Consider the following 144,179-nt stretch of genomic DNA (forward strand, 5'->3'; position numbering starts at 1 on the left):
TTGTTACTTTCATCTCTTATATATATATATATGTTTGTTTTTTTTAAATATCTTGTATTTCAAATGACATTTCTAACAAAGCCATCCCATCGTAGCTGCAGCAGAAGAGAAAACTAATCAGAATCATGTAAAGAAGTCGAACATTTCATCTTTGATTGGTTTAATCTGAAGTATTCGTCTCACGACTTAATGCACAGGAATTTCTATTTTTGGTAGGAGACGGCATGACCTCACAATCGCCTCCTTTTACTCTTGGAAAATTAGATTTTTTTACAGTTACCGTCTCATTTAGACAACTTTTGTGTGCAGTAGAGATAGTGTGGTCCGCCGTGTGTCATGCAGTTCGGCATGGTTCAGTCATTAATTCGTAATTGTTGCATAATAGAGTGCGTGAGGTAGTGGTCTCGTCGCTCAGGAGTGTGTCTGTGGCCGGTGTCTGGTCTGAGTGTGTGAAAAACCAAGTGTGTGTATGTGAGAGAGAGTGAGACAGAGAGAGAGAGAAAGAGAGAGAGAGAGAGAGAGAGAGAGAGAGAGAGACGGACTTGGGGAAGGGGGCAGCACTGCTGTGCATTTACACCGAGGGAGTGATGAGCCCTCTGGTCAAATAGCCCCTCCCCTCTCTGCGCACACACAAACACACACACACAACGCCGAGCGAAAGAGAGGGAGGCTCTGCTGCTGGCCCTTTAAGAGCTGAGCCTAGATCTCACAGCTTACAGCGAGGGAGGGAGAAGAGGAGGGACGGAGGCAGAGAGAGAGAGAGAGAGAGAGAGAGAGAGAGAGAGAGAGAGAGAGAGAGGGAGGGTGTGAGGCTGGAAGTGTGTGAGTAGAGAGAGAGAGAGAGAGAGAGAGAGAGAGAGAGAGAATCAGCAGTGTGTGTGAGAGGTTGAAGGATCACTTCTATCCCGTCTTGTTTTGGGAGACTAACCTTGTTCATCTGAGCATTGTGGGACTGTTTTATGTTGTTGTTGTCGAGAGAGACGGACCCTTACTCCAGCATGCTCACTGAGCCTGAGCTACCTCAGGAGTGTAACAGGTACGTGACGCTTTCTCACACACACGCACGCACTCTCACACACACATTACAGATGACAGAGGACAGGACAGGGCAGCGCAGCGCGGGACACAGATTAAGAGAGGAAGGCTGCACGGAGGACAGGGGGGTATAAAGTGGAAAGGTGTTACGAATCGGGGACTCGGTCTGCGCGTGTGTTCAGCAACTGTCTGAGCGAGTCGGCTGAGTTTGAGTCTGGGGAGAGAGTGTGTGTGTGTGTGTGAGACAGAGATGGTGAGAGAGAGTTGATGATTGACTCCGAGCTTTAGGTAAGAGATATGATATGCAAAGCCGGAGCAAATCGGGCAACATATGTGCGTTTGTGTAAGCGTTTGTCGGAGCGCGTTTGTCCCGGCAGCGACAGAAGCGACACCCCCCCCCTCCCCTTCACCACCCCCACAAGTCCTTCCTGAAGTTGCGCTCATTTCAGTTCGATACCTCCACAGACAAGCTGACATAAACATGGTTGGTGTGTGTGTGTTTGTGACAGAAAGAGAGAGAGAGAAAAAAAAAAAAAGAAGAGAGACACGCAGCAGGGAGAAGTGTGTATCAGAACGTGTGATCCTCTCCTCATCATCTCATCTCCTCTGCTCACCACAACTTTATTTACTTCTGCTTTCTCTGGCGGCTTTTTATGAGTCCCCTGCTCTAACGGCGTATTAAAATGATATCAACAAGTCTGAAATACAAAGGAAATGTGTTCATTTTTAAACATTTGAAAGTGTAAAAACTAACCAATCTGAATTTGAAGTGTTTCCACCCTCCTCTCCTCTCTCCCGCGCCGCTCTCTGTTAAACGATATTTATTTGCGTTTTATTTTCTAATCCAAATCCAATACATGCAAACCCTTTGTAATCCTGTTGTCAAGCGGCATGGTGTTGTTGTTATTTCTCTCCTTTCCTTTCCTTGCCTTATGCTAATGTTAATCTCACTGTACTCCTCTGTTGTTTGTGCGGGCCCCGCTTCATTTAGAGGTGCGAACCCTCTAACCTTGCCCTTTTGCGACGCTGTCAACACAAGTGGCTTTCGCATGTGGAATAATGGCTGTTTGATGCTAATGCGGCGAGAGACAGATTATGCTATAATACCCCGACGTTTTAATACTAACACACACACACTAGACGCGCGCTCCCTTCCCTCTTCCCCTCTCCCCTTCGCCCGCTTGACTTTTATTGCATTAAAGTAGCGCTCTGTTTTGCCCCGATGAAACTAATCTTTTGTTCCGAGATAAACTGGGGTCGGCGGGGTGGGTTGAGGAGGAGGAGGAGGAGGAGTGGTGGTGGGGAGGAGGATTTCGGGGGCCCCCTTGAATTAAGAACACATTTAGATGTGGCTAAAAAAAAAAATGTGTTTTTAATAAACCGTTCAATCCGGCAAAGTGGTTGAGTAGAGGAGGAAAAAAAAAAAAGATAACAACAGCTAGGAGGAATTAAAAATTTAAAGGATTACACCGAAAAGCAGAATGTATGGAGATAAATGCAGGGATTACAATGACTTAGGAGGAGAGCGCTTAAAACTCTTGCTTTCCAGTAATGCACTCCATCACTGTGGCCGGGGTGTGTGCGAGAGCATGTGTGCGGGCGAGAAAGGGGTATCTTCCAGTCAGTGGCGTGTCTGTGTGTGTGTGTTTGTGTGTGTGTGTGTTTTTCGTGTGTGTGTTTGTTGAGCGCCGGTGTTTCGGCGGAGCGGAGTGTGCGCGAGCTGCCAGTGTGTTTGTGTGCGCTCCAGCCTCGGTGGTTACGATGCTCTCAGTTCCTGCGTCTATGTAAGTGTCCGCTCGCCTCCTTCGCCCATGCTTCTTCTTCTTCTTCTTCATCTTCTCACCACTTCCTCTTCTTACACTTTCCTGCACTTCTTCCTCTTCTTCTAAAATTGTACAGTTGTTAAAATTAACTTCTGGTCACTTGTTAGTAGGCGATGAAAAAGAGTTGGACAGGAAGGGGAGAAATCTTTACTAGTCTTTGCATTAGTTAACACGAGTATTTAAATCTAATTTTATCAAAGCCAAGAATCTCTTCTTTTTGCCGGCCTGCCTTGACAAAGCCTTAATATTTTCAGATTTCCAACATTTTCTATTCTAAATCTGTTGTTTTCTTTATTGATTTAATTCCTTTTCGGGCTTTCGGAGCGTTCTGCTCTGCAACAGAATTTCCAGTCGAGGCTGAATATAGTGGAAACAGACTGCCTCCACTAGCACGGCCTCATGTGTTTGCGCAAACAGAAACAGAAATATACACATAGAACGAAACAGGAGAAAGCCAAAGCAACCAAAACACAGAAGGAAAAAAAAAAAAGAGAGAGAGCAAGAGAGAGAGGGAGAAAAATAGACATTTGAAGAAGATGGTTCTGCTTCTGCTGCTGGTCGTGGATGGAAAGATGAGGGGAAAGAAACGATGTGGTCAAACTGACACATTCCTCGCCGCCAGACAGGAGAAAGTAGGAGAAGAAGGTTTGCGGAAAAGTGCCAGAGATGAAGGTGAAGGGGTGGTTTGGAGGGTGGTGGGGGGTGAAGGAGGTGGAGGAGAGGACAGAGGAAGAGGTCTCTGTCGATGTGGTGTTAAGGCAGTGGTGGATTTTCACACCCCTCCATTTGTCCCCTTTGTAGGGGTGTTTGCGTGCGTGTCAGCGCGGTTGGAGGGGGGGGGGGGAGACAGCCGACAGTGTCAACACTTTGAGCGGGGCACGCTCGGATGCGGTCCGACAGTAGTTGCGTGGCACGGCAAGCGGGGACGGCGTCAGAAGCCTGGAGGACTTGACAGAATTTCACTGGCACAGACTGTTTGATTCATTTGTAATTAAAATATACCTTCAGAGGTAGACGCTTACTTACTTTTTTTTAAGTTGCTTTGACAGCTGTAGTGAACGGTTATCACTTCATAAAATGTGATGCATTATTAATCAAGTGCAACAGTAAAATGCTGCTTTCACATTAATGCATCCATACTAATAATCTGGATTAAAAATTACCCTTTTGTTTTACGACTACTTTTATTTTTCAAACTTCTTCTCACACTTGTGATACTTTTTTTTTTATTCCATAAATCCGTTTTTTTTTCCTCCACTGTGGCTGCTGCTCCTTCTGCTAAATCACAATAAGTCCCGTGCCACTGTTCATTCCTGTTTGTTGGAGTATTTACCGGCTTTTATTCCGTGATTATAGACGAATGTGTAGCTTTTAAGGACGTTACTCTTGCGGCGGGCGATAACAACTTGTCTCCAATTGAAGTGAGCAGTGCTGCTTCCAGTGTAAGTGTCGCTGTACTTCATTTAAAAGGGCGAGATTAAAGTGGTGTGTGTGTGTGTGTGTGTTTGACGGAAGAGAGAGAATGTGTGCGTCTGAAGGAGAGAGAGTCGAGTAATTGAGTAGAATGTCCGTGCTCTGCAAACTAATGCGCCATTCTGCCCCTCTCTTCCCCTGTGGCCCTGTCCCGGCCTCTCTCTCTCTCACTCTCTCTCACTCACTCTCTCTCTCGCTCGCTCTCCGCCCCCTCCCTCCACCGCTGCCACCGCCACCACCTTGGACTGGAGGCCATTGTCTGGGCCATATTGTCTGTCCCCAGAGAGCCTTGATAACCGTGTCTCCATCCACGGAGCGAGAAGGAGGGGGCAAAAAAAAAAAAGAAAGAAAGAAAGAAAAGGAAAGAAAGAACGACAGACAGAAAAATACCAGAGGAGAATGCTAAAGCCGCCCCCCCGTCCCCCGCCTCCCCTTCCTCCCCACTTCCTCCCCTTTTCTCAGCACACTCCCACCCACCCCTTCACCCCTCCGGCTCTCTCCCACCGCGACCTCCCACCCCGGTGTGATCAGCTGACCCTCTCCGGTAGCCAATGGAACAGAGAGAGGGGGAATATTAGGCCGCATTTGTTCTTGTTGTTGTGGTTGTTTGTGGATGGGGGGAGGAGGAGGAGGGAGGAGGAGGGGTCAGGGATAAAGGAAAGATGGAGTGATGAGGAGTTCTTTGGAGTGTTGGAACTGACTGGGGAAGAGGGAGAAAGTGTGTGCGAAACACAGGGAGACAGAAGGAGGTGGCTAACTAGAGTCTGGTCAGATGACATAAGGTCACGGGGTTGGGGTCAAGGGTCAGGTGGAGGTATTCCATTGTCAACAGAGTAGGGGAACTTCAGCGGCGTGCACGTACGATGAGGACGGCGCTCTTCACACATCCCCGTTTCTCTTCTTCTCTACCCCTTCTTCTTCCATCTCTTCAGCCATCCATCACTCCAGGCAGCTTGTCTTACACCAATCCCACTATGCTGCTCTCTCTCTCGCACACACACACACACACACACACACAGAAACACACACGCACCCGCTTACCATCCTACCAATCTACAATAGGAGACAGTGTCAGGAGCTGGGAGCTCACTCCCAGAGCGCTACAATGCAACCTCTGTCTTTCCAGGTAGCGCGGGAGGGAGAGAGGGATGATAGAGAGTGGGGGAGAGATAGAGTGAGAGAGAGAGAGAGGGGGGAGGTCAGAGGAAAAAGGAGGAGACCATTTGGACCCGAGGTGGGAGAGTTTCAAAGTGCGGGACGAAAGAAAGAGGCCAGCTGGGACTCACAGTGTGCGAGTGTATTTGTGTGTGTGTGTGTGTGTGTGTGTTGTCATTTATGTGAGAGAATGAGCTCGCGTTTGTGTGTGTGTGTGTCTGGTTTACAGGGGCAGGCCAAGTCGCTGACAGTGAGACAAATGTTGGGACTCCTTTATGGATTGCTTAACAAATGCAGCACAAATAGTGGCCCCGGCACAACAATGGAAAAACACTGTCCCTCGCTCAATAAACATTATGCAGCGTCTCCCCCTCGCAAAACACCAGGGGAGCGGGGCCGCCGTCCACCGGATGCACTTTTCCTCTCTCCGTCTGTCTCCGTTCACCCCCCACTTCTCCCCCGAATGTGTCTTCCTGACTCTCGCCGTCCTTTTCTCTACAGCAACACTCGCAAGATTTTTCCCACGAGCTCAGACAGACAGATAGAGTTCCTTTTTCCCTTTCCTCCACCGTGCTAAAAAGCCAGTAACGATCACGTCGTCCAGTGACTCAGTGTTAAGAATTAAATGAGGTCTTAAAGAGGAAACATGACAGGGGAAATTTGTGGAGTGATGCCTCCCTGGTGACTAAATCTTTGGGCGGATGAGTGGATGAGGGAGGTAGACTGGCAGAAAAGGAGAGAGAGGTAGTCCCAGAGGCCGCATGAGTTAGCCCACGTCTTCAGCTTCCACCCCCTTTGCTCTCTCTCCCTCTCTCTTTCTCTCTCTCTCTCCCTCCCTCCCTCCCTCCCTCCCCACACACACACACACACACACAAAACACATGACTTTTCCTCCAAGCGTGTGTGTGTGATTAACAGCGGTGACATTAGGTTGTGTGTTATTGCCTTTTGTGGTTAAGCTGGACAGGAAACACGGCTCGGGCTGCCGGCCGCCGATTTAGGGCACCTCACAGAGGATGCTTTGTGTTTGCGAGGCTGAGTGTGCGCGCGTAAGGGTGTGTCTTGTGCGTGTCTGCGTGTGAGCACATACAGGCAGGACCTGTGTTCACATTTTCTCCCCGTTACGCACTGTTTACTCCAACTGAGAAAGTGATCAGGGAAAATCCAGCAGGCCATTTTTTACAGCGTTTTGCTTTAATTCAGGGAGAAAATTCGTAACTTTACGACGTTACGGTGCAGTTACTCTCCGCTGAAGCAACTCTGCAAACTCTTTAATTTGGTTTTCCTCTGGATTCTGGAAATTTTTTTTTTTCTGGGAAGCTTCGAGATACAGTTATTATTTATATAAAGATGCAAAAAAGTCTACCTGAAGCTTGGCAGTAATATTTAAAAGTAACAAAGCCGCACAGAGGAAAAGGGGAATATCGCTGACCTCCTCCAGGTCCTCCCTCCCTTAATCTTTATCCCTCCATCTCGGCTTTTCCTCTCTGTTGCTGCCCCACTCTTCCCACTGTTCAAAAGGACAGTCTATAAATAGATATTAGGCAATATCCTTAAGAGTCTGCTCGGAGAAGAAGGGAGAGAAGGAGAGAGAGAGAGAGAGAGTGGAGGGATGTAGCGACATTCTTACAAACAGCTGATTGTGTAAAGAGGGAACAGCGAGTAAGACAACACCGGGGGTTGAGGGAAAGAGAGAGAGAGAGAGGCAGCGGCAGGACAGGAGATGTTAAAAAAAAAAAAAAAGTTCAATAGTCTGTGACAGAGAGACAGAAGTAGAAAGAGATGGAGAAGTAGTTTCGAAAGCCGAGACGTAGAAAGGCAGGGGAAAACGATAGGCAATAAAGCGAGTGATAGCGCGACACGGGGGAAACATTTGTTTAAATTCCTGCCTGAGGTGTCATACGGATGTAAATGTTGCGGTCGGCTCCTCGGGAGGCGAAAACGCCCTGGGCGCCTTATCTAAAAGGCGCATTCCGCTCAACTATTTTGATATGCCCTTCCATTCCCTCAGAGAGCAATTTCAAAGATAGCTCGCATTTCCACGCAAATAGACCCGCACCTGAGTGACAGGCGGGCACTTCTTAGCACTCTTAAGGTGGATGGAGGGAAAAAAAACTGAAGGGAGAAAAAAAAAAAGAAAAGCCCACAAATGTCACTTTGACTCTTGACAGCACTGTGGAATTAGCCTCTGCGCTTATTTTTACTGTAGACGACGGATTCGACCGGCTGTGTGGTTGAAATAATGGGCTGCGATTTAAAGCGAGGCAGTGCGCGCGGGCACACACACGCGTGCGGACGCGGGAGCGCACACACTTTACTGTGGAATTCTCCAGAGGAGGCTCCCACGCTCCCTGAAAGCTTGTTCTGAGTAGAGGAGTTAACAAGAGCAGTTAGCACCATGATTATGTTAGCAGCCAGACACACAGAGCGAAGGAGCCAGGCGTGTGTGTGTGTGTGTGTGTGTGTGTGTGTGATAGTCTGTGACATTTCTGTGATGGCTGCTTTGTCTTTCCCCTCACTCTTCACCGAAGCTTAAACAAATCTTTGTCCCCGTTTTGCTTAATTTATTTGAAAAGTGTGCGCGTGTGTTTTGCTCGCGTGTTCATAAGCCCGCTGTATTTAAAGATGTTGTGTGTGTGTGGGTAAGCTTGCTGCTGCTGACGTGCCAACATGAAATGGACTCGTTGATTACACTAAGCGATGGCCAGGAGACAGTTAACCACCGCTGATGGCGATTATTCGGCCGGTTAATGGACGTCCGTCGCTGTCCGATTAGTGACTTAGCAGCAGTGGACATATGTGATATGAGAGGGACTTAGTTGAGGAGCCACTAATCGTCAAAAAGCCAAGGGGAAGTGGCGCTCTAATCTCAGTTTAGCACTCTCACCGTGTGTTGTGTGTGTTTGTGTGTTGGGGGGGTTCTGCAGAAGAGTTTCGGAGAACGATTACCTTACTGATTTGTAGATCAAAAATACGCAATATGTGTAATGCTCGATTCTGAGATGTCATCTGTGCTGCTTTGTAGGAAGCGCTCGCAGGAAAGGAAAGGGCATGATTATGCTAATGTTCGCTAATTAAGACCTGCACGACCCCGCCAATTTAGCAACTTAATAAAACCTCGCCTTCTTTAAGTCCTCGCGTGGTTCCGCGCTCCCAGACAGCTTCCTCGGGGTCTCCACCGGCGCGGCGGCGCTGCCAAAACTTTAAATGAAGTAGCCGGCGTAACCTGCACACCCGCTGTGCACCAATTGTGTAGTAATTCGACTTCAAAGGCGAACGGGGAGGGGAGCAGAGAGGGGTTTTATAGCCGGAGAGGAGCTGCGAACGGCCTCCCCTATTCATGGACACCCACCTCTGAGGAAGTGGAGGCAGAGTTGGGGATGCGGGGGGGAGTGGGCAAATGGGAAGTGGAGAAAAAGAAGAGGGGCCAAAAGCTGAAAGAATGATGACACGAAATGTTTGCCACAGAGAGTGAAGTCCTCTCTGTAGAGTTTTTGGATACCTCTGTTGTTTTCCGTGTTAATGTGTAACTGTTCTTGTCTGTGGTTTGCCAAGTCTATCAAGATACTGCATGTCAATGTGGCTACTGTGGTTAAATGACGCATAATAAAAATTTAAAAACCAAATTAAATTCCTCCCTCGCTTTCGGAGATGTTTCCGCAGCAGAGCCGATGTATAACATTAGTGACTCGGGAGGAGTCAGAACTGACCCCAGGTCTGTGTTTGGGGTTACGGCTAGACAGAGGTGTGCACAGGATACAAGGGGAGGTGTGTGTGTGTGTGTGTGTCTCAGACAAAAGGCCTTAGTGTGAGAGAGTGAAAGGAGGTAAAGTAAACAGGCAGCGACGAGGACAGACCTGCAGTGTTCAGGCCTCTGTTCTATGTATGCTCACATGTGTGTGTATATGTGTGTGTGTGTGCGCGCCGCGTGGCTCAAAAGCCCTGCAGTTTGTACAGCTGGGCCTGCCGCTTGCATTGGATGGTGTGTGAAACAACACAGGCGCAAGCGCACACACACACACACACACACACACACACACACTCATGCAGCGTTCTGCTCAGTCATTAAAACGTAAGAATCATAAACCTTATCCCAAGCCAGTTCCAATTATTATATCAGCTGGAGTGCAGCGAGAGCAGTGCCTTATCTCTCTTTTGTCATCGAAACAAATACAAAATCTTTAGCCGTCATTTACGGCCTCATTTTTTTGCTGAACAAGACAGGGCGCCCAGGAGGAAGAGATAAAGAAGTCAGCTGCAGGTACACATTCCTGTTGATTCCTAGAACTTGCGCGTGCACGTGTGTGTGTTCGTCTCTGTACACACTGTGCCCCATAAAAAGCGCATGCACTAAAGCAACATTATTATAACAGCTAGTGAGTGGAACCGTGATTAAAGCCGTCGAAGAAGCCTTTAAAACAGAGAGACTGGAGAACTTTTTGATTTATTGCAGTGATGACTTTTTTTGCTTCAACTTAAAGCGAAGTATTACATGTGCAACTCATAAGTGGATGAAATGGTTCTGGTACAACCTTTGGTAGCGCCACAGAACTCGCCGAAACTCAAAACCGCATGCAAGGAGAACCGTTTGCTTTTTTGGGTTCCTTAAAACATTTTAGACGCGACTGATTCTCAGCTGCACGGCAATTATAATACTAATTTGTAAAGTGGCTTAAATCATTAGATTATCTATGAGATCTGCAAATGTTACAGGCAAAATCTTCCTAAAACAATTAAAGGTGATTAAATTATATCACTAAGACGGAGAGTTGTTTTTTTTTTTATATATATATATATTTAGTTTTTGTTTTTGGAGTGTTACTGCGGGAGGGCTTTATTTAATTTCCACCGCAACCTTCCGCGCTGCGTGTCGTAGCGTGCTGCTTTCCTCATCGCCTCCAGCGAGCGGCACTCAATATTGTTTGCCTTTCCACTGTCATAAGGTAAATAAGCAATGAATTAGCGGCAGGGCTGCTCCAAGGAACAATGCCAGATGTACAGTCCAGAGGAAATCCAATAGAGTCAAGAGTGTAATCAGTTTACCGGAGACAAGCCGGGGGAAAGAGAGAGAGAGAAAGAGAGAGGGGAGGAATTTTTTGAAGGGAGGAGAAGGGCCGAGGAGGAGGAGGACGGAGCGCATCAGAGACGGGCGCGGGTGAAGATACGATGATACGCGTAGGGGAGAATGTGCAGAAGTGTATAAAACGGCTTGTTAAATCAAAGGCGGGGGAACTAATTAGAGGAAGTACATGCCTGTTGCTTGCTTCTTGCTTTTCTCCCCCTCCCCCCCAGAGTCTTCACAGTCCCTCCATCCCTCCATCCACACCTCCATCCCTCCATCCCTGTCATGTGTTGCCTCTGTGCGACTGAGCGTTAGCAGCCTATTACCCAGGGTCATAGTTGCAGTGGCTTCAAGGCTGACAAGTGCATCTGAAAGCACTCAGGCGACGCTGAGAACCACATTAAATTCTATTATTGCCGCGTAGTCGCTGCATCCCTATTCAGCTGAAGTACAGGGAGGCAAATTTACCTTGTGAGAGACAGAGTTCACCTAATAGATGTGGCTTTATATCCCTTCCTTCTTTTCAAGGGAACAAAGCCACAGTAACAAATTCAAACAGCAGGGCCGTCTTGCTGCTGGCTTTTTTCCCTCCAGTTTCTCTATTGTCCAGAGGTTTTCATAAACACATGTTATTGTCACCGCGCATACTGCTCTCACTCTCTGCTCCTTTCTCTTTTTTTTTTGTTGCCTTTCTCCCCTCGCCAATCTGCGTTTTTTTTTTCCCCCCCCTGAAAAGCCCATTGTCAAGACATGGTCATTTCCTCCACAATGCCAGTGCAAGCGGGCTCCATTTGCGGTAATGGCCCCGTCTTTTGGAGACGCGGACGCTGAATGGCCCCCATGGTAAACATACTGTAAGACCTTAGAGTGTGTTTGAAGGTCTGCCAAGAAGCTGGGTGCTCAAAAAAAAAAAAAAAAAACGACTGAAGGGGATATTGTGAGGAGATGCACTCCGAGAGCTCTGTCGTCTGCGCGAGCAGAGTGTGCGACAAAAACAGAAACTTGTCCAAAGAAAACAGAAGAGGGAGAATTGGTGCAGGTTGATGAGATGAATGGGATTTGGTGAACGCCTGTTGGGGGGGCTTAAATATATCTTTATGCCATCATGTTGCAGTAAACAGACAGCAAAGTGGGTAAAAATTTAAAGTTGGATCCGGACATCTGTGTGTGTTCGGGGGCCTAATTTTATCCCCAGGAACCTCCACACTTTCCTCTCGCCACCATCATATAACTCCAGTTGTCATCCTATTATATCATCTTTTGAATATTGCTCACTCTTCCTCCTGTTTTTTCCCTCCTCTCTCTCTCTCTCTCTCTTGTCTTTCTATCTCCTATTTCTTTTTCCAGGATGTCTTCCAAGCGACCAGCCTCTCCATATGGGGGGACAGATGGAGAGGTAACCATGGCAACCAGCAGACAGCGAATGGAGGATGAGGAGAGCGAGGGACTGGGCGGTGTCATCCACCTCCCCCTGGCCTCCTATTGCGGCAAGGTGTCCCCTCGCTCGCCCCCCAACCGCAACTTGGACAGCCCCCCCAACACGGTAAGAGCTGCTGTCGGGATCGCGTTCGGTCCGGCTCTGGGCGAAAGCACCCACCCATGGGCGATGGCGGCCTTGGGAGCCGTCTCGGGGTTACGCTTTCACCCAGGTGTACCAATAAAGATTTTTTTTGATATTAGAATAGTCACATTTGAGAAACTCTTTATAAAAGGTTGTTTTCGTCCAAAAAGAAAATAGCTAAAAAATTTATAAAATTGTGAATCGAAACCCGAAGACTCATCTGAACACATACACTTGCCAAGTCATTAGGTACACTAGTGAATATAAATGTCTTGCACTAAATCTTAGCTTCATGAAGGTTGTAGTGTTCAGGATTTGTTTAAAAAAAAGCTGAGACAGCTGTTGATTCCACCATGTTTTCATTTGCTTGTGGTTTGCAGCGCTGTTGAATTGCATTGTGTTGCACTGACATGTGTTCCTAGGCCAGGCAAAATAACAGAAACACTTTAGTGTTTAATTCAATCCACTTTAACAGCACCACAAACTACATCCTCCAAAACGAGACGGTTGAATTACAGCCTTTCTGAGGCACTTTCAGCATCCAACTGCACGTTATAAAAGTCATGAGAATAAATAAATAAATAAATACAGTCATGAAGACGTATTGAGCGCGAGGCTGTTACATTAGACTGCATTTATTTTACTGGCGTATCTAATGAACTGCCAAAGTGTATTTTTACATTACACATGACTTTTTATCTGATGTCACTCACAATCAATTAGCAGTTAATCTGTTTAGAAATGATGAATGCTTCTTATAACTCATTTGAAATTATCATTTCGCTGAGGGTATCCAAGTAATGTAGCTTATGCTTGATGGTGATTTAGTTTCCTAAAAACATAAAAACATATATAGGCAAATTAAACAAACTGTGGGAAGCAGATGATACGTAGTTCCAAAGCTACAATACCAGAGGCCGAATCTAAAAATCTAAACCTGTGGACACACGTAGAAATTGACTTGGTGTTCCATTTCATCCAGAAGTGAACAGTATAGGGAATACCTGGCTAAGTTACCTGCCCTCATCACTGGCCCGTCCCTCAGTTCTTGATCTCCATTGGCTTCCTGCCCCTGGCATTACTTCCTACAAGTATGTCTGAGAGACCCGGGGTAGAAAGTGACCCCAAAGGGCACAGACCACTGATTAGAGTATAATCACAGTAATCCCAACCTCCAGCCGTATAAAGGGTAAGTTCTGTCCTGAATACAGGCTCCTTAAAGTGAGCTGGACAGTGTGACAGCACATTACAGCCCTTGCTTGGATACATTTTTGTAGCAGACATTAACTCCCTCGAACTTGTGTGTGTATTTGCCATCTCCTGAATCAAACGCATCTTTGTGGAATGAAACAAAATAATTAGCGCTGCGTCGCTTTCGCAGAATTCCTTGTCATTTCTCTTCAAGCAAACAGATTTTCATTCGTCCGCACATTGAATGAACGCGCACACGGCCTGCATCTTGAACTTCGGTATGCTGTTTACTTTTGGTGACGGAGACATTAAAAAAAAAATAAAAAATACCGCGCATATCTCCACAACAAGGAACCAAAATATGTGGATAGTCGCTCGGTGATTGACGGGAGACATGAAAAGAGACGGAATCCTTAAAAAGGCAGAAATTGACTTTCTCTGCCGGTGAAAAACAGTTTGGCGCTCGGAGCTTCTTCTTTTTTTTTTCTTTTTTTTTTTCCCCATGAAGAAAAAAAAAAAGAAAAAAAGAAGGTTCAAGGCTACCGTTTGGGTGCACACGTGTTTTCGCTTTTAATGCGTGCGCCACCAGCCGTCGCCTTGAGCCCATTTGATGCACAGTTGCGTGACTGCAAAATGTGAGCCGTTGGAGTGAGTCACTTTCTTGGGGATGGAGTGTGACATTGTGTGTGGCGGCGCTGGATGTATGGCCCTGTATTTGTATTTGTGCGGTCTGGCTGCATCTCCCGTGGGATTCGCGTTAAATATTTGGATAGGTCGGCGCTGCGTTGGTTGACATGAGAGCGCACGCGGCTAAATTTTTTTTTAAGGTGACTCTGTTTTCCTGTGACTCATTACACATTCTACACATGTGGTGTGACTTACAGGGCATGTTCTGTGCCGTGACTGCGCAGGGTGTGATTACGTGACTGCGCAGGGTGTGACGTGTCGCTGGCGTGCATTATTTATTATCTAGTCCACGCAACAAAATCACGATGGGCGCCGCTTTACCTTCTCCCGGGCTCTCACCTTGATACACGCCTTGACGCAGCAGTTTTCAGATAGCCACCGCTGACCTTTCCCCCGTGCTGACAATAAACCGCTGTAAAACAATGAAATGACGCTTAGCTGCCGTAATGGAAAGCTAATTCCGTAATTAGCCCGCTGATTAGCCCGCGGGCCGCTCCCACGGTGGACTCTGCGTGTGTGGCAGGTGCCGACTGTAAACCAAAGTCCTGGGACCACGGGGGAACACTACACACACACACACAAACAAACGCTCGTTTGCCCTGTACGGGTTATCTGTTCGCTGATGAGGACACTGATTTTGAATACGCAAATAAAAAACACTGCTATTATCTTCCTTAAGATTTTATATGGAGCAGGTTGTTGGCGTTGTGAGGGGACATAGCGTAATAGATGATGTGGATTATTAAATCCGCATTTCTCTGTGTCTGACAGAGGAGAATTGGGGTTTATGTGACTATGTGCTTGTTGTAAGATGTACGTGGAGGTTTATTTGGGAAGGGGGGTTAACAGTGCCAATCCCTTCACCGCTGGCTGTCAGGAAAGAGTGGATGAAGAGTGAAGAGAAGGGAGATTTAGAACGAGGTGGGGGAGTTTTCAGGGAGCGGGATGGGGGCGAGGGGGCCGGTCTCCGTCTCGGGGCCGTTGTCGTAAAGTGATGGGGCAAGTAAATGGCTCGTCTGCAACTGGTTGACTTGGAAGTGAGGCAGCAGGGGACGGCGAGAGGAGAGGGGAGGGAGGGAGGGAGGGAGATTACAGCTTTATCCTGTCATAGTAAATTAACACGGTGGCGGAGAAGCGCTCGGCTACACACTGACCTCTTCATTCCGCCTGCCTGTTCGGCTTTGGCTCGGCCGCTTTACCTGCCCACTCCAGCTGCACAGAATGAAAACAGTACTTTACAAAAGCCTGTAAGGTGTTTTCATTATTTTTATTTATTTTTTTATTATTATTGCACAAACCCAGGCACAGGAACATCGCCGCTCATAATGGTTTGCAAATGAATGTAGTTTAGCTAAAAGGCCGTTCCGCTGAAGTTCTCGCCGAGCGGCCGGGCCCTGATTGGCTGGGACGGGCTCGGGCCACGAAGTTGTAAAGAGGCCGCTGTTTATTTGGCGGGTATCAAAATTTCGCGGGGGAAAACGGCGAATTGTCACTTTCAAGTCCGCATCTTTTTGATATCTCGCTTTCGTCTTGATCTTTTAATATTTATATTTGCAGAGCCGCAACAAAAAAATAAAAATAAAATGTTTACACATCAAGCAGAGGCAAGCATCTTCTCTCGTCAATGTGTTAATGGGCAAACACTAATTATTTCATTAACAGGCGGGATGCGCGCTCACGCGATCTAAAACTAAGACGTCTCGTCCACTCCGCGTTCAACCCCCTCCACGGGCCGCCCCCCTTCCCTCCCTCCCTCCTTTTTTTTTTATTTTTTATTTTTTTTGTGCAATTTGTATGTGTGATTATTCGCGTGTGTGTTCATGTGAATTTGACAGATTTAACACAGCCACTGAGCAGTCTTGAGACGCAGTGGTCACACTTAATTTCCCATGCCAGTGATGCACTAATGAATCAACACACGGTTGCCTGTCAACAGTGAGGGGTCGTGGTAAAATTTACTGGCGTGTGCATCTTAAACAAACTGCTATTTAGAATACGGAAAATACAGCTGCGTGTTTTCAGATAAGGAAAGGGCAAGTGTGTAATTCCTTGGACAATAAGCGAAATAGACAATTTGGGGACACTTAAATTTGGGATTCGCCGGCGGAGCGGTTATCTCGGCGCAAATGTTTTTTGTTCTAATTTCGGGGTCAATTGTACAGTTCGAGAATGTTGTCGGAACACAAGGAGGGAAAGTGTGTTTGCGTCGCTTGTCCCAGCCTGAGGGACCCCCAAAGTAAAAACTGACAGCGCCTGTGTTTAGCCATGGCATGTAAAGGGATTTGCTTCGTGTGTGTGTGTGTGTGTATGTGTTTAGCAGTGCGTCGGAGGCGTATATATTTTGGAGATTGGCAGCTCTGGCGTAAAAGTCGAAACCCCCCGCCCCACCGCCACCCCTCCCGTAGCCACGTTCTCTCGGTGTGTGTGCGTGTTTTCGTTGAGCAGCTGTTTCCAGTTCTTGCCGCTGCCACATCGTCCACGCCTTGATCCGCAGCGACGCGCCAGGCACCGAATATTGTTTTCCGCGCATGCACCTTGCTCACCTCGAGACACGTCAAGTCCTGGAAGGAGGAGGGAGAGAGAGTTTCTTCTGTCGGGCAACGGAGAAGGAGTAAAGAAAAAAAAAGAATATGAACAGCAGCATCTGTGCTGGCTGTAGGAAAAAAATAGCAGTTGGATTTCCCCCCCCCCTTCTTTTTTTTTTTTTTTTTATATTTGGCAAGAGTTAAGTGTTTTTAAACCAACCTCCCCTCACAGATGAGCTTAAGAAGACAAAAGTTGTTTAATTCGGTTCCATTGCAGAGGCAGTAAAAGGATAAAGAGAGTGAGGCGCAATTTTTACTTTGTTCCAGTCATTTGGAAGAGAATTGACATCTGCAAACTAAAGGCAGAACCGCCCACACTGCCAGCCTGCCACATCCAGCGCGTATAAATACATATATGCAGACACTCACACATTAGCACACACACCTACAGGCTATGTGCACTCGCGGTGTCACACATATATGCACAGAAATGGCAAAAGAAAAACCTGCTCGCACACATGCACCGAGACCGAGAGGAGGGCATGAACGTTTACAGTAGCCAGAATTTCTGTTTGTACTCATGAATAAATGCATGTTGATGAGAAAAAGTTTTGCAACCTGAGCCGCTCACGGGGAGGAAAGGAGCGTGTCGCCGGCGCGCACGTCCGCCGAGCGACACGCGTGTACGTTTTTTTTTTGATCCCCCTGTTTTGGACTTTGCGGCTCAAATCGCCAGCGAGGCCTGTAGAAGGAGGGTAGAGCCGTTTAAGTTGGGACGGGGCTGTCTGCGCGAGTTCACACGTAAATAATGTCGCGGGCCCTAACGTACGGGGGGGCCTTTGAAGAAGCCACGGCTCCCTGCTAATTCCCTTTGATTGGGAAATGACCTTCATTGTTGGACGCAGCAAGATGACATCTCCCTGGCAGCTTTTCCACCAAGCGAGGAGATCCGACAACCCCTCACCCCACCGGCTCCATCCCTCCTCTCACCCCCCCCCCGCACCCTCGCTTCCATCTCCCTCCCATATTCTTGTTCTGTTTGTTTTGTTTGCGCGACATCTTTCTCGAAAGAAAGAGTGCGGCTGTTTTAAGTAGGCGCTGGATTAGATAAATGGGATGTGACAGGTGTGACCGCTGCCTTCAAGATGCCTGCCTTCCTCTTGCTCTCTCTTTCCCCTCATATCTCTCTGTCAACTCTCTCTCTCTCTCTCCCTCATTTCCTCTAATAACGCCGCCTCTCTCTCTTTCTTGTTTTCGGATTCCGCTCTTTCTCTCTTTCTTTGACTTTTACACGCTCGCGCTCCTTCTCTCCCCCCCCCCCCCCCCCCTTGTCTCGTTGCATTTGCATGTCGTTTGTCGGCGCTGACGCAACCCGCAGCCGCAAATCCGCTCATTTGAAGTCTGAATTTCCCTAATCTGGAGAACAGGAGAGAAAGCGAGGGGAGAAGGGACGGAAGGCAACAAAGAAGCAGCAACTTGGTCAGGTGGTGAGAGGAGAAGAGTGAAGCCTTTTAGGGCTTTGAGATCACAAGACGCTCTGTGAGCACTGCGCAGCCCTCAGAGCCGCAGAGTTAGCAGCCTCAACGGCCGCAGCCGACCTGAGCCTCATCACCTCGTCTTATGTATACGACTGCTCCGGCCTTATCATTGCTGTCACAATCTGTCCCTGTGTTACAATGCATGTGCAAGAATGCCGAGGAGAGAATTAGTGAATTATTGAGCGTGCTGACTTATTCAGAGCTGCAGAGAGAAGGGAGAGAAAGTCAGTGAGGGGTTGAAAATGCCAAGTGATAATGGTCTGCTGTACCTCTCATATAGTGTTTGGCCACTGACGAGGAAAGCAACGTCAATAGTGAAAGCCTATACCTGGACTTACCTATACTTTTTATAGACTTAGACCTTTATTTATTTCTTTTTTAATCTGTAGATTAGAGAGGAATCTGGACTCATCTAGACCTGGATGACTTCATCATGGACTGTGATCTCAGGATGAAGTTCCACTTCCACCACCAGCCTGCGAGTTAATGATTAGGAAAAAAAACAATCCCCTCCTTAATACGGCATCATTAATGCAGCTGCAGCGTGCACTCCCACCCACACACGGGCCAACCCTTCACCGTGCATATATATATGTGTGCCGCTGTCCCAGGTGGCGTGCCCCATACTGTAGTGAGATTAGCCAAAGATTAACCCCGTGGACCATTGACCCTCGTGTTTACAAAGAGCTGAGCTGACAGACCTGTTGGCTGATTGACTCACTGACTCATTTCTTTCTGTAATTAAACAGCGAGCCTCGTGCCTCGGCGCACCTGAGCGCAAGTTCAGGTGGGAGCGCGGCGCGTGTGCCTGCGTTCCTGTCGGCGCGTTGTACGGCGTCCGTACGCTCGGCAGTGTGCGAGGAAGAGGAGGCGTTTGCGCGCTCTCGCTCTCGGTGTCACTGTTAATTGGGCTGAGCCAGCTTAAAGCCGGCCGCACAAGCAAACACAGGTTTTACTGGGTCACAGATTAAGATGCTGAAAGTTACTTACCGCTCAGCCGACCCCGTGAGGTCTGTTGTTGCTGCTCATTCATCCAAAGTTGCAGAAGTTACCATTTTACAAGAGACGATTTTGGATGCATTCTAATAAAACAGTCCTGCTCTAATTACCCCTTGACTGCTATATTGTTCAGGTATAATAGTTTAAGAAAGGTGGTAATTCAGCTGATCTTTGTGGAGGATGTAGTTTGTGGTTTGTGCTGTTGAACCTGATTGAATTAAATACAAAGGCGTTTCTGTTATTTAGCGTCGCCCTCAGACTAAAATAGGGTTTTCGGAATAATAGAAACTCGTGTCGATACAACACAATACAATTCGATAGTACTAAAAAATGGAAACACGGCTGAATTGTCGATTCAAGTGTGTTCCTCAGTACTCTCTTAGTTATTGTCGACAAAGGCTGAATACTCCAACCTTCGTGAAGCTAAGATTTTGAGCACAACTGTTATGTCAGAATGTATTTGTTTTCACTGGTGTACCTAATGAACTGGCAAGTGAGTTTGACAACATTCCTAATATTCAGAAGTCATTAAACTAAACTCATAAAAACCTTAGAGGCAAGACTGCAGGATAATTATTCATTAAGACCGGCTGCCATAATGAGCTTTACTTTAAACCGTACACGTTATATTTTGTTGCCATCTTTCTGATTGTTGTGCGTTTTTTTTTTTTTTTTTTTTTATCCGCCCAGCCCTTCCATAAGTTTATGGAAATGATTTGACACAGCTCCAGAGCTTTGTTATTTCAAAAGGAATGCATTTTTTCAGATTTGGCCGTTTGATGGAGTTGCATCCTCAGCATTAATTGTCACGAATCTTCGGGACAAAAGTGAAAGCGGCGCCGAAACTTGGGCCTCGGATTCGGGGCTCTGGCGTTGGACGTCCCTCAAAGGGAGCTACGGGACGCTTTGTAATGAAGAGTTAGCGTGACACTTAAGAGTGTGTGCGGAGTCCTTTTATTGTTGTTTCATGTGTTCACTCTGTCAAGTACCTCCAAGTCAGTCAAATGCAGATGCCAGAGGATGTGAGAGAGGGAAAGAAGATGTATGCCCTAAGTTGAGATAACTGGCTGGGGATGAAAGTTGTTGCGTTGGGGTATAAGAAGGGGAGATGGAGAGAATAAAGGAGGAAATAAGGATGGAGATAATGAGTGGGTTTATGCCAGCTCTCCTCAGTCTCCTCCTTTATGTCTTAAAGTTTAGGTAATTTCTGAAACTAATAGTTCATTTTCTTTCTCTACCTTCTGTTTTTCTCCACTCCATCCAGGAGCACGATGGCACTAAGGGGAGCTCATTGAGTCCTTACCCCCAGCACAATGCTACCTCACCGGGCAAAGAGGAGGGCGGAGGCGGGGGTCGCCCCTGCAGCGACGGGGGCTCGGCCGCGGGCACCCTGGGAACCCCCGAGAGGCGCAAGGGCAGCCTGGCAGACGTGGTGGACACACTGAAGCAACGCAAGATGGAGGAGCTGATCAAAAACGAGCCAGAAGGTCAGTGATGAAAGGAGACGCTGGTGCGGCCAGATGTGTGATCTCCAAGTCCTCTCCGTCTCCCTGGCCCCACGCCGCACTTTTATCACACTCTGTTGTCCTTTCCCTCTCCTTCTTTCTTTCTTTCTTTCTTTCTTTCCGTCTGTCTCGTAGTCTCCGCGTCTCTCTCTCACTCTTTCCCCTCTGTTATGAACCCACTCACATTCAGATGAGAGGCGAGCCTTTGTTTTTCCAGCATACAGACAGACAGCATCAGCTGCTTGGGTCTATTGTCCACCATGCTTTGCATATTTATCACAACCTGACAAATAAGATGTGTGCGTGTGTGCGTGCTTGAGCGTGTGAAAGGCCTGCAATCACTCTTGGATCTCGTAACAGCTCTCCAAATGTATTCCCAGCTTTAATTTCGAGGAACGCTAACGTTGAAAAAGCTAAGAAAAATAATCAGTGAGGGTTAAACGCCTCTCTCCCTTTCCTGCTAATTTTGTAACCTCTAGGCTAAGCCCTCAGATAAAGATTTCACACACTGTTGAGGAAGCTAAACTAGAGTCTTGCCCAGGGCCTGCATAACACGGCTCGATTAGCCCCCACATGTCATTCTCAAATTTAGCCTGGGGCTAACAGTTGGAGTCGAGAAAAGAGATAAAATTAGCCCGTGGCCAACGCTAATTTCCACTGGGCAGATAAATGGCAGCTTAAGTCGCTATGAAATGCATGTAATAGTGATAATGTGATACGGATGTCACTAACAGGTGTCCATCTCCTTTAGGAGGATGGGGTGGTATAAATAACACGGGTCATTGCTGTGCTGCAGAGGGATGTTGATGTCCCTGGAGCTAGTTGGGGTATCCTGACCTGCTCTAGAGCACTTAAGCAAAGCAGATAAAAGGTCTTCGAATGGAAAATGTTGGGCCCGGTCCAAAACGGACCCACGGTAAACACTCCCAGACATGCAGGGCATGCATTTACCCAAAGGATGAACTATATAAATTGTGTTAGAGAGGGGAGTTTTGGCAGCAGGATGCAAACTTTGCTCACATCTGCGTGCTCTTAGCCCAGTAAAATAAGACCCTAGCAAACTACACAAGATCAGACTTACCTCAACCACATCTTCTTATACACCTCCAAACTTTTTCTTTTGCCTTCCGGCTTCAGTGCAGCGCATAAACATTTATATTCAATCATCTCCGAACATGCAGACTCGATCCCATGCGACACCAGGCCCGAAAGGTGAAAGAACAGCGCGGCAGGGCGGTGTGTATTTGCCTTTAAGTGAAGGTGCGCGGTGCGTGTTTGTGTTCCCTCAGCACATCAACAGGCTTTCATTTCAAGCAGCGATGTGCTAAACTTATTTTCCAGGCTTTTCTGTAAGGTTTTCAAAGCGGTGGAGACTGCTGGTCAGCTCTCACCGTCTGGTTGTTTTTATTCCAGTCGATAGAGAGGCCTGTTGTGGCACATTTTACACACACAAAAAAAAAAAAAAGAAAAAAAAAAGAAAAAGCTGGACTGTTTGTCGAGCCGAGCTGTAATTGAGGTGTGTTTTGGGTTGTTCGCTGCTTCACTGGACCTCATGAACCGGCTGCACAGGAAAAAAACAACAATAATGGATCTTTATGAGTCAGCCAGCGCCGAGTGAGAGGGAGGGGAGGGAGGGAGGGAGGAAAGAGTGAGGAGGAAAAGACAGGAGGTGAAGGAAAGGAAAGTGGAGGAGAGAAAGAGCAGTGTCTTCACAGACCCCATTAGCACAGTGCCACGGTGGTGCGGCATCCAAACCAACCCGAAGCATTATCTGGCCCTACGTTTAAATGAAACGCGCTAACAAAAGGCCCCAGCGCCTCCAGACCCGGCACATACACACACACACACACACACAAAAAAAAAAAGAAAAAAACCCAGGCCAAGCAAAAGAGAAAGGAAGAAAGAAAAGAGAGTAAAAGAAGAAAAGAGAAGCTGAGAAAAGATGAAGAGAGGCAGAGGGAAATGGAGAGAGAGGGGAGGGGGGGGGGAGAGAGGAGAAACGATGAGGGGCGGTATTGAACGCGAGATAGAAATCCCTTTTCTGTGCCCGGCTAGCTATTGTTTGGCTGTGTGGCTCACAAAGGCCATTAGCAGCAAACAGCAGGTTGGGATGAAAATTTAATGAAGGCTTTAATCATTATGAAAGGCCCGGAATATTACTGCTCTCTCTGTCTCCCTCTCTCTCTCTCCCTCTCTCTTAGACACTCATGCGCTGCTTCCAGCTGGATCAATGATACGCACACACATTCAGAGTGTAAGAACATTAACACCGGGAGGGATGTGAACAAGGGGCCAAAGACACAAAATGGGTCAGAAAACGATAAACATCTCGAAACAGAAAGAGAAGCTTGACGTATCGAAGGCAGGCCCTGAGCTAGGCGTCACACACACACACACACACGCGCGGTCACACACACTGAGCACGCCTTAACTTTGAAAGATTTAGTTTTGTGTCTGTGGCTAGTGTTGCTCTACTTAGGCTAGATGAATGGAGAGTGGTAGATACTGGGTCAGTGTGCGTGCTGTTAAAGCCTTTTGGGAGCATGTATACTTGTGTATTTGCATATGTATTTGAGACGGAACGTGCGTTGCGTGTGTGTGTGTGTGTGTTAGGGGAAGGGTTGTGTTTTGAGCGCATGTGTGTAAGGTGCGGTGTTTGTGTGCTGGCCTCTAATAAATGACTAGCCAGGTTGTCCCCCATGGCCCGGCCCAACCGTGCTCCACCGCTCTCCTGCTCTCTCCATTCATCTCCCGTCTCTCTCCACCGGCCACCTGCTACCCGGGAGATCCTCTCCGATACATGTATGTACGGGAAACACACACACACACGTGGAGCGTCAGTTGCTGTCTTTAATAAATTCTTCAGGAGCAGCAGATAAGAATGCCGTGACACCGCCTGCGTACGTTCGCGTGCGTGCCGGCGTGTGTGTGTGTCGTTCGTCGGGATTCGGCGCGGGAGGCCGCCGGGCGAGGGGCACGTGCTGGAGTGTGCGCGCGTGTCATTACGTGGAATAATGAGAGCAGAGAGCGGGGCGTCACGGGAGGCGCGGGGTCGAGAGGAGAGTCGAGGCTAAAACCCAGGAGAGATGGCTGCACAAGTGCACACACAAACGCACCTGGATGGCTGAAGAGACACACACACACCTGGACAGTTGGCTTGGACTCGCCATTTAACCCCTCGTGACCCCTGTGGCACAGAGCAAGGCCCGGTGATAATCTATTAGCTCAGCTGTGGGAAAACTTCTGAGAGATAGATAGATAGATAGATAGATAGATAGATGCTGTGAAATAAGGAGGGAAAATGAAGGAAATTAAAAGGAAAGGAAACATCACTAAATGGGGCACAGATGTTCCTCTCGGCCCCTGGAGTGGCGCCTCCACTGCCCTGGACTTTCACCAGACACTCTGCCTCATTCCTCCTCTCTCCTCTCTTCTCCTCTCCCCTCTCCTCTCTCTCTCCTCGTCTCACTGCATGGCAGCTTTGACTGTAAGTGGCTCACACATTAAGTGCCAGCTGAGCTCCGTCTCTGGACCCGTCTGTTGACCCTCTGCTACCCAGCCACAGCTACCCGTCACCAGGGCTCCGCCGCCTCTGGGACGTTTTATGGTTTCTTCTATTTAGCGTAGCCTCAGCTGTAACCCTGGAATAAACAAAGGTTCTCTGGAAGAAATCTGAGTGAAGCTGCTGTACATATTTTTAACTGAGCAAACCTTTATATTACATTAGGCTTTAAAGAAATATGTAAGTTTTAAAGAATCCATCACTCAATGTATAAGCCTGGCAGTGGCTGTAGAAATGTTAGGACTTCAGAAAAACAAGAAAATCTGATTTTATAAATTAAATCCTTAGCTAACAGCAGTTTTTTCAATTTTCTTCTAGTTCTATGTATTCTGAAAAAACTAAATTTGTCCTTTGGGTCAAATGTGACCCTTCTTTAAAAGTTTTTACATCACATAATTTTATGTAAATGTGGTTTACTGCCCATGAATTCTGCAAAAATAGTGTCCAATATATATTAATTAGTTAAAAGAAGTTGGTTAACAATGTGTAACACCAAATTAGGAGATTTTATTTTAGCCTTTATAAATAGTCAAACGGTCCGGAGTGAGTGAGTTTTGGTCCGGGAGGACAAAAGTTGCATGATCGACGGGAAGACAATACGAGGGTAAAAACATCCCGTGGTTCCTGAATTAATAAGGTCAGATGCAGACCTCCCTGGTGTGTTAATTGATTGATTTTGACCTCCGGCTGGTAACTAAACAGAAATCAGAAACCGAAGAGAAAACGTCCAACGAACAAAGTGATTGCCGTGAATCACAGTTCAAGCAATAACTCTGCTCCTGATTGCGTGCCTTCGGTGGTCACCTCCCTTTACTGGCAGTCACATCATTGGGGTCAACAAACGGCAATATTGTTGTTGTTTCGCTGAGCTCTGGGGTCAGACCCTTTGCCGCTGCACTTTATAGCTTTTATCCGGACGCACGTGCAGGGAAACAAGAGACGGACTCGTTGCATATAGGGGCTGACGCCCACACGCGCTGGCGGACAGCGCGCAGGTTTACAGCCGTGCGTGCAACCTCGGGGTCAACCAAAATGCTGTTTTACGGCTGAAAGTACTCGCCGCTCCGGGGCACTGGTTTTCATACTGAAAATGCCAACTCAGTGACAGATGTCACACAACATACACACACACACGCACACGGACACATTCTCGCACATGCACACACACGGCACTTCATCTATCTTCAAGGCATGGAGGGAACCCAGGGGTTGCTTTTAGAGAGCATTGAGGCATTTTATAGGACAGCACTTAGGCGAGGCCATTGTGCCACACAAGCACACGGTGGCCGGAGCTCCCTCACGCCTCTGTACACTCCAATGGGTGACAATGGGAAGGGCGGATACATTCTGCCAAGAAGAAGGAGAGAGAGTATGAAAGGGATAAAAAAAAAAAGCGCTGGAGAAGTGGAGGGATCGAGGCAGTCTCTCGTTCATCCGTCCATCAGCCCTCCTCCAACCCCCCTCCTCCTCTTCACTTTGCTTAATCCTTCTTCTTCTTCTCTGCTATCTGGGGGGCTACGTCAAACACACACACACACATATATATGCACACACACTATAAACATCAACAATGACATATACAGCCCTCGCAAGTCATCACATGGACCTCCGATTTTTAAGCACAGATCCCTGAGGGGAATTTGCGGACTGCACACACACACACAAACGCTCACACATGCACACAGCAGCAGGTTCACAGCCCTAGCGTGGGAGCGGGCGAATGTCTTTATGTGATTTCCACCCTTTGTTGGTAATTAGTTAGTTGTATAAATTAACATGAAGTGCAGCAGGACTCTCACAGCCATTGTTTGCCGCGATTATTCTTCTCACACTGGGAAAAGGAAGGCGAGTGAAATGAAACAGAAGGGGAGGTTGAAAGAGAGAATTGTTTTTTTTTTTTTTTTCTTCTCCGCTATTTTATTCACTAAAAGCAAATAGATAAAGCTTGGGCAAGCGAGAAAAAGGAAGATTTTGTCCTCCTGTTCGCCAATTAAAGAGCTCGAAGTACGCGGTCAGTATTCACTGAAGAAAACTTTCCATCGCCCTCATGAGGATAACTCTGCCTTGAACCCTTTGCTAAGAACTACGATTTGAACTTGAGGTGTTGTTTTTTTATGATTCACCGCCGATTCCGTGACCCGGTAGAGAAAGAGAAAGCCTTCAGTGGTCAGATTCAGAACATTCTTTGCTTGGAAAGATCACATTATTGAAAAAGAAGTGGTATCCTTACGCTCGAGTGAAACTCGCTTTGAATCAGGCGAGGAGCTCGTGCTTCGCGTTGCTTATCTAAGAAAACCAATTCCTCTTTATTTATCGTTCTTCCCAGTTATCCGGGTGTCATTGTGTCAGTTAAATTCACAGCGTTTGTTGTGGAGGTGAGGGGAGAAAAAAATAAATAAAAATCATCATGGACGTGACTCACAATTCAAATCGAGTCAATTCGGACTTTTTTTTTTTTTTTTTCTTTTGTGGCATGAGAATCGGGCAACGTCATGGGGCGAACCTGAGGCCTATTGTGGCCCGGGCCATTGTTGGCTTGATGAAAGGCGCATTCAAGTCACTTTTCTTATTGAATTGTTTTGCGTCCGCTTTTCAACGTGGCATTCTCTCCCCAGCCTTGCACGAGACAATCGGTGGGGATGAAACTCCTTTCGGCCATTCTTCCCGGTCCAGATGAGCGATATTAAGGAGATGAATGGTGTGTGTGTGTGTGCGCGCGCTCGCCTGTGTGTGTCTGTGCGTTTGTGTTTTTTTGGGGGGAAAAGCAGTGCCCCAGCTTTTGTCCAATACATGAGCATAAAGGGGCTTAGGCAGAAGAGAGAGGGGTCCTGTGGTTTTTCTGAAGGTGTGTGTGCGTGTGTGTCCGTGTGTGTTATTGGCCCCCCGGCGTCGCATTAAGTTAAGGACAAAGACTTGAGGTTCATGAATCAGCCAGAGCTTCCATAGCTTAGCTGGCTACTCACAGTTTGACTGTCTTACAGTACAGAGTGTGTTTGTTGTGTACGTGTGTTGCTACCTGGTGATCAGGTGTGTAAAGCAGAATGTTTATGTGTGTTTCATTGCGTCAGGAATACATTTGTGTGTTTCATACGAATATGTTTGTGTTTCTGTGTGTGTGTTGGTGTGAGTCAGACTGTCCCGCATAAAGGCCTCCTGTCACCGACTCCCAAATATTAGACAGGCCCCAGTGTCTTGGCATCCGCCCATTCACTTCCATTCAGCATCATGTCCCATGACCAAATCAGTGGAATCCATGATTTATCTATTCAGCTTTCTCATAAACTCTCTTCATTTGCACAGCCCGGTTGTTGTTTTCTTCCCTTTTCTGTTATGTTCCTTTCTTGGTCTTTTCTCCCATTCCCATGGAGCGTCGGAGGAATGTTTTTATGCTGCAAAATGGTTGCAAGATTAATGAGTTTTGTGCAGAGTGCGCTGACTTCCATTTGTCCCTCGATTGCTTTATCAAAGGGATATGAAATGCAGAGAAAAATCTCAAAACTTTTCATTGAGGTACTTAAGCAACAAAAACACTCTGAGAAACATTGTGGAGAAATAAAAAGCAATTGCTGTTTGGACTTCGACCAGTTTTCAAAAGGCCAGATGACGGCACCCTCCAACATTTATTTAATTTTTTTTATTTACTTCGCAAGAAGAATTGTCAAGTTAGCCAATAACTCCAGCAGCAATCTTCCATTAAGTAGTTTACTGACATACCAGCAGTTACTTTGTGAGTAGGTGGATGTTGCGTTTTGGAATGAAATGCTTGATTTCTCATCTTGACACCGTGCCACGGCGAAATATGAAAAGGTGTCGCTTTGCTGCGAGGTTTCCAGACGTTTCCGCCAACATGCAGATTTCATAGCCGCGTGCGCGCGAAGGCGTTTCGGAGTTAACTTTAAATCATTGGCGGAATGGGTGGAAGTTGTTCAAGGGGGGTGCATTCATGGCCTTTAATGACACTTATGCTTTGTGTGTTTATGACTTGAAATGTGCAGTATATGAGTTTTATTTTCTGTGTTTTGTATTCCTGATATTCCTGATAATATATAATATTATGGACCTGTAAATCTGAACACAGTTTTATTCACACAGAGGAAACCAATACAAAAATAAAAATAAAAATCTGGGTGTAACAAGATGCTTTCCAAATCATACAAATCAGCCAGGCTAAACACCAGGCATGGCAAGACGAGCTAATTTCCTGGCACCTCCGCTTTAAACTGAGATTGATTCCACCCGTTTTATGAAGCATGCATCTGCGGTAATCTTCGCTCATGCACATGCTTGAACTCGCTTATGTTGTTTGCGTGTGACCCACATAGAGGTCCTTTACTGCAGGTGCACGTCTACGCCCTCATGGCACCTTTCATGGCAGCACGTAAGCTGACTGCCGGCTATATAATGTACTTTAAATAGCCTGCAAGTAAGCTGTGTGATAGGGCTTATTAGCTGCGACTGTTTTTGCAAGAGAGTACTTACAGCGTATACTATTTTTATATACTATACACACATACACACATATATTTATATATTGGCCTGCCTGGAATTCCACATGCCTCGTGTTAATATATATATATGTGTACGAGGAAGAGACTGCACTCCTCTGTATAATCCATGTAAGCTTGTGTACAAAGTAGCTCAATCTTCTTAGTGCAATTTCACATCTCGGCTTCAACACATGTGAAAACATCAGAGCTGTAGTCCCACATCACCCATGTCAGCAGCGTCCAGTGCAGGATTTAAGGCCTGACATGGATGTTAGAGGGCTTTAACAGAGCTGAGCTCTTGCTAGATTGTGAATAAAAACATATAGGGTGCAGCAGCGGGGTGACACCATACGTGTGGTGACAAACGCACCCACTCTGTCTGACCTGATCGAGGAGTCACGGCTTCCCGTGATGCATCTGGGGTAGCGAATGGACACGTGCCAGCGATCCACGTAATCGCCACCCGCCCCCGCCGTTTCTGCTCCTTCCTATATGACAGATATTAAGGTGGTGTGCGCGCTGGGTAGCTTTAGCGCTTGAGTCATCCAGAGAGCAACAAGTCAGTCAGTCAGTCATTCAGTGGTCGACAAAGCTCGTCGTGCAGTAATCAGCGAGCCACGCAGTGAAGCACTCTGCTGGTACGACTTCCATTCAGCCGGCCAGGGAGCCAGTCAGTCATCTGGTCCGTCAGCCAGTCAGTGTGTCAGTCTTTGAAGCCACAGGGTCTTTATTAATTAACCCCTGGCTGCCTGGGCAGAGGGCGGGCCTTACAGATGAAGTGGTGGTGTCTGTGTTGTCAGCCTCAGGGTTCACGACCCGAGCCCACAGCGCGACCCAGCCTTATTTGAGCCAGATGTTGGGAGACAGGCGTCTCCAGCGCTCCCCTCCCGTCTCCCCCGCCCTTCCTCAGCTGCATTCTTTTCCTCCGCTGCTGCTCGGCCGGCCGAGCGGTCATCACCGGCCGCTCACATCGGAGCCCCAATGCTCGCCGCCGCTCTCCTCTGTCTGCTTCTCCTCTTTTGTCACCCCCTTTTTTTTCTCCATCCTTCTCTCTCTCTCTCTCTATTACCCAGTGGGATCCATCCATTCACCTCTCCCCTCCCCTCCCTCTGTTTTCACCCCTCCCTCCTTGTTTGGCCCACTGCCCCTTTCCGCTTCGCTCAAGGGAAAGAGTGCCGTGTGTGTGTTGCCTGGCAGCGTGCCCGCTCTCATCGTCTTCTCCCCATCCACTCAGTTTTTTTTTCTTTTCTCCCTCTCATCCCTTGCTTTCCATCCTTGCCCCATCCTCTATTTTCCTCTCTGCCACCTCCGTCTTACCTCTCTCTTTCTACCTCCACCATTGTCCCCATCACTCTCTCCACCTGCTTCTAATCACTCCCTATCCACCCTGCCTCCATTCATACTTCTCACTCTCTCTCTCTCTCTCTCTCTCTCTCATCTCCCCTCCCTCTCCATCCTCCCTCCCTCGTCTCTTCCTCGGCTGGGCTCAGGAGCAGTGAACAGGTGTTGTCTCCTTTTGATTTGGGTGCGTTCGGATTAATGCTGTCAGCTCAGCTGTTAAAACAACTGCCACCGCCAGATGCCAGTCAGTTTGGGGCTGGAGTTGTCACCTACACACAAACTCACACACATGCACACACACATTCGAACATCCAGACGTAGGCACGCTCGGATGCGAGCGTGCGCACACACACGGGGTAACGCACAAACACTTGGCCCTCCTGGCTCATTGTAATACTGACAAAGCAAATCAGCTGTTGTATGCCTCTCTTGTCTATAACCCAGGTGTGTGTTTCTGTGGGCTTTCCAGAACATCAGAGAGTGTATGACATGTTACTACAATGATCATTAATACAGTCAGAGTTGCTGAAGACTTATTTAAAGCTTTGATTTGATTTTTATAACAAATTGTTATTGGTTTTTATCGATTTCCATATAAAGATCTACTACTCACCCTTTAAAACAAGTATGAAAGTAATCCTGATGATGTTACCAGGATTAAAGAACTATGAAATATTCCACTGAAACTCTGCATCTTAAACTGGGAGCTTGGAATTTGTGTGATGAGGACATTTAGTGGACAGAAAATACTGATTCTTTGCAGCCCCCTAACTTTACTATCACTAAATGATTGCTAGAATTCTTCCAATTTGCATTACTTTGAAGTGAAAGGTGTCCACCAGGTTAAATAGTTTTGTTTGTCACTCAGGGTTAAGCATTCAGATTCTTTTGAGGACTGACTAATTCACTAAATACTTAAGTAGCTATTTGTAAAAATAAAATAAAAAAACATTACGAAAAGCACTATTCATAGATGTCAAACTGAAGTTCCCAATCTGTGACTTTTGATAAACACATTCACTTTGAGATGTTTTGAAGCTCGTTGCCAATCAAATATTTAACAGATATTCCACAAATTTCAAATACGACGCTTGTAAAATCCAATTTACGGCACATTTTTAATAGACGACAATGGGTTTAGTTTAGTATTTATTGAGTAAACCTCCAGTGAGGCTGGCTTTATTAGCCTGGGCTGCAACTGTGTTTGCAAAACTCTCCATTCCTAAGGCGACGCATTATTCCTACATCTCCGCCCTCCCTCACCCTGACGCACTCACTTGTTCCTTTCTTTTCTCCAAATCATCCATCCTGCGATGACTCCACAGGCGAATGCTTTTCATACTCATCCCTACCTGCTTTATTTTGAAACGGTTACCGTAAAACTTGCAAGAGCTGTGTGTGTTTGGTGTCTGCGTGCGTCACCATTTTTCTGGCACTGGACCCCCCCTCCCTCTTCCTACGCTCACAGCCCTTTCCCGCCTGACAGTCGCTTAAATTTAGAAAGTGGTTCCTTGTTGAAATTTGCGAGTAAAATGATGATTAACTATGAATATCAATGATCAGCAGTGTACAAGTGGTGTGTAACAGTGCTATTTAAGGCTACTTCAGATGTGGGTAGAGTTTGCCGGCTTACTGTCTGTGTGTGTGTCAGATGGCGGGTAGTGGGCTTGGGAGTGACGATGCTGGCGTCTCAAGTCATTTCAAACACACATTCACAAATGCAAAGCTTCAGAGGAAGCGTTCCACTCTCCATCTTTTCATTCTGGCAAATCCTTTCGTCTATCTTTATCTCCCTCATTCTCTCTGTCGGTCCTCTTTCTCTCTCTCTTCCTAACACACGTTTTCTTCCTCCCTCTTTCAAATTGAACTCATGTTTGTTCGCGAGCCTCACACTACAGAGTCTTGTGATTGTAGTTCAAGGAGTCGTCCCTAAGACACTGGACACTTGTTTGTTAGGTCGTGCCGGTTCGCCTGACACACTCTTGCGCCCGAAAGAGAGCACACGCCCAGCGCGCTTTTTTAACATTGAGCCCTCTGTGTGCGCCCCCGCCAGCCTCCCAACCCCACCGACGTATCGGTTTACTCTGTGAAAACACAGGCCAACGCAGGATTTGCAGCCTCTCTGTAACCCGCCGACCGAACCATATTTCACTGCGGATCCCGCCCTCCATTTTGTTGGTTTGTTGAATTACCCTAATAAGGTTATTTCCAAGGTTATCATACCCCACTGTAGTCTCCAGTCTCCGCCGAGCCAAACGTAGTTAAGACAATTAGCCCTCTCAAAGAGTCATGGGTGTCCTGTCGGAGGGATGGTGGGAGGAGGAGGAGGAAGAAGAAGAAGGGGTCAAACGCAGAAAGGAATGTTTTATAGACGCCGGGAACTCTACAAAGGGTTGCAATAAAAAGGATATTTACCAGTAAAGTTAATCCAAATTCACATGTTCTGATAAAGGCTCGAATGATCAGATTAACACAGGCTTGATTTAATGAAAGACCGACCAGAATATGTTAACAGAGGAGCAAGCCCGATTTGATAAACATCCTAAATCATTCATTAGTTACTCTAATTATTAATTATTTGCAGCGGATAGCTTAATCTGTGTTTTGCCAGATATGCCAGTCAGTTTTAAGCTGAGAACAGTTTCAATTTGAAAGCACTGAGTGCAGGTTTCAGCCGTTCCGAGATCCATTTGGCACTTTGCAAGTGACTTAAAGCTAACATTATTTCTGAAAGGGATAATTTAGTGTATCAAAAGTATCAAAATGAAAGATCAAAACAAGGACCTGATTGAAACTTTGGCCCTTAGTCAAAGTTTCAATCAGTAAGTCCCAAATGTTTTCATTAGTGAAATTATTTTAAGAAATCACAGATTAGAATTTAGCCATCAAAATCAATCAGCTTTCTCCTACGATTCCCAAAATGCAACTCTTCATCGTCTTTCTGTCTGCCTTCCAAACCCCACACTTGCAATTTGTAACACTGTAAAGCCCCGTCATTATATATATATATATATATATATATAGCGTTTCTCTCCTCGCCAGTCGCTTCTCAGTTGGTTGTTAGTGGATGTTCCAAACTCTGGTTGCCTAGGTAACCCTCTTGTATATTTCCCACCCCCAGTATTTCCCAGTAAAAAAAAAATCTGATCATAAAATTATTACTGGTGAACAGACAGTTGGTATCGCACTCTGTTCAGAAAGAAAATACCGTTGGCGACAAGAGCGGTCTGAACTCGATGGTAGGATCTCGTTGCGATAAAGCATTCGCAACTATTGAACTACAACTCACCACTTCGCTGCTATTCTCTTCCTTTGTGTGTGTCACTTTAGTCTCAAGATAACCTTGATTAAATTATGACATTTATTGTTTTATATGTTGGAAAGCCCCGTTGCGTAACACTCCTCATGCTGAAGTGCCGCTAGCATTTCCAACAAATAGTGATTTAGCTTTTACACAGCGCTCTAATACAGGAGCTCCACTTTGACTTTTGGACAATTGGACCTTTATTGCATCTCATTAGCTTTCTCTTATTCCATTTAATCTGTGTCTCAACACTGTGAACCATCAGTTAAAGGCAAAAATGACAAACTCTGATATTGTCATTTAATCTGAGTGAGTTCCCCTGTTCCTGCTTGTCAGCCACAGATGGCTGAGTGATCTAAACGTGACCTAACCAGCAGCATCAGGCGCTATTGACGGGGCATTCCTCATCAACCAGTCGAACGTTTTTTCCTCGCCTAAAAAAACGACGTGACCTTGCCAGGAAAACTCGGGAGTAGGAAAAGATTTACAAGGAGAGACACTGAGTGAATAATTGGAGCACAGTGACTCGTAAGGCTTCAACAGGTCAGCCGCGCAAACACTCGCCGGCGCGCGCACTCAAATCCAAACGCACACATGCTAGTCAGCAGAACATTCCAGTGTTGTTTGGACTGTTGTTGCCATTGGTCTAATGGTTCTCACATGTCTGTCGCCCTATCTTTGAGCAGCACACAGGACAATGTGGGCTATTCTTAAGACTTTACAACGCGCTCTGTCTCAAGCTGATCGACGCACAGATGGAACAAACATTCACACATCGAGAGGAAAGACAAAAAGAGACGGATATCAAGACTCCGGCAGACACATAAACAGAGGGAGAAGTGTGCGTGCGCGCGCGTCTGTTTGCGCTTGTCAACACAGTTAGCGTTAACTGGATTGGGCGGGCCCTTCCTCCGCCGTCCGGCAAAGCGAGGCCGCTCTAAAGCCGAGCCAACTGTCAATCAAGCAGGCAACACCGGGCCAAAACTATGATAGCATCAGAAATAACAGTCTTCACCCATCAGCCTTTCATGCACAAACACACACACGCGCGCACACAAACACAGAGGAGGTTAAAGTCGCGGCTCAGCGCTGTTTGAATAGGCTTCCAACATGCAAAACAGCATTAGTGTGTCAGGAGTGTCTTGCTGTTCTGTCTGTCTCTCTGTCATTGCTTTGACAGGCAGACGAAAAATGTCATGACTGGCAAGAGAAAACGCCGCTGTGTGTGTGTGTGCGTGCTCGCCGTCTGTCTCTCGCGTAGTTAGTGCGTGGGTCCATTCCCCCCTTCTACACACGGCAGGCCCCGACGCACAATGTCTTCTTTTGTTGTCACGTTAAAGTGATGCAATAAAGCTGTGCAGTGACAAGGACGGCCCGGGGGCTGCTGCAGTGACAGAGACGTTGAGTGTGCGCGCGTGCACGAGTGCGATGCGTGGAGTGGAGACAAGAGCACTGAAGAGGGGTTATTGCCACGAGACAGATTGCAAGTGTCATTTTCCATTACAGCAGCCTGAGCCACTGTGTACGACACACACACATACACACACACACACACACACACACCGGTACACATGCCTTGGCCCACTTTAACAGGATGCTTTTGACAGGGAGAGATGTGCATTAAAAGAGCGCTGGCCCCGACTGTTTAACCATCTCCTCCTCCCAGGTTGCAACAAAACGCACACAGCAGACTCAGCTTTATTTATTTATATATATATATATATATTCTATTGATTTATTCGCCTTATCTGATTGGGCGAGCCACGGGTCGTTGAAACGAATCCGTTCACACCGCTCGCAAGTCCCGTAAATTGCATTTGGGTTTGCAAGAAAGCAAATTGTTGCTGAAAACCTAATTTTAGGTGATTTACACGGTTTAGTTGAAAGATTCTGATCTTTCGTTGACCTCTTGGGCGTATGAAGCGGTCTCAAGGCATATTGGATTATTTAAGAATTCACTCGAGCTGAAAACAAAAGAAAAAAAAATAAATCTACGAGTTTAAAGGGAGGGCTTCTTTGACACCATGAGAAAAAACGTGCCTCGGTATATTTGTCGGAGCAGCTGTTCCAAGCATCCTCGGTGAATACGTTTTAGATACAGCGTGACCTATTGTTGCATGTGGACCTCTATTATCTATTCAAAAGTCTCTCATGAGGCTGTGTTTGTTAACCAGGCAATTAGCAGGCAGTATTTGGTGGTTATCAGCACCGCAGTTGACACTGGGTCTCTTCAGCCTGTAAAGTATGAGGCAGTAAAATGAAAATGGGATCCGTGTTCGGTCCCATAGCTTGTCCCTAATAAGGTGCGGTGGCAGCGGCTATCAGGGGCCCGGGCTGAATTGGTCCGCAGCGGATTCAAATGTCTAGATGCTATCAAACGGCATTTAATGATAATGGAGGTCACCGAGGCAATTGGGAAAATGCTGTGTGCGTATGTGTCCGTGCGTGTGTGTGTGTTTCTCCGTCTCCCGCAAAAACAAAAAAACAAAAAAAAAAACCACACCGCGTTAAGATAGCATCGCTAATTTCACCAGCTCGGCTCAAAAACAACATGCAGAGGAGGGGCGAGAAGGAAAAAGAATTAAAAAAAAAAACCCAAAACAAAACGCACGCACACAACGACAACACACGAGCGAGACAACAAGGAAAGTTTCTCTGCGACTTTCTCGAATGTCGCTCCAGATTTTGCCCTTCATCGTTCTTTCACAATGTCGCGCCCTCTCCGCTGCTATTTCTGACTGCCAGTGTGTGGATCTGGCTCGCTGAGATTTCATGCCAGTGTAAAAATTGGCTGAGGGTTTGGTTCAAATCAAATTGGACATAAGCACCCACAACACCATCTGTTATGGAAAGGCAGTGGAGTGAAGGGCAGAACTCTGTATTCAGATAAATGGATTTTCAATTTATTAAATTGTTGACTGACACCCTTGTAAATGTTCGCTTTATGTGCAGCGGCCTATTCTTAGAGCGGCAGATTTAATGGAAACATGTTGCCATACGTCCATACTATCCCTAATATTAGAAGGAGGGAAGGAGGAAAAAAAAGATCCCGGTGCATCTGTTGTTTGGTGTGAGTTGTATCTCTGCTTTTTATGTTTTTGACAGCACGGCCGCCTCACATTAAGACGGGTGGGGGGGCTAATTTCTCCTCTTCTTTTTCTTTCCTTTTTACTAAAACTTTAAGTAGACTAAAATAAAACCTCCTCCTCCTCCTCCCCAGTCTGACTTCAGGTGTTTTTGGCAAGTCATATTGCGTGCGAGTGTTTTCTGTTAACAGGTGTGTCGCCCTAAAATGCGTTTGGAGCCTCGGCTGTGATTGTCACAGCTCTTTAGGGGAGGACCATATGTCCCCCGTTGCTACCCCCAAAAACTTACTTTTACAAGGTGAATAGCGGTCTCTTTTAGAAGTTGATGTTGCTCAGTGTGTGTGCGAGTGTCTGCCAGACACTTTGAGTTGTGTGTGTGATGGTGTCCCCCTAGCCTGCCTAGTGGTCTGGGTGTTTATTAATAACTAAAGTTGGAGCAGCTTCTGAATGAAAAGTCACCACGGACGCTGCGGCCGACCGGGGACGGCCTGCGCGCATTCTTCCTCCCCGTTCTGTGTCTTGCTCGCCGCGGTCCTCTGCTTCGGTGGGAGGCAGGGAGCACTGGGAGGGGGTTAGAAAGTAAGGAGGAGGAGTACGAGGAGGAGGAGAGGGATTTTAGTGTTTACACAGAGGCCCGGCCACCGCGGCAACTGTTGCCAAGCGCCGTTCTCCCCAACAACAAGCCAGTAATTGGTACTTTTAGCAGCTAACCTTGCGGAGGTGGCGGTGTGAGGTGGGCTTGGACAAAAAGCTTTTTGATACATCTCCCTCTCCATCTCTTTCTCCGCTCTCGAGCCGCCGTATAGCCGTGTAGTGCCCCTTCTTTTTTCCTCTTTTATTTATTTTTCTTATTTTCTCCCCATAATCTTGGCACGGCCCTCGACGCTTTGGAACGATTGGACTGTCTTTAGAAGGAATCGATGAAAATGTGTCCAGACACATGGCCCAGCTCAACCAGACATGAATTGATCATCAAAATATCAACATCATCATTTCGTAATGGAGCATGTTGGCGCCGCCGGCGTGGGGGGAGTAGCCAGACTGAAAAGCGAAAGCTGCGGTATCAAGAGGGTGTAAATAAGTGAGGAGTTGTATTCCAAATTCTGCTTCTCTGAAGTTTCTTTGAACGTCTCCATAATGCAGAAGATCCAGTGCGTTAAAGTTGTATCATTTTACATCTGAAAGACTCAGTTTGCTCGTTTTATTAAATAGTAACTCTACCTTTTCCCTTCTTTTATTAAATAAAACACTTCAGCGTGCATCTGCAAGAAGTATTCATCACAACAACATTTCTTGATGTTTTAGGTGAATTATTAAGACGGGTAATTTGTATGAAATAGTCCACAGCACAGCTTGAACATTTCCTTTTTTAAGCCTGAGTCTTGTGCAGGTGTGCTTCTCCAACTGGCGCCCATTTGTCTTTCTTTTGCAGTGCACAACCCAGATTACGAGGTCAACGTTCTGGCGTTTTCTTTTACGTGACTCCGACTAACCGCGGTCGACACGATGCGTTTGACGGTCGCGTTAATGTGCGGAAACTTTCAGAGGTTTTGTGTGAGAATCGATTCTAATATTAAGGCAATAAATCCACAGCGATTCAGATCTTTTCCCGTTAATCCACTTAAGATAACCTTGTTAAGGTGTTTGTATGACTGCTGCAGTGATTTATATTAATGTGGTTATAGTCTAATCTGTAGATCACATGTAAACATGCGATCTCTGTCTCTGTCGTAGCCACCAGCTCATGGGTTTTTAACCACAGAGGTCGCCGCACATTTCACCTCCCCTCTCTCTCTCTTTCTCTCTCCCTCCCTCTTTCTCTCTGTTTCTCCTTCCTGCCATCTCAATACTTCAGTGTTCAGGGTGGCAGTCTTAGACAAACTCCACCAGTGCTTGTATAATTGCTTATTCAATGCTGACCCCTGCTCAGTTTGGGAGGGAGGGAGGAGAATGAAGACGGGAAAGAGAGGAGGGGGGCGAGTAGCTGGAGCCTCCCTATGGCTGCCAAGGCCTGAGTCAATGTGGAGCCTGTTTTTCGGGATATAAGCGCCGGCCACGGGTCCCAAGCCAGGGCCCTTTCCTGTGGGCCCTCCTCCTCCTCCTCCTCCTTGTCTTCGTTCTCCTCCTTCATCCTCCACCCTCCTCTGAGCCCGGCTGGGCCTGGCGCTGGCACAGAGGCCCCTTTGTTGTGTACCCAAGGGCCCGGGCTCTCTGTCTCTCATACTCTCTCTTTCTCTCTCTCTCTCTCTCTCTTTCCACACCCCCACTCCTCCTCCACCACCTCCACCTCACCACCCCGCACTCCCTTTTCCTCTAAAAAGTCTCCAGTCTTCACAAATATGAGATAATAGGAAAAATAGCGCTGGCTGCTTGTGGTGACTCAGGGCGAAACGTCTGAGTGAAAAATAGAAAGTGAGAGAGAGAGTTGGTATTGTTTGTGAGGCTGGTCAGAGTCTCCTCCCATCTCTCTCTCGTTCCCTCTCTCTTTCTCTCTCTTTCTCTCTCCCCTTCTCTCTCCAGCAGCTTCTAAACCAAAAGCTTACTGTGGATCCAAAAGCCGGATGGGGGCTTGCTGTAACGCACACACAAGCACACACACACACACACACACACACACACACACACAGTTTCCCCTCTCGGCAGGTGGACGGGGTTGTTTTGGCTCGGCTGCAGGGCAGCAGCTTGACTCCGTTTGAGCCAATGAGCCAAAATAATAGCCGACGATTCCAGGGTTATTGTCAGCGTTTTCCCCCCTCTGCTTTTCCCAGAATCCCTCTCAGCCACGCGGGATCCGAATCAGAACATCACCCTCAGATGAATTTGTGCGCTTACGCATGAAAATACGCAGCGGCGGGGTTTACAGTCGCGCGTACCGTACGGTCAAAGCCAGACGGTCAAAACAAGGCGGTGTGGATTTTATAGTTGCTTCATCTTCCCTGATCAGTTGCAGGGCCAAAATGTCTCGAAGATGACTAATAGGAATATAAAAATGACTGAGTAAACATCATTCAGCTTTAATAAGGAGGTGAAACAAGTTCACAACGTATACGTGACACCTTTAGGCAGCGTGAAATCTTTACATCCTCAAAGAAAAAGGTGTCTTGAGAGTTTAAACGTGGACATATTTGCCTAGTCTCAGATCCCCGTGCAGCTGAGCACTCCCTCTCTCCCTTCTTTTTGTTGAGGGGTAGACGGGTATCCTCCCTCGCCCTCAGCTCACGGCACCCCACCCTGCAAATATGCAGCCCACGCCCCTGCGTAGGCAGCGGCCTCCACCCGCTTACCTCACACAACGCTAACGCACACTTGCACGCACGCATTCGGCGTCCCGTACGTCAGAAGAACAAGGAGCAGCGTCTCAGTGTTTCATGGAAAGTGTTGTGCCGTCCTCCTTTTATTATGTGGTTTCTGGCCCTAATTAGTTAATAGTAGCAGTAGTAGATGTTTCCAGCTGCTCAGAAGTCAGTTTTATAAATAAATAAAGAACGCTTGAAATATCGCAGAGCACCAAGTGTGAATCAGGTGCATTTCCATCTGCTGAGCTGAAGGAATTGGATCCTTGGATCGGAGGCGTCAGGAATCGGTGGCAATGTTTAATATTTTTGAATAAGGATGGAAACGCTCGGGGGTTGGCGGCGTTTGAATGCGCCAAACACCCATGCTGAGAAGCTAATGCACGGGAGAATGATGTTTTTGATAAGATGTCCAAACACACCTTTTAACTGATTCACAGGGTTGTGAATCAGTGTGTGTGCGGGTTGGTGACCTGTATTTCTGTGGAAAATATGTGTGTTTGTATTTTATCATGGGTGACAGCGGAGGGGTTCATTTCTCGCGGTGTTCACCACATCAGTCAACGTCTCTCTTCTCTTCTCTTCTCTTCTCTTTTCTTCCTCCTCTCCTCTTCTAAGCCCCTCCTGCCCATTTCCTCGCGTTTTGCCATCCACCGCACAATGAAAGAGCCTCTTGGCTTTTATTAATAGTTAAAGTGGCCCCGGCCTGTCACTGGGGACAATGGCTGCAGCCCTGTTAATAAATAAAAATAATAACTAGGAGATGGAGACAGAGAGGGAGTGCAATGGAAAGAGAACAGGCGACACTGCCATTTGTTGTTCCCTCTCACTTGTCAAAGCTCTTTGGCTTAAAAGCCTCTGTCATTGTTGAGGGAGAGGGGGCTGAGGGGGGCGAGAGACAGAGAGAAAGAGGCAGAGAGAGGGAGTGCCAGGGGCTAATAGCACCTGTTGGGGTGATGGTGAGACAGCTGTCACGAGGGGGGAAAAAAACACAGGAGTACACTCTTTCTTCTGCTCCTTCTACGCATGTTTTCTTTCACTCCTCCCTGTTTTTGCAAAAGAATCTCCATCTATCCCAGTTCTCTTCTACTCCTCCTCCTCCTCCTCCTTCTTCTCCCTATCCTCATACCTTCATCCCACCGCTAACCAATTCCCTGAAGACTACGGTGGCTCCTGACAGAAAGCACTAGGGCGCATCAGGGACGCTGACTTGCCGGCTAAGTGGCAGGGGTGCAAGGACAGACCAGGCCAAGGACAGCGAGAAGAGAAACAGGAAAAAAAATAAAAAAATAAGTGAGACTTGGACTGGCTTGAAGTTCAGCATTGATCTTTTCGCTAAGAGTGTGAATGTGTCCCTATTGTGATCAGCGGGGCGTGAATGCTCTCGTCTTGAAGCCAGAGGAAAGGACCTGATTCAGGCCTCAGGGGAGGCTGGAGGCGCGCGCGCGCACACACGCACACACACAAACCGAGGTACAGTATGTAGGACACGCCGCAGTGCTTTGTGTGTGTGTGTGTGTGTGTGTGTGTGTGCGTGTGCGTGTGTGTGTGAAGCAAGCTTGTGCGTCTCGACTCTCCTGCGCGCCTCTTTGTGTGTTATCATGTGTCGTTTTAAATCCTGAAAATCTCCAGCTGGTTTCTCGTCCTGCACATCCACTCCACCGCAGACGGAGAAAAAATAGAGGGATGAAGAGGGAAGAAAGAAGTTTAGGCTTTTTTGTGTGTGCGCGTGTGTTCGGATGACAAGCAAAAGTACTTAAGATTTGTTGTTGAGTGCGGCAGATACGGTATGTGTGCACGTTCATGTCTCTTTTAGAAGCAAAGTAGAAGCATTAAGCGGTTCAACTTAACACACCGGACATCTCTCTCTCTCTTTCATTCTCTCTCTCTCTCTCTCTGTGGAAAGCATTAAAACATGTGTGTGTGCATGTAGACTACGTGTGTGTTTGTTTGTGCGAGCAAGCTGTCTCCAACCAGAAAGATTAAGACTTTTTTTTTTCTCCTTAAATCAGTTTTGTCGTTACGGAAAGAAGAAAAATAATCCGGCGGGGACGAACAAACTTTTTGCCTGCTGTCAGCAAGTCACAGTGTGTCTGCATGTGTGTGTGCGCGCGTGCGACTACGCGTGTGAGCTCGCCCACGTGTGTGTGTCCTGCATGCACGGGTGTTTTGCTGGTGTTTGTGCATTCAAGTGTGTGTGTGTGTGTGTGTGTGTGTTTGCGTTGGCTGATAGGGTTAATCTCCCCACTCAAAGTGTAAAACCCCTTTCCTTAGCTAGGCCTCGCATCCCCAAGTGCAGATGGCTCCCGGTAAATAAAGTACTCTCTCTCTCTCTCTCTTTCTCTCCATCTCTTCATCTCTTCCCTTGCTTCCCACTTTCTTTGTCTGATCATTTCAACTCTTCCCCTTTGTTCATGTCAATAACAGTCAACAGGGGTGACGCCTGTAGGCTGATGGCAGCGTCTCTGTGTATGTTCATGCGCCTGGGTGCGCTTCCATCAGTCCATATATGTGCACACATCTAGGATCGCTCCATGTGTACGCTCGCCTGCGTGACATTTCCATTTCCCCCACTGTGTGTGTGCATGTGTGTGTGTCTGCATCTGTGTGCGAGTGTGACCATAGTTAGGATAGTAATTAGCGAGTGTGTGCGCACATGTGCAGGGGCTCTGCGTGCGTGTGTGTGCGCGTGTGAGGCTCTGTGGTGAGTGTGTGTTGAAAACAAAGCGGCTAGCTGATAATGTGTCCATTGTGGCGGGTGCATTAAGGCCCTCTTTGTCTCAGGGCCCACAGGGCTAATGATTCTCTAGCAGCAGGTGAGAGGGAAAAAAGCCTCTCTCTTTCTGTCTCCCTCTCTCCTCCACTTGTCTCCCTCTTTATCTTGCGTCGCCTCTCTCGCTCTCTTCCCTTTTGCTCACTTGTTTTTGTTTTTCAGATTTCCTCTCTTTTCGATTATCAGCTTCTCTCTTTCCGCCTTTCTCTCCCCTCGCTCTGCCTCTCTCTCCTGCTGATGCGGCCATTAGGCTGAGCTGCCGCTGCCTTTATTACAGCAAATGGACTTTAAATGAGCTTTATTGTCATGTTGGCCAGCCAACTGAATCCCTCTCTCTCTCCCTCTCCTCTGCACCCACCCCTCCTCCCCTCCTCCCCCCCCTAAACAGAGGCCCCCAGCATTGAGAGGCTGTTGTCAAAGGACTGGAAGGATAAACTTTTGGCCATGGGCTCAGGGCACATCGGAGAAATTAAAGGTATGGTACAATAAATAATGCCAGAACCAAACTTAAGTCAGCTTTTAAAAAAATCATTAACCCTTTAACAATAAGTTATGCATCACCGATGTCCACTGAGGGGTAAAACATCTATTAAAAATCATTTCAGCTTAATCTTCCAGTTACTGGTTAACTGTACAAATTACATTTCTTATTCTCAAAATAACAGTATATAGTTTCTAGGTGAGAATATGCCAGAAGCCTGTATGTAAAGAAATCTAATGGAGGACCGCCTTGATTAAAGTTCAAGTGAAATAAACTAAAACTGAGTGAAATCAGTTGAATTGGATGTAAGTGAACCGAGCTGCCCTGAACTGCACCGAGTTGCCCTCCTCGTCTTGCGCGTTTGACCGACATGTCAGAAAGTTAATGACGTCTCCGCCGGTCCATCGGCTCCGCGTTAATCTCAATGTTAATCACCCATTTTACCCACTCCGGCCCTTCCGAACACCCTAGGGCGAGGCGGACCCTACGGAGAAGGGCAGGGGGCGAAGAGCGGCACAAAGAGCGAACAAGAGAGCCGCGCCGCGAACATGCAGGGGCAAGAATCAACCGGAGGGAAAGAAAGAGAAAAAAAAAAAGATGTGAGAGCAGCAGAGAGAGGGAGAAAGTAGAAGAGAGTGGCTATTATTCCCTGTAACTCCGGGGCAAAGCCGTCGTTCTCCTCCAGTAATTGAGCTTCATTAGGAAGCAAAGCAATATGTAATCAAAGAGCCTCGCGGAGCGGCGTGGCCATCGAGAGGGGGGCTCCATTGATCAAACCCCCTTTTTCCCAGCACCCCGCCGCGCTGACATTTCTGTGTAGGGGCGTCCCGCTTGGCGCACCACGCACCAGCAGCTGGGGAGCAGTATATGTGTAGAGGAAGTGCGTGAATGTACGCTCGCGTCTGTGGAGCCCATGTTTGTGTGTTACATAACGGTGTATGTGTAAATGCGCGGACTGTAAGGAAAAAGAAATAACACTAGAAATATACAGAAAGCGTTTGCACACCGGTTTGAGTGTCTCAAATGTGTAGGTGTGTGCGCACTCTCACACTGTCAGCGCATCCCTTCCTTTTTTTTTTTTTTCTTCTCCCCCCATCGAATTCCATTGAAGAGCTTTTTGCGGGGAACAAAGTGATTCCGAGCCACCGCCTCCTGCTCCGTTGGCCTTATTGAGAAGAAACGCTGGTAAAAGGCCCCATGCGGCTCGCGTCGCGGAACACACACACAATTACAGAACTCGCAGCACTAGAACAAATATCCCCACGGTGTAGTGTCATTAACATCGGATGTGCCGCACTGGAACGTGGAGAGTGGCAGGAAAGACGGTTAATCTCTTGAACTCCCGGTTTTACCTTCAATCTACCTCCCCGCACTTCCTTACACACACCGCATGACATTTTTACATATACAGTATCAGCTTGTTAACCACTTCATTAAAGCCCTGTTGTGTTAACGCCTCATAAATATTAATAGACAGGATCGTTTTCAATTAATCCTCTGAAACTTCTCCTCGGAATTTGTTTAATTCTACAATACATTTCGAAACAAAGTTTTGTGAGTCGTGTACCAGTTGTTGATTCCACATTTGGAGGCTGTGGTTTGTAGTCCTATTAAATTGTACTGTGTTGTACTGACATAATCCCAGGTCGGCAAAATAAAAGAAACACTTTAGCGCTTAATTCAATCCACTTTAACAGCACCACAAATTACATCCCCGAACGATGATCACACAGCCGAATTACCTCCTCTCTGACGCCGTTTCAACATAAACTGAACACTTTAACGGTCTTGACGCTTAGATTTAGAATTAGATTAGAGTGCATCCATTTTCAGTGTCGTTTAGTGTACCTCATAAACTGGCAAGGGAGATTCCCCAGTTCACAGATCTCGCAGTGTGCTCGCACAGCCTCTTGCGCACAGTTTGAACGGCAAAGGCAGCTCCTGGAGGAAAGTTGTTTGGCCAGGTGCCACTGCTTAGTGGAAGAAAAAAGACAGAAAGAACAAAAGGAAGAGAAGAAAGTCAGTGCAAATTGTAGAAAAACATACAATAGTGTAGACTCAGTTATAACCTAAAATTAAGTTTAAGACAGCTCACTGTAGAGGCCTTATTCTTCCATTATTGTACCGCTGAACTCGACTAAACTAAGACCTGTGGTGTATTGTTGTGTTTCGCGGCGGAACAAAAACACATTTGGGGGCGACAAATGGACAAAATAACGCGACGCCCTCAGAAGCGGTAGTAAGTTATTTTCTGTTGGGTTACAAATCATGTAGCCAAACAAATCAAGTAGAGTTCAGTTATGGGAAGAATGAGGTTACTACAAACCAAGCATGTACTTTAATGAAACCTTAATTCTGTTACCTTAATGCTGACTTGATTATATTAACTAACGCGATTATTTAATCAGGTTATCGTGTCCATGTAGATATACTTATTAACATTGCCCTACATTCCATGCAGCTTTTCTTTCTTTTTTCCCCATGTCTTCTCCTTCCTCTCATTCTTCTTCTCTTTGCTCCCATATCGTCCCTTCATCCTCTTCCGTCCTCGTCTGCCTGTTAGCTCCTCTCTCCTTCCCTCGCGTCTTAGCTATCTCATCCCCTCTCCTTTCTCCTGGAGTTATCAGCGCAGCCGTGGTCATTAATTAGCACAGCCGACACAATGACAAGTATTACATTGTTACAAATTGGTTAATTACCCCGCGTGTGTGTGTGTGTATATGTGTGTGTGTGTAGAGAGAGAGAGAAAGGAGAGAGCCTGTGTTTGTTCGTCGGGGTTTGCAGGTAAGCACGGGCCGCAGCAATCTGCCTAAGGAGGAATGTGTGTAAACCGATGGAGGAAACCAGTTATCGATCCACCTGCCTGCCTCGCAGCAGCTGAGGAAACAAGCCGACGCGGCCTGATTTATGGGGCCGCCACAGAAATTCTGAAAGTCTGGTTCGTAGGGGGAGAAAGAGAGAGAGAGGCGAGACACGGCGCACGGGAGATTCTAAATCTCAGTTAGGAGTAGTGTCGTTTTCTTGCTTTGGTTGACTGATAAAAGATCAACAGCTGAGAGGGGGTTGTGAACAGCTTGTAGTAAAGGCAAGGCCGACTATCCCGGCCTCTGGCTGAAGGAATGTCCCTCCACCTCAGTGCACACATACACGCTGTTTGGTTGGCGGCGCTCAGTTTTACTGTGTTTGCGTTTGTGCGTGGATGTGAGTGTGTGTGTGTGAAGGGAGGGTTAACTCCAACAAGAAACCCCTACAAAAAAAGACTCCTTTGATCCACCGTTTCACCTTTGCAACCCCCCCTTTGCCTTTTTTTTTTTTTTTGCCCCTTTCCTCCACTCCCCCTCCTCCTGCCATTTGAACGGGCTAACGTTTTTAACACAAGGCTCTTTCTTGTCTTGGTCAGCTTTGGCTATAGACGCACACACACACACTCTCTTTCTGGCTCTACAAAGGTGGGTCTGTGAGTTAGGACAGCGGCGTGTTTATTTTTCCAGCGGCCAGTGCTCCCGACAGTTGCCTTTATTGTTCATTGTTGGCGGATGGATGGAGTGCGGAGGGAAGTGAGGGAGGAGGAGAAGGCGGGGTGAGGGTGGTCGGTGGGCAGCAGCGGAGGTGGGCTGGCGGGGGCTGGGGCGGGTGAAGCGGCAGCTACCAACAGAGAGGACAAATGGATGGCTCTCACCTTCTTGAGCGGTCAAAGGGCAGGTCACTCCCTCCTTCTCTTCTTCTTCTTCTTCTTCTTCATCTTCTTCTTCTGACTTTCATCCCCTGTTGTGTTTCTCTTTCTCTTCTTCCCGACTTCCTTCTCTCTCTCCCTCTTTTCTACTCTTCCTCATCTGGTTTGACTGGCGCAGGAATGCGGCCCTGTTAAAGGTAGCAGCTGAAGAACAATGGGGGATTGTGCGACTCCACACACGCATACACACGCGCGCGCACACACACACACACACACACAACAAAGGCATGTGGGCAAACATCGGTACATATGACCAGACATGAGCGCACACACTCACGCTGATTGTGCCTCGGTGTGCCTCTCTCTAACTACATCCTGTTGAATGATTTAGGCCTTGTGTGGAAGCGTGCGTATGTGTATACGTGGATGTGTGTGTGTGTGTCTGTGTGTAATGGAGCTGGTATGTCAGGATCTAAGGAGTCAAAGGTCGGGCCATGCTAAATGTGAGCAGGAGGTCTGCTGACTGCAGGGTAAACACAGACCAGACACACTCTCCTTCTCGCTCTCTCTTTTTTTTTTTTCCCTCTTCTCTCCTTCCTCACAAGCTGCGCACACACACAAACGCAGCTCTGTGTCTGACGGGGCAGTCTCCAGATTCACCCAGAATCCAGCACAAATCTTATGAATTTTAAGGTTTAGTTTTCAAATCTTGCTGATAGCGCTCGTTTCTTTTCAATCCCGTGAATCCGGCTCAGATGTAACGTTTTGTTTTCCACTACTTCCCTCTTCATTTTCCCCCCGCTTACAACGCTCCCCCCCGAGCCAGATTTATTTTCTTCGTTTCAATAAGGCAGTAAAAGCAATGATGGATGTGGCTTGATTAATCACTTCTGGCCCTTTGTGACCAGGAAAATGAGTCAACATCTGGTTTTACAACTCCGCGGCGCGCAAACACTCTTTACCCGAACGCATCTTCCGCTGACATGCCCCCTCCTGCCGTTCAAAGCCCCTGACCGGCCGTATATTAAGTCGGCCAACAAGCCATGGATAGCTTCACTCTGTTTTATTGTTCTTTCCGCCTTCGGTTCTCTCCTTCATGCCTCTGACCTCTGACTTCACCCCCACAATCCTCAGTGGCCTTTGCCTGTTGCATTAACGTCTTTTCAGCATGCATCATTGTCGTAAAATCTGGTTGTAGTTTGGCCAGCATTGTACTTTAAACGGAACAACAAAGTAATTATTTTAATCATATGAAATCTGTTTTTCAGTTTATAAACTGGAACTGGAATTTGAAATCTCAACTTTTCCCTTCAAGTGGTGGAAAAGTTTCATAGCGAAACCTTAGCTGAGCCTTGCGGTCTTCTTTAAAGTACTACCACATAACCTCTGACCTCTCTCCCTCCCCTCCCTCACACTCTTGCCCTTTAGGTACCCCAGACAGCCTGGCGGAGAAAGAGCGCCAGCTCATGGGCATGATTGGCCAGTTGAGCAGCCTGAGGGAGCAGCTCCTGGCGGCCCACGAGGAGCAGAAGAAGCTGGCCGCCTCGCAGATGGAGAAGCAGAGGCAGCAGATGGAGCTGGCCAAGCAGCAGCAGGACCAGGTACGGGAGCACACCGCATGCGAGGGGCCTCATTTGGAAACGCTGTACTCTCCGTGCAGGTTCTGCAAAAAGTCCATCCTAATGAGTTATTGAGTCCGGTTTTAGTTGACAAAATCATGAAAAAAATCATGAATTACATCCGTTAATGTCTTGATTCTCTTCAAAGGTCAATACTGTTTAAAATACGTGTAATATTTTGCAGTAGCACGACCAGAAATCCAGAAAATGAACTGTATGTCGTCAGTAAACAGTAATCAAAGGCACGTGGTGGAAGGCAGATTTGAAAATTATACACACAAGCATCACAAACGGTCATCTTAAATCCTCACCCAGATTTCTCAGCTTTACAACAGGAGGTGGGCTTGAAAAGCAACAAATCACAAAGGATTTTCCTGTCCTCTAACCCCTTTGTTACACAAACACACATCTCACATAACGTTCAAGCAGCCAGAGACATGCGCCTTTGGCAGCCTGAACACAGCTACTCCGCAAAGGAATCAGCTGAGGGTATGTAGTGCTGGAGCGGATGTAGCAGAGACATACACACGCGCTTACACTTTTTACCCGCACACACACTCCTAGCTCCCAAGGCGAGAGTCAGCCAGGTATTTGCATACAGAAGGGTTTCCCTTTTTGTTGTGCTTTTTTTTTTTCTTTCTCCCCTCGCTCCTGGAAAGCTTGGGTTTACACAGAGAGGGACGTACACACACTGACTCTCAGGAATACAGCTGCAAGGACAAATCACCTGTGACAAACACAATGGCTTACAGTGCCCCCGGCTGTGTCCCACAGCAGTGCTGGGTGAATGAGTCACTATGAGAAGGTATTGCATGTGAATGCTGTACAGGTCTGTGTCTCCGTTCCACCCGATGAGCCGCTGTTTCTGTTCAGTTTCTGTTCAGCAATGGTTGATGGACTTGCAGGACAATACAAATTATTTTAATTCAGTCACGTTAGTCAAATGGAATATATTATGTACAGTATATTATCCCTTTAATGTCACATTTTAACACATATTTCAAAGAATAATTTGTTCAGTCAGTCAAAAACCAGCCACAAGATGCATAGACTTTACTTTAACGAGCTAAAAAAAAGCATCTTATGTTGGTAACTGAGAAAAGTGAATAGCATACAGTTTCTATATCAACATCACAGACAGTTTTCTTCATGCAGTTCATTCAGAGGCTCGTGTGTAAGTGTGTCGGTGTGCCTCTGTTGAGTCCAGATGAGATGAGCTTTTTAATATTTCATACCGGGGCATCGACCCTCTGTCGTGCAACTGGGGCCTCAGAGACCTGCAGATGTGCCGCATCTCCCACCGGGCCGGCGTGCGCACACCGCAAACACACGCACAGACGCACGCGCACACACTCACACTGTATGTTCATTCTAAAATGCGCGTTGTGTGCTCTGTCCCCAGATTGCCCGGCAACAGCAGCAGCTTCTGCAGCAGCAACACAAAATCAACCTCCTGCAGCAACAAATCCAGGTGAGGCCGGATTGTGTGTGTACGTGTGTGTGTTCTTCTGAGTGTCTGTGTGTGTGTCTGCATGGTCCACAAAAGCAATTTTTTGATTGTTGCAGCTTTTCTTTACTCAGTCATCAGCATTTGGGGTCTAAATCAACGCTGACTTCTAATAGTGGTCCCTCCTCTAACACGCAAACACACACACATACGCCACCTGTGTAATCATTTCAAATTGGTCAGTCTGCTTGGAAAAATCAGAAGTACCATGTCTGCAAGTACAGCATGTGCGTTTTGAGCCTTTATTACATAAATCAAACTTTGCACATCAATCCCTCAGTTAAGGACACTTGTGAGGTTTATTCCATTGTGCCTGTGAGTGATTGTTAAGGTGTTGTTTTTTACAGACAGAGCAGAAGATTGGATCGCTTCAGCCACAGCAAATTCAGACTAGGCAACTCAGTCAGGGAAGTGGCTGGGGAAGAAGCTCAAAAAGCTGGAACTGGTTAATCAAAGACATTCTTGGAAGCAGCTAGACTTATAGATGCATATCTCATAATCTTAGAAGTGGTTCCTACCTGATTTAATTTCATATGGATTCAACCTGAGTCACTTGTCAATATGGTTCATCAGTCACCAGGAACCTAGCAGACACATGAACACCTAACACAAATGCTCTCACTTGGCACATTTTACTGTTGTTAAGCACCTAAAGACGCAAACATGCCTCTTGAGTTAAGTCTAATGGTTACCCTGGGACTTTGGTTGCCTCTCGTCTGCGTCTTTTTAATCAAGAAATAACCGAAGTAGCCGTGTGCTACAATGACCTGCTGTGGCGGCACACATCGTACAAGATGCTTGTGTTCTCCTTTCAGAACGACCATTATTTTTTTCACTCTGCTTTTAGTCAGTTGTCTTACATCCAGGATAAACTTTTTCCAGCGCATAATACTAGGAACTTCAGTGCGTCTTTGTTGTAAATCAATATCATTGTGTGGAATGTAAAAGGGATCTTTAAATAAAGCGAAATAAAGCAGCTAAAAATGTGCCCTTCAGCGTGAATCTGCGTCTTTAGCTTGAGAAAATGAGCGCGTCTATACTGCTATGTATCACTTAAAAATGGAGGGTATTGTACTTTTGGGTGCTCACACTGGAGCCTCTATTTTGGCCCAGGTGGCTTGGAACGAATAGCCCAGGCCTTTGTAAAGGCAGATGACACTGAGTTTTAAGCTGAGAAAGCCGGCCTTTGTATCATAAAGAGACACCCTGTCCAAGAAAGAACACACACACATTCGCTTTCCCCCCCGAGAGTTTAGCCATGCTCAGTTTGTGTGATAAGAGACCTTGTGATAGCATGTGTGTGGGACGTGTGTATATGTGTGTCCACAATTCCTTGCAAAGCAGCTGTGTTTGTTTGCTTTGTGCGAGTAAAATTCGGAATTGTTCGCGTTTTGTCCCTTTGACAAAAAAAAAAGAAGAAAAAAAAAGAGAGAGAGCACATGTTTGTGTCTGAGGATTTCTCTGTGCCTTCTCGATGCGTTACGTTCTTCCACCCGTGTGTGCGCGCGCGCGAGCGTGTGTGCGTCCGCCACAGCTGTGTGTGTTAAGCTATAAACACGTCCGCTCATGATTCACTCCCTCACGACCCCGCCGAGACAAAGCTCTCTTTTCCCATGACTTTGCAACCTTTTCCCAAACAAGCGTCTCTCCATTGAACGGGCCCCAACAATAGTTTCTCACAAGCAGGGGCAGCTGTAGGCAAGCCTCGTTAAGAGAGGGACACAATCAACAGGGGCTCATCGCGGGAGCACAAAACGCATTCATTCACGTATGTATCGCACACATCAAAGTGCGCGCAAACACGGGGAGAGAGAGGGAGGAAAAAAAAATAAACATACAAAAATATACGCCTTCAGTGGGCCGTGCGCACGTACCGCGAGCAGTCACAGAGAGCGCTGCACACTCGCCTGATGATCAAACACACACTCATCATCAAAGACTTGGTCGAGAAATACACTGCTTAATCATTCATGAAGAGATTGTCCGCACAATCCCACAATACAATGGCCTGCCAGAGAGAGGGCACCAGGTTGTGTGTGTCGGGGTGTGTGTGTGTGTGTGTGCGTGTCCGTGTGTTTTGTGTCTGTATGATAAGCCCCTTGTGATTGCATTTCCCCCTAACGAGGCTGAGTTCAGCTGTCCACTCGTTTGTGTGTGTGTGATTTTGTGCGTGTGTGTGTGCGTCTGCGTCCTTGGCTTTGTTAGACCCAAACCCCCAAAGGCCTGTGAAGAATGCTTTCAACCGTCCACTTGGAAGAGGTGATGAAATGAAACGAATAATCAAGCTCATGAAAAAGAGAGGAGAGTGACACACATCCTTCATGAAAGGAGGACAAATTATTTATTGTCCTCGTGTCCGGTTTCCTATTTTTTTTTTTTCTTTTTCTCGCCCCGAAACCCCAATCAGGCTAGCAAACATGCGTGTTCGCGTCGGCTATTTAGGCCAACGGCACCCTCCGAACGCGGCGAAGGAAAGTTCATTCGCGGAGACGGGCGTTAAGAGCGGCACAAGCTAATGATATGCAGCATGATCGACGCACACATGACTGCACCTTCATTGTGTAGACGCTCATTAGTGCTCAGAAGTCAGTGGTTTGCTATGTTCCCGCTCTGACTAATTGATTCTACCTGAAATGATCCGTGATTTAGCTTCAATTAGGATCCATTAATCTTAAACCCCCACCACAGCGTACATGTAGTTACACACAATTCTGTTTTTTTTACTTTTTTAAGATTTTATTTCACAACTCCTGATCCTATCTTAACACACTCAGTGTTTTCTTTCCTCTTAAGTCCTGAATTTACCTTCACCCTGACTAAAATCGCTAAGATTAACTTTTAATCTGACCTTAAATTATCCTCAAAATTAACCCTAACAAACCTAATCCAGATTTTAATCTTTCACGTAAACCCAAATTGTGACTGAACTCATCCCACCATGTAAAGTTAGGACCATTAAAAATGACCCGTACTTCACAAAACTTTGTGTTTCTTCCGAGGGCATAACCCAGCTTGCTCTCCCTAGAATTCCCAAACAGGAACATGCGTGCCCATAAAGACATGCAGACACACACGCACACAACCACACACTTACCCCCTGCTAGGGGCCTTCTTGTTAAGCTCGAAGGGGTGAGCACATTTTCTCAAACTTCCCTTTACTCTCCCTCTCGTCTTGTCTCGTTCTAATTAAACGACTTGTCTCCGAGGCTCCCCCCGGTGTTGCCGGGGACGACTGTTGCTGCCGCGCGGGGAAGCGCGACAGGGATGAAAGGAGCTCACCTGCCGAGCGGCTCAGGGCTTACCTTGAGAAGACGCACACATTTTCAGAGAACGGCAGCAAGAAACGCACACACACACACACGCGCGCGCAAGCGAGCACAATGTATATTGAAACAGAGGGATGAGGGAGCGCGAGTGTGTCCTGCCTAATGAATCAAAACTCACTCAACCAAACGCTCTCAAGTGTGTCTGCCCCTGTAGCGCTACCTCCGTGTGCCGTCTTTCATCTCATCAAGAATCGCAGCCGCTATAGGTCAGAGCCGGCAAACGGCGGACGGAGAATGAGGAAAAAGGACGAAAATCAGAAAATGACTAAAGCCACCTGATGCTGTGACCGGTTTAAAAGGGGGGGCCACGGTCGGCGTTGACTAACAAGCTCTCTATTAAGGCCATCCTACGCCGGTAACTCAATCACACGGACGCACAAGTGTTCAGCAGTCACAAGCACAAGGCCTCTGTCTGTGTTTTTATTCTGTCAGAAAGAGGGAAAGTAAAAACACACCTTTTCACACACACTCCGTACGCCAGATACGCGCACATAACACACCTCTGTATTCTTTGCATATGAGCAGCTAACCCAATTGCCTGTGTAATTGTTTAATCACCCCCATTACACCGCAGCCAGTCTAATTTGTGTTTTCTTTATACACACACACACACACATTCTCTCATAAGCTGGACCACAACCAACCTTCCCCTCAGAGACCCACCCTCTCTCCCACGCCTTCTAACACACAGGCGTACCTGTGTGTGCGCGCGTTTCCATTCTCCTGCAACCCACTGCAGCGTCACCGCCACCTCATCCTTGCCCCCTAGCCCTGCCCCCTACCCCTGCAGCAGACCGGCCTAATAGCCCCTGTCCACGGAAAGTTAATGGACGTAATATTAAAAGAGCTATTTCCCTCCTTCTCTCTCCCTCGCTCAAATTAATTATTGGTTCTATCGCTCGCACGTCCCCTCTTCAGCAATAGGTCATCCAGGTCTTGCATTAATTGCCGGAGCATATGGTCGCCAACAGATTTTTAGCTGTGGGACTCGCACTTTAGCGGGGGCTATTTTTTCGCGCGCTCAGATGCGAGCCATATTGTGCGGCGCTGGCAGCTATTGTTCGGCGCATTAACTTCATAGAGCTAATTACTCCCCAATAATAACTTTACCTTGGAGTTTTTAGCGCGACGCGTGCCAACCAACCTGTTTCGCACCCCATATGTTAATTAGCGGCCACATCTTCATTATGCCGCAGCGGCGCTTTAAGTTCAAGCTGTGCCGCCTGGCGCGTGGTGAACGCAGCCTCGACTCGCTGCCAATTATCCAACTCTTGCTCCCCTCGCCGTCTCTCTTGCCGCTCCTTCTCCCTCCCTGGTTCGTTCTCTTCTGTCTGTTTGCTGTTTATTTCCAGAGAAGTTGTCACGCCGGTGTCAACTGTCAACTTCCCTCTTTCTTCCTGACCTCTTTAACCCCGAGAAAGTTTTCCAGAAAAAGTTTTGCGCTCGTTCGTCATATACGTGTGGTTCTTATACCGCTCAGAGTATTTCTCTTTGTTTTGCGTTCAGTTATCACTGATTAGAGGAGTTTCTTTTTCAGACGAGTTCCACTTTTGTGTGCTTCAGGTTTCTTTTTTGGAAGTGGGGGGGGAGGAGGGGTCTGCGGATAAAAAGCGGAGCCTCTTATTCTCCACGTCAGCAGCCTACAGTAGCGGCAGTGTGATGTTTTGTCTGAGCATATCGTAGGTTTTCATGTTCGCTTTGGGCCTGATGTGAAAGAGAAGCTGAGGAGTGCATTATTCCCCAAAGCGCCGGCTGTTTCAGATGTGCCTATTTCCTTTATGTGGGATCTGGAGTTTGTCTGATAGATCTGGCCTCGCTCTCCCTTTCTTTTTCTGGCTCTCTCGTCCTTACTTTCTCTGGCTGGCTGTTCTTTCCCTTCTGTCAATTCATCTCTTTGTCTCTGATTCTTAGTCTCTCTCTCTCTCTCTCTCTCTCCTTTCTTCTTCTTGCTTTTCAAAGTTTACATTATGATCACAAGGCTGACACACAGAGCGCCTGATTCACTTTGGGGTATTGCATTATTGTATATTCAATATTAAGAGAAATATTAGATTAAGCCATTTTGTACATGTAAAGGATCGTAAACAGGATGGAATGCGCAGATCAAGGAGACTGATCTGCTCCACCATCACATGACCTCCTAGCCCCCCGCACACACAAACACACACAAACACACACACACAAACAGGCATGTTTCTGGACTCTCTCATTTCCCATGTTATCCTGAACTCGTCCTGACCCGCGTTTTCTGCCTTTTATGTGCGCCTCACCTTTTGGAGGTCAGCGTGTGTGTGTGTGTGCCAGCGATCATGCTAGGCTAGCCGCGCTGCTCATCAGCCCAGCAGCTGTTACGCACGCATCTAGCCTGGCTACTGTAGCGGCAGCATATGGGAGGGAATGATGATTCTCCGTAAAGCGGCCTCACTCATTCTTTGTCTGTGGTCTTGTCCGTTTTAATATTTTTTCTGAGCTTTTATTTGTTAGGAAACAGGGAGGCAGAGATGGAGAGGAGAGGACTTGGTTGGTGTGATGAGATATTTCCATTTGCAAAGAAAGACAAAGTCATGTGCACACACTGACGTCATGCATTATACTGTATGTGCCAGTGTATCTGTGTACAGTATGTACGTACTTCAGCTGCCACAAACTTATCTCTCTCCTCTTTTCTCCTCTCCTCTCCTCTCGTCTCCTCCCTCCGGTACATTACAGTGTAGCGAGCCAGCTCTAGTCCAGCATATGTCCAATTAGGCCTGAAAGGCAAAGCAGAACTGTTCTGTCTGTGATTCGTCCCCGCGGGGGTCCTGTCCGAGCATAGCGCTGGAACGCCTTCCCCTTCTGATCGCGCGGCGCAGGCGGCGCGACGGTTTATGGTTAACCAAAATGGTGGGGTAATTATTGTTTTTGGTGCAAGGGGGGAAACAGGAGCCGCTTGAAGAGAGCGCTATTCCCCTGCGCTGTGATAGTTTGATTACAGTGCTGCTGGCTGCCTGCATGCCGACACACAGGAGCAGGAGGAGGAGGAGGAGGAGGAGGAGGAGGAGGAGGAAGAGGGGGCGGGTAGGTGAGGAGGAGGCTCACTCGCAGAAACACACACATAGGTATTTACAGTACGCTATAAAAGCGCTGTTAGCACTGAGTGACAGCGACTCTCTCTCTTTTCTCTATTTACCTGTCTCGAGCACTAACCACTTCAAGTGCCCGCGTCGCTGAGATATTACCTGATTGTACCGTGGCACCGCCGCCATCCTTATGATTGTGCAGCCATTTCCAGCCATTTCCGTCCTTCCAGATCAATTTTCCACATCAGACGGCTTTTACCTGCCCATTATCCTATTCAGCCATTACCTCTCTGGCCTCCTGGCAAAATAAGAGCGACAGAAGAAGAGGGAGAAAGACGAGCCACGGAGAGGAATCAGAGTGCTTCGTGGCCAGACGAGTACAGGTCAAAGACCTAAAGACCCTATCAGGGATTTAAAGGGGCACTCTGCCAATTTGACACAGAAAGTTGAGTAAACTTGTCTTTTTTTTAAATCTGGTTCCGGTATAAAAAAAAAATTAATAAAATGAAAGGACACTGAAAGTATGCTCAAAGAAAAGCAAGAGAATGGAAGCAGATTGGTTAAGTAAGTGATCTCATTGCAGGGCCTGCTTTTTTGACTTCTCATTTTATTCCAGCACAGTGTAGGCGCAGCATTGTTGTATTGTTGCCATCCCCAAAGACTCAAAGGCAGAAATGGTGGCCAATGAAAACACCACAGTGTGTCTTTCTAGAAAAACAAGTTAAATAATGAAAAGAACAAAGAGGACGTGACGTGCTTGAGGAGTGAACGAGTCCCTATAGAATATCGTCACACCTGCGTTACTATACAAGTAAACTAAGTGATTTATTTTATTCAAAGTTTTAGGAAAATTGTTAGCCATCCTGACACAGTTTTGCTCCTTCACTGCCTCCTCAGCTTTCACTGAGATAAGATCCATATTTTCCTCCTTCTCTCACCTTTTTCCACTCTCCCTCTCTTCCTCACTTCCTCTCCTCATCTTCTCCTGTCTTTCCTCTCAAACTGTCAGTCAGTCCATCACACACACAAGTCTTTGTGTGTTGTTTTTGGCAGAACGCTGTTTAGTGCAACCATCTGTCTCCTACTTCTCTCTCTCTCTCCCTCCCTCTCTTCTTCTCTCTCTCCTTCTCTCTCTCTCCCTCTCCTTCGCTCTCCTGTCGTCCCTGCCAAAGTCACCCATCGGAGGAGCTTTTTTCCGCGTCTCCTTTTAAAATCCTGGAAACCTTATGAAGTCGTATGGCTCTCTGCCGACAGGCGCGCGCACAGGGTTGTGCCTGTGTGTGTGTTTGCGCGGCGGCGTGTTGGTGGGAGGTTTGATGCGGGGAGAAGGGAGAGAACATTATCTTCCAAATACAAGGAAAAGGCCAGCTGTTGCTGGAGTTTCGTGAACTGTCCACATGACTTATTTTTCTTTTTGAAATTACAAAATGCTGTGTTTAGAGTCAGTACGTGTGTGTGTGTGGCTTTAGTGTCTCGGCAGACTGATGTCAAAAGTGTGTTCCATGTATATGAGCCTTAATGTATACGATTGTGATCTGTATGCACTTTAGTTTTTAGCAGGTACCCAGTGTAAAGGTACTAATGTTTCTATCTTTTGTCATTCCTCCCATGCATCCCTCCTTTTCCCCCTTCCCAACTTTATCCCCTCCTCCCCCCGTCCCCTCCCTCCTTCATCAGCAGGTCCAGGGCCAACTCCCTCCGCTGATGATTCCCGTCTTTCCTCCAGACCAGCGGACGCTGGCGGCGGCTGCAGCCCAGCAGGGCTTCCTAATGCCCCCTGGCTTCAACTACAAGCCTGGCTGCAGTGAGTGACGTCCACACACACACACACGCACTCATGCGTTCATAAATAGGTGCAACTCTCAGAGTAAAAGTAGCTTTTATGTGTGATGTTTCACATGTTTTTCACCAAGCAAGGTAGAGTCTGACCGTTTTCCCACACAAGGAGCCTGGTTGTTTCCCAAAAGACGAGCTCGCCCCTACAACAACATGTCCCTCTTAATAGAAAAACCAGTCCAAATACACCCTTCCTGTTTACACTCTTAATCTCTCTCTCTCTGTATCTCTCTCTCCCTCTCTCTCGCTCAGTCCTTTTGGCTCCTTCCTTTTGTCTTGTCTATTTTTTGATGTATAAAAGCAACAAAATGAAGGCGTCCTGCAGGACATGTTTTTTTTTTTTTTTTTTTGGCGATCACGCTCCGGCTGTGTGGCAATGTGTTGTTTACCATGATAGAGAGAGATAGAGACACAGAGAAAGAGAGAGAGAGAGAAAGGGAGGTTGGTGCTTGCCAGGGGATGCTGGGAATAAATGCACCGTGGGGGGGTTAGCAGAAGGGGGGGATGGAGGGTGGTAATGTGACCTGCCCCAGGTTCTCCTCACATTAACACGGGACGCAGCCAGAACATGCTTCCAACACAGCCCACACACACTCATACACACACACACAGAACCGTCCAGACAGCCAGAGATTGCTTTGTGATATCGCAAACACAAAAAAACACAAAAAAAAAACTCAAATATGTAAGCGTGTGCACAAACGCAGGCTCGTGCACGCTCAGCCCACCCCCCGCCACCCCCACCTCCCCACTTAGAGTTTCACAGCTTCCCAAACAAGTCCATTCCATTTTAATTAGTGCCATCTTCACCCACGCCCACTGCCCACGTAAATACCCTGTCAAGTAGTGGGCTTGTCTTTTCACTGCCTCAGCCAACTCCAACCGGACTGGCACACTGCAGCAGGCCAAGCCGCCCCTGAGAAAACTCTCTGGCAACTTTCAAAGTTGTTGTGCGCTGATGCAGTTTGGTGCTGCGGCTCTAAATAGGACATGTGTAGCATTGTGCTCTGACATATTCTCACGACACTTCGTAGCATTGAAGATATGAATAGATTTTATCTGGACAGTATGGACCTCTGTGCGCACAGTGGCCGTCTTGTTTTCGGCGCTTTGAACGGTAACACAATTTAATATTGACACGCCATGCCACAACTTAAGATACAGACATGGTTGTAATTTTCTGAAAAAGCAGATTTTGGAAACAGATTTTTTTTTTCATCTGTTTGCAAAGCCTATAAATAAAGTAAGGGCAGGCATGAAACCGATGTGTAACTCATGTCTCAGTTACTCAAGACAAGGTTTCAGTACAACTGATGCTGTCCTAAATGCATCAGTGCTTAAATTTGTCACTTATGTCTTATTTAGTAAATGAGGCTAAAATGAATTTACAGAGGCATTCCAGAGATCCTGCCTTGCACTTGCAAAGTTGCGTGACTCCTAAGACATAAATCGACTAATTTTACGGCTTTGGTTGTTTAAATTGGCGGAGTGTCCCTTTAAGAATTTTAAAAATGTGCACAAAATTACACCAAAGCGACACTGATGGCGTTTTTTTTTTTTTTTTTGCTCCTCGCTCGCCTCAGTCCGTCCCCCTCTCTTTCGTCTGTTTGTCAGTGAGAAATCTCAGCCTCGTCCGCCGAGGTCGCTGTCCCCAAGCCAAGAGCAACATGTTTGCTTTTCTCTGTCCTTCTCCCTTTTGTTACGGCGACCCTCAGGAGGAGCATAAATATCCACTGGGCTCATGTTTGTCTAGGGAGCAAGGAGAAAAGACCAATCTCCTAGAATACACAGTCCTGAAATAATTCTTTAATCCCTCCTGCCCTCCCTCCCCACTGGAGAGAAGAATGTCTCAGCTTTGCTTTCAGTTGCTTTTTTTTTTTTTTTTAAAAGCCGAGTTATATGGGAAAATATGTTGGGAGGAAAGTCTGGCTTATGCCAAGCAAGGACGCATGCACGCACAAATTTGCATGGGCACATACACACAATAGGAGGTTGTGATGCAGCCAAGAGGCAAAGTTCAGGTCAGAAATGCAAGGTCAAGCCCTGAGAACATTCTCGAGTTTTCTCCGCGAGGAGGAAAGAAGTTTCCTGGTTTAAATATCAGCGTGAAAGCAAGACCTGCCTCGTGTGCTGGACTTTGGTTAGTGGCCTTGTTCAAATGCAAATCAGCGCTGTCAAGCAGCATGTTTATGCAATGTGATCATAATTAAACACGGTGTCCTCCCCCCTCCACTCCTATTCTATCCTCTTCTCCCCTCTAGTCTCTCTGACCTCCCTCACCCTCAGTCTCCTCCTTCCCCTCATCCTTGACATTTCTGTCCCTTCTTTTCTCTCACTGTCTCTGAGTAATTACAGCACAGCCTATCTGCACCTACTAACTAATAATCCGAACTCCTCCTTTTCTCCCGTGTTTTGTCCAACTCCCTCTCCCCGCACTTCTGTCGTCCCCTCCGCCCCCGTTCGTCCAACAATCTCTTGAATTATCATCCCTGACAGAGGGGTGAGAGAGGGATGGACAGAAGGAAAAGACAAGAGGGAGAGGTGGAGAGCAACTTTTAAAGACAGAAAGAAAAAAGTGGGAGAAAATGGGAGCACTGAAAGCAGCACTCTCCCCACAAAGCAGGAGAACAGACAGATGCGAGGGGGGGGGGGCAAAAAGGAGAGGAGAGAGCAGCAATCGGCAGTCGCGGCTCTTAATTACGGCGCTGGGGCCGGCTTTATCAGAATCCCTTCACCTCGCTGCTCTTTGTCAGGGGGTATTAAGGAGGAGGACACACAATCAGGCTTTTCATTAGGGCCCTACCGGCAGCGCACACAAAGGACGGCTTTAACAGCTGCAGAAAGGGACTCAGGTGGTGGTGGTGGTGGTGGTGGGGGTGGGAGGAGGGGGCTGATGCGGGTGAGGCGAGAGAGGGAGCAAGGGATGAAGGTGGGATGAGAGGGGAGAGGAAAAACAAGAGGATGAGGGGAAAGGGAGGGGGGGACTGAGACAGAGAGATTGAGGATGAAGAGGAGGAAGGGGAGATGGGGACATGGGTAGAGGAAGGGGCACTAAAGGGCAAAAAAGGATTAAAAAGAGAAAGAAAACAGGGAGATAAGAAAATAGTGGAGGAGGGGAGAGCGTGCATATTACAGACTCGGATTAAGTGCCACCAGCCACTTTTATTTTTTGATTTTATGTTAACATAATGTCTGGTTTCTTCAGGTGACCCCTACCCTCTCCAGCTCATCCCCACAACAATGGCCGCTGCTGCTGCTGCCACACCAGGCCTGGGACAGCTCCAGCTCCAGGTAAGGCCGCAGCACCTACAAGTGATCGCTCACAAGTGGAAAAGCATCCTTGACAGCGTTCACACCACATACAGCTGCCCACTGAGCGAAAACAAGACCACAAACACAGCCACGGGGGGGAAAGCACAGCTGTCACTTCCAGCCCATCGTGGACACTGAATTGATCCCTCGGAAACGTGAACTTCAGGATCAGAGCTCAAAAATCACACGGAGCTGACAAATGTAAACTTAGCCCTCGGCTTGGCCCTGCGATGGGATGCAAATGGCTCGATGCTCTTCTGTAGTGCTGCTGATGTGGGAGAGAGCGCGCAGGAGAGAGGTCAGACATGTTCAGATTGACTGTCGGAAGACACGTCGGTCTCCTTTAACAGCGGAGAGGCGTAGTGTAGATTGAAATTTTAGATGATCAAAGTTTTGCCAATGTTTTCGCAAGCCCCTGAACGCACCAAGAAGGAAACATTTGTATTCTGACAAACAGGTGTGGATAAATTAACTGAGTTATGCCTCTCAAATATAATTTGTACTGAGTGTACTCACTGCAAACACGTGGAGAAACACATTAGTGATGATAAAATAATAAAGAAAACTTAAAATTAGGTTAAGGCATTCAGAAGTTTCAAACATGAATTAAAAAAAAATATGTAGTTTGGTGGGGAATAGACGAAAAGTTAAATAACACTTGTGGTTTCCAGTGCTAGTGCATGATGTGTCTGAGCAATCGAAATGGAAGCCTTGCTCACGTTTACATGCATGCACTCGTGCATTCGATAAACTGGTCTCCTGTGTGCTCTGCTGCCGTGTCATAAATCTAGAGGCCAAACAGTGAAGAAGTAAGAAAGCAGAGCAGAGATGACAGTGAGAGAGAAACAGGAGGATTAAAAAAAAAAGGAGGTACCATCTGTTATCTCAGTTATAAGGAGGATGGGTTTTGTTCTTTTCCTGTCTGCATATGTACAACAAGTGGCCTCTCATTTGGCTATCCCGATCACTGCCTCTTACACACACACAGTAAAACGCACGACGACTAAATCACACATACCTCCACTCAGATCCACGTGGGCTTTGGGGCCCCCTCTCCCGGGGGTTAAGAGCCTGCGCGGGCGTCCTCCTCTCAGTTGCCGGCCTGATACACATTAAGCTCCTGTGTTGGGCTCGACCTCCGTTCAAGCTGCGCCCCGGCCACCTCTGCCTCCTTGACATGAATTATCATAAAACATAACACGCTCGCGCACAGATGTCTACATCTGGGCGAAACAGCTGCGTTGACACACATGTCTTCATGTATTTAAAAGACATTTTCACTCTAGGAGAGTGATGGGAAAATATGGGTTAAAGGTTAGGCAGAGTGTGTGTAATACATTTGCACCTGTCAGCCAAACGTGCTGCCCCATATGCTAGACACTACGGGGAAGACAGAATAGCTGTGTAACTCTGTCATGGAGAACAGACCCCGCTGTCGTCACTGATTTCATTATTACTCACATGTGTGTACGTGTGTGTTTAGCCCCAGAATAATGTTCTCTGTCTGCTATCGCTGCTTCAGTCTTACTGTCCATATGTTCGGCTGTGTTCAGACTCACTCAAAATCTCCAGTTGAACAGCTTTGTCCACCTTGCAATTGGATTTTTTAGCAGCAGGGAGGGGTGAATGAACATAAGTGCAAAAAAAAAAAAAAAAACATCTCACTAGCAGATTTCTTTCTTTCAATCCTCCCTGAAAAATACACACCCGCGTGCACGCTCGCACAAACACAGCCGCGGCGCCGAGATTAAGGCTTTGTCGGAAAGAAACGGATTTGCCCCGGCTAACACGAGTACAGATGTCTCAATGTGGATGGATTTCCTTTGGGATCGTCTCCGCGCCCTCATTTGATAAGGAGGTGTTTCTGTCGCCGAGACAAGGCATGACAGTTAGCCCGGGCCTCAGGTCGCCACGGCAACACAGAGGTTTCGCGGGGAGGACACGAGTGAACCCACTTAGTTGAGACACACACAAATAGAGGCAGAAAATGAAAGATTTTCAGATACAGTGAACAATGCACCCAGCTGCACTGAAGAGAACAATGAAACGTGCTCCCGTATGCGTTATTTCAATATGTAAAACACACACACACACGGTGGTTACAGTTTAAAGTGTAATTATTTGAGGACGCACTAGGTTTGGCATAAATGTTTCCTTGTTGCTCTTATATGCCACATCATGCATGTCCTCCCATACACCTAGGACCATCAGGTTGACATTTCAAGAAGTATAAGATGCTGTAAGTCAAGAATGAGTTCAAGACACACACACACGTCGCCGTGGGTTTTTCATCTCAGGATGTGCCAGAGGTTATTTTAATCAGGTCGTGACCTTTGGTGCCTCACTCCTTAAAATGAGCTTCAATAGAGAGACTCATTTGGGAAACTGGTACAAAGGCACTAATGTGCACTGCCTTTGGACACCTTTACATGTTTGTAATATGTCCTCATCCTTCTGTTAAAGAAGTACCAACACTTCCTACTAAAAGATTAAAGGACATCTACACTGATTAACATATGTATTAAAGATGTTCAAAGGAATTGTCAAGCTTCAGTGCCTGAGACATGCTGACTTTCTGTCTCAGCTGAGAAGTCCAACTCCAAAAAACTAAATCCCACATTGCCTTAATGCAAAACTCAACACCTTCATGACTAATACATTACTGTGTCTCTACACTGCCATACCCCCAATTGATGACAAAGGCTGCCTAATGGCACAAGCCATAATAGCTCAAATTACAAAACCACGCTAATTGTAATTTAAGGCACAATTAAACTGAACTTGATGTGTCAAATTGGTGATCTAGATGTGAAACAGATATAGATTCACAAACCATGATATGAGCTAATAAGACAAGTTTTGATAAAGTACATTTATGCTCTGGATTTGTAACTTATTAGAGGATCTTGATTATATGCCATAATGCGTTAAGAATCCACATCTCCGTCCTTTTCTGTCTCTTCATTTGAAAGTGACTTCCTCCTCTATGTGATCTGTGGACATAAAGCAAGTTTGGAATAATGTATTTTGCCCCGGTTACCCTGCATAAAAACTGTATACATGGAAAGAAAGGAGACGGAGAAAAAGCTCTCAAAAGCACAGCTTTGAGTTGAGTGCTGTTCTTAGGAAAGAAAATGTATTAATCTCAATGATTTAAAGCTTTTTCTATGTCTGAAACATCCTCCATAGAAATAAATCAACAGAGTAGCTCTTATAGTCAATGGGAGCTTAACACAGAATCCTCTACAGAAGGTTTTCAAGGCAATGGAGGCTTTGGAGTGTACAAGGTTGGCATTTAGCATCTTAATCTGTGGGATGAGTGTGACATTGTGCATTAGAGCATTTTAATCTGGCTCCCTATTGACCCTTGATATCATTGATACCATCCACATCACACAAATGGACTGAGAAGGACAGACAGAGAGCTGAAAAATGGAAAGAAAAATCCACTTATCCAGGCAAGAGAGAGAGAGAGAGAGAGAGAGATTGGCGATAACGATGAAAAGGCAGAAGTACCAGAGGATGATCAGTTAAAAGGATAAACAGGGAGAAAAGGAGAGCTAGGGAGGGGAGGGAGGGGGGGCGGAGGTAAGTAGAGGAGAAAGAAGTGTGGATGTGTGACAGAGAATAAAAAAAGCGTGTGTGCGGCGTGGTATAAAGAGGGTCAATGGCGTGGGTCAGGCATCATATGGAGAGGCAGATGTTGGAACATATTGTCCTGGATTACCACACTGTACACCGGAGACATAGATGGACGAACAACGGACACGCGGACGGAGGGAGGGGGGAGAGGGGAACAGATGAGGGGAGGTAAACGAGAAATCAATTGAGAAACTCGTTTCTCCACAAAAAGCTTATCTGGGAGGGAGAAAGATAGCAGCAAAGCATTTTCTGAGACTTGAGAATTGCCTCAGCGTTGGTATCTCCTTCTCGGCCTTATAGGCCTCTCAGAGAAAATATTTGCGATAGCAGCGCAAGATCAATGTGAGATCAATAGGCAGCACAGATAGGTGCCTTACCACTTCTGAACACTAATGAGTAAAGGAAAAGACATTTTTAATGTAACTCCATATAGTCATTGTTGTAAAATGTAGGGTTTTTACTTCATATTTACTCCATTGAGTCAGTCCATGAAATTCCAAAATAAAGTTTAGAGATATTGTGGAAGTACTAGCTTTTCTCTTGAAAGCTAATTCCTTTTTTTACCGTTCTTTTCAAGACTTAAGAAGTGCAAAGACAAAATAACCCAAATACTCGATATGTTTGCTGTCAAAAATCTATTGTACTCGCACAACTAAGGTTCAAAAGCAGGGGTAGATAAGATGTCTCAGACTCCCAATCAGTTTTCTTTTTTGTCTTTAAGCACCCAAACTCCCTACCAGTGGAAAAAAACATGGTCAGACAGACGGATAGAGAAAAATCCATTAAGATCCATACAATGGCCCTTGTGTCCGTGAAAACAATAGAGCTCAGGCTGCTCTGAAGCGCCGCTAACTCCAACAACAAAGATCAGGCGAGCTCATAATCTGACTAAAGCTGCAGATTATTGACCAAGATCCACACACACAGATCCCCGCTGACTCAGATGACAGGAAAAAACCAGCACAACAAGAGAATGGACGCAGCTTATTGTGTGTCGGTGAACACACACATACGCGCGCAGTGTCAATAGTGCTAATACCAAACAATCACCCCACGTCTTCAGCCGGAGAACACCAATAGCCGCGCATCACCTTTTCACCTCGTCAATAGAGATCAGGCCGCTTGCACACAAACACCCATGGTGGTGGAGGGTCATGTGACTCACGCTGACCACTAGACGTGCTCACGTGCGCACACACAAACATATGTAGATATTGCTGGTCTCACATTAGGGGATTAGGAACAGAAGGAGTGAAGAGCAGGTCTTAGCGGATCCACACACACACGGACACACGGCTCAGCAGTATGCCTGGCTAGTGAGTGACATTTCAAATTCCTTCGTCTCATCCTGCAACTACGATTGTGTTTCCCCCCCCCCCCCCCCCCCCCACTCACTCTGTGTGTGTGTGGCTACGCCTGTGTGTGTGTTCGCTCCTCCAGTCACCCCAGGGGGCTTTGCGCTGTCACTTCCTGTTTGTTGACATGCATGTCGTTGTGGCGACGCTCTGGGCGCGCACCACAGTGCCTCTGCCCTCTGCGCCGCATATGTGTGTGCGTGTCTGTGTGTGTGTCGGTGCTCGCCGGCCCATTGAGCGGGCTTTGAGTGACGGGAGCTGGCCTTGTAATGGAACTCAATTCACTCCGCAAATAAAGAGGCCTTTGAACCACTGGTCCGAATATGGCAGAGCGCACACACACTCACACTCACATGCACATGCACGCACTGCCTGTGGTCCACTCGCTGGGGGGGGGTTTGGCTAGTGCAGAGGGGAGGTGGATGGTGGGGGGGGCTGAGGGTCGTTCATGCTCGGCTGCACCTCCTCCCCACCCCTCCTTTCCAGGAGCCACAGTGAAGCTAATTGAAGAGAAATGAGGGAGCAGCGGCTGATCTGATCTGCATCCTTGTAACTCATGGCTGATCTCCCGCTGACATCCGCAGCGGCAGCAGCACACCCAGCATACTGTACGCACCTCAATCATCAGCCCTCCCCTTGGCGTTTATTCTGCAACAGATGCTGGCACTCTGGGCTTAAACAAATTAAACTGCACCGAAAGATGTGATGAATCTGTACTTATTTATTGCAGAACAAATGTTCACTTTAATATTTTTGAAACTTTGGAGTGGATTATTATAGTTATGATAAAACAATAAGGTGGAAGACACTGGTAAGAAATCAACTATAGAAAAAAACAGTATCACAACTCACTATTACTTAATTATAAAGTGCATCCAGTCGTTTATCAAGGACGTCGTTACCGACCAGACTATGAGTCGTATTCACTTTCTTCGAAGAGAGTGAAAAGTTGCTAATTCAATAAAAACAAAAGAACTACATCGAACACTCTTTTGTCCAACATTGCAGTTGCATTGTTGGACAATGAATATTGTTGCTGCCACGTGTGAGTGACAGTCAGAGATGATTCCACATTCAGATTCTTCCACAAAGTGTGTCTTTGTAGCCAGTCTGAATGTCTGATTTTTCGCAAAAAAGAGATAAATGTCTTTATTTAAGATCGCGGAGGAGAGCAGGAGCTAATGTGGCTGCCGAGAGAGAGATAGAGAGAGGTACAAACAGACAGCGAGAGAGATGGAGAGAGAAATAGCAGTGACAGCATCTCTTCCTTGTCCATTTGCATAAACCAGCCTTTGTTTGACGCCGGTGGCCGGCAGCCAAGCGCCAACAGAAGGACGGAAGTTAAACTCAAAAAAGAAAAAAAAAAGGATGGTCTCCTTCCAGAAAAATATTCCACCAGAAATAAATAATAACAATTATAACTATTCAGAAAACAACACATCAGTTGCTCCTCGCAAAAACAACCACTCGGCTTCTCATCAGAGGACGGAATAACAATTCGGAGACGCACAAAACAAGCGTCTTGGAGATTTGTATTAGCCGACATGAAAGTAAGTGAGCTATGCAGGATGATTTTGAGGAGGATGATAGAGCGGCAGAAAGAAGCATTTATGAATATTGAAGCCGCTTCCAAGTTGTGAATATTATGCTGTGTCTGTTGCTGTGGAAATACCAGCCAGAGACTGTTTTGTGTGATACAATGGTATTGCATAAATATCCCAGAGTATGTTCACACCATAGCAGCTCACACCATAATGCTTTTATTTAATTGGAAATTAATTAAATACATAAATAAGAATAGGGAAAACAGTTTTTTGTTTCCCACAGCAGTTATTGAATCAGTTTATCTTTATTTTAGCCCAGTTTTATAGCGTTTGCGTACGCTTTTGCGTCTTATTATCGATGCGCTAAAAACATCACAGGGCCACAAGACACTTCTGGCATGTCCCATCTGGCATGTGGCTTCACAAATTTCTCTCTCTCAGTTTCTCTCCCTCTCTCCTTCCTCCTCCATCGTCACTTTTTTTTCACCTTGAGCAAGAGCCGGGCTCTCCGGCGTGACCTCGATAGCCAGAATGTTTGCCTTTTTCTCCCACGATGCACCTGGAGGGGACATGGCCATCTCTGGGCCTGTCAGAGAGGCTGTTAGCGCTTCTCCCAAGGGGTGAGGGAGGGGGGTTGACAGTGGAGATGTCCCTCTCTATCTCTCTCTGTCACACAAACAGAGGCCGGGCCACTAATGGCCTCTTCTTCCAGAGCTTTTTAGCCGGGTTCTCCTTTTTTTTTTTTGTTCGCTCTTGTGTATTCATTTATTCATGTCAACCCTTTCTTCTCCTTCTTTTCCTCCTCCCCTCTCCTTTCACCCTCTCTCCTGTCCCTTTCTTACTGTCCCTACCTACCCCCCAACCCAACTCTTGCCTGTCTCTCCACCTGTCTGTCTGACTGTGCAGCAGTTGTACGCAGCTCAGCTGGCGGCCATGCAGGTTTCACCGGGGGCCAAGCAGCACGGAGGCAGCCTCCCACCCCAAGGCAACCTGGGCACACACTCCCCACCCACCAACACACACTCACAGAGTGAAAAGGGCCGCAGCTCCCCCCAAACAAACAAGACCAAGGTAAGGGAGAAATGTTCTGTGTGTGTGTGCATGTTTGTGTGTTGGGGTTTGAGAGCCTGCTAACAAAGCTGCTTGATTAATATTACCAATTTCAAATTCAAAAAAATTTATTTTCTTAAACTATATAAGAAATATGCCCACAGAATATTTAAAAATTATACATTTGCAAGGCAACTTCCTCTTTAATCCAAAAAATACTGTTTTTGGACTCAATTGTTACCTGATATTACTTTTGCAGCTTAATTATTGTGAAACAGTACACTTTTTAATGCTACCACAGACTTACAGAGTGAAATGTTTCCTGCACGAGACTGTGTATTGCATGAGCGGAAAACGTGTTTGAGCCTTGCATCGCATCCCGATTGTGTTCAGTCAAACATGTGTCCTGAGCAGTGATCACCTCGGTACAACTTCGCTCCCGACAAAACTCACGGTCGCCTCACCTCCTCAAATCAAACAGCCCGACTTTATCGCAAAACTCCAGCTGGTGTCGGGATGTATTGGTGTTTCTGTCGTTTTCTCGGCTGGCTGCCCAATAGGGGTGAAGAGAAGCCTGGTGTCCATCCATGTGGAACTCTATGAATAACTGGTCGGCCGTTGGGGCCCACCCATATGTATACACACACACACAAACACACACCTAACCCCATGCCTCCTGCCATCCTCTGTCCACCCTATGGCCCCCTACAAATGTAGTGGTCAATCACAAATAAACACACAGGATCAGGTTTGTCCAATAATAGGACACTATCAAAATCCCATAGAGTTTGACAATATGAATTCAGATTTGAAAGTTTTTTTTTAGCACATAAATCAAAGTTTCCCAACTTTCCTTCCTTTTCTTTATTTTTTTTTCTTTCCTTCTTGTTCATCCTTCTTCGTCCCTCTTTTCCCCATATTGTTGATGGGCTAATGTCACAGATTAAAGCTTGAGGTTGACCCCAAATCTTGCACCCATGCTTCTTGTCCATCAGCCCCTCCCCATATGTCCATCTTACTCACACTCACACACACACCCACTGCTGACACATCCCTATGTCACACACATCTTATTACCATATATATGGAGTTGGGCTGACAGGCAAGTGCTGTGGCCTGTGGTGGAAGGAAAGTGGGAAGTCGTAATGGCCTCCCCAGTTCAGCGGGAGTGGCTGACTGGGGAGTGGACCAACACGGACCCCAACCGTCCCAGTGGAGGCGAAATGACAGATTGACCACAGAGATGTTGACAAACATAAAGTTTCTTTCTTTCTTTCCGTCTTTCTTTCCGTTTTGATTTCTCTCATCCAGCCTGACCACTGAGATGCCCTCGCTCATCCTTCCCAGCACTGTTTCCTTTCCCGTCCCCGTCTCTGGCTCCCTCTCCGGCCGAGCGACATGTATATTTCAGAGGTGTGCTCCCCCCGTGGGCTCTATCTCAGGTCTCTAGTCATTTAGAGGCCCGCAGCCTGCGTCTGCTCACAGCTGTTTGGACTCAGGCACACACCGCTTAAGTGCTTTACCCTCGGGTGAGACATGGACGCACACATTCAAAAAACACACACACAGTCAGGTGTAGAACAAGGCACCACCCACCCCTCTCACACATGCACAAATCACTGCGGCTTACATGCAGCTTTCTCATATGCAAGAGCGGATCCTCGGACGTAGGCAGGCAGGCAGGCATGCATACAGCGTTTCAGATGATGCACCATATGTAGCCCATGCGCTGACATGCATAATATACACGCAGTGGTCAGAAGTAACATAAAGTACATTTAGCTAAGTGCTGTACTTAATGAGAAATCATGTAGTTGCCTCATTGTTACTTTGCAAATGAGGATCTCATGTAAATCAGCTGATTTTTCCTTATGGGTTAATCACATGTTGATTGCACATTAATTGATAAGAAATAATAATCAAAGTATTTAAATAAAAATGTGTTTTAATGCGTTCGTATCATTTATCAAGAGACATCTAGAGTTGACAAGCGTTAGTGCAGTAAATCTTCTTCCAGTATGACAGATAGTATTGAGACGTCAGGCCTGTTCCGATTAAGGAAGGCGAAAAGCAAACAATGGTGACTGTTCCCTCCAAACACAAATGATTTGAAAGTGTGAAGCGCGTTTTTCATCTTTGAGGAGTTAGGTTGAATCTGTGCCACATAAGAGACGGTGTCATATCTGCCTACTCTGTGTCGGCTGCTGTCTAATAGAATTCGATATGACAGTATAATTACATAGCGAACAGTCACTTATAGCTGCAAGGAAACGAGAAGACGGATGAGGAGGGGGAGGCCCGTTTAAAGGTCCTGACATGGCCACAGTAGCACACACACAGCTACACACAAACGCGCGGGAACCTGACCGGGATGAACGGCAGCGTCGCACGCACACACTAGTCCTGTTAATTGAACCGTCAGCTCCCGTGATAAGATGCAGAACCCTGATGTTGCGTTCGCATGTCGGCGTCCGCAGAAGAGGAATACAGCCCACACACACACACACTCGCACACACACAAGCATTATCTCTCCCCTTCTGCTTCCTCTCCATCTCTCCGTGTCCCTCTGGCTCTCGCTGTCACTCTGCATGTTTTCTGTCTCAAAGCTGGAGACTGTTTCATCAGCCAAGAGAGACACAAAAGCAATTGTATTAATTCAAGATTCCAAGCCTTTGAGAGGCTTTAGAGGCCTCACACACACACGCACTCACACACACGCACGCACACACGCTGTCATGAGATTTAGAGCTTGTTGAACAATGTCTCGCAATGACACACACACACACACACACACACATAAACAAGTCGGTCCAAGCCTCTCAGCTCCACTGTCTAAACTAATTCCTCCACACTGGCATAATGCAGGTTGGCCACCTTCCCACCGCAGGATTTGGCTTGGCGCGGAGAGGAAACTCCCCCATCCACTGTACAAGAGGCGGAGGCATTATCTATTTGTAATAAATATTCAAACGTGTTCCCAGCCAAAGCCCACCATAATATGGGTCAGGATTGAGAAGATCCCGCTCAGTTTTCTCCTTTCTCTCCTCTTCTTCTCCGGCCCATTGTCTCACTGAAGGCATCTTTGGGGGTCCTCCATCTATTTAGAAAGACCCCCCTAATGAAGGACAATCCGGTTAGGCCTCATCACGCACGCACGCAGACTGGTGATCACACACATACACACGCGCATCGGGCGCGTACGCATGCAGGGGCTTAATTGGAAGGGCTTAATTGAGTTGTGAGGGGCTCATAAGGCTTAGTACGACTCAAGGAGTGGGAATCAGGGAAAGTCGGCCTTAATGAGTGAATATGCCACACACACACACAATACTTTCTCTCTTTTTGGATCCCACTGTATACCAGTTTCCACTCTGCCTAAGCAGCAATTAGACTAATGACCAGAAAATAAAGGCAAATAATGTCTCTGTTCTGTCGTAAGGTCTGTAATAGATCCCTACCTGGAAAGCTGAAAGTTAACTTCTGTTCAGTTTTAGAATAAACACATAATCTAAAATAATCAAAAACAAACCTCATTTCGACACCATTGTTGTGTGTCTTTAACTGGCCGTCCCGTCGCGCCGTCCCTTGCCCCGTGTTGTGTCTGGCTTTTAATTGTGCCGTTTTAATTACACAGAGTAGTCTGTGTACATCTGGCCTCTCTGCGATCTAATTCCTCCCTTCCTGTCATGTGACCCTCTGAGGTTCCCCTTGATTGGATTAGGTCACCGGCAGGGGTGATGTTGCCATGACAGTTAACGTGATAACAGCCGCCGGAATCATGCGGCGGGTCCACATGCCGATTCACTTAACGGCTGCCGACTGTCGCGTTGAGGTTGCAGCTGCGTGCAGGCCAGTAAGGTGATGCAGACGAATGAGTGAATTTAAAATAGCACCTACGTGAATAGAGAAATTCAGATGGAATCAACAATTCGCAGGGTCTGTGAGTGTGTGCTGCTCTCTCCACACACTGGCATATTCACAGCCATGAAGGTCCCCTGTTTCTAATGGACCAAATACACATTGAAGTGACAGACAGTCCACTGTTCTGTTTGATACATTGAGACGTCGCAGTGTCTTTAGACTCTCACAGCTCTGAAGACCGTCTGAAGGAGGTGTTGTTCTCCGTGAGAGGCAGAGGGAGGTGTCTACTGTAGTTTTGAGAATGATTTCTAGGTGTCTCTCCTCCTCGTGTGCTGTTGGTCTCGTCACTGGCCTTGTTTGAAGCATGTTGAGGAAGCGGCATTACAGTGCATGTTTACAGGAGCCTGCATGTGGCGTGTGCACGAGCATGTGCCCTGTCTGAAGGGCTTTTACTGAAAGTCCGTTGTTTTGCATTTTGCATGTGAATGTCAGTGGTTTTAGCCAAAAGACGTCAATATATATATATATATTTTTGTATGTGCTGTTAGTTTGTTTGCTTATCACGAGCTGTTTGAAGACGGGCAGTGGCATGCACCTTGTCGTCCGTCCCGCCAGGCTTGCCTCAGATTGCTGTGCATGGTCTCCCGTTTGATTGACGCCTCCGCTGCGTGTGGACTCGTTGAGGGAGGGCGAGGGGGTCCTCCCCGCGCCTCCCGTCTCCAAATTCCTACGGTGGTCACAGCAGGCGAAACTGTGCTGTTTTGGTTTTTGCAGGACAGTGAGGGTGCACAGCCACTGAACCTGTCGGCCAAGCCTAAGGCATCCGAGAGCAAGTCACCCAACTCCCCCCCAACTTCCCCACAGGTTCCTGCTGCTGCTGCCGCGAACAAGCTGGGTCCCGCCGGCTCCATGAAGCACAGCATTGCCCCCTCCAGCATTGGAGGACCACCGACCAGAGTCAGCTCAATAGGTAAGTGGATTTGACGTCCATCACACACTCACACCACAGTTTAAAGGATAACAGAAGTGTTGTGATTACTGACGGATATTTCCCCTGACGGGAGAGACATTTAACATAGGGTTTTGTACAGAACTAAGAACCTCTGCAGTCCAATCCTATGCAGTGCCAGCTAGCCTCTTAGGTTGTTGCACAGTGACGTATTCCTGTAATAGACTCTTATTCGGAAGCAAAACCAAACGTGTGCACGCTTATAACTCAAGTTCTTTAACCCAGAGGTTTGTTTCAAAGCTGATGGGTAATTATTTGGTGATATAAACGATGGCTAACACTGCAGGAATAAGACCAAAGTTGACCATACTATAAACCACAATATTTCACACACACACGCCTACGACAATAACGCGCGGAGCGGAAAAAAAACATGGGAGTGCGTGCTTATTAAATAGCAGACGCGCACTCGTATGAAAAGCCTTCGCAAATTGTTCCATAATGACAATGAGCATCTCTAAAGAAAGCAGTAATAACTCCGTTAGTAGTGGCGAAGACAAAAATAGTGCTTTTCCTCGCAGTGGTGCCATTGTTCCTAGTGCCAGTGCCATAATCATACCCGGCCATATGCACCCGTACATAAAATATGACATAAATGAATCACTATTTTGTACTCTTAATCCATTTTTCACGCAACACTGATAGTTCAAATATTACACATATGTAACAGGCTATAATTAGTGTGTTTGTTTTTTTTTTTCCTGCGTGACGCTATTTGCCCACAGGCTGCTTTATTGTTATGTGTTTATTAGTGACTGAAAGAGACAGAGAGACATAGGAGTGAGGGTGAAGGAGGGAAGGGGAGAGAGAGAGAGAGAAAGAGAGGGGGAGATGGGGATTAGCACTTTTTTTTTTTTTTTCTTTCCCGTGCACTGAAGCGGGGGAATAATAAAGAGAGGAGTGCATGACAGACAGGAGGTATCGCCAATGAGATTAGACAAGCCTCTTACATGAGCCAGGACAGCGCAAACACCCAGCATTAATGACACAGTGACAGCACACTCTCAAACCCTCACTCAGACGCACACAAAGACTTACACACAAACACAACCCCACCTCCTCCTCCTCTTCCTATGCAAAAGGCAGTTAGTCATTTTTTTCCGACTTCCTGGCTAATCTCACTGTTTTTCAACAAATCGGCGGATTTAATATCAGATTAGTGGATTTTCGGTCCCAGATGTTTTTTGTTCGGAAAAATGGATTACAGTGTTTAAAGTTTGTGTGTGATCCCCCCGCTGAATGATTTGTGTGTGGAGTTGTGTCGTGGCTCACGGTCCCATCTGTTGCCGCCGTGTTTAGCCGATCACCGGCGCATTTGTTATTTCAGTTCGTAGTCCTATTAGGATTCCTGTTAGAAGTTCATGCGGGGTGGAAGGGGCAGACGGGCGGGAAAAGAGGAGCGGTGGAGGTGGTTTTGATGTGGGGAGGCGCAGGCGGGTGGTGCAGATGATGATTATTTGAATGTACGTGTAGTCGAAAGTAAAAAAGTTGCAGAAGTCCATCAGCGTACATAGAATTATATTCTAGATAAACACTTTTTTACACCTTAAGTAAAATAAAATTGGGACTTGTCAACTGTTTCCTACTTCACATATTCTTAAATAATCAGCAAGACTTGAGCTGTTTTCATTCTTTTTCCACATCTTGGTGGGAAACTGACAGATTCATAAAATTACAATGCTTTTCCTGAAACTGTATTTATTAGTTTTAACATTCAATAAAAAGGAACGCAAATTATAACACATAACCCGCAATAGTAATTGTGGCATGTAGACAGGCTGATGGAGATTTCAGAGTCAGTTTCTCTGTAATTTCATGTTCCTAGAACTGAACGGAGAATTTAATTTTGCCTAACTCCAGGTATTTCATCGCCGCACTCATTAGGTTTCAGTTCGTTGGTGCCGTTTTCTGTGAACAGTTAAGTTCCACACTGTTTCATGTTATATTCTGTAACTCCCAGAACTGCATCAAAAGCATCTAAATCAGTGGGTCTGTGCAAAATTTCTGACGAAGCCGGAAAAATACTCCGTCAATAATCTGATATCCTCTCACAGCTACAGAACACGAGACCTAATGCAACAATCACATGAATGATTTTTATCTGGAAGTATTTTTCAGTGCAGACGATGTACTACCGTTAAAGGCTGCGTCTCACTCTGACTGAAGAGCTATGGATCTGTTTCTCCTGTAATCTTTATCCCATACCTCATATATCATGCATTTTCATCAATTAAACCATCCAACTCAACCAATGCTTGCATAATAATAATAACCCAGATTTGAGGACATGGGCGTGATTATTCAGATTCACTATGGCTGAATATGCATCCTAGTGAAAGTTGTTTGTCTGCTAACTTTTCCACATCGCACCTTCCTCTCCTTTTTGACACCTATCGACCTTAAAGGAATGTTTCTCCCACTTCATCTGCCCATCCATCTACTCATCCCGAACCAAAGTGAAGGGCTGTCAACGTCTGTAACTTCCACCACCATCACACATTTGTGTGTGTCCCTGTCATAAACTACTGCAGCTCCCCCTGACCTCCCTGCCGGAGTGTTTTTTTTTTTTTTTTTTTTCTGTGGTCAGAAATGTATTGCGCCTGTCTCTAGAGATTTGGTGTTCAGAAAAAACTTGTGTGATTAGAGAGAGAGAGGGAGAGAAAGAGATACCCCCACCACACACACACACCCACCCCCCCTTTCTATCTGGGTCACATTCACTTCTGTCTGGATGGTTGGCATTGCTGTCAGTTTAAGCGACACACACAATCATGTGTGCAAGAATATCTATCTGTCCCCTCCCTCGCTTTTGACTCCAGATTAAAATTGACTGCCACCCGATTCCATCGCCCTCTCTCTCTCTTTTTCTCTCCCTCCCTCTCTCTTTTCTCGCTCTTCTGTCCTCCCTCAACCCCCCCCGACCCCCACCGCCCACTGCCGCACACCCACACCCTCCTTTTTTGGCCCCGCTCGCATCCAGATTTTCCGGTTATGACTTCTGAAAGAGTTCACGGCTCTGTCATTACCAATCTGAAGCTGGTAATCTGGCCTGAGATGGCATTAGCGGTGCGGATTAGCGCAGATAAAGGCCTCATAAGCCAGCCGCGGCTCTTTGTTAAGAACTAACCCGACTGATAGAGAGAGGCGATAGCGGTGCACACTCCCTCGCTCGTACGCACACACACACACACACACACACACACACACACACACACACACACACACACAGAGAGAGAGAGCCAGATGCCTCATCGGCGACTAAGCTGCAGAAATAATACAAATAATAGGCGGTGAGGAGGAGGGAGGAGATCTGATCTTTGGTTGTCAGCAGAGCAGATGTTCTCAACTGGGGAAATTAGCAAGACTTTTTATCCGTAATAAGAGTCATCTGGTCACCTCTCTTCAGAGTAGAACTGTAAGAGCTGGGACGGGCTGTCGGATGTGTGCGTATTAATGTGACTTAAAGAAAATGTTGAGTGTTGGCGTGACTGCGGTGCTGGTATTTTGAATGTGTGTGTGTGTTTAAAGGCTGATGGCAGGTGGGGAGGCGGTGGGCAGCAAGGCTGGCCAGCGGCACACTCTGACTCACATTCCCCTGCTCAACAGTCAAGTGGTCAGTGTGTTTGTGTGTGTGTGTGTGTGTGTCTCAGAGAGAGTGACACACAGTCATGCACATGGCAGACTCCCTTTATCAAGTGTATGTTAATGTCTTTACCTCATGGTTCAGGAGAAGATTTATTCTGCATGAAAACCTCCTGCCAGCATCCCAAAAATAAACGCACACACGTATTAATGCTCATCCAAGCTCGGCTGAAAAGGCAAATTGATATACTAAATTCCCCTTTAATATTAATATTCTTTCATTTTTCTCTATTTGTGTTTGACAAAGACACACAACGTGACGTTTTCGCTCTCTGCTACCCAAATTAACTGCCCCCCCCTCCCCCCTGTCCGTGTCTCTCCCCCTCTTCTCTCCCGTGTTTCGTCTGCGCCTCAGCAGACTTGCTGTCGTCGCTGTCTTCAACGGCCTACCTGAACGACCACGAGGCGGTGACCAAGGCCTTCGCCGAGGCCCGGCAGATGAAGGAGCAGCTGAAGAGGGAGCAGCAGGTCCTGGACGCCAAGGTGGCCGCCGTCAGCAACCTCAGCCTCAACAACGGCCGCTCGGACAAGGTAAGCGAGCTGAAACTCACTGATTCCAAACTCACGGTTCATTTCACTGCGTCCGTTTACAACAAACGGCGTCTTCTTCAAATCTGTGACCTCGCTCTGAGACCGCGCCACAAGCGAACACTGTCTCGCTTTCAGAAGATATTATTGTCACCACCCGAGCCTCAATTATAATGACACAAGTTCACACTTTAAACAAAATAAATTTGTATTCCAGCTATATTATTTATTTAAATTAACACTTGCCAGAACAAACAGTGTTTCAAAATACATCTTTTAAATTGCTGCATCTGCTAAACTGTTAATTGTGTGTATTTTTGTGACAAAGGATTCCCACTCAGAAGCCTAAACATATGCAGCCTCTTATAAATAAATACAAATTAGTGCATTTGATCTCAGGCGAAAAAAAAATTAAGTGATTCTAAATTCTTGGGACCAAATGCACAAATCCTCCCAAAGTCATCACAGGCTGTACCGTCTCATTGTCGGCGTGTAATAATTTGTCTTGCCATATGCCATCCCTGCCGCACTATGTAGGAGGTAAATCGGCGCACAATGCGCTCGCTGAAATGTGCTGAAGCTAAACAGGGCCAGATAAGGTAAAACCAGAGGCATCTCGGAGGTAATGAGTGTGTCTGTGAGGCGCGCCGCGGGGCCGCGTGCGCGCGCGTTAGTGTGTGTGTTTTTTTTGTGGCAGAGCCGAGTGTCAAGGAGACGGTAATGTGAAATGACGGCGCCGGCTCCTCGGCAGCGTGGCTAAATTGTGGTTATTTGTTAAACACACTGGGAGTCAGCTGGTGCACACACACACACACATAAATAAATACACGCTTACACGCAGGGGAACAGTGTTCTTGGAGCATCTGCACCGCTGACATTCAACAGCTCTATCTGTCTCTTCAGTCAAACCCACACTGATCTCTGTATTCAACCCAGGTTTACTGAACACACTGAGACTGACAGTGCTACTGTATTATTCATATTATACAAAGATGCACAAATATACAGTATTTATATAAATGTGTTTATATATATTAAATAGCAAAAGAGATTCCCACCAGGGAAGGCTGATCAATTCTGTGGAAAATCGTGGAAATGTACTTTTATTTATTTTCTAGTTTTAGCAGAAGCATTCAGATTGTTTACTGCACTGCAGATGATACTAAAATACAAGATAGATGTAATTTTATTAGATTATTTTCATAATTTCTTGTTAAATCAGTGAATGTAATCTTATAAGAATTCTGTAAAATGAGGTGAGAAAGTCATTTTATTGTGATTTTTATTTTCATCACCAATTATAAAGATGGAAATAAAGGAAATGAGGAGTTATTCACTTTATTTTTTATATTTTCTAGGAAAATATTTCCCATTTTTTCAGGTAAAACTAACAGTGTGACTAGATGTTTTCTAATTCGGGTGTGCTCTGTCCGTATGATAAAGATTTTTTTTAATAATAATAAGTCCAAAAATATTAGTTTATTTAAAAAGACTCCTTCTCCTCTTCCTCCTCCCTCGCGCTGACTCCCGCTCCCTCGGCCCTTTGGCTTTGTGCTCCGCGACTGCGACGCCGGCGAGCTCTTTACAACGGTGTCATCCCCGACACACTCGGAGGATTAGTTTTGTCGCTACTTTGTGTCTTGGCTCCGGTGTCAGCCATTCAATCCACTTTTCTCATGTACTGTACCGGGGCTTAATGTCAGACTAGGCTGTCATTCTGTTCATCTCTGCCTCAGACGCACACACGCGCGCTGCACAACAGCACATTTAATCTAAAAATCTGAAAGTGCGAGGCACATTTTGTGCTCTCTTTTTTTCCCGTGAACGAGGTCTCAAAGAAGCATTCACGTCTCTAAAATGAGGAAAATTCCTAAAATATTTTTCATTTATAAACAAAATGACTAAATAATTCTAATTATTTGGAACACCTTTATGAACACACAAGAAATTAAAAATATATTTTTATAAATGGCTTGGAAAACAAAGAAATGGAAACATTTATTCCGCTGCGTGCCTGTGGCTTTTATTCCCTCACCGTCTATTTATTCCAATCTGGGGGGAAATTATCTCTAACAATTAAACTCTATTGGTCTAAAAACAGAAAAAATGCATTTCATTATCATTCTCCCCTCCCTCCATGCAGACAGCCAGCGCGCCAGGGTCACATGTAAATGGAGAGGGACACTTTTTGGAAGGTTGTTTGAGAAGACGGCAGTGTTTTGGGTAGCTAATCGTATAATTAAACTGTAAAACGTTGGCGCTGGAGCACTGCACCGCCGCGCGTGTGTGTGCGCGAGCGCCCGTCCGCAGTCAAGTTCCAGCGCCGAGTGCGCCGGCTGCTTGCATTAAGCATGTAAATGCTCAGTAAATCAGCCTTTTATTGGTTGTAATAAATACCCAGGGGGCCGCGCGGCGTGGCCTCGCTCTCGTCCGCGCTGCACTCTCTCGTTCTCTCTCTCTCTAATGCGTCGACCCTCGGGGGCCTCTGCAAGAGAGAGGCAAGCCGCGGCACTCCACTCTCGCAGGTGGCTGCCAGGAGTCGCCACACACACACACACACACACACACACAGAATATGCAGCATACACACAAAGCGGTAAACATTCAAATAGGACTAAATGTAATCAGCATCCTCGCACATCCAAACGTACACACAGATGTGTGCTCAAGCATGCAGGCTTACAGCACTCAAACAATTTGATGCTGACATTAACATTTCCACAAACTGACACTGAAATGATGCTGATCTACTGAAATCACCACTGTTATTTGTCTCCCTGCTGCTATTCACTGAGAGACTGATTCGTTTCAAATCAAATGTGGCTGAGATTCCTTCATTCACTTGTTACAGTTTGTCATTACCTCCTGCACAGATTAGCCTTTAGCCGATTGAACATCCAAATCAATTTATTTTTTTTGTCAGAACATATCTGTGATGTTTAACGTTCATTGATTCACTGCACGCCGAGAAAATAAGCTGAAATTAACAACGGATCTGGGCGGAAAAGGAAATAGTTTGGAATCACTACGGGCTCCATCCATCCATCCATTCATTCATTCAGTCGCGTATCTCACGGTCGCTGACTCAGTCACTGACCGACTGCAACTGTGAACTGTTTGTGTTGTTTAGGACAAGGCTGCCTTGGAGAGTCTGAGTCAACAGCTGAAGCAGCAGGCGGAGGACAAGTTCAGCCACGCCATGCTGGACTTCACCATGAGCGGAGACTCTGACGGTAGGGAAACACACACACACGCACTGTCACACACACACACTGGGCACGGAGGCATTAAGGAGACAGAAAGTGTGTGTTTATTTTATGGAAGAAGACCAAATATATTATTTTAGGAGCTGATTTTTAACGTTTCAATCTGTTAATGTTTCCATGTATGGGCCACAAACACAATTTGCCTTTTGCCTGCCTTCCTCCTAACGCTCTTAATCCCACGTCTACGTCCTCAGGTTCCCCCAGCGTGTCAGACTCCAGGATATTCCGAGAGGCCCGGGGTCGGGCCACCGCCGAGCCGCACATCAAGCGGCCGATGAACGCCTTCATGGTCTGGGCCAAGGACGAGAGGCGGAAGATCCTCCAGGCCTTCCCCGACATGCACAACTCCAACATCAGCAAGATCCTCGGTAAGACACGCACACTGAGAGAAAAAAAAAAACCAACAGTGACAAGAGCCTCCCCCCTCAGACCTCATCACCGCGTCTAACCGCGGCGAGAGGAAGACGTTCCGTGGATTGTGTTTCTCACTTTTCTCAAACACACACTGGTGATGGTGATTTCCTTACAAGCGGTGGTATTGTGTAAGCGGCTGTTAATGAACGGCTGGGGAGAGCACGGCTCCGACAAATGATGATATAATTCATTATGCATTAAACAAGCAGCGCGAGGCCGCCTGACATTTCCCCCGGACCGCCGGGATCGGCCCTGACATTTTAAAGAGCTCCTAAGCGTTTTATAACACAGGGAAATCTGGTTTTAATAAGCTCCCCTCTCTCTCTCTCTTTCTCTCTCTCTCGGTCTCGATTGCTAACAGATCGCAGAACACAGAGAAAGACACAGAGAGAGAAAGAGAACGGCCAAGTGCTGACAGCTTTTACCCATTAAACATACAGTAGTCAAGTGCAAATTCAGACCAGATATGAAACACACAGGGGAAGACGCGCTCAAGATTACACCCACACACACACATGCAGGGGACTGATACTACAAATCCAGGAGCCGATACTGAGCCCAGAGATGACAGCAGGTTATGTGAAGTCCTCATTAGTCCAGATGAGTACCTGTCGTCCCCACTGCTCTCCTCATTAACCTCCTTTTGCTCTTTCCGGGTGCAGCGCGCAGCATTAGGTCCGTGTCTTTGCGGATGCGGGAGTGTGACATGTTCCTTAAACGTGGTCACGTGTCGGCGTACATGTGTGGTGCTGAGTCGCCGGGCACGCTACGCAGTCGTCCCTCAGTATTACCCTCACTATCACTAGTCCTTGTTCCTATAGAGTCAGTTTTAATAGTCTAGCTTTTTATTTCAAATTCCAAAGTGAAACCGTTCAGTCTCCGTTACCGTTAAGAATGCATCTTCCTCTTCTTTCCAGGCTCACGCTGGAAAGCCATGACCAACCTGGAGAAGCAGCCGTACTACGAGGAGCAGGCTCGCCTCAGCAAGCAGCACCTGGAGAAATACCCCGACTACAAGTACAAGCCGCGGCCCAAACGCACCTGCCTGGTGGACGGCAAGAAGCTGCGCATCGGCGAGTACAAGGCCATCATGAGATCCCGCAGACAGGAAATGAGACAGTACTTCAGTGTGGGGTGAGCACAGCATGTGCTGAGATAAGAAAGGATTGATTGACTGAAGAGGGACATTCATATTTTGACTCTAAAAGAGACTAAAAGTATTTAAAAATCACTCTGTATTTAGGGGTCATAAGAAAATATTGTTTTATTTTAAAAGAATAATTCAACAGCTTGGGTTCCCAGTCTTTATGCTAAACTAAGCTAAGCTAAGCTAAGCTAAACAAGAACATGAGTAAGCGTATTTCCCAAAATGTGGAATTATTCCCTTCAGGGCTTGAAGTGTCACATGACCGTGTCACATGACCGTGTCACCAGACCTCCATGTTCTCACAGACCTCTTCCTCTGTGCCCACAGGCAGCAGGGCCAGATGCCCTTGTCCTCCGCGGGCGTCGTTTACCCAGGAGCCCTGTCCATGGCGGGGATGCCCTCGCCCCAGATGCCCTCGGAGCACTCCAGCATGTCCAGCAGCCCCGAGCCCAACGCCAACCACCACCAGAACCCCCACATGCCCGGACTGAAGGGCGACGAGCCACGGATCAAGGAGGAGGAGCTGCGGTTAGACGACAGCAACGGCGACGTGTACGACGACTTCGACTACGAGGACGAGGAGCCGGATTACGCCAGCGACAACGACAACCATATCACCCAATAGGACGGCCGCCGCTGCTGCCGCCGCCGCCGCCGCCGCCACCTGCTTCGAAGCCAATCACCGCTGGTACATCTCACAAAACCCCAAACCCACCGATCAGGAAGAAAACTCTCTCTTTTGCCAATCACCCTAAAGAACCAATCTCACAAAAAACCCCTCCACCCATCCTCCTCCTCCTCCTCCCCCTCCTCCTGACTAACATGGACTCTTCTTACAGAGCCAGACCCCTCCCACTGGAGTCCTGATACCAGCATCTGATCAATCAACTGAAGCACAGGACCTGTCACTCACACTGACTGTTACACAAACTGGAGTCTGGGAGGAAGAGACGACCAAGCCAGTTCTGAAGCTTGCTGAGGAATATTCAAGTACTACTGCAAGAGTCTGAGTGAAACGCCACGACTGAGGAGAACTGAAAAAAAAAAAGAATCCCTCTCAGAGCGCTACCTTTTAGTCCTGTTTGTAGGAGAGGAGACATTTTAAAATGAACCCTGAAACAGTGGACCTGTCAGAGGCCAACAGACGACACTTTAAGACGGCGGACCTGTTTATTATCAAGAGACACTTTTAAACAAACAGCTTTTTTTGTTCTTTGGTTCTATAATATTCTCACTCAGGTACACGGTGCCAATAAGTGGCTTGTGAATGTGATTTGTTGTTTTTGTGCTACAAGTTTGAATAATAATAGAAAAAAGAGACATTTCTTTTTTCCCCTTTTGTTGTAAAGCACCTGAAGGACATCAGACGTTTATTTTTAACTAAAAGATATCTTTTCTCCAACCTCGCAGCGTGCTGTCAGCGGTTCCCACCCCCTTTTTTTGTTTTTTCTTTCTTTTCCCCTCCTCTGTGTTTTTGTGACTGCCCTCTGCCCCCGCCCCAACCCCTGTCCAGAATCCAATGGGACAGTCTGGCCGGGACTGACCAGCGCAGCTTGGGCCGTCCCGCTTTGAGTGGATTTTTCAGGGGGGGAGGGCGGGCGCGGGGGTGGGCGAAAAGCGGGAGTCTCTAATAGGAGCAGAAATGAAAGCACTGTGTCACGAGACAATCCAGCAGCAGCTCTCATCTCGCTCCGTCCCCCTATCTCCATCTCATCCAGGGCAAAACATCCTGTCAGCTCGGTGTGAGTGTGTGTCGGCGTGTGTGTGCGTGTGTGTGTGCGTGTGTGTGCTCGTTTATTTTCTTCTTTTTACGTACAAGCTAAAAAAAAAAAAAAAAATGGAAAAAAAAGTCTTGCGTACAGAAAGACAGGCAACTGATGCTGCTGCTGTTATCCACCGTGCCGCACACACTCACACTCACGACCGTCGTTCTGTCCTTCAGTGTCCCCCCCCCCACCCCCCGCTCCCTCCAATCAACGTCGTCCTGCTGTACGCCAGTGGGCGGAGCCGAGGTGAAGTCAGCCAGTCAGTGTTTCCGTTTGTATTTGAATACTGTATTTTATTATTTCTCTTCAAACTGCCTCTAGTCTAATAATATTATTAACAATAATTATAAGGATGGTCAGCGTTTCCTAAGTTTTAGTAAGTTATGTACAGTATAATTTATTTTTCTCCTCTTTATTGGGTTTTTATGACCATATGAAACTATGACAGTCAATGAAGCATTATTCTATTTAGCTGGTAGGTATTTAGATCTAAACAAAAGTTGTCATTTTACCTTGCTTTGCTTCTTTTTGTTTCATTTTTTTTTTTTTCGGTTCCCCCCTCCCTTTCTCGTTTTGTATTAATCCGCGTGGGCGACAGCGAGCTGGACCGACAGCCTCGACGCCAGGACCCTTCTTCTTCTTCTTCTTCTTCTTTTTTTTTTTTCCCCCACGTCCGAACCCATTTCTAAGAAGCACTCAGACTCTGTGCAGTCAGAGAAGAAGAAGAACATGATTTTATTTCTTTTTTTATTATTATTATTATTATATTATAATTTTATTTGTAATAATTATCATAAATGTATAATGTGAAGTTCCCTCTCTTTTATTATTTTTTATTTTTGGATATCAGTTTTCTGTGAACAAAGAGACCCGTCCCCGTTTACTAGTTTGGCCGCCTCACCGAGACGCGGTGGAACATCTCTGGCGTGGATCCACACACACAAAAACACACACACACACGTATATATATATATGTACACATGCACAAACACAATCACACATTTGAAACGAAGAGATTATCATGACAACCAAACAAATCCTATGCTGTCCTTTTTTTTTTTTTCTGTTCTATGAAATCTAGGATTCTAGATTTAAAATCCTGTACATATGTTTTTGTGATAGCAGTGATTTTCTTAATTTTTGATTTTGAAATCATAGGAAAGCAGTGTTTACCGTGATCCACCGAGAATGTTCCACTGTGGGCGTGGGTGTGGGATGACCAGACGTATCTACAGTATCTTTAACATCAGGAGCCCTTTGCTTTGTTTGAGCTCCACGCGATGCAAACAGGAGCCATGACTACTCTTCAGGTGTCACATAGTGATCCCCCCTTCAATCATTCTCGCTATAGATGTTTGCCACATAATGAGCTTCTGGGTCTTAATTTTGCTGTATAGTCACCCCTGTTACCACACAATTGTTTAACCCGATGCTGGAGAAAGGGGACTAAGTGGATCAATCCATTTTTATCAGGGGGGTGGGTGGGGCATTAAGATATCAATCATCCCTGCTGGCAAGGTCTGTCCCCGTATCAAGACAATGAAAATGATGATGATGATGATGATGATGATATTATTTAAGACAATCAAAAGTCACGAGTGGAGCTCAAAACAAAGTAAGAATTATTACAAGTTAACGAAAAAAAAAAATATCTTACCATCTCAACTTGAAAAATCAAGAAAGATAATTATGTAAATATAACATAGAGTTATAGATTTATATTTTGTTCATAACACAGTGTAATATAAGTTGTATATTTCTTTTTTTTTCCTCTCCCTACTGTCTCTTTTATTGATGTTATCCATGCCACAAGAAAAAGCAAGAGTCGCAGCGCTCTCACAAAAAAATAAAGAAAAATATCAAAGAAATAAAAGAAAAACAGGAAAAAAAAAAAAAATAAGCCGTGGGCTGCCACCACCATCTGTTCTAAGTTCACTTTTTTTCAGTATTACTGCCAGACAAGGCTCTAATAAAGACAGCAATGTGTTCAGTAAAAACTTGTGCTGGTCCTGGTCACTGCTTTATTTTTTTCTCTCTTCCCTCCTCGCACACACATCCGCGCAACACGTTCACACAAAACATACTAATATACGTCCTTGTTTTCTAGACGACGGTGGAGCCGTTCACACGGTGGAATGTGAAAGGATGAATGAGTGGAGAGAAGGAGCTGACCGTGAAGACGTGAATACACCTGCGTTTTATTTTCAAATTTAACATTTCTGACCTCTGTGACTCTACGGCGGCGGCGAACATGCCACCGAGCGGTTCAGTCGTCTCCACGACGACGTGTTAATTATGCTAAGTCCACCTTCTTGCCCCTCCAATCAGAGGGCCAGCTGGGAGGCGTGGAGAAGAATCATGGCCCGTTAGCAACCTGATAACCTAATTAAGCACAACAAGGGGACATGGGGAGAGAAGATGAAGAGGAGGAGGAGGAGGGAGGCGAGTGATGAAATGTGCACATGTGCAGTCACAAAAATAAGAAATAAAAAAAAGAAGAAGAAGAAGCAAAGGCTGTGTACTCTGTCTCCCCGAGCCCCCGTCAAAGAGCCTGGGTGCTAGCTGCTGTCGCCAGTTTAAAAGCAAATCTTTAATTGATGCAGGGCTTAAGGATGTCGAGGACGTCCGTGCCTCCACTTTCAAGGGTTAAAAAAAAAAAAAAAAACACAAAACCCCACTCAGCGCGCCCATTAAAACGCTGTCCCCATCTGTGTCCATATGTTCCGCAATCAACCCCCACCGCCCCGGTCCGACGCTCTGCGCATAAACACAGCTAAATGCACTCCGAGGAGATGGCTTTACGTGCTCCGCTAATTACCATAGCTTCACACCAAAAAAAAAAAAGGCTTTTGATGCAATAAAGAGGCAGGGGGGGCAGAGCCGCCAACTCCTGCAGTAAGTGAAGGACTTGGTTGTTCTGGGGGCATTGTGAATTTTTCAGAAGCAGCCAGGAGGTAAAAACCTGAGAAAAGGTTTATGTGTGAATAGTTGAGGAGCAGAAAGGGGATTCAGATCTTTCTCCTCCTTTCTTTTTTTCTTTATTGTCAGCAGTTACACGAGACGCTGGGGGAAGCAAACAGTGGCTCGTAGATGAAATCACACACACGCACCCTAAGGTGTACCGTAGGAGTCAGCTCAGCTTAAACCACGTTCATCCGGCGGCTATTTCCATCATAAGAGACGACACCGACGAGGGAAAACTACTACAATGGGCACATATTTACATTTGAATGCTTGTTAATATGATTTCATTTGCTCTAACTTTTTTATTTATATTTTTTCCTCAGCTTTGCAGCCTGTAGATCAGTCAAAAACTTCAACACAAGCCCGGTTGGGATGAGAGTGCGGCCCTCTCCCTCTCGCGCCGGCTCGGTGGAATGTGCGGTTTTCGACCGTGGGTGTTTGGAAATTGAGTGAAAACGATGTCACATTAATGATTTAAAGTCGGTAATAGGATGTGCTGTGACGCTGAGCCGCCAGCTAAGCTGAGTTTAAGGCTCCGGCGTTAATGTATTCATGAGGAGGAGGATTATACAGAGACAAGAGCAGCTAGAGAGCTGAGTGCAGCACGGCAGCCAGGGCCAACAGGCCTGCTAGATATTATATAGAACTGCATTTATACCGCGCTAGTACACATCTCTGAATGAACAAGGACTACATACACACGGTAAAAATGCCAAAGGTGAATGATGCTAGAATTAGATTGGACTAGTTTAAATGTTATGAAAAGCTTTGCAGTTTAAGGAGGACGTGAAGCTGCAGACAACAATGATGATTCAACGGCACGCACATAAACCTTTATTAATTACTCCACAAGGTGTGATCTGCTAAAATCCAAAGAAAACAGTTTAAATTCAGTTTATGCACAAATAAAATAAAACTATATTTTTTTTATTTTTTGTTGAGACAATATTATCCAGCTGATTCTAGCTGCAAACACTGTTTCAAAAACACTCCTGCTCTATATTAATTGTAGCCCCAGACCCAGATATTAGTACACATTCATCTGCTAGCACTGATTCTTCCTCTTCTTCTTCTTTCATCTTTGATTCTGGCAGCCCCGCTAATCCCCGGTCTAACATACTAATGTTACGCACAAACTGCAGCATCATTAACCCCCCACCCCCCTCGCAAAAAAAATTAAAAATTAAAAATTACAGCAATCATGAAAGTATCATAAAAACTGATTTTTAGTGAGTCAAGTACTTAAGCCGCAGTATTTTCTTCCAAATATTTCATCAGTCCTCTGGTTTTCTACAAATAAAAAAGTGAAATAAGAGACGAGGCCGTGCGCCTGGCTGTTAATATCAGGTGGCTGATGCATTAAGAGTCCATAAAATAATCCCGTATCAGAAAGTGCCTGCACTCAAACCATAAAAATAAAGCGATGTGATGCTGAGATGCAAAATAAAATATAGATATGCAAGCATATGGTGTATTAAATATAATTTTTTTTATATCATTTTGGCAGATGGCCACGCAGTTACTTTATTTGCCGTGATTTGAGCGCGAGGAGTTTTGCAGCAGCATTAATGTGTGACATTTCACATGAGGAACATATCGTAGCATCACACGACAGCCCCGCTCACTGTCTCTAGATGCAAACATGACAAATTATCTTCTATCAGTCGCATCAGGCATCTGTTGTTTCTGGAGGGGAGAAGGGTTGAGTCAACACTAGTGGAGCCTCAACTCGACTGGGAGGCTCGAAAGGGAGCGTGGCCGGTGACCAGGCGGGTATTAGCCGCAATCAGCGCCGTGGCCTCGGCGCAACTTCACCCACTTCCTTCAGTCAGGTCTCAATGAGCGGGGTAATCAGCGTGACGCGAGGCAAACAAAAACAAAGCGGCGTCGGCGTTTGAGCGACGGCCCTAATGTGACAGATCTGAGAGCGGCGGCGTGTGAGGGACAGGCGTGGCGCGCGGCGGAACAGCGAGGCCCGCGGGCTGATCCCCAATCGGGGCTGGGGAGCTGGCTCGACGCCCCACGACACGTCGCCCCTCTGCTCAGCCGCCACTCTCTCATGAAACACCGGCTCCGTCGGCGGCAGCAGCTGGCCTACTTTCACCTCTCTCTCCCTGCCTGTCTCCATCAAAATGTTTGTTTCCCTTCATCTATCTGCCTCTTCCTGCCGTGCTGCTGTGTTGTCTGAGGCTTTCTCAATAATTTGTGCCCATTTCTCCTTTCATTCATAAGACTTCCTGTCTGTTCAGACCCAGCTTACGTCCCTGTTGTTCACCTTTGACCTCAGTGATCAGAGTTTTTCTCACTGAAGGATTATCATGAGCTAAAACTTGACATTTCATGTTACTTCTTCTTATTTTCTATATTTTCTGCAACACTATCTGATAGAAATACTGACATTTATGTAACAGTTTGTTCTGATATAAGGACAATAATAATAGAAAATGAAATGATGGAGTGATCGTCAGATGTTAACGTGTAGGAGGACCAATCACAACACCAGCCTCGAAACTTTTCACATTAAAGTTGCAAACATGACGTTCACAGAGCAGCAATATCAAAGCGAGATAAAGAAGCCTGTGGGCGCTTTAACGTCATTCAACGAAATATATATATATTATTTGCGACATGGGAGAAGAAAAAAAAAAAAATCCTGTAAAACTGTTATTTTCTCTCCCCATCAACACCCTAATGCACACATGCAAATATTATGCTAATGGTATGTTAATTGGTGGAGTAGCTGCAAAGCAGCCCTGCTGTTCAAATGACTGGTGAGAAAATAGGTGGGGTCAGTCGCAAGCTGTAAAAGCAGCTCCAACACAAATAAACAAAACCCTCGGGGATTAACAGAACAAGGGCCAGTGATAAACGGATGAGACGAGAGACAGGGAATACAACAGGCGGTGAGAGAGGGGACAAGGGAATCAGCTCAGGGTATGGAAATACCACGGAGAAGAGGGACAAGAAGGGGAAGGGGGACGGGGTACGGGGTGAGAGGGGTTTATGGAGAAGATACGGGGATTAAAGGGGACAAATAAGAACAGAGCAAGAACAGTTTAAACATGTCAGCATGAAGGAAAAGTTGACCATGACAAGTTTTCACAAGTGAAAGGAACCAGAAAGAGACATTCATTTTGTCAACGCGCTAACGAAAACATTTTAATTTATGCAAAGCCTGCAGTCAGTTAAGTAAAGTAGTGGTTAGCACTGACGCCTCAGACTCTATTTTCTCCAGGTGCTCTGGTTGTGATTGACTGGCGACCTGTTCAGGCTGCACCCTGCGTCTGGAAGAGCCTCCAGCAGCGTTAGCCAACTGAACAGTATTAGCTATCAAAATGCAAAAAGCATTTCCAGATAACTTTAGTCAGACTGCACCATATTCCTGATAATCATGTTCCTGTAGTCCTGCTGTGAGTTGGCTCAAACACTCGGAGAACTCCACGTTGGCTCTTGACTAATCATTGCTTTGCTTGACTAACATGGTGCACACACACACACAGACACACACACACAGACACACAGAGGTGATCTGGCCCCAGTTCCCCCAATCAGCCCGACATCCGCAACACGACAAATGCTAGTAACGCGGCTTTCTGACTGAAGGTGAACAGGAATCATTCATGGTTTCTGTGCAGCTAACGTGGCCTTCCTCTTTTTTTTCCCTTCCCTCCTCAGATGGTAAAGTGAAGTGAGGGTGAGTGCGTGGGAGTGCAGCGTACATAGTGTACGCGCTCAGAGGGTGACACTGCGCTCATAGGTGTGATTAATTAAGTGTAATGCTCTTGACCCGACGTAAAGCACAGTAAAATTGTTCATTTAACTTATCACTTCATTATGCAAATGAACTGCACTCACAGCATATAGGGCTTCCCTGCCATAGCGCGCTAAATCATAAAGCTGGAATGTGCCGCCCGGTCACACACACTGAGGATGACAGAGCTGCTGTGCGGGTTCTCAGGTTTGCTCTGAAAGGTCCAATTTGTAGGATTAAGGGTGATCTATTAGCGGGAATAGCGTCTTAATTCTTACTTGTGTTTTTATTAGTGCATGAACAACTGAAACTACTGGTCCTTGAGTTTTTGGTTCGCTTAGAATGAGAACTTCATGTCTGCACAGTCTCTCAGTCTCTCAGTCCGCCATGTCTCTACAGTAGTCCAGAATGGACAAACCAAACTCTGGTTTGTTGGAGCCTATCCCAGCTGTTATCGGGCGAGAGGCGGGGTACACCCTGGACAGGTCGCCATCGCGGGGCACTTGTAACCAGGTAAAAAAAAAAAAAAACATATTCTGTGGAACGTCATCCTAGAACTATGTAAAGACTCAAAGACTCTCAATCATAATCATGGAAAAGACTACGGCTATGTCCTGTTTGAGAATTTTCCTGACGCCGCTCCCTCTCTTCATTCACTTTAGCCTGCTCGATGACCTGAGCCAGGGAGAAGGGGTTGTGCAACGGCAACTGACAATTGCTACTTAGTACACCTTTAAGGGTTGCAAAAGAGTTCAAAAGTATAAATAAATTAATAAATAAATAACGCCAGCATTCAGGAAGTCTGTTCTTTACATGGAAACACTCCCCGTTCCCCCTGTTGCAACGTGTAATTGTTTGGTGTATTGAGACTTGTGAAACATTACAGTACACACACCCTAAATGATTAAGGCACCCTGTCGTTTCCTTATGAATCTGTCAGGGGCTTTATAGCGCCAGGCCTCCAGTGCCTCTGGTCTTTTCCTGTGTGTAGTGTAATGTGTAAGAGCTCAGCGGGCCCTGGCAGGAACAACACTATTTGGAAACTGTCAGTGTCCGCTCCATGCCAACCAGCCACAAGATACCCCCCACCCCCCTTCTCTCTTTTCTGAAAAACATCCCCTCTGGAGCCCCAATGGCTGCCAGTTTCTCAGACAGCCCACCGCTGACCCCTTCAGGCCAGGAAACTGTTGTCAAGCCAAGGAGCCAAAGGGCCCAGGGGCCTCGATTTCCCCCTCCAGACTCTAAGATGGCCGTGTTGGCTGCTCACTCGGGCCGGGGAAAGAAAAGGCAGAGAGACGCAGAAAGAGAGCGAAGGAGGGAGAAAGAGAGAGAGAGAGCTCAAGCTTGCATTTTTAATTCGATCGCCCCGTCACTTCACTTTGCTCCAAGATTAAAAAGCCCACTTATTCCCCCTCACTTATTTTTTGTTTTTTTTTCATCGTGACAAGGATTCCCCAGCACGCACGCTCTCCAGACGGCAACGCGGACGCCACAAGCCATGCAGCAGACAGCCATGTGTCCTGACAGTTGACTTTGAATCACAGTTGAGAACAACTTGATTTTGCCAGCTTTGTAGGCTCTGTTTATTTTTTTGTTTTTTAGAAGGGGTTGAACAAGGTTGCGTGGGAAAAAAAACAACAACAACAACTGCCCTCTTGATTGTCGTCACGTATTTGTCCTCCTCTGTTTTCTGCGTCCCCTCTGATTGCAACCAAATATGACCGGTTGGCTCCGTCTCTCCGCCTCTGGGCCCTGTGCGGAATTGTTAAGACTTTTCGTTTGGGACAAATCCAGGACAAATCCAGCCACAGTATGTTTGAGAGAGAGAGGGAGGACAACACAGCGAGAAAGAAAAAAAAAGACAGGAGGAGACAGCGGAGGGATCGGGGGTTTAAAGTTTCAACTTCGGACAGCTGTTGTATCGCGGGGGTCAGAGGGATTTCCTGGATGGAGGTGTTCTAATGGCTTGGTGTTAATATGAATTCATAGATGACCCATTAGCGCCCTTGGCTAACCCGCCTCCCTCCTCTTCCTCTGTCCCACCATAATGGCCCTGGCTCTGGTCTCTAGTCTGCATGTAGCGGATATAGCCTGGATTTATTCCGATGTTCCCAGGGATTACACCCTCAGTGAGCTCTGTATTATGAGTAGATTTAGACCCATAACTCCTGAAGATAAGGGCGGATTGGGGCGATTGTTTAAACGGCTTGAGTTAGCCATCGTCACATGTGTGTGTGCGCGACCGTGAGTATGTGTGTGTGCAAGTACGTGTGAGAGGAAGAGAAAGATTCAGGACAATAAAATGTGCGGAGCACTGACGTTCATTGAAATTCCAATCCAATCTCATTCACAATACGAAGCCCTATTCTGAAAACGCTTTAAATGAATTCAGACGAATGCTTTATGCAACCGAAATGCTTTTTGGATAATGAAAAGCTTTTGGTTGCATTAATCAAAAGGGAAAATTCCAACGATTATGCACGATTGCAGCAATTTATTTTCACATCATCAGTTTGGTTCCAACTATTTTACAGAAGAAAACTGATTACAAGATAATAGAGAGTACAATGAGAGCAAATTATGTTTCTAATAGATGAGAAATAGATGTTTGAAATATTAATAATGTTGTCTGTGTGGTTTCGGGAAAGGTGTGTGACAACTTTGAGTCAAACTCAGTCTGGGGTAAAGCAAATCGTAAATCGTCCCACGTAACTAAAACAACTGAGAGCCCCGCAGCCTTCCTGATGTCCCGTCGCGTCCCAGACATAAATCCGAGGCTCCGACATGCTGCTGCTGCTCGACACATGTGTGAGTTCTGGTGGCGCGGTCGGGGCCGGGCTGCGGCGGAGCGGCCCCCCGAGGCGAGGATCTTTACAGGGCCTCGGGGACGAGCGAGAGACCACACCGACCACAAAACACAGCTCCGTAAACAGAGGGCCGAGCGCTGGAGGTCTGTGGGATAACCTCGCTGTCAGGGATGAAGTCCCAGACGGACACAGCACAGGCAGTCTGATATTAGCACCTAAGACAAGTCCAAAATTGTAATTCTCACCTTAGACAGAAAGTTATGATTCAAAACTTCTCTCCTTAACAACCGTGAGTGAGTGAGCTGTTAGAGAAATCACTTTGAGCTTGTCTGAAATAACCTAATAACCTACATCAAATACAGAATATGTATTTTTGGTAATCTGAAAACGGACCTAAAGCATCCCCCATCAATGTCACTTTAGAGGTTGTTTGGTTTATGTTTTTTCTTTGCAGGTTCAAGGTTTAATCGTGCAGAAAATAAACACCGCGACGCCCATTTAAATACCTCAGAGCCACTTTTCATCTCTGCAGCAACAACATGGACATCTCCTAAAGGAAGTTTTCCATTTAAACACAATGCTCACACATGATAATAAAGATCACAACTGTGTCCAAACTCCAAAAATGCGACACATACAGATATTAACATTTCGGAGCTCTTTTTTATAATCTGACATGGCTGAGAACCTAGTAGGTCCATTGCATATATTGAAAAAGCACTGAAATAGGATTACATTTATGACGTAATGCGAGCGTCCTCCACCTTAATTTATCTGTCTAAAAGATGGTGACGTCTTCCTCTTTCAGTTTTTGCGGTTTAAGCGTAAGTTGGCGTCTGAAAATCATTTGGTTCGGCGCATATCCTCCGTGCTTTGCCAGGCTTGAGAAAGCAGTGTTTCATTTGGACAGAATAAAGATGCTTTAAATCAGGCAAAACAGGGCTGAAGTATTTAAAAAAAAAAAAAACAATAGAAGATGAGTGCAATCAATTTAAATGGAGTAAAATTAAATATATATAAAAAATAAGTAGAGTTTCAGTGCAGTAATAAATGTAACACCAAGCCAGGTGTTGCATAAAATGTCTCCAAGTTACAACTCAAGGCTCTCTAAAGGTAAAAGAAATCAATTATCCATGTCTTCACTTTGTTTGTGCACGCCACGCCGCTTTTTAATTTTAAATAAAAGCTCCCGTACATAAAATAAACTCTTTGCCTTCCTAACAGGCGTCTTATTGGAAGTATTAACTGTTCTCCTGCTGGAGTAAAATATCGGTATCAGTACAGTAACAGTCCGAACCAGCGGGCCATTTGTCTTCCTCCATCCTTGCCAATCAATCAGTCTTGAAACGAAGCAGCGGTCCAGTGAGCTTCTCCCTCCAGTATTGTGCCAAGCTGTCAATTTACAGACAGAAGTACGTCGGCTCTAAAATGTTCCAATAAATAAACATTACTGTGCAAGAGGACAGCTCTTTCTGCCTGTGTGTGTGTGTGCACGCGCGCTCGTAAAGTGTGTGTTGCCAGATCCGCAGCCTACATTCAGACAGCGACAGACAGACATTATGTAGCCGTGTCACACACAGAGAGAGGGAGAGAAGAACATCTCTGCTTGTTATTCAGCTTATGGATTATGTTCTGTTTAAATGACATCTCTTCAGCTCTGCGAAAACAACTTTAAAGCCCCCCCTCCCTCCCTAGCCTTATTTTTTTTTTTTTATCATGAAACATATTTCATCAAAGTTCTTCCAAAAATAAATGCGGCCACAATGAGCAGAGGCCGTGCAGATATTGAGCTTGACCAGCGGACAGGAAGTCCACTAATCCTCTCCAGCCAGAGGTCAGAGGTTAACCTTGGTGCTTTTGACGCTGAAAAGAAAATCTTGACAGACAAAAAATATTATTTTGTTTTAGCGTTTTCATGTAACAATTGTTAGCTTTAAACTTTTTTTTTTCTCTTTTCTCTCTCTCTCTCTCCTTTCAGATCCTCGCTGAAATGCCCCAGACGGGTGTAATTGGTGCGTAGGGACGGCTCTCACAAATAACTGTAATTACCAGAAATGACTTGTTGCATGAAAACAGTCACGCGTGTCATTTTCTGTTTGAATGCGGCGGTCAGATGTCAGTGGAACTTTGAGTAACGGCACTTTGCAACTCATTTTTAACACATTAAAGCTCATTGTTTTTCAGCCGTTTACCGCCGTTCCCGCTGAACTCTTCACACGCCGGCGCGAAATGAACTTCTGAGTGTTTCGCGGCGCTGCGGCGGCGAAAAGAGGGGTCAGCAGCCCCCTTTTCGATAATGATAATGCACGGCGCGCGCAGAGTGTGCGGACTCACATGGCGGGCGGGCACGCATGCACCGGCACTCGTCGACGGAGAGGCGTAAACGCACATGAAGCTCGCTCATCGTTTCATTTGTGCCCTTTGAAATCCTCAAATATCGTGAAGCATTTACAATCTAATTACGTGCATTTCTCTTTTCTCTCTCTCTCTCTGTGTGTGTGTTCTCCCCCCCTTCCCTCCCAGCTGTGAATTGAGGGAAAAAAACAAACACAACAACCAGGAACGCGTAAAAACCGCGAAGATGAGACCGCACGGAGAGAAACAAACACAGAGATGGAGGCAGAGGAGGATGTGTGCTGACAGTTGGTATGTCCGCCTCTCTTAGGGTCATTAACAAAGACATACCCTCGCTGCCCAAAGTTGATCTCCGAGCTGCAGGGGACCTTGAACCAGGACCAAGACTCATCAACTACTCCAGCCCTGTTCGACAAACCCCACCCCCGGGGTGAGGACGAGCTGGGATACTGCCCCCTCCGGACTCCCCCCCTCCTCCGTTGAACCTCCACCGAGACGCCCGTAGGTGTTTTAATTCGACCGTGTGAATTTATGTGCAAATAAAAAAAAAAAAAAAGCAACCCCGGGCTGCGAGGGCCTCTCCAACCATGCCTGTCTTCTTGTTAAATAAATCTAAAAGTGTCTTTTCACCGAGAGCCATAAAGAAGCATTAAATCAAAGACAAACTCTCACTCGGAGGGAACAAATGAGTAAAAGGCAATCTGGGGAACAAGCTGTAAGTGTTGTGTGTGTGTGTTAGGACAACTGCTCCTGTGTGCGAACGCGCGTGTCTGCTGTCGCTGCTCAAACAGTTCGAAGTGATACAGTTTTATTTGGTATGTGTGTGTGTCAGGGTAACAAGAACATAATCTATAGGAGGGTGCAAGGTGTGTGTCTGTGTATGTGGGCGGGCGACGGCTTGTGCCTTCGAGTTTGCGTGTGTGTGTTTTATTTTTTTTTTTCTCCTGTGAATGCTAAGAAGGGAAAGAAAATACACTTAAAGAATGCGTGTGTGTGTGCACAGAGGAGTATCATGTGACGTGTCCCCATTTCTGCACGGTGCTCCTTCCTTCCCCTGCTCCCACCCTCCACAAATCTTCGGCGGTGGCGGTGGCGGTGTGGCGGCGGCGGCGGCGGCGGCGGTGACATTTGGGAGCAATTTTGAAGTGCGCCCGCAAAGGTTGTCAAGGGATTAATCTCATCTCACGCTGGGGCGCAGAAAAAAACGGCTTCCTCCAAGAATTAAACACAATTTACCCATCAAGACAAGTCTTTCAGGATGGGAGACAAGCATAAATAATATCTCCTCGGTCCAGATTCGCTAATTTACAAGCTTAGCATCTCCAAATGTTATTAGCGGGAATGACGAGGTTACCAGAAGGCGCTGTAGGGAATGATTTGTTATCCGGGCAAGCAGCAGCTGCAGCAAAAAGGCGCATGCTGGAGTGCTCGGATAGAAAGAGAGACATACCTGACACCCACTGCCTCACCCCTCCTTCCCTTCTCCTCCCCCTCCGCTGCCACTACGACACCCGGGACTGCACACACCTCAGGCTGGCAGATAGTAAACTTGGCATCTCTCAAGCTAATGTTCTTTTCCACTCCTCTCATTCTCATTTGCTTTCAGTCTCCCCTTTCTCCCTCTCTCTTATTGCCGTTTATTTTCTCTGTTTTCCCTCGGTTTCTCTCCCTCTGTATCACTCTTTCTCTCCCACTTGCTCTTGAGGCTCGAAACATCAAATAGAACATTTGGGCAACCGTTGTCATCTTGGCAAGTGTTGAAGTAGCTCTCTCGTCTGCAACGGTGAAAAAAAATAAAAAATAAATTAAAAAAAAAAAGAGGGAGAGATATAGAGGAGGAAGTTAGTTTTTTTAGATATTCAGCCGCTCTCGACGTATCAGTCAAAGCGAATACAGATGTCTCTATGCCTCATCCAAAAATATGTTCGCCTCCTCTAAAGATCTATATCAGCATCGCCGCTCGGTCACCGTCAATCACGAGCAGCCCGAGTTCTCTGGCCAAGTTTAGCAGAATTTTCCACGATTAACTTTGTAAATAACCAGGTGCCTCCTGAATTTGGATGCTGCACCTTGTCTAAGCTGACAAGGAGCTAACACCCTCAATCTGACGCCGCCGTTGTTTGAGATGGATCATTCGGCGTGTGTGTGCCTTTGTGTACACGTGTAGGTGTGCGTGTACGAGTGTGTGTGCGCGCGTTTTAAGGGAGAGTATTTTGATCTGTGCTGGCTGTTTATCTTGCTGAAACAGGAGTCTCCCGTCACTCCAGACCCTTTCTGATCCTGACAGATGAGTTCAACCCCAGCCCGCAGCCTCTGAGGGGAGAGAGAGAGAGAGAGAGAAAAGCGAAGGAGGAGGTGGGGGGGGGGCGCGAGAAAGAAACAGATGGATATAGGAAAACAGAAATAGGAGAGAAAGTGAGCGCAAAGAAAGAAACGCACACAGAGGTGGAGAAAGAGGAGAAGACAGACAGAAAGGGAGAGGAGTGGAGGAGAACAGAGAGGGCGCTTAGCTTCACCTGCCAGTCTGTGTTAGTGAGGATGAGCCAGAGTTCCCTGCTTCTGGAAGCTTAGTGTCAAAGGTGGGACTGCAGGGCTCGGTCTGACATGGGTGTGTGTGCGTGTGTGTGTGTGTGGGCATGCGTCTTTGTGCCCAGTAGGGGTTCCCCTGCACGTCCCCACTTCTCGCCTCTCCACTACCACTCCTCACATCACTTCTCCCTCTTTGCCATCACTCAGAGGTTGGGGAGTTGAGGGATGGGTGTGTGTGTGTGTGTGTGTGTGTGTGTGTGTGTGTGTGGTGGTATGGATGTTAACATGGGAGGCTCAGACAAACCAAAGCAGAGGACTCTGATCTCTGCCAGACTAATTGGGTGATACATCTGTGCCTTGTTTTTTGACACTATTCTTATTTTTATATTTTTTTTGTACATTTTCTAATTATTTTCTGGGTCAGACTGGTGACCTATTTTAGGAGTTGAGCTGGTCTAAAATTCAAAGAATTACTACACAATCATTTGAAGAAAAAGAGTGAGTTTGTACCCAAGATGAGTGGTTTAGCTAAACCAGTAGAGTCTACATTTTGAAATCTTAATGCTTAATGCTGACTCATATTTATTATCATTGTAACTAATATCTTATAGACATTTCAGAAAAGAAAAACAAGCTATATCTTATAACCTTGTGAATTAGATTACACAGGTCACCTGGTTGCTGAAATAAGATAGATAAGACACAGGTAATAGCACTAGTGTATCATAACAAAATATTGGTGAAATGAACGAGTTTCGCGGCAGAAAATGCGTTATTTTGAGGCTGCGTCTCGGTGCCCCATTCACTCCCACTATATGGATACACGGCGCTCCGCTGGATCTAAATATCTTCCGAACGACTCCAAATGACACCAAAGTTGTATGGGTGAGTAAACGATCGTATTTTATGCCAGAAATCAGGTCCAAGTTGTAAAAAGCGGTAATTCCCCTTTAACAAACATGACATATTGCATTAGATTACACAGAATTATGGTTAAGCGTCAGATCTACGCTGTAGGTAGAATGTACCCTACCCTACCCTACGTATTGTGGTGATTCAGACCAACACAACAGGTGTGACTGGTCTAAAATGCATTTCCTCGTTCACGTCTCTCAGTGGTTGGACAACCACAGGATACCTCCCCTCCCTCTGCAGCTTACAACCCATCTATTCAGACATCTTCTCTATTTTCATAAGCAGCTACTCAACATTATCAGCTCCAACTCAGACATGAGTCGCTCAGTTCGTCGCCGTTGTCGCCAGCTAGTGTTGAAGTGGTGTAATTGCAGAACGATGCAGACCCACCAACACACAAGCAGCACTGCTTTCAAGCTGATTTATTTTATTTTTTTTTGTGAACAGTTGCCCATTTATACAGCCAGGAGATGCAGAACAACATTTGAATATATGATGGCCACACAATAGTTGCTCTCCTTTTAGCTCTGATTTTGGTCCCCTCCAACTCTAGAGGGAGATGGCAGACTCTTGAGGAGCTAAATGCTCCAATGTGATTACATGCTAGCTGCTAAATTTTCCTGTGTGCCTCTGTTGGTGCTAAGAAGGTAGATACACTGAGTTTTTATTGTCTTGTAGCTGTAAACGGCTGCCTGCTGCATCTGGAAGCAATTCTGATGAGAGTGGTGACGGTGACAAGTAAAGCCCGGTGGAAAACCAAAGCTGAAAGTCACGTAGAGTCTGATTATAATCCTGTTTATACCGTTAATGTTGTCTCTTCAGCTGATCCCTTTCAATCGTATGATCCATTAGTGACATGGTATTTTACGTTTAAAATCAAGTTACAATCATAAATCGTGAAGTATCTTTCCAGTCAGCGATGGCAGTGGCGAGAAACGTGACATTTAATATGTTATTACAGTGACATGTGGATTATTCATGTCTTCCTCCCTGCTTTTGACTGGCCTCGGCTTCCACAGAAACTGAAGTGTGGGACTTGTGAGTCAGCCGGTGGGTTTATAGCCAGAGAGACAAAAAAGACAAAAACATGGCCTTTAATTGGCGTCTTTTCACATTTGCAGCATACAACAGCCCTATTATAGTCACCTTATTATTTTAACTACAGTATTATCCACCACTCTCATCTTAGACGCATTCAGTTGGTCACTCTTCTTTTTACATCTTTTTTTAATCAGCTGTCTTTTGTACCTCTACCTTATTACGGTATCATGCTATAGTCTGATATTTATTGTAAGGTTTTGTGGAACCACACTTTGTTTAAAGAGCTGATCTTGGCGATACTCTAAATCCTGTTCCATGAGCTTTTCCAGCCTATTGCAAGCATTATTCATATTGATTCATTTAGTTGGTACCACTGAGAACAGTAGAATTTCTGGCTGATGAACTAAACTGAAACTCAGAGATGTAGTTAAAACTTTAGTAGCTTGCAAATCGAGAAAAGGCTCAAGTCCACTAACAAATGGTGAGAGTTTATGAGATTCAGCAAGAGACTCAACAGGATTCAGATTTAATAAGTGGGATGTGAATTTGATGAAATTATAACAAACTCCAACCACTTTTCCGTCTTCCCCTTCCTTCAATTGCTCTCAACCTCCTCCAAAAATAAAACCTGTAAGTCAACTGGTGGTTTGTAATGAGGAAGTGACTCACCTGGAAACAATAGGGCCTGGAAAATCCAGCTGTACTACTATTTAAGTAAGCTGGCCGTACCCCAAATTAAAGGGCCTATTATTTCTATTGAAAAAAAAAAAGTACATTTAATTAGTGTCTTTTCACTTTCAGCAGGCAACTAGACCTCTATTATTGCAGCATTATTATTTTGCCCATTATCCACCACTCTCACCTCATACGCGTTGCATTCAGTGAGCCCAGAAAGGCTGAACGAATCACTGCTGGAGGACAAAAAAATCAAACAATCACACCTCTTAGACCCTGGTGTGCCCGTTCCTGCCTATATAGCCTTCAAGGCTCAGGCTGAGGCCTGTTCTTCTCTTTCAAACCATATACTTCTTTCAGAGTGTACCTCTTCCTTATTTCCTTTTTATGAGTGGTCATTTATGCCTCTGCTTTGTCACAGTTTCATGCTATAGTCTAATATCTATCGTCTGGTAGTCTTGTTCGTGGTACAAAAGGTGATACAGGGAGTTGATGACATCTCCTGTGATCTGTCAGTCAGGTCATTTTACCAAGAGTTACACAATGACTAGGCCTTTCATAAATCTATGTCATCACAAGTGTAAGGCTGGTTTCCACAAAGCTTTTGTTGGCGACTACCAACCATAACTCAGTATAATACTCATACTATTCCCCCCTTGTGTTCAGCCCGAGGTCATACAGATGGATTTCAGTGCAGCCATAGAAGTGAGGCTAGTGCCTCCAAGTGTTACTACCTGTTGAGAACAAGACCTGAAACACAGACAAGAAGTTGCTCATACTTACTAAGTACTAGCTACCTGTCTGGCAAGCTGTTTCACTTAATGACAAGACGTGATAACTGTAATGTTGCGTGTTGGTACAATGTGTTTAGCATTAGTATACAGTGGGCACACCAGCTAAACTAGTCTCTTTTTCAATATCCATCTGCCAATTCTGCCATTTTACTGCCGACATAGTCAGGCCACAGAATAGATTCTCAGCTAATCTGTTTTTCAAACTTTCCACTGGAAAAGTTTTGGATTGCATTACACTGAAGATCTCAATGCTTCCCATTTGAGGGCATGGACTTTTAAAATGCCACATCTTCACAGTAATACCAATTAAAGAGAAAATAGAAATAACATATACCGACCGTATATGTTCATTTAGTAGTTAGCTGGTTGGATACAAACGGTTCATCAACAATCCTTGTGACGAGACCAAACATCTTCAGTTTCATACTTCACAAAGAGTATGGCAAGCTTGTAGCAGTGGTTTTGAGCTTGTGGTAAATGGTGCCGGTAAAGCCTGCTAAGCAAGGTATATGAACAAAAAAATAATAATTTAAAAAGTTGAAGTAAAATATTTGTACGTGTTCGTTTTAGCTTTGTTTTAGACACACCACATACTGTTCAGCAAACAAAACTGCCATTTAATGAGAATTTTCTATATTTCTGTAACTTTATGGAATTTCTTATCATCCATATTCGGTGGCATATATACAGTAGACGTGTTCTGTATCTACAGATGCCAATTCAAATTCGGTTTTTCTATTTGTAAGGAAACTTCTAAATCTTCACATTGTACAAAAGCTGCAGTTTGAAGGTGAAATACTTCAATTGTGTCTGTACAGTTTGGTGTTTACTTCAGCCCTTCCCTCTACTGACTTTTTTATATTTTATTTGACAAAAAAGTGACTCAACTTTTGCTTTTGTACGCCGCCACACGGCTCCCTCACCTTCCTCATTGTTGCCAGACCTCCAGCCGAACCCCGCCACCCCTCCACCACCTCCTCATCAACCCCCACCTGCCCCTCTGACTGACGCCGTTCCCCTTTGACAACCCCCATCACCACCTCTCCAAATCATTTCATACCTCTGCCGGTACCCTCCCACGCAGACTTCTTCCTCGCTCTCTTCCCTCCGCCAAGTCACGGGGGGGGCCCCCGCCGGTGCCCGAGGCTTCCGCGGTGCGCTATCTCCCTCGTGCACACACACACGAGCGCCCCGGCCGTCGCCACCTCGGCAGCACTGGGCCATCTGTAGAGCCTCGGTGTGCTGGTGCTGCGAGCCAAGTCACCTTGCAGTCGCACAACTACTTTTACCTTCCACAGGCTCCGCACACACACACACACACACACACCTTCAATTAGCTACACAGTCAGCAACAATGTGTGGCTTTGTATGGAGGTAGGAGGCTTTTTCTGCGTGTGTAGGTGTGAAAGTGTGTTCTGAAGGAGACACTGTAGCAGGAGTGCACAAACACGGGGGGCCAATGTGATTTCAGCCTGTCTATTGAACTGGTGTAATTGGGAGCATGACCAACAGTGTATCTACTGGAATGCTATATGTCAGACTAACTGCTTTTAGTGGCTTCTCTCTTTCCCTTTCTCTCCCGTTCACGCACACACACGCACTCTTTCATCGCTCCCCCATCGCTTTACATTGCTCGGTATCACCTCCCGCCCCTGCATCCACGTGTGCCTCCTGAATGGCGATGGAAGCTCATTCTTTTATTTATTTTATTTTTTTCCACCGCCGAGCACCCTCGCCGAGACTGGAGAGAATGCACCGCAGAGGGTCAGGCCCCTGACCTCGAACCGACCTGCCCCGCAGCGAGAAAAAAACAGGTCTTTGTGTTGGCTTGTAAGCGGGATCTGAAGTTTCTCCCACTCAGCGCTGCGGAGAGACCTTGACTCTGGCCTCTTGTTGTCTCGTGCATCAACCTAAACGGGACCCGAAAATGCAGAATAGTTTTCATTGAAAAGAATGCCGAGCCGAACGGTGTTGATCGCCAAATAGGCCAAATTGTCTGAAAACACCCCTCCTACAAGGTGTTTGTTCGCATTCTGTTATTTTATTAGAGAGCTTGCTTCTTGAAAAATGCTACAGGCTTGTAAAAATTAGACCTTTCGGAGAGGTAGCTCAGAAAAGCTTACCACCTAATCCACTTAGAAACCCTGCCCTCGAGTCTTTACTACCTTTTTCTTCTTTCTTGTTTACCTTAACCACCTCTCTTTCTCTCTCCCTTCCTTCTCAAACTCAAATCTGTCTCAGTTTTGGTGTTTTTTGTTTTTTTTACCCCTTCCTCTCTTCCTGTTTCTCCCTCTCAGATCTGCGACAGATAGAACGACGACTACAGGGCCACGGAGCGGAGGCTGTGAAAATCTCGCCACACTTTTAATGACTTTTAATGAGATTCATAAAACATGCAGAAACTTGCAGAAAAAGGGAGAGCGTGAGAGAGAGAGAGAGAGAGAGGGAGAGAAGGAAACAGAGGGAGAGAGCGAGAGCGAGAGACGGAGAGAAGGCAGCACCGCCCGCCACCAAGCTGACAGCGAGCAGGCTTGACATTTGGCCTCTCGTAATTAGGGAAGTGCCAGATTCCGTCCCACTAAATCTCAGCTCAAAATCATTATTCGCGACGGTGTTGACTCCGCAATGTCCGACCCGCTTAAGCCCTCCTCGGTGCTTTTTTGTCCTCCCCCCACCACACCCCCCCTCTCCCTTCCTCCTTTCTCCCCCGTAAATATCGCAGCCAAAATTACATTACAGTTTTGCGCTTTCCTCCCCCTTAATTGCTTGCCCTCCAAACACAATCTGCTTTGGCAATACATAAGATGGTATGTGAGTTAACAGCGACAGTGAGTTGGCAGCGAGGCAGCTGAGCGGCGGTCTGTGAAAAAAGGGAGCACTAAGACGAGGAGATAAAGTGTGGAGGAGAGCTGGAGAGGAGCTGATCACACACAGACAAGCTGGGGAGCAGCAGACAGATGCCACGAGAGCACGGCTGTCATCCGCACAGCTAGGATGGAGGGAGGAGAGGCAGAGCAGAGGGAGGGGGAGGCCGGGATGGAGAGAGACGGAGGAATGGAGAGGCGGAGGAGGAAGGGAAAGGGGTGAGGTAAAAGGGAGAAGAGAAGGATGCTGTTAAGGATGGGAATGAGTCAAAGCAGATCAGGAAACAATGAGAAAGAAAAACTTCAAGTACGGGAAAGCAGAGGGTACCCGGCACTATGTAACTGCTCAAGTGTGAAGTGAGTCATTTTCTCTTTCTGTTTCCAATTGTCTAAAAATGCACTCTTGCAAACATGATACAACAACCAAGTCTTTTGAGAAACAGGCTTTTACTTATCCAGAGCACTGTATGTGTGCGGCATTAGTATAGTGGCTTACTTTTAAACATTTTATCTTAAAAAGAAAAGAATAAAGTAGGCTGGTGCCTAATGTGAGGAGAGAAGGGTTGGAAAATATTCTTATTTACAAGTCTATAAACATCCAGAGGTCAGTAAATTGGTTTATGATTTTCCATGTTTCATTCCATGTACCAAAGTTTTTACCTCAATATTTTTACTCCTCGCTGTCCGTTCTCTCTCCATATATCAAGGTACAATTGTGCATGCAAAAAGGCGTTTAGATCCACATCCCAGGGTTACCAATTCAATCTGCAGCATTCGACAACAACCTTAAAGTGATAAAGAAATATCTTTAGCGACAAGAAGAACACTGGAGTCCTGCAACAGAGTCCTGATCTCAACACCACTGGGCCGGTCTGAGCTGACGTGAAGAGACGGAAGCTCTGAAGGACACACGAGGCAACGGACTACCTTTAAAAGCGAGGAACTGGAGCCAATTTAAAGACATAACTTGGTTTTACCTCGGCTTTAAGGTAAACTTTTACAGTCAGAATGCTGTTTGCTATCAATTAAATCACCCTGTTATAATCAAATAGCAGCCAATAACAACAATGCAAACTTTTACTAAATGATCAGTTAAACAAACAGAACCATGTGCATTAACTTTAAGCTGGAAAAAGTCTTCTTAAGACAACGTTTACGTGCTCTTTGACTTCTCGATAACCAGCGTGTTCCTGAGGAGATCATAACTGACGCTAAATCTTAATTAGATACAGTTAACTGTGCATCTGCTGTGGTGAAAAATCTGCTCCTCACTTCATCTCCTATGTACTTTTTTTTTTTACTTCTCACCCAGGGATTCAGTAATCACCCTTTCTGCCATCTTAATATGTAGAAAATATGTTAACAAATGAGAACAAGTAAGCAGGTCAGAACAAGATACCATAGTATAACAGTAATCGTATGTCTTTTGTCCTAAATGTATATATTTCAATCAGGCACATTTGAGGAAGATTAAAGTGACAGTGCAGCTGCCACTGACCCCAGCTTTTATTTTGAAATGTTAAACCGCGTCAAGATTGTTTCAGTTCATCATTCAGCGTCTTTTGAATCCAGAGGATCCAGGGAATGTCAGCTAAAAAAATAAATAAAACAGTAGCATGATTTGTTTTAAGCCTTAGCAGTCAATCATTTTGCAGCAGAATTAAAAGAAAACACACTCCTCAGATGTACATTAAGCACAGGCTAATACCACCCAACACTCATCATCTTATCACGCACAAAAAAAAAAAAGCACTGCCACAAGCTCCTCTCCCCCCCACACTTTTAAGAGAAGTTTAGACAAAGTTCTCTCCTTTTCCTTGCGCTCGGAGGCTTGTGTCTTGCAGAGCGGGCCCATCACAAAGCGTCAGCTAATCTGGGAGATGGCAGAGAGGGGACATGGGTTTGACAGGGGCTCGCTTACTCCATAAGCCTGCCATTAACGCTAATCCCTATGGGTGACGAGCAGAGGAGGGGCAGCGGCGAACAGGGAGGGACGCGACAGGCTGTAAATATCAATAATAAATAGCAGACGTGGCGGTATTAGCCCCCTCCGCCCAGTTTCTCCGCCACCACACCCTGATCCCAGCCCAGTTTGGCCCCCGCATCTTTCTCTTTTATCTTGCAGGGATTGAGCTGAAGTTAATCTCGCTAGCCGTTATGACAGTCAATTAGCGGAGAAGAATGCGGCTGGACTCGAGACGCAGGAAAGCGACTGTATGGGGGTTCACGGGGTGCGTTTGTGTGTGTGGGTATGTGTCGGTGAGTTTGGTACCGAAGGGGTGTGTGTGTGTGTGTGTGTGTCTGCAGAGAGATGTTCCACAATGACAACTATCTCTCTGTCCGCCCCCCTGGAGAGCAGATGGGATATGAGCCTGCCAATGAGACAAGAAGAAAGAGTGGTGTGTGTGTGTAAGTGTGTGTGTGTCAGTCATGCATATGCACGCACACATGCATGGTGGCACTTGTGTGTGTGGCTGTTTTTTTTTCTGTGCATTAAGTGCAACAGTGTCTTCCCATAGTTCCACAGTTATATGGATCTTCCAGAGACAGTCTGGTGAGTTGATGAGCTCAAACGCCTGCCTTGTTATAATGTGTAGCCTATAGACAATACTCAAAAGAGCTAAAAACGTGGGCATTACGAATGTTAGTAATTAGTTTTTGACTTTAAAAGTTTGGATATTTGTTCAGAAGACATAAACCCATTGTTAAATCTGTTTAAAACCCCATTAGATTACTTATTATTTGAACTACAGCTCCACTCATCTGACTAATCCAGCTCTATGTTCAATCTCGGCCATATTATATTTAAGAAATCCTTCCTACACGGCTTCATTTGCAGGTAATTTAGCTCAATGCTGCACGCCAAACTGGAAAAGAGACTCAACAAGCGTCTTCTCGAATTTACTAGCACTGGCTGTGAATTTAAAATATGTTGCAATGGTGCTCCGGGGCTGCCGCGATTTTGTTTGTTTCCCACACTTTTGAGGTAATCTAGTGATCAATAGCAGCCGAGTGAATGATCTAACAGCAACAGATGGGTGGTTTTGGTGTCTGTGTTTCTCATTATTTCGCGGAGAAGTTTGCCAACAGGGAAAAAAATCTTTACAGTGGAGATGTGAGAACAAAAGAGAGGTATGTGACGACCTAACGGTTGCTTTTGCTGATTAATCAATCGTTTGTTTTAAAATGTGAGAGGAAAAAGAGAGAAAAGGCCAATTATCATGTTCTGCATGCCTTAGTGTCATCTTTAGTTTTGTTTTGTACATTTTCAGTTTACTAATTGATAAGGTAAAGCTACAAATTGTCACATTTTAAACATTAAAATCACTGATTCAGCATTTTTGCTTTAAGTTAATTAAATAATTATTAATAAAATAGTTAAGTGGCTAGTCATTCCAGGGCTGATTAGACTAGAAAACTTTAAAAGAGCAGTAACAGTTGGATGTAACCCAGTTCACATCTCATTTGAGGAATTAAAGTGACATTGACATCCATCAAATCTCTCATCATATCGTAAAAAAAAGAGCTACAAGCATCATTATGAGCTTGTTTACCTTTTAGGACGCTAGTGAAACAAACAGCCATAAGCAGAGCTCGACTCTGCCCAGACCTCAAGGGAAAGATCAGGGCAGTCACCCAGGTGCCCTGAACCAGAATGAGAGGCTAAACTGGGCCCCTGGATGCTCTCCCCCCCGGTCCCTTGAATGCCTCTCCCAGGGTAGAGCAGTTCCGGAGGCCAGCCCGGCACGGTCCAAAACCGAGCCCGAGTCAGCCCAGGGGACCAGGACAATAGCCAAGAATGTGTTCACATGGTAATGCGATCAACATCACGTCTAACGAGAACAGATTCGAGGTCTTTTTGTTTATTTATGGTGCTTTTCTAAAGTTATGAAGGCGCACGTACTCTCATGCCCATAAACCCTGCTGAACTGTGCGTGAACACACACACAGGAGCAGCAGCAGTAGTAGCAGCTGCACAAGTCTTTGGGTGAGTGCACATCTGTTAGACTGGCTTAGTACAGTGAAACTGGCTGCTGACAGCAAATGTTTTCACTCAAGCCCACATTGTGAGCTATCATATATGGAGGCTGCTGTGCAGGGAAGAGGACATATTCATTTATGCTCTCTCTCTCTCTCTCTCTCTCTCTCTCTCTCTCTCTGTCATGTAAACTCCTTTAGCCTGTTTCTGGTTTTCCTTTCATCCCCCACCCATTGGAGGGGCACTGACCAGCAAGTTAAATCAATGCTTACCTCTAGCAGTTGAAATATTTGCGGCCATTTGAAATAAATGCTTTGCCCAGGTTTCTCTTTAAAACCCACCTATTTCCAGAGGGGAGAGGGGAGGTCGAGGCCACATACCTCTATCATCTGCCACCAAAGCGCCAGCCGTAATAGCCTCTCTTCTCCTCTAATATCCAAGTGAATGGCTGCTATAATAGAAAGACATGTTTTGATGTAGCAACGATGTGGATTGATGTGACCGTATGAAGGATTTGAAACAGAGCTCTTCCGTTGGAGTCAGAGATTGTTTGTGTAGGCAGCAGATGAAAAATAGATGCAATGATTGGAACAACATGATCTGACCCCTCCACCTTTCAGTCCTTTCATGCTTGTGTCTATTCAGGGGAAGCTTTCAGTGCGGTGGCATCCAATGGTATGATTACTCAGAAAGCAGGATGGCGCGCGTGTGTTGAGGGATGCGGGTGTGGTTGCCCAATGGTAGGTGTGGACGCTTAATGTGCACACCTGTAGGCGACTAGTTGGTGGGTGACAAACAGGTCTTTAGATTGAGGTTGAGCGAGCAGCAGAGTCACACACACACACACACACACACACATACGCGGGCAAACACCCACGTGGCTGCCAAGTCCAAGCCAGACCCAAGCCAAGACTCTGTGTTTAGAACAAGAAAAACACTTTGTTTATGCTTTAGGGCCCTTCACTGCTCAACCAGCGAAAGAGGGAAATCAACTCATCTCTGGTTCCCTAGCCACTGCCGCGTCGTCAACAGATGAAGTCAGCATCTCACACCCAACAGATGGGGTGCGGGGAACAGCAGCCTACTTTACCAAATGGACCTTTCTTTTCCCTGTTTCCCAATCTACTAATCAATGCTCGTCGTCTGCAGAGAAAGCCCCCGGAGCAGTTAAGTTGAAGGTGAGGCAAGTTGCTGGCTATCTGAGGCGAGCGCTCTTTGCAGATCTGTGGATCGGTGGCATCAAAACAAAAATATATCATTTATTGCTCAAAAGGAAATGTGTTTTCTTTTAAATAATCCCGCGGGGCTTGGTGGAAGTGCATCTGTGGCAGGAGACGTTTAATATCAGATGCTGCTTATTGGAAACTGTCTTGCCTTGGCGAGATCAGAGCATCCAGATGATAAGGACACGCCCACCTAAACGCCCTCAATTCAGATGAACAAACAACTCTGGCTCTGGAGGAAAAGCGCACACACACACACACATGCACACACACAATCTATTTATTTATTTTTTATCATTTATCCTTTAAGTCGTCTGTTTTTTTGTCCATATAATTCCTTTATTCTTCACACCCAAATCAAGTGCCTCTGTGCGCAGCAGATAAATAGGAATTCCAAACTCCAATGGTTCATTTGTCATGGTGTGAATTCCAAGAGTGGAATCTAGAAATAGCTCGAGTGTTCAAGCGCGGTTGTTGCCTGGGGCTCGGTGGCATGTAGGAGGCTTTGGTGATATTTGCTTTTTGCATATTTTCTACTAGGGGGCTTTTTTGGAAGGGAGATATGCACTTTTCCCATTGCAAACATTGCAAAATAAAAAAATAAAAAAAACACAGAGAAAAGATTTTTTTTGTGTGTGTGTTCTGAGCTGCACGTTGTAGGAGGCTATGCCCATTATTTTGGTATGACATTACAGTTTTAATTGAATTGAATACAATTTATTCTTAAGAAAACTTTTAATTAAGTGCCATATGGACAGATTGTGGAGTAGTGGCCTCCATGATATTCCCTTGGGGACATTTGCTGCATAATTAAGAATATGAACTGTAATGACATGGTGAGATTTAATGGAAACTTGGAGTCTAAATAGGCGACGTTGGAAAGCCATTATTACCCAGTCACAGAGGGCTTCCTAGTGTTCTCAAGGGACAGTGAGTTCCCCTGAGTGGAACCCTGGGAAACATAAAACCCAAGAGAATGAGTAAGGAGGAAAGGAAGTGGAAAAGGAAGAAAGGAAGGACAGTACTTCCTCTATTATACTTAGTTTAAGGGTGAGTTCAGAATATTTGTCACAAGATAATCACGAGTCTAAACATGGTCAATCACTAGGTCACAGAAAGGAAGCAGCTTTGCCTTCTCACACATTTTGCCTCAGCTTTGAATGCTCAATTTGACTCATTACATCTCAGGTAACTATACTACATATTCGTTAACTTTACGAACGGTCATAGCTGTGTCTGATCTTGACATTCATTTGTATGATTAGGATGTGCAGTAAAACAGTCACAGCCTCATTTTGTGCCTTCTTAGGTGAAGTCATAGGCCTACTGTAGGCATTCATGTCCAACATTTCTTTGTCTCAATATTCGTGCCACATCTTCTACCTTCCCACCCAGTCTGAGCTTGAAGATTTCTGCTGACTTCAAGTGGAACTCGTGATCTCGTGGCCTACCACTGACTTCCATCATTTCTGAAAATGTCACAACTCTTGAGATCCGACCTTTATGAAAATTTCCACCTACAAGGTCATGAATATCACAAGAGGGGGCTGTTTACATGGACTTTACTTAGCCTCTGAGGCTAACAGTATAGCAAGCAAAAAGAACTAGAAAGTTGTGTATACAAAGTGCTTGGCGTTCAAGGGGTAACATCAGCTGTAGGTCGATAAAACGCTGCTGCTAGGCAACCGTTGGCATCTGACAGTTAAACAAGCCACTGGAGGTTAGCTTAATGTAGGAAATGCAAAGGCATAATAAAAGGATGAGACCATTGGAAGTATCAACATTTTCCTCAGACATATAAAATTATGAAGTTAACTTTACGCGGTTAAATTACAGTGAATTGGCTTACCTTTCACTTCTGCCATTTCTGGAAACATCAGCAAACACGTGTTAACTCGCACTTCTCCAATGGTTTTCATTACTGAAGATGATGATGAAAAATATTCGTGAACATTTTGCCTGTGACTAAGATGAGAAGTTAATGTGCCAAAACTACAATTTGATGATAAGGTGTGCTGTTTTTCATTAACAAGACGAGATGAGATTAAAATGTTATTTGATATGATGTTATCTGAATATTGGACATTCAAAATACATGATTCGTTAAATTGGATGTTTGCCTATCTGAGCTCCAGCAGTACTTCTTCTTGGATTTTTGGCAGTTTTAACACGCTGGGCGTATTACTGCCCTCCACAGGTCATGGTTATCTTAGGCAGTTGACAGTAGCCTACCAAGACTAGAATACTGCCCCAAGCTCTGTGACTACCATAGACTACATAAAGATTAGGTGGGAAGAACACAGCATTGCAAGGCGCACCCTGCTATTTACGTAGCCTCCATCATAACAAGCAAGCTAACCATAAGGTTAAATACGTTTCATCTAAGTGCTTTTCAAGTTGCTGTTTTGCACTACATGAAGTTATTGCTTTCTGACTTTTTACTGACACATATTTAAACAGTGTACAGCAGAGTGTATAATGGATTAGCATTTAGCAAACTAAAATTGTCCATAAATTAATAGTTCCTAGAATAAATCCTTCTTGTTTATAAGACCAAATACAAAGTAACCCAGTATACCATTCAACTTGCAAGCCTGCAATTTGTTTTTTTAAGATTTGAAATGTTACTTTGCTTCAAATTGTCTACACCCGTAATGGTTTTACCTCATTATGTTTGTTCTTGAATTACCATAACAGTAGTTGGGAGTACTGTCCTCTTAAATGCACCGGCAGACAAGTTTCTCAGCAATATGTGTTTATTGCACTTTAAAGGTTTTAGAAAATACATTTCCTATTTTACTGAAGGTTGCTATATAAAATGGCTGCCAAAAAATGAGTGTTAGTTGCAGTTTCACTAAATGTAGTAATTAAAAGTTGACAAAAATTCAGTTACTTTTTGTTGTTTTTATGAAACTAGACTAAAAGATAGAAAATGACTAAAATGTAATTAATGACGAATAAGCATTTTCATCTGAAGACTAAGACTAAATCAAAAAGGTTTGTCAAAATGAACACTGCATTGAAGGCAGTGTACATATCAGTTAAGAAGAGTGCTATCCATTTTAGCTTGCAAAGTGCCTAGCTAGCTTTGCAAGAAGATTAGTTTCCAAACCCTCTTCATGGCAACTAGTTTTATTGGTCAACAATTTTTCCAACAAGGGAGACAGCTGTCAGTGAACACAACGCAAACGTATTCGAATAACTCAGAGGTCCGGAACTAAACAATGACACAGGTCTTGAGAACACCACTGCTTAGCAACCGTTAGCTTCTAGAAACCACTGAGGCTAACAGCTTAGCAGGCAACAGCCGGTTAGCTTAATGTAGAAAAGGCAAAGGCAAACTATGAAGAAAGTTTTACACAGTTAAATTATTATAATACATTAGCTTATCTTTCACTTCCACCATTTCTGAAAATGTCAGCAGTTAGCTACGAGACCACGAATGCCACAATAACTTGTAGTAGTTGAAGGCATTAGTAATTCTTGGGTCACAATATTATTATGCATTATGCAATATTATACAGGTTGCTAGGCCTAAACTTGGCTTTTAGCTTTTTTGACGAACACTGTACACAGCTAGTTCTGCGTGAACCAAACTTTAATGTCCACAATAGCTCAGAGCTCAATTCAACAGTGTTTTGTGGGGGATCTTCAATTGTTCTGGCGCACTAATAACAGAGGAGAATGCTGCAGGATGAGGCAGCTGCAGTCAAGGTAAACTATTCGCTGTGAACAACGCAGAGCAAAATAAGAGAATTCCTCCATTGTCAGCGCTTAGTGAGCAAACAAAGCAAAGAAGGGGAACGAGTAAAGCAAAGATGTAAAAAGCCTGCCGCGCCGAAGAATGTGGAACTGAGAGAAGAGAGACGGAGAAAAGAAAGACCGAGAAGGAAGAAAGTGAAAGAGGGCATCGGGGGAGCCAAGGAGAGGGTAAATATGGAGGCCAGATAACACAAAAACAAAGGCAAAGAGAAGAAAATCAAAAAAACTGTGTGTGTGTAAAAAGGAGAGAGAAATGAAAGGAAGGAAAGACACAGTTAGCCGCCCGCAGAACAGAACAAACTCATTTACAGAGCAGTGCCAGACTTGAAAACAATTATCTGCCATCTCCGTTGCCTCTGTAGAAGAGTAGCCTGTTTTGTGGGGCTCTTTGTTTTTCTCAAGGACATATTCATTATTTCAGATGAGACCCATTTGAGTCTAAATAAAGACTTTCTCTCCTCTCTGTCAGATTCACTGGTGCTGTGATGTTGCATCTGAGGGGATGTGAAAACACGTTTGAAAAGGAGTCTGATGAAAGCACTTCTATGCCAGTAATGCATGTTCATTAACTTTAAATTCTCTTTTATTATTTCCACCTCCTCTTCACATTTTGGTGCTAATATTTGTGTTTTTGTGTTTTGCTGTGTTTTCACAGTGCACAAGTTATCTAAAAAAAAAAATAAAAATCTCAAGCAAGCAGTGACATCTTTTTCTTTCGTTCTGAGCGCGCTTCAACAGTTTTGTCCAAACGGGCCCTTAGAAAGCGGGCCGCATCTACTTCTGCGCATGTGAGGGACAGGAAGAGGCTGGCACTAATCACATCCAGACAAAAGACACCTCCGACAAACAGTAAACAAGGAGCCAGAAGCCTTTCATGACTCACAGCGGACACACATTTGCAGAAAGTGTTATCCCTCTCCGGATGAGAAGTTTTCTACATTGCAAGAAATAATCCGCTGTTGTGTTTGCAGCCTCCTTGTTTCCACCTGAGGTCACGACGCCAAACACAGATGGAATCAAACTGACACGGAAAAATAACCGAGCCAGCTCCAGGTCCCATCTTACCTGCTCGGGAGGTTGTCTCGTCTCCGCCGAAGGACGTCTGTGTGTGGAAATGAAAGAGGAGGTTAAGGAGACAAACAAACACGCAAGCACACATGCAAACACAACACACTTCAAATGGCCTTCAAGAGTCCCGCATTCCACATTTAATTGGAAGCAAAAGAAAGTCCACCAAACAGGCACCCTCCAAAGTAAACTTCTCACTGCAGTGAGCCAGCCAATCACGCGGAGAGGCCAGGTCTCAGGGGCCCCGCCCTCCAGAAATAGGCACAGATAACCTATTGTTGGTGCTTAAACATTTGTCCAACACACACACATAAATGACCTCATGCACAAAAACACATATTCAGAGCAAGTATTACATGTGAAAGCAGCTGTAAACATGTTTTGTAAAAAAAAAAAAAAAAAAAAAAAAACCTAGACCTGAGTGAGCAGCAGGTACTGCGAGTGTTTTCACAGCTTTTTAATCCCAAATATTGTTATGTGCATTGAGAAACTAATGGAAACTAATGGATCAGAGTAAAAAGCAGAGCAGAGAAAGACGGTGAGAAAGGGGCATTCGGGCTGTAAGAGGGTTAAAAAAAAATAAAGGTATCCTTGGCAACTAGTTAAACAAATGCAATGTCACATCACAGGGATGTATTTTCTCGCCCCGTACACACTTTTAGGGTGCAAGGGAGACTATTGAGAGATAAATTTGCTTTTTTTCATTCACACGCGTTAATGCGAGCTGACGTTTGCACTGTAACATCAAAATGACAGCCGGTCCGCGAGCCCATGTGGGAAATTTGACGGCTTTGATCTGAGCTTGTCTGACTGCAGTCCGTGTCAAGATGAGGACAAAGGGCAGGCAACTAAAAAGAGGGGGGCTGAATTTTGATTTCCACTGCAGTTGCATTAAATTTGCGGATGAAATTAAACAGTAAACATTTCTTCAGCACCAACAGACAAAATCACAGTTGTTGCTATTTAAGTCCCCCCCCCCCCCATATTTCACATAATTTAGGGCATTTGTTTTTGTTGCGGCACTCCGTATTTAATGTTTTAAAGCATGATTTAAACTCTCACGCTCTGAAATAAATAAATGTGTCTGAATCCAATCTGGATTAAAACATTATAATTGTGAGCATTTATCCCCGAAAATCCACAGCTGAATTTTTAAGAGGATGTGAGCACTAGTTTTTATTTAACGCAAACACACACAGGGGGGACATCTGTGCTGAACGCTGACCAAATCCGCGGCGACTTTGCTCACAATACAATTTTGTTGGAAGTGTTAGAATTTGTTTCAAGTTGATGGCACAGCCTCCATTTTGAGTTGACTTTGATATCATTCTGCGAACAGTGAAATGTCTGGATAAGTGTTGCGTTTAGGCCAGCCATCTGTACCATCTCCAACTCCAAAGCCGTTAGATGCAGAGCACCCTCGAATTAGAGGGGGAAGAGACATGGCGGCGTTTTAAGTGGTTCACTGCTGGCATCTACTGGAGGAACGGAGAAATCCAGGGGCCAACGCAACCCGACGGACCCTCACTCTGCAACTCATAGAGGTTTTTTCCTCCCTTCTCCCTGCTTTTCCCTTCCAAAACAGATGAGTAACTCCACAGATGAGGCATCACCTCCCAATTCCGGCATCATACATACCATGAATAGCACACATTATGTGGCTTGGCAAACAAATGAACTGCATTAAATGAAATATATATGATTAAATGCTTTATGATGGAGACCGGAGTCAGCTAGAAAGTAAAAAAAAAAAAAAAAAGTGGTTGATGAATCATAGTGTGCATTACATAAGGGACATTTGTCTGACTCTGAAAAAGCAGCTGAAATATGCAGTGATTTTTAACACTTTTCTAAAATGTCCTTCATCTTTATATCACCACTTACGCCCCATCAGCCTCAAACTATAACTGATAAACATGGATTTATTAAGAGAAAGCAACTCAGGGAAGATGGTTTTCTTTGCACTACGAATTCAGTTTAAGATGTAAATGCTACATTTCAGCCTGAATTTCAGCTTAAGATACATAGGGTTACTTCTATTTGCTTAAAAGTGTAAGGATTCCTTTTTTTAATAGTAAATGTCAACATTTCTTTAATCAAGTTGGGTATAAAATGTTCAATCTGGATGCTTTCAGGTATTTCCCTTAATTCTCATTCTTCCGTTCAAATATGATCGAAGGCGGGGATGGTGAATATGTGCAAATGAGAAGGAAAATTTGAAAAATAAAAATGTATATTTGGAATAACAAGATTAAAACAATTGGAGTTACAAAATTAAATGTATACTGTATACTTTAAACTATAAACTGTGTTCACTGGCTGTAGTGCGGCCACTCAAATTCAGATTTTAGAGTTCTCTTTGGAAAATAATACGCACAAAATAATTAAAATGCATGTACATGCATGAGGTTTCCACACTGCGTGTATTTTGTGTGTGTTTACAGCGGCCGCAAATGCTTCTCTTTCACAAGTCTGACGAGTATGTTGCTTGTGGAGGCATGACAGAGAAATAAAAGTTATACTAAACATATTAAAAGACCGTAATAATAATATGACAAAGCCTTATTTCAAGATAAACTGTCAGGTAAGTCAACTGTCCGTGCACCGTGCAGCCATGCCAGCTAAGGAATATATCAACTTGAGAGTCACAGAGTTAGGTGGAAAATGCAGAATTAGATTACTATTGTCTCTCTTTCTTCATTTTTATGTGCATGTGTGTTTGCATATGCTCATGTGTGACTTGGGAAATCACTTCTCGCCGAGGAAAGGCGAAAAATAATCATCGCGGGGAGAGCGGCGACGCCAAAAAGATCTCCTGTGTGAGCGAATTACTGTCATTTTTCGCCGAGAACAATCCTCATCTAATTCTTGTAATTGTTGCCTCATAATGTGACACATTCATATCAGCGAGCGCATTCAGCTCCGGTCTGCTTAGGATGCTGCGGATTGAGTTAGAGAGTTCATCCATTACAATAAAGAACAAAGCGATCCCCTATCTGTTTCAGACATTTCGCTCTTTATGATGCCGAGTATGGCTCTGAGGTTGTCAGAGAATTCAGACACACAATGTATCGCTTTGAGATACATCAAGAGCTCCACAATAAGATCCTGTGTTGTTGATCACTTTGAAAGGGAGGGAGAGGGAGGCAGAAGCAAACTCCAGACAAAAGGGATTGTCTTGATTATTTGTCCGCCAGCGATGTTGGGAGCATATTATGAACGGCGATGGCTTCGAGGATAACAGTGATTGAGATTAGGCCCCGCTGAGAAAGAGAAAGAGGGGGCGAGGAAGAGAAGGGAAGAAGAGTGGAGAATAGATGTGACTAGACTAGAAGAGAGCCCTATGATAACTGCCAGCCAACAGCCTGTTTGATCCTGAGGGATGGCAGAGGGATGTAAGGCGTTTGAAGCTGACAATCCCTTTGTGATGATAACACATGTTTTTCAGTGCGCGCGCTGATCCTCCCTCTCCTATTGTATTATGGGCAGCAGACGGCAGCTGCCTGGGCATTGTAGCTCTGCCGCTAATCTGAAACAATATCTTTAGGCCCAGCGTGGTTATGAGCAGCTGTCGGCATTGTGGGAAGCGCCGTTAATCTGCTTCAGTATCTTTAGCCCCTCGTTTAGCTCTTTGATCCTCTCCCATTATGCCTCCCTTTCCATCACAACGAGTGACTGAGCTTGGCAAAGCTGTGCTGGAATGTTGGATAGAGAGCAGAAAAGCGAGAGACAGAGAGAGAGAGAGAGTAAAAGGAGAAAAAACACACAGTGCTCCCATCAGAAGCTTGTCTGTTAACAGATGTTTCTTACTGTTTTTCCATGTGTGTCTCTTTCTGCGCCTTTACACCTGTCACAGCTAGTCAGAGACACAGGAGGAGATAGACAGTCAAGACAGAGAGACACAGGTCCTTTAAAACACCACTGGAAGAGGAAACGAAATCACACGTCTCTCCCATTAAACCTCGCAAACCCTTCATTTGTTCTCCATCGTGCCATTCGGGCTTTCACCCAAAGGCTGTGGTTAGGAGGACGCTTTTGATTCCTCCACACACTCTCAGCAGTTAAACGTCACTTCACCTCCTGGTTTAAAGCCCAATCTCTTCCTCCTCCTACGGTTCAAAGACATGTAAGGTACGTGGATGACACACAGGAGCTTGTCGGGGTGAATCAGTGGTGCTTGGTGCAAACTACAGTCATAGTTTGCGAGTCATAGTCGGATTGACTTTTGGGTCAAACGGGAGCAGCTATACATTCCATCAAAAGCCGTCTGCTCTGTGGTAAATCACACCAGAACTTGTTAGATCACCGAAGGAAAGTCCTGCGGCAGAAATTACACAACTACATTTGTTATATATTGTAAGGTACTGAAAAGAAGTACCTTTTTCTATCTAAGTCTATCTTGTCATGGAATCACGATTTGTATATTGTAGGACAATTCCACAAAAGGAACTTTCTCGGGGGAACTTTCAACGGATGCCAACTATGACATTAACTCTCGTTTCCGATATCTTGAAAAAATATTTGCACTTAAACACGCCGAAAGACAGACAGGTATGGCAGATATGCTCTACGTCTGTGTGAAACGGAATAACCCTTTCAGGAAACCAGAAGACTAGGAGGACTAGGAGCGGTGCTCTTCTTAGGCATGCTGATCAGTTGGTCTACAGTTTTGCCGTGACAATATTTGTGTATACGAATGTTCAGGTTAGATAAATATGTGTGCCCTTTGAACTTTTTCATTTTGTCTATTTTGTAAACGCACTTTTTTTGGCCGATTCAACATGCTGAACACGGCAACAGGAACGCAACTAGTGCCAGTGGTGACACCAGAGAACGTCAGATCGTTGGCTTGGTGTGTCACATCCCTCATGATCACACATCTCTGGAACCCACTCTTGCAAGGTACCAAAAAAAGTGCCTATCTTCTTGTGGAATCATGCTTTGTGTATTGTTGGGCAATTCTGCAACAGGGGCTTTCTCAGGGACAAAAAGCCTTTTGAGGCACTATCCAAGAAGTCCCTGCTCAGAGTTGTTTCGTAATTGTCCAGGGACTTTGGCCAAGTACACTACGGTTTACTGTAGCATTTTATAAGCACCCTATCTAAAAACACCCTGCTGCAATCGGAAATAATCAGAATAGCATTTCATAAAATTTTACAAGCGATGACAGAGTTCAGAAAACAAAGTTGTCATGGCATAGATCCTGGACTTTAACTTCCCATGAGGGCTACTGGTGACTCATCAAGTCAAAGATATAAGTCACTACTTTCAAAAGTTAAATTGCTCCTTTTTCGTTTCTTCTTCTCTTGTTGTTAAAATGCATACAAACTGAGGCTATGACAACCTAAGTTTGAAATAATAAAACACTTTTCTATTCTAAAAGTCAATAATCCCTAAGACATCATTGGACGATCACTGGGGGCAACACCGGTACTTCAAACGTCTCCGGCATTGCTTCGTCCTTACAGATTCACATCGTATTGTACTTCTCCTTCCTCTTAAGTGTTGTTAAGACCACAATGGGTCGGGTCATCAAAACACCCATAACAAGAAGTAGAAGGTGCGAAATTAAGGGTTTCCCTTGCTTCAGCTGTAAGAACCGTAGTGGGCTAATTACGACTGAGAGACGAATCAGGTATGAGACAAATTACAGTCTTTTAACAGCTCTGACTGCTTGAGGAAGACAGTAAGTAGTAATGAGAATGTAATGAGATGAGGTAGGTGTAGTGGAGGTGTGTCTGTGGGCATATCATTGTGCGTGTCAGTTGGGGGTGCAAGCGTGCCGGAGCAAGCTGAGAGGATACAAGCTGCACACAATTAACAGAAACATAAATATCTTGCCGTGCTTAAGCAAGCCATTAATCAGATATAAATAGAGCGACGGAGCCCTTTGTGATTAACGAGGTGAGACTCGCTGCTAATTACTGTTTCCCTCTCCTCTGGTAATTAGGTTGCCGCCTTGAATGGGGATGACTAAGACTGCCCTGACCCCACCCCCCCCAACACCCTGCCATTGTTCCATTTCTCTCTCTCTGCTCTTCTCTGTGACTAGTAGAATACACTTATGCATGATTGTGTGCGTCTGCGTCCTTTTCGCTTTCCCCCTGTGGTGAATTGTGTTTTGGGAATCTTCAATAGAGCGGCTAAGGTGAAACACAGACGTCCGTCTTCTTTTCATGTGCACATAATGCACTTTTAGTTCACAGGGCTGTGGTCCTAATCTTATCATAGACAGCTATGTCCTGGCCACTTTTTGTCAGACCAAGTACAGGTACTTGTACTTGGGTAGCCGTCGATATGGAGTATTAATAAGAGTACTTCATAATAACATTACATGTAACAACCATAGACTGCATAAACAATCTTATACATAGAGTCTATGGTAATAACATTGCACTTATGTACTTGTAATTGTACTCATACTCTTACTGCATCATGTCTTAAAGCCATCAAAGAACTATTTACAACAAAGGCGGGCTGTGATGTGTCATGAGGTGTCAGGTTTCCTGTGTGTTGACCAACAATTTGCACTTGAATTTGTCCTTGTAAAAGGACACAACCCTTTCGGGAAACCAGAACAGCCACTATTAGTCGGGAGACTAGCAAGCTAGGAAGGTCTACAAACCATCATCAAACCATCAGCTGATCTACACTTTTCACAATATTTGAGTATATTAATGTTCAGATTAGATAAAGATGTAAAATGGGGGCGGCGAGGTGGTTAGCACTGATGACTCACAGCGAGAAGGTCCCCGGGTTTGAATCCATGGGCCGACTGGGCCTTTCTGTGTGGAGTTTGTATGGTCTCCCTGTGTCTGCATGGGTTCTCTCCGGGTACTCCGGCTTCCTCCCACCGTCCAATTTAGGTTAACTGGTGATTCTAAATTGGCCGTAGGTGTGAGTGTGAGTGAGAATGGTTGTCAGTCTCTCTGTGTTAGCCCTACTATAGACTGGAGACCTGTCCAGGGTGTACCCCACCTCTCGCCAGCTGGGACAGGCTCCAGCAGACCCCGCGACCCTTAACAGGAATAAGCGGTTACAGAAGATGAATGAATGTACAATGTTAACCTGCTCTTTGCCCTTTGAACTTCTGTCATTTTGCCACTTTTGTTACATCAGTTATTCTTCTCATGCCCTGGTCCTCTAAGCTGAATAGCCAGACCAATAAGACCCTGGTTAACAGCTAGCTAACCAGCCTAACCAGTTTGGATGTGCAGTAGGGGACAGTTTATGACCCCGCATTCTACCATAAAGTGGTATCAAACAGAGCTGTTGCATTCATGATCAGAAGGTGTACAAGTCCATGAGCACAGTATCAGACCCAGTACATTTATCAATAAATTAATGAAAGCTTTACAAATTCTAACATATTATCTTTCTTTGAATATTATTATAATTTACCATGTCAAACCTATCTTTATAAAATTAGTATTTTTCAGATGAATTTCGCACAATTTGTCACTTCAAATGGGGTCAGGATAATTAAACAAGGACAAAGGAGGGGGACAGAGGATGGGGTAGGTGATAAGTAACATCTGAAATTAAACTGTCAGTGTTGTGACACTCAGGTTCGGGTAAACTCAATTTATATAGAGTTTAAAAGTGATGTTTTTGTATATACTGCTTTCTGTTAAACCAACTGTTTTTCTGGTGGTGGAGTTAGAGGTTTGCACGTTAAAGCATGTGTGGGCAACGGGTCAGAGTGGTCCTGGGCCCGGCAGAATCCGAGAGTACTTGACACGCTCAGGGTGCTGCATGATGTGGAAAGCAATAAGGCCCTGCAGCTGTTTTTCAGTCAGTTTCAGAATCAGTTCAACAAACAATTAACACAGCTCCATAAATGTATGTCTGCTTTGCTAAGCTATTCCTATGGCACACACTAAGAGCACAGCCAGATTAAGAGTAGCTTCTTAATGTCTTGTCTCTGTAACAGGACTCATTGCTTTTAACCCAAAAGGAAATTTGAAGAAAGAAACCAGATTCTCTCATTTGAGGTGTAACAAAAAAGTGTCTGTCCTGCCTGAAACGTTTGTTGCTAAAAGTCGACTCCGCCGAGATTTCACATGATGGGTTTTGGTGAACCGACACCTCTGATGGATGTGCTTCAGAGCTGTGTCAGCACTGCTCTTCTCCCGGGCCGTAGCCTCTCTGACGACCAACGGGCTTGCTTCACGGCTCCCTGTCGCACACTCCGGGCCCCGGTGATATACAAGTGTAATCCATTACTACACACTTACACTAATTGTCTTCACTTGGAAGTGGCTGCTATGACCTTTTTATGGGAAATGAAAATAAGTGGAGGCGCAGAACAGGCGATATTGGATTCTGTTGTTAATTAATGTGTGTATTATCTGGGTGGATGAAGCCAGGGGGAGGAAGTTAATTGAATTACAGTCAGCGAGTTGGATAATGCACTGTTGTAATTGTTCGACTGTATAAGACAGTGCTCACATTAGGGAGACGAAAGGCAGGCCTGATTTGCTTCTCGAGAATGGTAAGAAATTACTCGTTTGGTTTTAGGGTGTTGAGGCATGAATGGGTTTCTAATTTAACCCTTTGGTTACTGTAAATATTTGAACTACTAAAGCAAGTCAGTTTATACACTCCTTATTTACCCGTTTTCAGAGACTAACAAATCTACACAACACCATATTTGGTCAAATAGTCGCATTTTGAATTCAAATCATATCACCAAGTTTATGTTTTCTTTTTGTTGTTGTTGTTTTTTTTTTTTTTTTTACAAATAATCAAATGTGGGTGTATAACCAAATCTGGTTTTCCACAAAGGAAAACTGGCCCAGAGCTCATCAACCTAAGCCTATTTCCATGCGGTGTTTTCTTCAAATATTCGGTATTTTCTTTGAATATTCAAATACAAGGCATATTAATGAGCAGCTTTTATTTTAAATATAGAAATCTATGTTAATAAGCGTTAATATCACACATAATAAATGCTGAATAGGATTATTTTTGTTCCCTGTGGTGAGATCTCTGCCAGGTTTGGGGACCTATGAGAGTATTAATATCTTTCTGTGGGTTGTGTCTCCATCTTGTGGTCATCTCTGGTACAGGCTCTCTTACAGAAATACCGTGTTTCTCTGTCCCATGTCAGCTTATTCTGATGGGAATATTATAGAGGTGGTGATCTCTTAAGACACAAAGCAACTTAACGGTAATATTCTGGTGCCTTTAAATATGAGAACAATTGGTTTGATGGATTGCCATTTAGTGGGCCTTCTGACCCCATTTAAACCACAGTGCTGGCTGCAGCAGTGGAGTGATTCTGAATAATGCCAAATTATGCAGGTCATATATGAAAAAAAGTAGCACATCTCATCATTTTACCTACCGACAATTTGAGACTTGTAATGTTATATTCTGTTGGAAAATATTTTGTAAAATAAATGTGTATATTATTCATGACTTACATGTTTCATAGGTATTTTCTTAGCATACAAAACATGCGTATGCAGGTGATCACACTCGGTACTAAAACAAACACTAAAACTATCAAAAAGTATCAATGCATGTATATAATACACAGTTTACACAATTTGTGCAAGTTTCTTGAGGCCTAGTGTACTTATCAAGCTTTCAAACAACAACTATGAACTCTCTGCACAGGCTAACTCACAACTCGCCCATAAACAGGCGACTGAACATCAGCAAAAGGCTCATTATCCGAAATCTGCCTATGTGGCCAGCACTTGATTTATGTCAGTTCATCTAAGATACATTATTCAACCTCCATAAGACCCAAAACAGCACAGAGTTACTCACAACCTTGGTGGCATTGAAAATGTAAAGAAACCGTCTAACAAGAGACGTGAAGAGGGACTCACATGTTCATACTTTAGAGCCAGTCTTCTTTCTTTCATGTAGTATCCACGTCATATAGTTGTGTCCCACTGTCTTTAGTGATTGTCTTGATGCTTGTTGACACAATGGAGCTCTCCTGTCTCCATTGTTGCGAGCTAGATCATCTACCAATCAGCTGATACCGTATCCTTTTTTTCCAATTCTGGAAAACAAACTAACTCTACGTGTTGTTTTACTTTAATTGTGTTGCTAATCTTCTATTGTTTGTTGACTGTGAGGCCATGAAGAACTTGTGTCACGGTTCCAGAGACCCCTACACTCAGTTTTAAAATGAGGCGGCCATCTTTGATTTCAGTCGTTTCCATTTGGCCACACCTACTAGTTTATGTCTACACGCTGTTAGCCCTAAAGTGACATGGTTTCATTTAAAGTAAACAAAAAAGGGTAAGCAAGATTTTTTAAGTTAGTTATCATAATATTGTAGTAAGTTTAGCAAATATTGTCGGGCGCTGTTTCACTTAACTAAACTAAACCTAAAATGGGGAAGTTTTAGTTTTAATTTACTTAGGTCAATGATATACAACAACAATACCACGCAGATGTTATACATATAACTTGAGAAAGGATTAGACACACATAAGCGTAAATAAACTTTATTTTCCAAAGCATATTCACATTTTTTTTTTTCAGTTTCACCTCTTACACCAGGCAATAACTCACTTTAATGCAACTTTTAGAAAACGAAAAAAAAAATAAAGGAACTCCCTCTATGTACATTAATTCACAGATGAGAACAAGCAAAGATATTATTACAATTGTTTACTGTACATATAAACATATGCTACAGTGGCCAGAGATTTATGGACAGACAGTTCTTTAAAACAATCTTAAATACCAAAATATTTCAGTAATGGAGCGGTGGTTTATGATAGAAGCAGTGCTAGGGTGACCGTTGATGAACAGTGAAAATGTACAAATGTGTTCAAGGTGTATGGTTAATAAAACCTCAAATATTGTACCAGAATATTTATTTTTTTTCCACATTTTAATTAATTTAGAAGACTAGTCATAAGTGGAAGTCAAACTGATTTGTTGTGTGTAAACGTGGTCCGACAGTCTACCAACTGTGTACAGAACAAAAAGACAATCTCCCACACTACTCAAATCTGCAATTTAATAAAAACCACTTCCATGTTTATATAAGATTTTCACAGGCCAATAATTCAAGTCCCGCTTCCCTCTCTCTTTACCAACATGAAACTCGCAACACTAAATTATAGACATGAGGAGTAATAAGCCTTACTTCCAAACTTTACTTCTTCACACTACTCTTGCCAGTATGGTTCTCTTTGCAAAAAAAATGAAAACGCGTTCATTTTTTTTGTAGTAAACAAGAAGAAAATTTGTTGTACCACATTTTACATGTGATGCTTAAATTTCTCAGGAAGGTGAAACATAAGTCCTCTTCCTGCACTTTACAGTATTCAACAAACATCCTCACGCTCTCAAAGACCTCAGCCTTAACATTTCCATTTAAATAAGTATAAAAATGCTTACTTTTTATAAGCCTATATAATTGCTATACGGATTCTCTTTGTGCTACAAAATAATACAGTGTGCACAATGTACAAGGAAAAAAAAAAACATAAGTCAGCACTTTGGTGTTACATAACAAAGAGATGTTTTAGTTTTTAAAAAGGCTTCCCAAGGCTCCTTTTTAAAGCATTTATACTTAACATCAAAATGATGTACATGAAGAGCAATTACTGTGAGAAATCATTGTTTTTCTCCAACAAATGTTACTCTTCTCCTCAGGTCCCACTAACAGCTGACTATCATTAGATGTTTAACATAGCGCTGTCTAACTTAACTTTTGTTCTTTTCACTTTTCTACAGACCCTTGTTTCTGTGCTTAAAAAGATGACTGCCAGAAGTAGCTCATCAGTCTGAGAGTCAACAAGGCCATATCGCACTTTATAACACATTTGTGAATGAAAACTGGTCTACACGCATCGAAAACAGTCAGTCCTTAGTTCGTCAGGGCTGAACAGCAGTGTTTTGTGATATTAAAGAAGATTCTGAAACTTTTCCAAACATGAATCAGACGATATAATGGTTTGGTCTCGTCTAGAACAGCAAGGTTTACAGGCGACGTCACAGTGAAAGAAATCCCTAAAACTGACTTACAATGTGAGATGAAACTAATTTCCTGCCTAGCGTTATGAACATGGAATGCTCAGATTACAGTGAGATTCATGTTTGTCCCCAGTTATGACAATATTATCGGACAACTTACATTACAGAGAATATTATCCTTGAATGAAATGGTTTTTCAGTGATAATCAACCATGTCATTCAAGGGAGAGGATGTGAAGTAAACAGCATCTTCCTTAACCAAATATGCAGCAAAAACGCCTACATGGCTATTCTGGTACACCACTGGTGCATGTGTGGCGAAACTAACTGTGAAAACAAAACAGTCACAAGACAAGCCACAAGTGTGGCGCGGGGTGGCTTGTATCGCATGAGATTACGGGACAGCACTGGCCTATCCACGTTGGAGTTTGCTTCTTTTATTCCCCGTCTTGGTTCCTAAGTAAACAAAGCAGGCTTTGTATTGCTTTGATGTAAATTTGGTCTTTAACTGGGGCGGCTCTCAAATGTTTGCCCCATAAATGTGCATATGAGGAAGGTGTCTCCAGGCAATCGGATTAGTGTTCGGGCCACCAGACATGGTGGTGGTTGCTATGTATTCACTGTGAATGAAATGACATTCCACCTCTGTATTAAAGTGATCTGAGCTACTGGAAGAGCTGCTTAGAAATACAGAATGCTAATATCATGCGGACATCGAAGCAGATATTAGAATAACAGAAATGACCATGATAAATTAGGCCATGTGGACTTCACATTAACAGGTCTTGAATCTGTCCTTCGCACACGGCCATACCACAGATTTGGGCTACATCCTGGTTTTACACATGTGTCTACAGATGATGGATAGGATTGTGGTCCATTCAGTGCTTTGGACATTAGAGGGGACCCGTGGGAACTGAACAGGACTCTCAGTTTGGCTCTTCTCTACACAGACCTCTAGAGGGCGCTCTGCAGTCATCGTGTGAGGTGCAGAGCAGGTTGGATGAGAGAAAGAGCAGGAGGAAGAGAAGATGAGGAGGTGGGGGTTTTACTCGGGTAAGTTCAGTGCACTCGCCTCCGGTTTCATCTTGAAGTACTGGTTGAAGCGCAGCACAGCATATCTGAGAGCAGAGACACACAGAGCAGCTACGTCAGCGATAAGATTAAAATGTACGTGACATGGAAATTAGATGGATGCCAGTCCAGAAATATCAGACTGTTTGTATTACAGATATTACCTATCTGGATGCTTAACATTCTGTTCTTAAACATATGATTAAATTACTGAAATCTGCTGAGAATAGCAAAATACAATAGCTCATAGTGAAGTGTGCTCCAAGTTTATTTCAAGATAGCAATATACCCCAAGAAGTCAAAGTCGATGGTGGAGAATTTGGCCTGAATCAGAGCCCAGAGACCCCAGAAGAAATGAGATGCCTAGAAAACAGAGGGAGAAAGGATTAGCATCTACTCTAGAAGTAAATGTCATTTCTAATTATCCAAACACAGTACTCTCAAGCACACACAAAGCCAGCAGCCGCCCTATGGCAACAACAACAAATAGCTGACACAGAAACACAATTGCCCCACTTGCCCATCCTCCACACTGCCCTCTTTTTTCCTCTTGACGGTAAACAAAGCAGACTCAGGGGAAAGCGCAGAGTCTCACTGAGGTTGCAGGTCGTCATTAAGTGTGCCTCCCATATGGTGGCTGCATGAGTGAGCAAACACCTCTCTGTCATATTCAGAGCAGGCAGCGTGGTTTATGGCCCATATCACCCTGTTTTCTGTTTAACATACGTCACTCATCACCTGTGTTTGCTGACACAGAAACAGGCAGCATGGAAAATCAACTCAGAGGAACTTTATTGAATTCTGTAAGTGTTTAATATCAATAGATTTTACTGCTATTTTTGCCCTTGACGACAGGCCACGGCCTAATCATGTCTTGGCCAACATTTCAGAGTTATTATGTTTATTAATTACCTTTAAAACCATGAAGGAAATGTTAATAGGATATGTTGTGCTTTGTTCAGCGTCTATCAGATGTAGTGACTACTCTGTTTTGCCCACTGTTTCCTATCAGCCTTCACTAGCCTTTAAGAAGTGTTTAGTCAAAGAAAACAAATATGGGTGACCATGAGTGACTGTTGAATTCCTATCTTTAACAAATACTTACTAATCAGTAGCAATCAAGCAGACTGGTGATATGGTAGCATATCATCATTCAAAAAAGTGAAGTTTATTTAAAATATTAATAATGTATATTTGGTGAGTATTAGGACTCTGAACCTACCGTCTTATAATAAGAAACATATGATAAAAACATCTATCTGAAACAGTAACCATTTTGTTCTGATAAATTTTCAGACGGGCCCATAAACAGCATCCAGGTCCAGACAGGCTTCACCATAAATTAATTATAGTTCATAATTTAGCTTCAATGCAAATACTTACCAGGGCAAACTGGTTGACTTGGACATACAGAATCTCCACCTCTCTATCAGTGACTGCGCTGTCCTGGCCTTTGTGCTCCTTATAGGCTTCCAGGTAGGAGCGGAGCCACTGAAGCTGAAAGGACCGCTCTGGGTAGTGGCTATAGTCCACTTCATTCAGACCTAAAACACAACAAACACTGAGCATGTACACTGTAACAGAGCTATAAATGCATAAAAACAAACCGTTATTGTCAACAATTTAATATGCCAGTTCAAGTGGCGGTTTATTAGGTACAATAGTGAAACCAAATGTATTTTATTATAACAGTCCTGCACTAACTCTTAGCTTCATGACGGTTCTTATGTTGAAACAACATCAGAGAAGTGGTATGATCATTGTGGTGGATGACATTTATGATGCTTTTAAACTGGACTGAATTAAACACAAAAGTGTTTCTGTTATCAAGCCTAGCCCATTGATTAACATGGGGTTGTCAAATTAATAGAAACATGTGTCGGTAATACACAATACAATTAAATATCACCACAAACCACAGCCTCCAAAATGGATGCAGTGGAATCACAGCTCTCCGTTATTTGAAACTAATTCTGAACACCATGACTTCATGAAGCATTGACTTGATGCAGGATTGTTATATTAGAATACATTAGTTTTCACTAGTGAGTGAATGTATGTCAAGCAGTTATACATACCAGCGAACTCATTGAAGTGGTTCCCAATGTCGTAGGCTTGGTAATTGTACCCAGCATACTCGTAGTCAATGAACTTTACGTTATCTGGAAATAGAAGCAGAATTGTTTAGACAAGAGACAAAGGAAGCATACGTAAAATGATTATGTTGTGTTTCCCTTTGATAACTCTTTTAATTTCATACCCTAACTTTCTTTATGTCTGACTGGACTGGAATGGATTATTTAACCAGATATGGGGGCAAGGAGTAAGAGTTTGCATTTTGAGGGAAACAGAGTGGAACAGAAGACAGACAAATTATATAAAGTAGAGAAAATTAAGACGTGCACATTTAGAGATATCCTGTTATTTAGTAGACAAACCGGAGTTAATGAGTGGAAGGTCTGTACTTTTAATGAGATATAGCTAAGAACTACAAGGGTAGTGATAGAAAGGAGAAGAGGCAAATGGCTTGCACACCTTCATGGAGAAAACTAAGAGTTAGTTATCAGTTGTAAAACATGAGTTATCAGTATTTTTTTCAAGAAATCAGCAAACATACGCCTAGGATTCATTCGCAGAGATGAAAATGTGCGAGAATGATGCAACAGAGGGAACACGTACAGACGTCCAGAGGAAAAGGGGGAGCCGAGCTGGCTTTGAGGGAATGTTTGCTTTGGATACATGCACAGAAAAAAGGAAAAATGGCCCCGTCAGAGTTATGTTTTGAAGACATGGGGGGAAAAAAAGAAAAGGAAACAAAGGTAGTGGTGTAATGGGAGGAGCTGCAAATGCACAGAAACACAATCACACAATCTTAGGACTTTGTTGACTTTCAGAAAACAATGCACCTGATGATGCACTGAAGTAAACCTTCTTGACATACTAATTTTAGAAGGTCTCGTAGTCTTGAGTGGCTTACATCGTCAGCGCCTGAATGTACATTTGCAAAATGATTATCTGGTTGTTAATTTTAAATGTGTTGTCAGTATCTTAAAATGTGTTGCTGTCCCAGTGCATTTATAGGCTGCTAATATGAGGCATCAGCATTAACAATGAGCAAAGAGGGAAGCATTCAGTCAAGAAGTGGTCGGTCTCAAAATACAAACCCTTACTTTCACGAGCCCGGTTACACTGACAAAAAAGAAGAATTTTGAAGAAAAGTTCATTCAATTAAATTTTTTTGTGACCTTGGCTAATTTCTTTGCCCTAGCATATGGAACAATAGTTCTTGAGGTGGTGCTGGACTACAGAGAAAGACACTTTGAGGTGGGTTACCAGCCGGCGTGTAGGTCCTAGCGGGACACAACTGAACACCTCCAGGCAGTGGCTATAGCCCCCCTGTGCAGCAGATGAAAAGGTTGGGGCAAACATCTTTCACACATGCTCGCTCTCTCACGGACACATTTGTCTTTTATCCACTTTTTCCCGCACGCACAGTGCCGAAACATCAGACTCTGCTGCCAAACTCCCACTCCCCTCCTGACAACACACCCCTCCAATGCTCCCTTCCTATTGGCCAGCTGTGAATCCAATAGCGTGACAGTTCTGCTGCTTCTGCAAATGACAGAATCTTTAGGAGCCTTCCTGTAGGCTGCTGAGACATGCATTTCTGGCCCTTGGGACCAAGTAAAATGCTTTTTTTTTCTTTGTAAATACCAAAGTAAAGCGAGAGGGGCAGGGAAACTAAACCAGCTTGTTATTGAGGCTGAGACAAAGGAAAGAGAGACAAAAAGAAAGAAGTAATACAGATCTCGCTGAAAGTGCATTTTAAACTTTCAAAAAATGTACACACAAAAAAAAAAAAAATGCTTCCTCCTCTTCTGTTTATGGTTTTATCAATACAGGAAGTGGTGGCGTCTCACACTGGCAGACTGGTGGTTTCAACTCAGTAACTACAGTTAAACAGCAGAGACAGGAAGCAGCGTGGAAGCTATTCAGTTTCTTTTCATGCCAATTCAACAAAAGGGTGTTAAGTGTAGTGCAAGAGAGCAACTGAGTTCACTACAACGATGGTTTAGACAGCCTGAGCGAGCATAGTCAGAAATACAATAATTATTACTAGCAGCTATAGTGCCATAGACTCCATTGTGGAGTCCATACCATTGTGATTGTGACTTGTAGGTGCAATTTGATTATGTTTGCATGGTTAAGACATAAGTGATTACAATAGAAGTAAGGGATAAGGTCCTACCTATTGTAGGTTTTAATCTGATTTAATTCTTCCAAGCATAAGGACTGATAACGTCAGGCTCTTACACCTTGCTAGCTGCAGCCTGAAACGTGATTGTGCAAGTTTGCAGAGAACGCTTCTTTGATATGCAGAACCACATATTCAAATAAGATTCTGCAGGTGGAGACACCGACTCCACAGTGAGTTCTTGAAAACTCTGGCAAAATGCTCTCCCTTTGACTGCTTTACTGGATAAGATTTGACAGTATCTTGTATAATCAGAGTCAATTATATACCCATTAAAAACAAGTTAGACAGTCACTTAATACTTTCAAACTTTCCCATGCTCCTCAGCACATAACTAATTCATTCCTTCAAAGGAAGAAGAATAATAATAAAAAGTGTGACAAGTGTATTCTTTTATTAAAACTACAAACAGCCGAGCGTTGCACTTGTAAACTGAGGATATGTTTTATTGTTGGCTGTGGATTAACACACGTTTGGTGCACTAGTGCAATGACTCCTGGACAACAATGGAGCTCTATGGCACAGATCAATAGACTGATTCGTTGAATCAATTCAGTGTTGGTTTTGATGAGTAAATGAACATATATTTTCATTTTCACAGTCTTCCTGGTGATTATTATTGTTTCTATGAAATTAAGAACTGTAGGATAGAGAGAAGAAAGGGGAGGGGCACCTTTACATTTCAATATATGGCTGGTGTTCAAGGTCACATAGCCTAAGGGCAAATGTAAAACCAGTTATGTAATAACCAGTTCGGTAAGTAACCTAGCAGTAACATGTCAGATAGACAATTGATGACTGAGTAGCACTGGAGGGGGGGTAGGTAGGTACGTGGCTCCTACTGCTGACATGAACACATCCCGTTTAGCCTGAGCAGTGGGCAGACTACGCGAGGGCCCTCAGAGCCGACTGTGCGTGAGGTTTGTCTCTCTCCATTGCCTCCCCAGGGCAGGGTGGCGCAGGGCAGCCACAGCCTCAGCTGTCCTTCCTAGGGGAGAAAGGCTAGACACAAGGAGCTGTGAGAAGGGCCTCGCCCCTCGTCACAAACTGACGAGGGGGCTGACAGCTCTTAAACCCGCCCTTAAACACCCCCACCCACCTCCCACATACATTAAAACCCTTGTAGTAGCCTATTTTCCCCATTTGTAATTCTTTTATATGTTTGTAATAGCATTCAACTGCTACAAAGACAATCACTAGAGTTTCACTGACTAGCCTCCTGGGCCAGTATAGTTACAGCTGGTCAGTGCAAGTAAGCCCTGAGGAAAGGCTGCTTGACATTCATACCATCAAAAATGGCAACATTGCTACAGCACCAATACAACTGACTTTGTATGTGATATGATGTAATGGCATTGTTTGTTCTAGCTGATAACATTTACATTGTTAGTTCTTAGCACAGAATTAGAACGACAGATCAGACGAATTTTAGGGAAAAAAGAAACCCAAATTAGTTAAGGCTTCACTCGTTCATGAACAAGACAATAGCCAGGATTTAAATTTCTGCTGCATCAAAATCTGTGAGTGTGTTTAACTATCTAAATCTGTACTACTGTTGAATAAGGATTCAATTGAGAGCGTTAGCAGAAAATCCAAACAACTGGATTGTCTTGTCTGACCGTTCTAATTCTACACCTGCAGCCCAATGCAAACACAATGAGTGAAGCATGTGACTAGGGTTGAGGAAGTCCAGGCAATGCAATCCTACCTGAGTGCGGGGACCAATGCAGATCACACTACAACACAATTCAGTCACACGGTAATGTCAGGGACTGCACTTTTGCAGTTCATACTCACCTCCCTTCGGGTTATAAATGATGTTTTTGCACAGGAGGTCGTTGTGGCAGAGAACTACGGGGGAGCCCAGCAATGACAAGTTCTGCTGGAGCCACACCAGTTCTTCTCGGAGGCACCGTGGGCTGGGAACCTCCATAATCAACCTGGAGGGGGCAGCGAGTTAAAGAGTGAGTGTACAGAGAGGGAATTAGAGTATAAAGCGTATTAATGTATTGGCAGATGGAGGTGGGTAAGTCAGTGAGGGAAACCTGAAAGCATCAGAAATGGTGGCAACACTTAAAACAGGAACAGAAAATATGAAGCTTTAGAAGAGAAGGAAACAAATAGCAAGTACTCGTAATTTTCAGACAAACAATATTATCGGGGTATATATACTTACATATTTATGTAATCTTTGTTACTATGCAATCTCAATTTAACTGCAAATACACCACAGCTATAAAAAAAATTATACAAGTAGTATTTATATAGACAGGTTTCTATTCTTTATTTCCTCTGTCGAATAAATAGATGTTATATTTTAGTCCACTTCATTATGAAGGATCCCGTTGCTCAATAATAGTTATTCCTTCATTTCTAAATAGTGCTTTCTCGAAAATGCCAGGATTATACTTGTGAATGTATTAAATTAAAGCAACCATGCCAACTGCCATGACACCCGGCTTGTAACTGACTACTGGTTTTCATTTGAGGAAATACAATAAAAGGAGTTTTCTGTTCTGTCTGTAAGTAACAACAACTACTACTTTAATATGTGTTAGATTACACTGTACTGTTACAGTAGCTGGAACACACCCAGGTTTAATCCATTTTCATTTTCTACTATACATATTTATTTAAAAGGCCTAGTAAGCAAACTGCCATCCTCTCTCTGCTTCGTTCAGTTAACTTATTTTATTTTATTTATTTTTTTGTCATTTGCAGGATGAGATCAGATATAAAAACTGTACAACACAAAGCGAAAACAGTCACTCCATGTGGTCGCACACCCACCCGTTTGTTTGTTTGATGTTGACTTCAATACACGTGAGATACACCCATGAGATGCTGTGGGTTTCGCAATGTTTTGCGAAGTATTTATCAGTGGTTCTCTTTCAGTGTTAGTATTTGGGTGACCTCCATTCAAATCAACGGCCTACAAAGTCAGTGTTTGTTTTGGATTCATCTGGTTGCCAATATACACAAAGGTTGCGGGTATTGCCACAGCAATTTTCGAACAATCCACTTAATAGAGTGAGCAACGATAATCATGAACTCAGTCTGAGTGTGATGCAGTGCACCTGTTATTTTTAAGGTACAAACTACTTTTTACCCTTACAGGGTGTGGCTCCTTTACGTTTCACAGGTTAAAGACACAGACTTCAAACTTTGTTATGTCATCTCTTAGGAATGTATCAGCCTTGAAGTAAGCCTACAAAGGTCACATAACTCCTCAGACATGCGGCACAAGTGCAAGAGATAATAAATACTCATGTTGTGCCATCCCACATGTGGCTGTTTGGATCGATTACAACTCAGTGATAAGATGAGTATGAGGTCATATAATCCATGTGGCTTAGATATTTTTAAGAAAAATTAATCAAATCCAGTCTACTTTTTTCAGGTTGACTGAAATACTTTCATGGTGTTCTGAACTTATTATATATTTTCAGTCTGTACCCTCTTGTTTCTAGAGGTATTGCTTTTGTGTGTGGTGAATGCAAGAATAGTTGGAAGTTATTTATACTATTTTTACTGGTATAATAACTGCTTATTAAAATACGCAGGTAATTACTAGACAAGCCATGTTTAAAGAGTCAACATTGCCATAATCCTCTTTGACATCTGAACAGCTTGTTCTGAACTTTTTACTCTTACAGGCTGTGAAACTGAAACTAAACTGAGCTTTGAGGCACTGAATGGCATTTAAATGGTGTTCAGAGACATTTACGCAGTTCACCAGAAATTCACACTAGAAATTTCTGATCATCTTCTGGCAGACTTCTGTAACGCTGAGCTACTATGGCCTCACCTGGCATTCTGCTCAGGGTCCTCAAAGTACTTGGGGATGAGAGCAAAATACTTGCCCATCTTCAGCCACAGGTCAGACTGGGGTACCCAGCCATTATGGGCATGGATGGCATGGTACTTGGCCAGTTGCCTGGCAATGAGCCTGCAAGATAGAGGCAGGGAATGAGCTCAGCAAACAGTAATATGCAAAAGAGCTGCAGTTAACAATCCAGGTGTAGATAAACCTATTAATCATAAATTAGAATACATCTTCTTGTCAGAAACCAAAACTTCAACAAGTCAGACTATAAACATTATGTTTAGCCTTATTTTACAAAATTATTTGTCAGTTTCAAAATCTCAGACTTTTAAAACATTTTCCACTAATTCTGTTTTTACCTGAAAATAGGCTGGCTGCGAATGTGCTCTGGCTCCAGGGCAGTTCCTTGCAGAAATTCATAGCACAGGCCGTTGTTGAAGGTGCAGTAAAGGCGCGGGGCACAGCGGTGCGCTTGTAGTACTCGGAAACTTTTCACTTCATTTTCCCGGTCGACCAACAGTTCCGTCTTGTTGCCGTAAATACGGACCAGGACCACGTCCTGCATGACCGCACCCACATAGCAGCCAAGTAGCTTATTGGTGATTCCATCTGTGAAAAACTGCAAGAGACGGAGAAAAGAGCGGAGAACAGGTGAATCTGGGAGAAATCTAAATTTGCCTTGTAGTTCAAAGATCTAACTCAACGCCTACAGTTAGTGGGACCATCCACATGATGCTATTTAAGTACTGAATAACTACATTGTATTGAGCATGACGTAATTTCTGAGAGGAGCCACTTTTTGGAAAACTAGAGGGAAAACAAGGGCGGAAGAATGAATCTAGCAATGACAATGTTGGCTTTGGCCGTTTAGCTGATTTAAGGTGGACTGTCTCTGGTGAGTGGTGTCTGTGTTGGGTGGGGGGGGGGGGGGGTGTGGGCAGTTTCCAACATACCAGTCCTAATTGTTCACTTTGTCTGGGATTGACTGAGAATGGCAGGACTGCGAGGAATTTTATTTTGCAGGAGGAGGCAATGTCTGGCATTCGCTGAGTTCCCACTTTGCTCTTATTCACGAATATATAGGCATGGCAGAGCATGTGACTACCCTTCATCCCCTCTTGTGTTTACCTGGCAGGGCCACGCCCCCGGTTACAGCTACAGGAAAATAAAACCTCATGTACAGAGTGTGCATGTCTCACTGTACAGTTTATATAGGTTAATGTAAAGACACTAGACCTGTTTGACTTTGGCAAATCAGTCAGCACTCACAGGATCAGTACAAGTCAATTATGCAAACTGCAAGAAGTCACGCTCTATTTGGCATCTGTGTTTCTTCTGGACGTTTACAAGAACAGTCTGAATCTCCAGATTATACTTTACAAAGAGTATCTTCTGATCGTCCCTGACAAAAAATCTAAAATTCATGATGGATTCCAGTTTGGCCTACTGAGCCACCGAGGCGACAAAGCCCCCACATTACATAACCACTTCTAAAGGTTTTTTTTTTTTTTTTCGTCCATGCCACTGAAAAAGGGAGTCAGGTGACATAGAAGAGTATGTTTGAGTAGGTTAGCAGGGTGCGCAAAAAAGAAACGAGAGACTCCCACAGCTTGGTCACGGCCGGAGCTGACGCATGAGCAGACGCAAAACATTAACGCAGATAAAATAGCGCAGTATCTCCTGGACTGTAATTTAGCGCCTAACCAGCAAGTCTTTGATTGTCAGCATCAATTTTATAGTGACATAAACACAATTAATGTCCTTTTCGCTGCCTGCAGTCTCACTATAATAGCCAGTCGCGTGAGACATTAGCACTATGAATCAATTTACGTTGACTGCGGCTAGCTTGAGTTTTTATGCGGGAACACCTTGCTAGCTAAGTTTTAGCATTTCAAAAGACACGACGAGAACAACGTACCGGGTAAATGTGTGATATAAAGCGAACGGACGGTAAAATGTTAAATTTAAAAATAAAATGGCACCTTCACTTTGACCTCGGACGGCTTCCAGTTTGGTCTCAGCTCCTTCATCAGCTTCAGTGCACCGGTTCTGTAGTCGCTCTCGTCAACGGTCACGTCTATTTTGGGCACAGCGGGAGCCTCGTCGGGTACGTGAATGTAGTTGGCCATAGCTAAGACTTTATTTCTTCAAACGTTTCGCACTCTGGAAATTGAACTAGCGTTCTCTGCAGCAAAATGCGCAATGTATGAAAATGCGTGGAGGGCTGCGGGTATATAATCGTGCTAGAGTCTGTGTGAGGCAACGCCTCTCAAAAAGCCCCACCCACTTGGAAAAAAAAATTCCCCCCGATGCATGCTGGTAGACGGGTGACTCATGAGAGGCGCGTATTCAAAATGTCAGCGCGCACCGGAGGTGGAGCTTAATCGCTTAAAAATGTCTCTCTGCGCATATACATCTGAACGACTACTGTTAATTAAACGTTTGACTCAAGAATAACAAACTGCACAAGAATTATAAGGCACAATTGTACACGAACCAAATTCAGTACTCAGATTTCTCTGTATAATACTCAGTATGGATTTAAGTCGGCGTGCTTAGGCGACTACAGTCAAACGTACACGTACGTGCAGACGTCACATCCGCAACCTACTTGAATGAAATTAGATTTGTGTCACGTCTGAGCGCTTTAAATGTCAGTGCTGCGACACTGATAGAGTAAATCCACCTTAACTACATTAGTCCCCGCGTTTTAATTAACTTCACACTGGTAAACTTATAGGAGAACGTAAAAGCCTATGCTTTCGTGAATACAAAATGTATTTATTATTTTAATTGTGGTTTGCCATTAACATGAGTCCCTCCTAATTTAAGTGGCAAAAGCCATAAACTTACATAGGTTCTGGCTGCATTACATAAACTCAGTGGTAGCAACATTGAAATGAAATGTTGAATTTGAACATAATCTTTTCTGATTCAGGAAGTGCAAGAGGAAGCCAGAGAAAACCCATACAGGCAGAAAGGCCTCAGCTGGCTGACAGATTCAAACCAAGAACCTTCTTGCTGTGCTGTGTCAGTGCAAACTACTACACAACTGTGCCTCTAGGAGATTATACTTTATACTTATATCATAAAAGTGTTAAGGTGTCAACCATATAAACTGTATGTATAGGTTTGAACTTCGAACTGTGTGTGGACTGTTATTGCAGAGCAATTGAGAGCTATTACAAATCTGTTCCCATTCAGAGTATGAAGCAATGTCAATTCAAGTCAAACTGATTTTATCAGGTCATTATCATGACCACTGGATCTTGGTTTCCCTTATCTCTAACATGCAACTGGCATACTCTCATTATGACTGCTTGAGTCTACCCTCACAGCAGTCAATGAACTCTTATACACAGATATGTTTTAGATCAGTGGTATCGCACAAGGAATATTTCCATCTTGGTATTAAGAGGCGTTGGTGTTTTCTTCCACGCTGCCATTCGTATAATGCCAGATCTGGTTTGTTTGATTTCTTGGTAACGCACAACAGTACCTGGGATTGCACCAACTGTCCAACCCTCGACACTAACCGGTCTCCATATAAACAAGGATTTCAATTATATCTCGATGCAGGGGCCCACTCTGGGAAGTGTTGACTCACCCTGTAAACAATGCCCTGCTCTCCACCCACACAGGTAAACATATACACCTGGGAGCGCTGCCCAGTTGCCAGTCGTTGCACTGGTCAGCTCTCCCAGGTGTTATGGATGCTGGTATACATGAGGAAAAAGATGGGGAACATGCAGGGGAAACGCCTACTGCAAAGTTTGTGTTCCCTTGTACGCATGTTTTTAGTCATTTTCCAAAAAGCCAAGCGAGTACAAATCCGTTTTTCTCAGCCGATAGAGCCACCTAAATCAGATGCCGTTAGTGAGCCACTGACCCAAAAAGCACAAGCCTACAGGCGACCACACAAGTTGAAATGGATAGTTTGCCTATTGAAATAACTCCGTCTAATGTTTCTTGTCAAAAGCTCATTCTGTAGTACGTGCACCTTTGCAGCAACCAGGGAGCACTTTTGGGGGTTAGGCGCTTGCTCATGGGGGGATGCACATCCTTGCGTGTCTGGACTAGTACCATTAACATAAATACATGAGGTTCCACCGAGATTTGAACTCGGATCACTGGATTCAAAGTCCAGAGTGCTAACCATTACACCATGGAACCCACATAGTCTTAGCTCCGTATAATAATGCTGACTTTAGCCAAAGCACAAGCGGAGCTACAGTTGCTGTTAAGGCTGAAATCTGATCGAGCGTTACTACAACAAAAGGATTTTCCTTTTCTCTGTCAAGTGTTGCTGAACATATTCCATTGTTGTGAGTGCTTGCCTATTAAAACAGTGGGTCAAGCGGGTGTTACTGCACTTCATGTGCTTCTATCTCAGGGAGTTTTAACCTTGGTGATGGATATAAATTACCACTACAAGAGAGAAGCAGAGAAAGAGAGCAGTTTAGTGGTTCTGAAAATAATTTAATTTTACATGAAAAATAAATCTGCATCAATAAGAACCAAGAGAATCTCTGCTTTACACATGTAGATGACAGAACGCATGGTTCCTTCTCATGCCTCTAGACAGCCTTCAGGTATGGTTTCTTCATTAAACTCTTCTACCTGGCGTTAACCTTCAGTCTGCAGTGACCGCCATGCGGCACTGGCGCTCAATCAAAGTAGTCTTCTATGTCGATGTTGGGGTTGAGCAGCTCCTCTCCGTATGGCGTCAGATCCATCTGGTTGAGGGTCAGGTTCTCAAAAGTCTCTTCCAGGTCAGTTTCACCAATCAGCACCGCTCCCACCATCCTCCCTCCGCTGAGAACCACCTGCAACAAAAACAGGAATAACCTGTTAAAATACTTCTGCGAAGAACTGTCGACCTTGTCTCTAGTTGTGTGAACAAGGGCCGTGACACGTCGAGCCTAGGGTCGGCCGTTTTCTTGTGCCAGGCCGTCAGCGAATGTTTGTTTTTCCAGTGTGTCCAGTATCGTTAGGACTAGCCAGACCACTGTCCCGGGCTATGCAACCAATTCATCGTGTTAAATTGGTCATCATGTTAAATATTTTCTCAATGACATGATCCTCTAGAATGAATAAACTGTAGACCAAGGGATCAGATCCATTCAGGAGAGGCCAGATCTGTATGACAGTCTGTAGCTCTTCCTAGATTCTCAGATACTAGGTATTGTTTCCCTAAAGAAGATACTTCCTTTCACACAGGGGAGGAACCTATTTACCAACTAGGAGTTGGTTGTGGTTTGTTCAAGGGCAACTTTTTGATCCAGATCCAACCAATGCGAGGATACGTCACAGTCTGCCTTTCATTGTCGGCAGGTATTTGATGTGTCCGTACTGTTAGGAATGCAGTGGGAACAACAAAGTTCTTTCTTGTTTTCTTATCAAAAACATTCTCTGTGTTTGTGGAATTGAGGTTCAGTTGTTCTTCCAGGAACCAGTGACGTCACTGGTTCAGAATTTCAAGGTGTTCATTAATGGAATTCTAATCTACGCACATGGGAACCTGGGGTATGATTTACTTGGAAGAAGGTGTTCCCAAAGTCTTCAATATTTTCAAAATAGTTTGGAAAAGACATCCAAGACCAGAAGGATCAAGAGGACGGATGTCAGTTTAAAGAGCAATGCTGCGTTTGATCAACATAATAATGGCTACAAGCTTGGGGGTCGATTTGTGATTTGACCTATTTGGAGTGCAGATGCAGTGGTAAATCATTTAATGTTTTTTTTTTTTTCTTTTTTTCATATGCCTTTTTTTAGCCGGACGGCACACCACACTCACCTCCACAAGTTGGTGAGCTTACGTGCATGCAAAGCAGTTTCAACAAGCTGATCACGTGTCTACATTTGATGCCAGCTCAGACTCGGCATTCAAATATAAAAGGAGACTGAAGAAAACACAAGATGCACAATCACAAGACAGCATTATGGCGTGCTTGCTCCCTTTCGTGTCACCTTGACATACTCCCGGCCTTTGGTGCAGCGTAGCAGCAGCTCATGGTCAGGCCCCAAACCCTGCCCGTTAAACTTTCCCAGCAGGACCACCTGTGGAACGAGCAGAGGAGAGGAAGTTGTTTGAACAGACAAACAAAGACGCGACTGAGCCTTGAGGCAGAGAAAAGAGAGCGCTGGGAAACGACCTTGACAGGATTTTCAACATTACAGAAAACAACATGAATCACGTAGTGGATGATTAACGTTCTAGTTATTGTTCCAAAAAAAAAAAAACATTGCTGCAGTAAAATGTTCTTCACCTTGTAGTTGAAGAATCTGGTAATATGTGAGAAGAGCTCGAAGCAGAAGTCCAGCTCTATTGGTTCGGAGAGGGCATGTGCCGCCATGCAGCGGCCTGCGTACCAGCCCATCTGACGGGCCTGTGTCCACAAACGCATCTGTATATAGCACACACAGGAAACACAATATCAAATATATAAAACAGAGGACTTAGAACGCTGTTTTCAAGCTTTTCTCACTCCAGGAGTAAAGGAGAAAGAAAAAGTTTGAAATGTAAAGTTAGCTCTGGTTACAGTTTATATCTACAGTACAAACATCTGTCCAGACACATGACTAATGTAGTGAGGACTTTAAGGAATTGAATCCATTTCTTTTGCTGAATATTGCAATGTTATTACTTAATTATTCATTTTATCCTATTGATCATGCATTTGGATTTGGCCTCAAATAAATACTTCTGGTTTTAGCCCAAAATTACGACATTATCATAACCATCAGGACTTAAAGATATGGGAACTGAGCGTATCTAGAATAAAACATTTAGATTTGGATGAAGTGATTGTGGACAGAATATAATTTGCGGATTGCCAACAATAAAGAAGTTATAAAAAAGGAAAAAAATACTACAAACTCTGATTTTGTCAATTAGTTTACCTGTTGCCAAAGTGGGCTGTGTTCCCAGCACGCGGTGCACACGTCTCCTGCGGCATACACATCCGGCTCCGACGTCATCATGTGATCGTCTACTCTCAGGCCGCCATCATCTGCCAAAGCAAACTAAACACATGAAACAAAAAGTAACAACCGGTCTCATTATGAAGGGTACTTTTCGGTTGACATGAAAAGTCTGTGTAGAATGTACGCTAATTTTGATACAATGACTCTTTTCTAGAACAATAAGAAAAAACTTTATTTGTCCCGCAATGGGGAAATTGTAACACTAACTTTTTACGGGCAAAAATTAAGAAAACCCTTAAGTGCCCGAAAACTGCAGTTCCTCAAATGGCCAGTTGAGGCTAGCTCCAAAACGGAATCAATCCCCATCGACCTACATGTTAAAATGGCTAACTTTACAGCAGCAACGAACATCCTGGTGGAAACAAATTATTGGCCTTCAGAGATAATTTCCCCACTTTCGACAGCTGTACAGTAGGCAAATTTCTAGGTAATTCCCTTGTAAATTCCTCTGGTCACTTTCCTGCCTCACCTCTACTCACGCTCCAACTCTTTTATCTGTTTATCTGCCTACATTATATCTGTCAGCCAGGAGTTAGGCGGAATCTGATACTGCCAAGATGTCAATTTGCACTATATTAGGGTTGGGAGAAAAAAATAGTTACAGCAATATTTTGTGTGACATGTATTTAATATAAATAGCAAATATGAATTAAACTTTTTGATACTTCAATAATAAAATCAATTGTCTTTTCAGTCCACTAGACGGTGCTGTTGAGTTTTTTCTTGATGACACCAACATAGTTGCCGGTCAGCGAGTTAGTTGGTTGAAGAAAGATAGATGCATCGGAAAGTTTGAGGACGTAATTGGCAAATAAACATAAGTGAGGAATCAAAATATACTGTATGTTATCACACTAATATCATGACTAAAGTATTGTGGTAATGTCATAATACTGTAATGTGCTGCCTCCAACTCC

At 45.0% G+C, this 144,179-nt stretch overlaps 3 protein-coding genes across 4 annotated transcripts in view; 1 reads left to right on the forward strand and 2 right to left on the reverse strand.

Moving 5' to 3' along the window:
• The first annotated feature begins 11,895 nt into the window (after nucleotides 1-11,895).
• Nucleotides 11,896-83,353, forward strand: sox5 (SRY-box transcription factor 5). Its single transcript, XM_084573337.1, has 14 exons — nucleotides 11,896-12,091; nucleotides 20,314-20,536; nucleotides 42,789-42,875; nucleotides 47,983-48,155; nucleotides 49,576-49,644; nucleotides 57,743-57,869; nucleotides 61,107-61,192; nucleotides 68,661-68,825; nucleotides 73,441-73,636; nucleotides 77,673-77,848; nucleotides 80,976-81,078; nucleotides 81,306-81,479; nucleotides 82,443-82,659; nucleotides 83,000-83,353. Exons 1-14 carry the CDS (start codon nucleotides 11,897-11,899, stop codon nucleotides 83,295-83,297), a joined length of 2,289 nt encoding a protein of 762 aa, XP_084429463.1. The 5' UTR covers nucleotide 11,896; the 3' UTR covers nucleotides 83,298-83,353.
• A 42,268-nt stretch (nucleotides 83,354-125,621) lies between these two features.
• On the reverse strand, nucleotides 125,622-139,760 carry etnk1 (ethanolamine kinase 1). Its single transcript, XM_084573226.1, has 8 exons — nucleotides 138,258-139,760; nucleotides 136,635-136,894; nucleotides 136,258-136,398; nucleotides 134,247-134,389; nucleotides 130,273-130,356; nucleotides 129,578-129,738; nucleotides 128,484-128,557; nucleotides 125,622-128,241 (listed from the first exon to the last, which is right to left on the reverse strand). Exons 1-8 carry the CDS (start codon nucleotides 138,402-138,404, stop codon nucleotides 128,169-128,171), a joined length of 1,083 nt encoding a protein of 360 aa, XP_084429352.1. The 5' UTR covers nucleotides 138,405-139,760; the 3' UTR covers nucleotides 125,622-128,168.
• Nucleotides 139,761-140,228: 468 nt separating this feature from the next.
• The window catches only part of pyroxd1 (pyridine nucleotide-disulphide oxidoreductase domain 1), a 7,950-nt gene continuing 3,999 nt past the window's right edge, over nucleotides 140,229-144,179 (reverse strand). For both annotated transcript variants that reach the window (XM_084573835.1, XM_084573834.1), the window contains exons 10-13: nucleotides 143,179-143,301; nucleotides 142,545-142,682; nucleotides 142,246-142,335; nucleotides 140,229-141,101 (exon numbers count right to left, since the gene is read on the reverse strand). In XM_084573835.1, coding sequence (XP_084429961.1) covers nucleotides 140,943-141,101; nucleotides 142,246-142,335; nucleotides 142,545-142,682; nucleotides 143,179-143,301 — 510 coding nt within the window. In that variant the 3' untranslated portion in view covers nucleotides 140,229-140,942. The remainder of the gene's footprint in view (nucleotides 141,102-142,245; nucleotides 142,336-142,544; nucleotides 142,683-143,178; nucleotides 143,302-144,179) is intronic.

The sequence above is a fragment of the Chelon labrosus genome, assembly GCF_963514085.1.
Source record: "Chelon labrosus genome assembly, chromosome: 23".
NCBI classification, from domain to species: Eukaryota; Metazoa; Chordata; class Actinopteri; order Mugiliformes; family Mugilidae; genus Chelon; species Chelon labrosus.

Bases quoted from the DNA above. Each gene is read 5' to 3' on its own strand.
- etnk1 (XM_084573226.1), bottom strand. From the start codon at position 138,404: ATGGCCAACTACATTCACGTACCCGACGAGGCTCCCGCTGTGCCCAAA. The intron at 134,390-136,257 runs GTGAGGCCATAG...TGCCCCCTCCAG, and splicing joins GACCCTGAGCAGAATGCCAG to GTTGATTATGGAGGTTCCCA. The intron at 128,558-129,577 runs GTAAGTATTTGC...TCTGTTTTCTAG, and splicing joins AAGTCAACCAGTTTGCCCTG to GCATCTCATTTCTTCTGGGG.
- sox5 (XM_084573337.1), top strand. From the start codon at position 11,897: ATGTCTTCCAAGCGACCAGCCTCTCCATATGGGGGGACAGATGGAGAG. The intron at 77,849-80,975 runs GTAAGCGAGCTG...TGTGTTGTTTAG, and splicing joins ACAACGGCCGCTCGGACAAG to GACAAGGCTGCCTTGGAGAG. The intron at 82,660-82,999 runs GTGAGCACAGCA...CTGTGCCCACAG, and splicing joins AGACAGTACTTCAGTGTGGG to GCAGCAGGGCCAGATGCCCT.